Source organism: Natrix helvetica, assembly GCF_964273705.1.
Source record: "Natrix helvetica genome assembly, chromosome: 1".
NCBI classification, from domain to species: domain Eukaryota; kingdom Metazoa; phylum Chordata; class Lepidosauria; order Squamata; family Natricidae; genus Natrix; species Natrix helvetica.
This window is the reverse complement of record NC_138548.1, coordinates 3,860,871-3,984,738: the sequence shown is the minus strand read 5'-3', so window position 1 is coordinate 3,984,738 and position 123,868 is coordinate 3,860,871. Positions and strand designations below refer to the sequence as shown.

General features: G+C 43.1%; 3 protein-coding genes across 3 annotated transcripts; 1 reads left to right on the top strand and 2 right to left on the bottom strand.

Moving 5' to 3' along the window:
• Positions 1-67,347: 67,347 nt before the first annotated feature.
• LOC309385071 (vomeronasal type-2 receptor 26-like) lies at positions 67,348-82,878 on the bottom strand (the record flags this gene model as incomplete). Its single annotated transcript, XM_081939145.1, has 6 exons — positions 67,348-68,252; positions 70,196-70,325; positions 71,112-71,330; positions 74,445-74,678; positions 75,647-75,938; positions 82,853-82,878. 6 exons carry the CDS (start codon positions 82,876-82,878, stop codon positions 67,348-67,350), a joined length of 1,806 nt encoding a protein of 601 aa, XP_081795271.1.
• A 1,106-nt stretch (positions 82,879-83,984) lies between these two features.
• LOC309385070 (uncharacterized protein) lies at positions 83,985-95,670 on the top strand (the record flags this gene model as incomplete). The annotated part of the gene is made up of 5 exons (XM_081939144.1): positions 83,985-84,361; positions 85,835-86,126; positions 89,078-89,296; positions 90,084-90,213; positions 95,543-95,670. The coding sequence occupies exons 1-5, from the start codon at positions 84,132-84,134 to the stop codon at positions 95,668-95,670; spliced, it is 999 nt and encodes a 332-aa protein (XP_081795270.1). The 5' UTR covers positions 83,985-84,131.
• Positions 95,671-102,576: 6,906 nt separating this feature from the next.
• Positions 102,577-119,419, bottom strand: LOC309385069 (vomeronasal type-2 receptor 26-like; the record flags this gene model as incomplete). Its single annotated transcript, XM_081939143.1, has 6 exons — positions 102,577-102,857; positions 109,602-110,471; positions 111,061-111,190; positions 111,693-111,911; positions 114,075-114,319; positions 119,410-119,419. The coding sequence occupies 6 exons, from the start codon at positions 119,417-119,419 to the stop codon at positions 102,577-102,579; spliced, it is 1,755 nt and encodes a 584-aa protein (XP_081795269.1).
• Between the last annotated feature and the right edge of the window lie 4,449 nt (positions 119,420-123,868).

The window sequence follows — 123,868 nt, the reverse complement described above, 5'->3', positions numbered from 1 at the left end:
TGGGTGGACCCTATTAATTTCAGGAACTCTTTCCAAAAGAGAGAGGTGAATTGGACCCCCCCCCCATCTGAAAAAATGTGTTCAGGAACTCCATGTAGCCTATACACATGTAAAATAAACAATTTAGCCAACAACTTTGCTGATGGGATCTTGGAACAAGGTACAAAGTGGACCTGTTTGGAGAACAGATCTGTAATCACCCAAATGACAGTATTTCCAAGACTTTCTGGTAGTGCAACAATAAAATCCATCGATAAGGATGTCATCAAGGTAAACCAACACCCCTTGTACAGATGTTCATGCAACACCTCATTTATTAATTGCATGAAGACGCTGGCACCCCCTGAAGTCCAAACAGGAGTACTCTAAACTGGAAACATCCCAAAGGGCAGTTGAAGGCAGTTGTCCACTCATCTCCCTCTTTTATTCTGACTCTGTAGTAGGCTTCTCTTAGGTCTAACTTCGTGAAACTTTTCCCTTTGCCCAAATGGGCTAACATGTCCTTCATGAGGGGCATTTGGTACACGTTTTCCACGCAAATGGTGTTCAGGTTCTTATAATTGACACATGGACGAAAGAAGCCATCTTTTCTCTCTCTGAATACAACGGGTGCAGCCACCCGTGGTTTGGCGGTTGTATGAACCCCCTTTTTGAATTTTTGTCAATGAAATTTTGTAATTCCTCCATTCACGTAAATCTGAGGCTTAGGGAGTTTTTCCCCTAGGAGAATCTCAATGCTGCAATCAGTGGTGCAGTGAGGAGGTAGTTTGTCGGAAGCCCTTTTGCTGAAAACCTCTCTGAGGTCCCAATATTCTTTGGGGACTTTTTCCTCTCCCACAATTTTCTCATGTGCGACAATTGCCAAGTCTGTTGCAGCTCTGGCTAGGTGGGAAGTCTTTCCCTCCCCCTCTGTTGGCTTAGCTAAACGAATAGTAGCCACCCTTTCTGCCAATTCACGTGAGGGTTCCATTTCTGTAGCCAAGGTAATCCCAGTATGAGGGGCCGTTCCATCCCTGGCACCACGATGAAACTCAGGATTTCTTGGTGGTCCCCCATCCACATCTCCACTGGTTCGGTTACAAAATGGGTCGCCCCACCCAGCAATTGTCCCATCCAGCTGGCAAAAGGCAATGGGTACTTTCATAGTTCTCAGTCTTAAATCCATTTTTTCCACCACCTCTGGGCTGATTGCACATCGGGTGCATCCAGAGTCTAAAAGGGCCAGCATCTTCCCCTGGACTCCAGTTGAGGGTACTTTTAATTCTACTGGAATGGTCATGGGGCCCAATTGGGGACTTATCAAGTGGTCGTCATCTGAGTCAGTTTCACTTTCTCCCACTGAAAAGGAGGTTTCCTTCTCCTCCTCATCTGTAGGAAGGACATCAGCACCTTCCACGCCTTCCAGGGCAGTTTCACAGCATCTCCCTAGTTGCCAGCCAGGTTCCTTCCCACCAGCCGGGGTCAGTTTTGGGCCATGTCTAGCATAGCAGTTGGGCTCCCGATGCCCCTCCATTCTTGCTCTTGGTGCCTCCTCGGACCACCCCTGCATATGCACAGGCAGCTCATGAAACTTCTGTGTGTACTCAGCCACAGGCCTCCCCCTCCTGGGTTAAGGGGCTTCTCCTGCTTCTTGCCTTTTGATTTAGGAGGGGATCATCAAAGCATTTCTTCAAGGCTGTCATAAACCCCCTGTAATCTCTCAGCAGGGGGGAATCATCATTATGCAGAGTTACCATCCAGGCAGCCACTTTGCCTTCCAAAGCCATAGTAACACTTCTCACTTTGGAAACTTCCAATGGGAAATCCTCACCACACTTTTGCATGTAATCCCAAACTTGCACTAAAAAAACCCAGTTCTTTGGGATTTCCTCTGAACTTCCCTCCAAGAGGAGGGACCTTTGTAATTTGTTGCCTTGGGTTTTTTTTGCTTTGCCTTACAATTATCAGAAGAACAGCAATTCTTAATGAATCCCTTGTGGGTCTAAACCCACACAAGTTTTCAAAGATGAAATCTGCATTTAAAAAACATGTTCTGATTTCTCCTGGTGGGCGCAGGCCATGTTACCTTACCTTGCTTTGCAAAGCACTATGTCAACTTCTAAAGCGTTGCCATGACTATTATCAGGCTGGCATGGAAGGGGAAATTCCATGCATGCCTTCGGCTGGAGTCGGATCTCATGTCTACAGCCTAGTTGGAGAATATGAGTTATGACGCAGGACAGAAGGGAGGGGGATACAGAGGTAAAGTCCACGCCAGAATGTTGATCCTAATAAATGATTGGATCTCTTTGTCTCGAGGCTCGAAAATTGATTAGGTCATCTTCTGAGAACTTCACACACTAATTCTTGGAATTGGTGAGACTCTCCTGTTCTTAGTTACCTCTTTGGTTTAGTCCAAATGCAGGTAAGAGAAAGTACAGTTAATATACAATTACTCTGCCTTCCAGCTAGTCTCTGTTGTGCTAAAACTCTAGTGAGATATCAAGTGCTTCCTGCAATTCACCTTGATTCCTGATCTTGGAAGGAAGGTGACAAGAATGACTGGTCTGCTTCTCCTCCTGCTGCTCTTTTGGCTCCTGCCTCCAATGTCTACTAAAAGGATTCAAACTGTGTGTGCATTGAGAAATCATTTTCATCCTCAGCAAGACTACTACAAGCCTGGTGATCTTATTATTGGTGGAAGTTTGCCCCTGCGAACCCCAATTTCCTCCAAAATTCCTGACTTTCAAAGATACCCATTCAAGCTTCCTGTCCCACTTTTGTAAGTTTCACCTTGGGGCATAGTAAGATGAATGTGATTGTTTGGTTTTCTTTAGAGGCAGGGAATCTTTTAGGAAATGCTTATTCTAGTGATGTTTGCTATGCCGTAGTGTAGTTAAAGTCTTTGTGCTTTTCTTAATAAAGAGCCAAACTCATAAATTGAGCTAGAAGTCTCAATCTTTCTGGAACTTTTTATCAGGAAGATAAACCAGTTAAAAATCAGGAGGGCAACATTTTAGAAACTGAGCTTACCTAAGTGAAAAAGTTAACTTATAGCATTAATTTGGATGTCAGAAAAAATAAAACATTGGGAGAAATTGTGGTCCCAAAATTATAAAATGACGATGTCAACAGTTTATAAGGAAAATTTGTATAAGATGTTTTACAGGTGGCATCTACCCCCAATGAGAATAGCAAGAATGTCCAAGAACAAATCGGAAAAGTACAATACAATACAGTACAATACAATAGCAGAGTTGGAAGGGACCTTGGAGGTCTTCTAGTCCAACCCTCTGCCTAGGCAGGAAACCCTATACCGTTTCAGACAAATGGCTGTCCAACATCTTCTTAAAGATTTCCAAAGTTGTGAATGCCCCAACACTGGAAGTAAGTGTTGGAAATGTCATCAGACACCGGGATCATACTACCACATGTGGTGGACTTGCACAGAAGCTAAAAGGTATTGGACTAAAATCCACATGTGGTTGGAGAAAATGACACAGAAACGCATAGACTTTAAACCAGAGACTCTTTTATTGGGTATTATACCAGATACATACAATAAAGACTTGAAATATTTGATCGTAAATATTTTAACGGCAGCCAGAATTGTATTTGCAAAAACTTGGAAAAAATGAGAAAATACCAACGCAGGAGGAAGTTATTCGAAAAACAAGGGAATGTGCTGAAATGAGTAAGATGAACAATTGTATAAGATTTGGGACTTGTTTTACTAATGGATACAATTACCATAATTTTGAATTGTAATAATAGAATGTGATAGGAGATAAAGACATATTACTTCTATATAGATTTTATAGATTTATAACAATGTAATGGAATATTCATATATATATATATATGAACTGAATGTTTAGAATATTGTGTTTAAAATGAAGAAATAATAATTGTAGTTTGAATATATGAGATACAATGATAAAGATGTTTTTCTATACATTTGATGGATATTTTATGATTTTACATTTAACTGAAAGTAATGATACACAAATATAAAATGTTGGTGAACCTTTTTTTATATACTGCAAGAAATACCACGATAAGATAGATGATACCATAAAGATATGTTATTATTAAATAGATTTACAATGATGTAACAGATAGTTAGCATACATATGAATTTAATCTTTAGAGTACATGTTTAAAAGGAAGAAATTATAAGAGTAAACTGAATATATGATTTGCAATGATAATCAATGTACTAATGTATATTGGGTTGAAAACTACTGATTTTATATGCAACTGAAAGCGGTGAGGTACAAAGGTTTGTGACCAAATGTCATGCTAAATAGATATGTTATTGATGATATTTTTTTATGTTATATGTATGTTTTTGTTTGTTTTAAAATAAAAAAAAATCTTTTTTTTTAAAAAAAGAATAAAACATGAAGCACAGTTACAAGAACTGGATATGTTTTAATAAAAAGGCCTAGTGGTCTATGGGGCTGCCACAAAGAAGAGGGGGTCAACCTATTTTCCAAAGCCCCTGAAGGCAGGACAAGAAGCAATGGGTGGAAACTAATCAAGGAGAGAAGCAACCTAGAACTGAGGAGAAACTTCCTGACAGTGAGAACAATTAGTCAGTGGAATGACTTGCCTTCAGAAGTTGTGAATGCTCCAACACTGGGAGTTTTTAAAGAAGAACTTGGAAAACCATTTGTCTGAAGAGGTGAAGGGTTTCCTGCCTAGGCAGGGGGTTGGACTAGAAGACCTCCAATTCCCTTCCAAATTTGTCATTCTGTTATTCATGGTATAAAAATGAAATAAAAGTTCAATCCTTTTCCAGTGTGGAATACTGTAACAAAGACTCAGTTTTGGAATCAGCTCTGCTCATGAATAGGGCCTTTCAGGAAATCTATGCTGTGACCCTCCCTGGAGCCTTGTGGGCAGCAAGATCTGAACAAGGTGCTTCAAGAGGGACTTGATTTGGGTGCTAAAGGAGCAATTGGGAAGGATTGCAGCCACTGGAGCAAAAGGAAGAAGGGAAGTATGATAGAGAGATAGAAAATGGTATGAGATATGGAGAGGGATCAGCAGTTAAAGATGCTGAGCTTGTCTGCTGGAAAGCTGACAGCCCGGGTTCAAGACCCAAACACTGCATGAGGGGGTGAACTCATGTTACTTGCTCCAGCTCCTCCCAACCTTGAAGTTTGAAAGCATGCAAATGTGAGTAGATACCACTTCAATGGGAAAATAACAATGTTGGAATGGAATGGAATGGAATGGAATAGAATAGAATGGAATAGAATGGAATAGAACAACAGAGTTGGAAAGGACCTTGAAGGTCTTCTAGTCTAACCCCCTGCTTAGGCAAGAAATCCTTCACCTTTTCAGACAAATGGATATCCAACATCTTCTTAAAAACATCCAGCATTGGAGTGTTCACAACTTCTGGAGGCAAGTTATTCCACTGATTAATTGTTCTCATGGTCAAGAAATTTCTCCTTAGTTCTACTGTAAGTTCCTTCTCTCCTTGATTAGCTTCCATCCATTGCCTCTTGTTCTACCCTCAGGTGCTTTGGAGAAGAGTTTGACTCCCTCTTCTTTGGGAAACCCCTGAGATATTGGAAGACTGCTATCATGTCTCCCCTAGTCCTTCTTTTCATTAAACTAGACATACCCAGTTCCTGCAACCATTCTTCATATGTTTCAGCCTCCAATTGCCCTAATTATCTTTGTTGCTCTTCTTCGCTCTCTTTCTAGAGTCTCCACATCTTTTTTACACCGTGGTGACCAAAACTGAATGCAGTATTCCAAGTGTGGCCATACCAAGACCTTATAAAGTGATATTAACCCTTCACGTGATCTTGATTCTATCCCTCTGTTGATGCAGCCTAGAACTGTGTTGGCTTTTTTGGCAGCTGCTTCACACTTCTGGCCCCTATTTAAATGGTTGTCCACTAGGACTCCAAGATCCCTCTCACAGTTGAGCAAGGTACCACATATACTGCAACTGTGCATTTGTTCTGTGTGCCTGGGCTTGTAGTCATGATGGCCACATGGCAAAGGAAATGTATTTAGACAATGCTGGCTCTTTTGGCTAAGAAACAAAGATGAGCACCGCCCTAGATGTGACTCCCCCAGCACAGACAAGCTTTCCTGTAACATTCCCCAATATTTTTCTCACTATAGACTCATACCAAAGAACTACCAGCTGTTCCTGGCCATGGTGTTTGCAGTCACAGAGATCAACAAGGATCTGGTTCTCCTCCCCAACATCACACTTGGGTTCAGTATCTATGACAATTGCCAGATTGAGAGGAAGATTTCATTAATCAGCCTCTTCCTGCTCTGCACACGAGGCCAAATGGTTCCAGGTTATAAATGTGACAGGCAGGACACTCTCCTCTCTGTCGTTGGAGGTCACAACCCAAAATCCTCAAGGCAGATGGCCCCCATCTTCAACATCTTTAAGGTCCTACAGGTAATGCCATGTAGTGTAGACAAATCACAGAGTGTAGACAAACGTGTAGACAAATCACAGAGTAAACATAGAAACAAAAGGAGCTTTTGTGAGTGTGTGATTTAGAGAGTCCATGCTATAGTTTAATTCATTCTTATATTTTAGGTGTTAAGATGTCCTTTTATAAGTGATAGATAACCGAGGTGGTGCAGTGGTTAGAGTCCAGCACTGAAGGCTACTTCAGTGGACTGCTAGCTGTAGTTTAGCAATTCAAATCTCACCGGCTCAAGGTTGACTCAGCCTTTCATCCTTCCGAGGTGGGTAAAATGAGGAGCCAGATTGTTGGGGGCAATATGTTGACTCTGTAAACCACCTAGAGAGGGATGTAAAAGCACTATGAAGCAGTATATAAGTCTAAGTGCTATTGCTATTGATAATGAGCTAAATCTGAAAAGCTGTGCTTGGCAAGAGGAATCCATTCCTAGCTTCTTCTTCAAAGTTTAGTTCTCTGTAAATGCAGCTTATTCTCTCTATCAAATTGATAGCTGGTTTCAGGGACTTCTGATATGTCACAATCAGAAATGTGACTGGTAGCTCTTCTTAAGAAGAGAAGGAGCTTAAAGTTGATACTCAAAGTGAGGCAAGAACCACAGAATAGGGACCTCTAAAGTCACCAAAAAACTTTACATTGTTTTTGAAATAAGGATATCATTTCTCCAGCTTGGTGTTGGCTTTGAGTTCTCTCAGGGAGAGAGAAGAGTTTATCCTTCCTTCTTCCGGATTAATCCCAGGGAATTCCCTCAGTATGTGGGCTTAGTCCAGCTGCTCCTGCATTTCCAGTGGAACTGGGTTGGGCTTCTGGCCCCTGAAGATGACAGGGGAGAACGTTTCATTTCAACTCTGACACCAATGCTCCAGGAAAAGGAGATCTGCCTGGCCTTCACTGAAATGCTCAATTTTGATAAGCGTGCAATTACAGTTGTGAAATTGCAACGGATTTTGAAAAAATGGTTTAAAGCTAAAGTGATTATTCTGTTTGGAGACTCCACTACTACTGCAAATATAATGGCGGGTCTGATGGTTTATGAACAATGGACAAAGACATCATTTCAGAATGTTTGGATCCTAACTTCCCATTGGGAACTCAGTGTGATGGGATCTCAAGGAATCATGAAGCGCTTCCATGGGACTTTGCATTTTAGGGACCATGCTGGGGATGTCTCAGAATTCAGCCATTTTCTCCTTTCTTTAGATCCTTTGAACCCCAAAGGAGACATCTTTCTCCTGCTATTTTGGGAAATTACATTCAACTGTGAATTCCAGAAATTGGGCAAAATCCCTCAAAAGGGAAGAAAAGAATGTACAGGAAAGGAGAATTTGCAGAATCTCCCAACACATACATTTGAAAAAAGCATGACAGGTGAAACTTATAATATCTACAATGCCATTTATGCTGTGGCACATGCTTTACATACAATGCATGGATCAGGAGCACAAACAAACTTGATGAGGCTTGGGAAGAAGATCTCAACTGTCCAGTCATGGCAGGTAATTCCTTTTTATTCAGTTCACAGATACTGAGAGAGAAAGCTTCTTGTGGACAGTACATAGACCCTAGAATTACAGATTCCACATCTATGTGGTATCACCCCATTCGTGCATCCCCGAACAGATTAAAAAGGGAATTCATAATAACAATAATATGAATTAAGTATGTTGCGTTAAAAAGGGGTAGAGAAGAGAAAAGAGAAGAGAAGTAAACTAAATGTCCACAAAGGAACATTTAGAAATGTATATATCCAATTATTATGAGCAAAATCATGTGGCATTAAACTTTTCAAATGTAGGTATTTTTCAGTAAAAAGTGTTGATAAAGCCATCATTCAAGGGCCCAATGATAAAAGACATTATTTCAAACTCCTTGGGGAAGGAGTCAAATATTGGTTGCTGTTACTCCTGATTGCTCTCATGAACTTCTATATACAGATGATAGCTATGGTAGATGATAGATAGATAGATAGATAGATAGATAGATAGATAGATAGATAGATAGATAGGTGGGTGGGTGGGTGGGTGGGTGGGTGGGTGGGTGGGTGGGTGGGTGGTGTGTGTGTGTGTGTGTGTGTGTATGGATGGATGGACGGACAGACAGACAGACAGACAGACAGACAGACAGACAATGGAAGTTTATCTGAGCAATAGGTATGTTTGTATCCTAAGATGATAGCCATCACAGAATGATAGAAGCTAGGATTTCTCATTTATGATTTTCATTCCAATCATTCCAATTTCTGAAGGTGTCTCTCCTTTCAGATTCTTGACCATTTGAAGAATGTCCAGTTCAACAATGGTGCTGGAGATGAGGTCTCCTTCTCAGAAAATGGACTGGGATCTGCTCGTTATGATCTTCTCAACTGGGTTTTCTTTCCAAATCAATCATTTGCCCCCATAAAAGTTGGCCAAATAGATCCTGGGGCTTCCCCAGGTCCCGAATTCACCATCAATACTGATGCAATCATCTGGGCCACAAAGGTGAGGTACAAAGCCATGTTGTAAATTCAGGAAAAAATAGCATTCTCTTCTGGGGATGCAGAACATTCTACCAACTGGAAACAGGTCTATTGAATCAGGAAACACGGTAGCCATTTGCTGAAAAACCTGCTTTGAATTTGAGGTCTGACTTGTACCAATCCACAAAATGTTGGGATTGGGAAGAACCTCTGCTTGAAAGCCGGAATGCCATTGGAGCAGGCAACCATGTTTGGTCCATTCCCATTAAATGGTTCCTTATGATATTTTGTGTTATAAAAGCTGTAGCTCCATATGACAAGCCTTCCTTTCCAGGCTGAGCTCTCAGTTCCAAGATCCAGATAAAAGCACTGGTCTGAATTCCCTAAGCACTGTTTCTGGTTTTTGGTAGGCTCTGGTGAACTATTGTCAAGGTACTGAGGATTTAATAGCTGCCAGCGGATGAAAGTTTGTAAGCTGGTAATCAGTAAGATGATGCAATGTGGCTGATGCCATGAGGCTGATTCATTGCAGCTATGGTGTAACCTTTTTAAGACTCTAATGGGAGGTCCACACAAGTCTATATATATAGGTGTTCATTAGAAAGTGTTTCTCTCTCACATCATGTATTCAGTTCTCTCCTTGTGTCTGTAGTGAATGGTAAGGGAATTTATCTCCTGCATGTGTATGTTTGTATATATTTTGTATATAAGCAACTGTTAATTGTATAAAGACTCTGTGTGCTCTGTTTTGCTCCTGGGTATATTTCATAATACTAGTCACCCTGCCAAACTCTGAAAGGTTATGGGCCCAGTCCGGAGAGAGGGTCAGAGTGACTAGAGATCTTAGAGAGAAGAGTAACCTAGTGTAAGCTTGCACCAGAGTAAAGTGGTTTAAACCATGGTTGGCAGGCAGCATTGCCTCCCTCGGCGTAATGGGAGGAGGTTTCCTGGTGTCTCAGCTGAATGAGACAAACTACCTCTCCTGGAAAGTGAAGATGGAGATGTACCTGTGAAGGGAGGAGTTGGGGACGAGTGTTAATAATCCACCAGCAGTCCTGGATGATGGTGACTAGAAGAGAAACAAAAAAAAAAAACATTAGCCAGCATACTTTAGGAGACAGTCAGCTGCTATATGTGAGAGGTTTCCAGTCTGCGAAAGATTGCTGGGAGGGATTGCACAGTGTGTATTTGAGAGAGACTGCTGGCAGTAAAGTGTTGCTGACTAGAAAACTGTATAAGGCACAACTGAAGCCAGGAGAGTGAATGTCCACACATTTGCAGAATATGAGAAGGACATTTCTTGAGTTGAAAGAAAGAGGAATGACTTCTACTGAAGCACACAAGGTATATTTGGTGCTTAGTTCCTTGGACAGTTCATGGGACATTCTTGTGACAACTATTTCTTTTTAAAAGACATTTTCAAACATTCTGAACATGGAAAGGGAATGTGGAAATGAAGTGTGTTCTACCAGAACTGCCACCTCACTGCCAGTCTGCCATAGCAACAGCACTTCTATACCACTTCACGGTGCTTTACCGCCCTCTCTAAGCAGTTTACAGAGTCAGCATCTTGCCCCCAACAATCTGGGTCCTTGTTTCACCCACCTCAGAAGGATGGAAGGCTGAGTTAACTTTGAACATGGTGAGATTCGATCTGCCAAACTGCTGGCAGCCGGTGATCAGCAGAAGTAGCCTGCAGTACTGCACTCTGACCACTGCGCCACTCTTGAACCCTGGGGGGGGGGAGGCTGAAAGAGAGGATGAGTGCTTGAGGGAAGTGATGAAGGCTTCAAAGTCGTTTCCCTGTTTGTTTGTTTGTTTGTTTGTTTGTTGGATGTATATGCCACCCTTCCCCCAAAAGACTCAGGGTGGCGTACAACTTTAAAAAACACATATTACAAAAGTTAAAAGGAAATTAAATAAGTATCCAAAAAACAAACCCAATTAATATAACAATAACATTTAAAAAATTAGATAAAATTAATAGGCCAGGCCGGCTTGCTGGAAAAGCCAACTTTTTAGGGTGCGTCGGAAGGACAGGAGGTCGGGGATTATGCGAAGCTCCGGGGGCAGCTCATTCCAGAGGGAATGTGCTCCCACAGAGAAGGCTCTCCCCCTGGGGGTCGCCAGCCAACAGTGTCTGGCCGACAGCACCCTGAGGAGGCTGACCCAGTGTGATCATACTGAACGGTATTTATTTATTTATTATTCGTATTTATAGACCGCCCCCTCTCCTGAAAGGGACTCGGTGGGAGACTACTGGTGGCAATAGATGGTCTTGCAGGTAATCTGGGCCTAAGCCATGGAGCGCTTTAAAGGTCATAATTAGTACCTTGAATCGCACCCGGAAAACAACCGGCAACCAGTGCAGGCTGCCTAAAAGGGTGTAACATGGGAGCACCTAGGTACCCCCATGGTAACCCACGCACCTGCATTCTGGACCAGCTGAAGCCTCTGGGTGCTCTTCAAGGGCAGCCCCATGTAGAAAGCGTTGCAGTAGTCCAGGTGAGAAAGGACGAGGGCATGAGTGACTGTGCACAGAGCATCCCGATCCAGGAAGGGGCGCAAATGATGTACCCGGCGAACCTGGTAAAAGCCCCCCCTGGTCACGGCCGTCAGGTGTTCTTCTAAACTAAGCCGCGTATCGAGGAGGACTCCCAGATTGCGAGCTTTCCCTGAGGGGGGTAAAATTTCTCCCCCTATCATCAAAGGTGGAACAAGATACACAAATCGGGATGATGGAAACCACAGCCACTCAGTCTTGGAGGGATTGACCCTGAGCCTGTTCCTCCCCATCTAAATCCGCACAGCCTCCAGGCATCGGGACATCACGTCGAGGGCATCATTTTGGTGGTTTGGGGTAGAGATGAAAAGTTGGATATCATCAGCATATTGATGATACCGTATCCCAAAACCATGGATGATCTCGCCTAGCGGTTTCATATATATGTTGAACAGGAGGGGTGAGAGAACCGACCCCTGGGGCACCCCACAAGTGATGTGCCTCGGGGTCGATCTCTGCCCTCCAGTCAACATGAACTGCGACCGATCTGACAGGTAGGAGGAGAACCACTGTAAAATGGTGCCCCCCACTCCCAAACCCCCGAGTCATTGCAGTAGGATACCATGTTCGATGGTATCGAAAGCCGCCGAGAGGTCTAATAGGACCAGGACAGAGGAACAGCCCCTGTCCCGGGCCCACCAGAGATCATCGACCAATGTGACCAATGCCATCTCTGTGCTGTACCCGGGCCTGAAACTCGACTGAAACGGATCCAGGTAGACAGCTTCATCCAGGTACTGGGGAAGCTGATGTGCTATCACATTCTCGACAACCTTTGTTAAAAAGCGAAGGTTGGAGACCGGACGATAGTTGGCTAAACAAGCTGGGTCCAGGGAAGGCTTCTTAAGGAGCGGCCTCACCACCGCCTCTCAATGAAACATTGGTAATCGCCTGGAGCCAGCGTCGTGTCACCTCCTGGGAAGCCGAAACTAACCAAGAGGGACACGGGTCCAGCACACAAGTGGCAGTATTGAGTCTCCCCATAATCCTGTCCATGCCCTCGGGGGTCACAGGGTCAAACTCATCCCAGATTGTCTCCACAAGATTCATCCCTGTCGACTCACCTAGTCAAGAGTCCAAGCCTGTCCGGATCTGAGCGATTTTATCCTGCAGATAATGAACAAATTCCTCAGCTCTACCCTGTAAGGGGTCTTTCCAAGTTCCTTGGTTAAGTAAGGAACAGGTCACCCTAAACAGGGCAGCTGGGCAGTTATCTGCGGACGCGATAAGAGCGGAAAAATGTTGCCGTTTTGCTGCTTTTATTGCCACTAAGTAGGATTTAATATGAATTCTTACTAGTATTCGATCAGATTCGGACCGGCTGGCCCTCCAACCACTCTCGAGGTGTCTTGTCCGGCGTTTCATCTCCTGGAGCTCCTCGGTAAACCAGGGTCTCCGGGTCAGAAGCTGCAAAGGCACAACACGATCCAAGGCCCCAGTTGCCACCCTATCCCAGGCTTCCACTAAGGCTTCAGTCAAGTTGTGAGCAAGGGATTCAGGCAAAGTCACAAGCTCCATCTTGGGAGAAGAATGTCGACAGACAGAATGACTGTTTCCAAAAACATCTCTTTTAAAATTGATTGTACAATGGAAGATCTGCAATGGGGAAGAACTGCAGGGTGGAGGCCAACTGGGAATAACTGGCACAGAAATTAAAATTCTGGCTTTGATCTACTGCAACTTTGATCACTTGACTTCTAATAAAACTATTCCGTTGGCAACAAAGGAAGCCAAGGGCCATTTCTGTTTAGGAGTCCAAGCTGTGGCAGGTCTTATACATTCATTCCTAGGTCACCTCAAGCCTTTCTCTTGTTCTCTTTCAGAAGGTGCCCTTTTCCAGGTGCGGCATGAAGAGGTGCCAGGCAGGAGAGAGGAGAAGAGTTCCAGAGGGTGAACCGGTTTGCTGCTACCAATGTGACCCTTGTCCAGAAGGGACCATTTCTAATCAGACAGGTAGAGAACAATTCAAATGTAGATCTTCCAGGATCAAGGAAGCCATACAGTAGATCAAGACATTTTTTGTTATTGTTGACATTTTGATAAGATAGTTGTGTTTCACTGTGTAGGAAGTTAGCACCTATCCCTCTCCTAGAAAAATGAATTACTTCAGAAAAAATTAAAAGGGCAGAATATTTCCCCTAAAAGGGAGGCAGAAATTCATCCCCCTCACCTTTGTCAATGGGCTATTAAAGCCTGAGCCAATCTATTCTACATAACAAAGATCTACCCCCTTCTGAAAGAGCCATTTCATTGTCCTTCATTGCACCACCCATCAAGTTTCAACCAAACTTAGTGCATAGACAACCTACAATGCTAGCTATGACCTCTGACAGCAACCAATCAGGGTACTCTTCCTGTGCCCCAGGAGGTTCAAAGCCCAGAGAGGGAATAAAACCCAGGGACTCTTAGCATCTCTTCCCTTTTCACCCAGGAGCTCCAAGGCATACGATCCTGTCCACCATTAAACCATCTTTCCAAACAGTTTCCATGTTTCCAGTGTCTTTTTCCCCACTTGGAACTGAACCCAGATGGACGTTTCTTCCAACAAAAGTATCCATAAGTTTTCAGCAGAAGCTTTCAATTTATTGATCTAAGATGTCCTTTGGCCACAGGCGACCATTCCCAATCCTCAGAAATTCAATGCTGTGTAGTATCAGGGCAAAAATTCCAGGTTCCCAACTAGCCTTTCCATTCCATTCCCGGGGAACTTCAGAGTCGGGTTAATGTCAGGGTTCCAAGTAACAGCTGAGGTGAAATCAAACATCCAAGACCAGAGTCTTCCTCAGTGTGTAGATTTATTAGATATGTCATATTGGCACAGCTGGTTGAAAACCTGAATCTGAAGTCTCCCAGGTTTTCCCTACCCAGTTCAAAAATCTAAAGTTCTTCCCCCCGTTAGACACAATCGTCACGTGCCCCAATCAGGTCATCTTCACCAAGTTGCTCCCATCCATGCCCCTCCAGGTGCGGGTGAGAATGTCCTTGGTTCCCAGAAGAAAGAATGTTATTTTGGCTATATATTCCACCAGCCATCCCTCCCCCCCTCCCTGCCATTCCCACAGCTCCATCCAGCCTCACTATTGCAACCCTGATGTAAGATTCGGGTTAATGTCAGGGTTCCAAATAGCATCCAAAAGTAAATCAGAGTCCAAGGCAAAGTATTGCTCAAAGTTCCAATTTATTAAGAGAACCATGTTGGCACTTCTGGGAAAACCCGAATCTGAAAGCTTCCCTGTTTTCCCCACTTAGTTTAAAGTTCAAGAACTTGCCCCCACATCCACAAGTCCATCACATGGTCCAATATCCCACTGCCATGCTGGCAGCTTCCACCCATCCAGTTCCAGTCAGTGCAGAGGTGCAAAGACAAAGGATGACCTTGGCTTTCTAGGAAGAATTTTGTTATGGCTACATAGCGTCTCCTTACAACCCCGCCTCCCATTTTCCCACAACAGAAAATGCATAGTAGAATACTAGAAAGTGTGGCAGGCCAAAGATCAACAAGAAAAAATGGCTGCAGGCCTGACCCCCTGACGGCATTCAAAGATGGCTTTGGGTTTGACACCTATTGTAAAATCGATTGGGAAAACCAGTTTCCAGCCTTTTCCAGAAGAATTTTGGTTTCTGCTTCAGGATATTTAAATGTGCCTTTTCTTTTAGACCCATTCATTTCCCAGGAAATTGACAGACCTGCCAGAGAAAGAGAAGATCCATCTATGTATATATGTCTGCTAACCCTTCCCATCAAGACAAGTCTGAATGAGCAGATGTGAACTACAAAACATAGAAATGGAACATTTAATTATGTCCACACAAACAAAGTAGCAGGCTTGCTATCTGATAGATCTGACAGCTTTCTGGGGGTTCCAGTATAAACTGGGGGGGGGCACCAGGTAGTATTTCTCTAAGGCTGAAAGCCACAGTAATGGTGGAAGTACCTAGTGACTGTCAATCAGCAGTCCCTAACTCCTGTTCCAGGCCACCGCCCATTGGGAACTGGGCCATGCAAATGACAGGTGAGCTTGCAAGCTGCATTTGTGCAAGCAGCGCATGTGCACATAAAGCCATTCCCTCTTCCCCTCTGACACTGCCCCAGTTGCCGTTGGCCTGCAGAGATGGAAATGATGGTGGCACAGTGGTTAGAGTGCATTACTGCAAGCTATGTCCGCTGATCACCGGCTGCCAACAGTTTGGTAGATAGAATCTCACCAGGCACAAGGTTGACTCAGCCTTCCATCCTTCTGATGTCAATAAAGTGAGAACCCAGGTTGTTGGGAGCCATCTGCTGACACTGTAAACCACTTAGAGAGGGTTGTAAAGCATTGTGAAGTAGTATATAAGTCTAAGGGCTAGTGCTACTTTTCCCCATAGCCAGCTAACCAGGCCAGTTCAGACTGAAGACATTGTGGTCCTTGGCAAACCTATGGGGGTGACCCGAGACACAACAAAGAGATCACGCAGGCAACCGGCAGTTCAAACCATCCTTTTATTGCTCCAAATTTACCCAAACACTCCCATGTTTCTAGCAAGTCCCAGAGCAAAGTGATGACAAACCCACACACACACCTCAAGCAGCCTCTGTCTGCAAATAGTCCAGTCCAGTGCTGTCTACAACAAGGCTGCAAAACAATCAATCCAGCAGGGCAAATCAATGAGTTCCGGAAGCAAAGGATCCAGTCAATTAGTCCAGAAATCCAGAAAGAAGTCAAGGACTCTTGTAAAGTTCAAACTTCAGCATTTAATACTTCAGGAACTCAGCATTCGTTCCCAACAAATGCCCCTCCCCACAGCATCTCAATAAGTCTCATTCCCCAGGTCTGCCTTGTGAAGATGGGCAGGGCACTCTTCTCCCAAATAGCATGCTCAGTCTGTGCTCTTCATGCCTTCTCTCCACTCTCTGTGCTCTCAGATCAGGAGGAGGTGGTCCTTGCTCCTTGCCTGAGCTCTATCTCTCATGTTCATCCCACCTCTGTCTACAAGCTGTCTAATCCTGTAAGGCCCTGGCCTTCCCCATTTTTCTCCAAAGCCAACAAAGCCGTCCCACTCAATCTCTGTCAACTTGTCTTCCCCAACAGATTCAGGCTTAGATGGGGGCATGACACCTACCCAGAGTCATTATGAATGAAGAATGATTTGCCCTGTGGGATACACCATAAACTGCAGATTAGGTTATTCTATCATTATCATTCTGGGTTGGCTACAGCACAAAGGAAACAGTCATGTCATCCTATGGGAGAGATAATGCTCATGGCAGATGTCCCTGAAATCCATAAACAAAAATTCTTGATTTCAGATGCAGCCCACTGTGACCCCTGCCCAGAAGACCAATATCCCAACAAGGAGAAGGACCAGTGCATTTCCAAGAAACTCCATTTTCTTGCCTATCAAGAGACCCTGGGATACACTTTAGTTTCTCTAGCTCTTTCTCTCTCTGTGATCGCCTCAGTAGTCCTGGCAATTTTCCTTAAACATCGTGTCACACCAATCGTCAAAGCCAACAACCAAAATCTCACCTACCTCCTCCTGGTCTCCCTCCTGCTCTGCTTCCTCTGCTCCTTCCTCTTCATTGGTCGACCTGGGAAATTCACTTGTGTACTCCGACAAACTGCTTTTGCCATTCTCTTTTCCCTTGCAGTTTCCTCTGTGTTGGCAAAAACTGTCATGGTGGTTCTGGCCTTCATGGCCACCAAACCAGGGAACAAGGCAAGGAAATTCTTAGGAAAACCACTGACCAACTCCATTGTCATAGCCTGTCCTCTGGTCCAAGCCCTTCTTTGTGCCTCCTGGCTGGGAACCTCTCCCCCATTTCCCAACTTGGACTTCCACTCCTTGTTTGGAGAGATCATCTTGGAATGTAATGAAGGCTCAGCTTCAATGTTTTACACTGTCCTTGCCTATCTTGGATTTTTGGCCCTTGTCAGTTTTACTGTTGCTTTTTTAGCAAGGAAATTGCCTGATAGTTTTAATGAAGCCAAGTTCATTACTTTTAGCATGCTGGTCTTTTGCAGTGTTTGGGTAACCTTCCTCCCCACCTACCTGAGCACCAAAGGGAAATCTATGGTGGCTGTGGAGATCTTCTCCATCTTGGCCTCCGGAGCTGGTCTTTTGGCTTGTATCTTTTTCCCCAAATGTTACATTATCCTGCTGAGACCCAGTCTTAATTGTAAAGAAAACATGTTAAGAAACAAGAATCTTTAATTAATGCATAGACAAGCTACATTTATATTTATTTTGGGGGCATGTATAGAATTTGATCTTTCTAAAAATATAATATTTCTAAAATGTGATAATAGAAAGTGATATTTCTAAAAATGATGACATGAAGGAGGAACTTGTGAATATATAATTATCAAATACTATGACTGCTTATTATTATTCACTATAAACATTTATAGACAATAATAATAGATTAATTTTAGACATAATTGCTGACAACAATTACTGAGCCATTTTTTTCTCATGTCTTTTAGTTGAACCCTAGTGGAAATAAAGTATTGTATTGAATATTCGTTTATTATTTCAAGGAGGATTTTTTTTCATTTTATTCATTTTAATTAAAATGTTTAATTTTTTTTTTAAGGATTTGGTTCAGTTTCAGTGTTTTGGGGCATATATGTTTGTTTCCAGAGTCTCCTGAGGCTTTGTAGACTTTCCTCTTTCTATTCAATGCTGTTGTTGTTGTTTTTTGAAATTGTAAAGTTGAGCCAGTTCTACTGTGCTGCACCATTGATGTTGTGGATTGTATGAGTGAAGAAGTAGTGTATGCAGTGTTCAAAAAATCTCTTGTGTCCTTTCATCTTTTGGATCTCCTTGGTGAATATGGTGCTCTGTGATATCTGCATGCACAGAGAATCTGCACAGGATAATTCAATCCATGCCCATCACATTTCATTTATGAATATATATATATATCCCCCTCTAAATCTCCCAAGGCGTGATGGTCATTCCAGAGCCAACAGTGTGTGGCAGCAGCCAAAAAGCCAATGTAATCCTAAATTGCATTACCAGAGGGATACAATCAAGATCAAGACAGGTACTAATACCACTCTATAATGCCTTTGCAAGGCCACACCTAGAGTACTGGTTCAGATGAACACCCCAAAATGCCAATTCCTACCAGCAATTGAAAATTGTACACTAATAAAAGATCTTGTCTCTGTACAAACTCCCCTGTATTTATCAAAGGGATAGTATTGGTTGTGTGGAAATGGTGTCTTTTAATGTTTTCCAGCATATTCTTCAAGAGGCGATTGTGCATTTTGACCTTTAACTTCATTTCATGCAATACCGATTGTCCATAACTAAAAAAAGTTTAAAAAAAGTTCAAGAGAGTGTGGAAAGGCTGATAACTCACGGATGGTTCTTGAGCTGAAAGTATTTCTAATGATCACATAGAGATAGTAGACTACAGATATGTGTCAGCTCCGGCCACCCCAGAGGCCCGAAGCTGCCATTCAGGGGAGAAAACTGGGCCAGCTGCCAAGATTCGTGCTTACCAGATGGAGATTTCCCTCCTCCACAAGCAGTCCAGCTGAGAAATCTACAAAACTCTTGATAACTGACTGAGAACAATCCATGATTAATTGCCGGGTGGTTTCCGCTCTGGGTCACGAAGTGATGGGTGTGCGCAAGAGCAGGGATGGGATTAAACCTAATTACCAAGGAACTATAAAAGGTGGGGGGGAGCACCAGGTGGCAGCTCTGACAATTTATTCATTGCCTTAGTGCTTTGTTGATCAGTTCATGGTGTAGGAAGATAAACTGCATTTTTCAACTGTTTCTGTGTTTGGCTGTTTTCATTAACCCTTTGGAACCTGACAATATGTTTCCGAGCTTGCTGTTTCTACCATTTGCACATCAGCACAAAACTTTCCATGGTCTCCATATCTTCAAGGTCATGTTGTCTGAATGCAGTATTCCAAGTGTAACCTCATAAGTGTACCATAAAATGTTACTATCACGCAATTCACATGATCTTCAAACTATTTCTCTGTTGATGCTATCTAGGATTGCATTAACCTTTTAAGCAGCTGCAGGACAATTACATTATATGGTGGTCTATGAGGACACCGAGATACCTCTCACAGTCCCTACTTTTACTTATTCTGCAGGATTGGCCTTGGTTTTTCTTGCCTAAAACCGTACACTTCTCACCCATAAATTGTAGTTTATTGAATAGGGCCTATTAGTCAACTCTGTCAAGAGCCTTCTGAATCTTAAGTCTATCTAAGTCTTAGCTATTTCCCCCAGCTTGGTATTTTCTGCAAATTTGGTGAGGTCACCCTCTCTTCTCTCATACACATCATTAATGAAGATTGAGAAGGATACTGGGCCTAAAACAGAACCTTGAGGAACCTCACTTCATGCTTCCCTCCATGTAGATGGAGTCCCATTGAGGACTACATGCTGAGGGCAGTTGGTCAGCCAGTTACAAATCTTTCTACTAGGTGTGGTCTGTCTATCCCACATTGTTCTATCTTACCAAGAAGTAGGATGTGGTCCACTTTGTCAAATTTCTTATGGAAGTCTCAGTGAGGTAGATCCACAGCATTCCCTTTATCTACTAATTTAACCAGCTTGCCATATGAATTGCTAGGTTACAACTGATTATCACATGCCACTATGCTCCATTAGCACTCACACTACCCAAACAAACCATGTTTCAAGTCAAATTCCATCACAGATGCTGGTGCTCAGTTTCATGTAGGTCAAATTCTCAACTTCACTTTGGTTCTCACATCCATCTGTTCTGTGGATTAGCAACAAGAGAAAAAAAATGTGTTTTTGCATTTCTTGGGTGGAACACGGGGTGGCTGGGACAATTGCTTTTCCTTGCAATTATCAGAAGAAGAGTAGTTATTAATATATCATCTGTGGATTTCAAGCCATAAAACCTTACAAGATAAAACCTGATTTAAAAAATATCCCCGAATTCCCCAGGTAGGGGCAGAACATGTCTCCTCCCTTTGTCTTGAAAACAGCTCTAACTCCTGGGTGGGTGAGGCATAGCTGGCCTTTATTTTCTCTGTGGTGACAGCCCAAGCACAGGTAAGAGGAAGCATATTTGATTATAGTTGCCCTGAGGATGTCCAGGAGACACGGCTGGGCTCTATTACGCTAAAGATCTGGTGAGCTTTCAACTGTTGCCTGCAATTCAGTTTCTGCTCATACCTCGATCTTTCATCTAGGATACAAGGTGACAAGAATGGCTGAGCTGCCTCTGCTGCTGCTGCTCTTCTGGCTCCTGCCTCAATCTTCTGCTAAGAGATTGCCAATCTTATGTGTGTTAGCAAACACTTTCAAGATTCCCAAAGACTACTCTAAGCCTGGAGATTTCAATATTGGTGGGAATTTGCTCCTGATGACAATTATGTCCTACTATTTCCCAGATTTTAAAACTGAGCCATCCCCAGTGGAAAAGGAGTTGATGTCGCGACGGTATGATGTGCGATCTCGGATCTCCAAGATCACAGTCAACACTTTTGCCACTGGACGGTCCATTCAGACCTAAACCATGCCGAATTGACGGTGACAGGGAAGAGTATGTCTCGCTGATCTCAGGGACAAGCCAAAGTCCCTGATTGATCCAAGAAAATCTCTTTTTGCCGGTGACAATAAGCACAGCCTAAAGCTGCTGAAGTGAAGACAGCTCTGCAACGGGAGGAAAGCGGAAAGAGAAATTATGTCCATCTAGTGAGGAAATCTTATTTTTATAAAAGACTGCCAAAAAGATTGAAGTTATATTAAACTGGTAAAGAAAAGGAAATAAGCGGTGGACAGTGTGTTATCTTTTTTTTTTCCTATGGATGGAAGTTTTGTAAACATTTTTTTACTTTTTAAAGTGGAAGTATCGGTTTTTCTTCTTCTATTTCTTTTTTTACCTATGGATTAAATATTTTCCTTTATTTCTACAATATTGGTTGGGATGGATTTTTTCTTTTTATTTTATTTCATTTAAGAATTTTGTTTCTTCTAAGCCTGAAACATAAAGAAGATATAAAAGGAATATAAAGAGGGTAGTAATCTTAAAGGGAAAAGAAGTTACACTGCCACTTGGAGGTTGGAGGTTGAGATCTGGAAACATTGCTTTTTCTTTTTTCCCTTTGATCATTTTGACCTTGTACTTCAAAGGCTTGTTTATAGAAGAAATAAGGAGAAGACCATGGTTTATTTACACAGGTGCACTTTGGGTGCTTGTTGGTAGCTGGAAAGAAGTGAAAACAAAGATTTGTTTTTAAACCAAAGTGGCAGTGTTTAGTAATTGGAAGGATGGCATGACATCAAAAAGAAACCATAACATTACAACAGATTATGTTTGGAATTCAAAAATTATTAGAAACAATGGAGAGAATTGAGAAGAGAAGGGAAAATATTGAAAATATAAATTGTAATGTGGTAAAACCTGATGGAAAAATGGAAGATATCGAGCAAATGGAAAAAGTGGAGGCTAGAGTCCTAAAAATCCAAGGGAAAAATGAACAAAGTGGCAAGATAACTGTGGATATTGACAGTGAACTGAGGGTGGTTGGAGATGGAAAGAGTGGAACAAGGAAATGGAAGATAGATGGAAAGGTGCTTTAGTCCAGATGTCAAGGTATAGAAGAAGGAAAAAGAGAAGAATTGATGGACTAAGGAGAGAAACTTTGACAAAAACACTACTGATAACCAAAGATAAGCTGATTAAAGAAGCTGATGGAGGGTTTTGAGATTTTACAAGATATGTAACAAGCAACAAGTTGCGAAGAGAAGTCCAAACAAATTTGATTAAGGAAATAACCAGAAGACTAATTCCACAAATGGCAAAAGAAATAGGACTACACTATTACTGGAAAGACACAGGTTGAGATATGAAAATTAATAATAAAACACTAGTTAAATTTGGTTAAAATTAGAGCATTATGTTAAAAATGTAGTGAAAATGGATAAAGTCAGATAAATAATTGATAATGATAACAATGTATACATATGTATTGGTTTGATAAGAGGAAATTTGGTATAAATTTTAAATGGTGAAAAAGGGGGAAAATAAGTTAAACTTAGTTAGACTATTGTTAAATAAATGACTGATAATGATAATAATGTAATAATTTGTATTGACACGATAAAAGGGAAATTGGATATAAATTGTAAACAATGATTAAGAAAGGAGGTCTAAAATTTTGTTATTAAACATAATTAATTTTTATTTTGAATGTGTTATAAAGACATAATGTGGCTGGATGATATTGAAAATAGATAAGGGAATACCATTATGTGGTTTTGTTTTAAATTTTGGAATGTTTGTTATAAAGGGACGTTAAAACAATTATAGTCATATAAAGGATGAGGCATGATGATAGCAATATATATACATATATTTGATGTAAAATATATAACTTGATATGAATCATAGGTGATGACTGTGGAAGGGATGCACGAAAGTTTTTTGTAACCAATTGACACACTTTCTGCAATTTGTAATAGAAGATGATTTTAAGGTGTTTGTTATATTCATTTATATAACTGAGCCATTCTATATTCCAAACCAATGTTTGTAAGTTTCACGTAGATGTATATGATTATGTAATTTGTTTACTCCAAAATGAATGTTCTAGTGATGTTTGTGATATTTGTGATGTTCTACTGCAGTTAAAATCAGTCTTCTTTTCTCAATAAAGATCCAAGCTTCCAAAATTCTTCCAGAACTCTTCATCTAGGAGATGACCAATGAGCTAGAGAATGAGGAGGGGAAAGACATAAGAAATTGTAGTGAGAATATTGTATTTTGAATTGTAGCAAAAGAATATTGGCAAAGGATTTGAAGGTAGTTGGAAGAAATGACTGGACAGAAATTGGAACTCAAACCAGAAATATTCCTATTAGGAATTATCAAAGAGGGTTAGGGTTACTTATGCTGATATATTGCAGCATTTGGATCTCCTTCCTCCCCACCTACCTGAGCACCAAAGGGAAGTCCAAGGTGGCTGTGGAGATCTTCTCCATTTTGGCCTCTGGGGCTGGTCTCTTGGCTTGCATCTTTTCCCCCAAATGCTTCATTATATTAGGCGAAAGTTGAATTGTCAAGAAAATATAATGAGGCACAAAAATCTCTGATTGGGAACTCCTTTAAAATTTACTCTTTTTATTTTTGAATTTGATCCAATTTCTTCAAAATCACAAAATGAGGGTGAGGCTTGTGTATTAAATAATGGGAAAAAAAATTATACCCCAACCACAAAGTGTGTGTTAATTAGCAGCAATTATCCAGCCTTTTATTCTTATTAATTGCAGGCTTCAACTTTGAAATAAATGTTGATATTAAAGATGTGGGTGTTAGTTTAGAACTGTACAGTTTCTCACTTTATTCATTTTAACAAAAAGAATCTTTAAAAATGTGTTTGGTTGGGTTGACTATCAGTCTTTTAAAGAAATGTTTGTTTTCATTTTATTTACTTATTAATATCTGCCATTATAATTTTTACAAACAACTTAAGGTGGTTAACATATGCAACACACCTTACTCCTCCTGCAAGCAGTGGCCTGCCACTCACACTTCCCTATGACCAACAGACCATGGTCCGATAGTGGGCTATGGTCCACAGGTTGGGGACCCCTAACCAAGGTTTATTTCATTCTTTGATAAAGTCACTATATACGTAGGCCAGTGAAATGTGAATTTCAGTAAGGCATTTGACAAAGTAGACCACAATCTACTTCTTGGTAAGCTAGAAAAATGTGGAACAAACAACATCACCACCAGATGGATTTGTAACTGGCTGGCAAACAGTACTGAATGAGTAGTCCTTCATAGTACTACATCCACATAGAGAGAAGTAAGTGGTGGAGTACCACATGGATGCTTTTTAGGCCCAGTACTCTTCAATATCTTTATAAATGACTCAGATGAGGGATTGGAAGGGGAACTCACCAAATTTGCAGATGATCCTAAACTGGTAGGAATAGCCAACACCCCAGGCAAACTCAGGGTCCAAATAGATCTTGACAAACTTGAACAAGGGACCCTATCCAACAAAAAGAGTTTTAATGTGGAGAAAAACATAGGTTTACATTTAGGCAGGAAAAACAAAAATATAAATACAGATTAGGCGAGAGCTGACTGAAAAACAGTAACTGTGAGCTTGGAGCCCATGATCATCTGAATATGAGCCAGCAATGTGCAGTAGCATCCAAATAAAAAGCTAATGCAATCTTAGGCATAGGATGAAGATCAGATGAAGTATTAGTGCCACTTTGAAAAAAACCCCGCTGGTGGACTGGCCAGGAGGGGTGGGGTTTTGAAGGGGAAAGTTTAGCTGGATGCCTTGTGCAGGAATGTTACATTCTGCTTGGCTTCACTGCAACCACTGCTTCTCAGTAAAAGTTCTTTTGATTAACCTTATGTAGTCAAGAGTCGTGTTTTCTTGAGAAGTAGATTTGGGGCAGGTCCTTACAATCTGATGGTATCCTGTTGATTGAGATTTTTGCTGGACATTGCTAACTCATTTGGATCACATGTCCACCAAAACACAATCTGCGTTCTATCACTATCTCAGAGAAAATATTTCTCCACTGGATTACTGACTGCCAGGCATTGATGACTGCCTGTGAAGGCTCCTGAGTTAGGGCTGAAAGGTGAAAGCAGAAGCAGTATGCTCCGTCCCATATTTGGGTAGACCAGGTTGCCCTGATAGACCGGTCTCACTGGAGAAACACTTCCCCTGGTACAGTCGACAAAGTGAGGAGAACCTGTGGCCTAGAGGTTAATACCTCTGCCTAATATGCAAGCAGCCCGGGTTCCAATCCTAGAAGTGTATGGCTAACTGATGAAAGTTAAACAGTTTGAAATAGCTATAAGAGTCTCACTTTATTTCCTTGTCGGTAAATTTAAATTTAACACAAAAATCGTTTGTCGCAGAAGCACCTGCCTGTGAAGGTTCCTGGATTGGGGCTGAAAGGCAAAAGCAGAAGCAATATGCTCTGTTTCATATTTGGGTAGACCAGGTTTCCCTGATAGACTGGTCTCACTGGAAAAACACTTAATCTCCCCCCTGGTACAGCCGACAAAGTGAGAAGATCCCATGGCCTAGAAGTTAATACATATCCCTAATATGCAAGTGGCCCGGATTTGTATCCGAGACTCAGCTAGCTGATGAGAGTTAAACAGCTTGAAATATCTATACTAGTCTCCCCTTATTTCTTTGTCAATAAATTTAAATTTCACACTATCTCACAGAGTTTTCAGGAATTATTTCTTTGTAGAATTTCCTCATTTGAGACATGGTCCTGATATGTGATACAAACAAATTATGGAACAGGGCAAACTCCACCTTCTTTGCACAGGTTCAGTTTCATGTAGGTCAAAACACTCAACTTCATTCTAACTCTCAAGTCAATCTGCTCTATGGATTAACAAGAGACGTCAACATGTTTTTTCCTATTCTGGTTTGTAAAAAAAACCCACTATTGCTGGTTGCTTCTCCTTGCAATTATCAGAATAACATCAATTAATGTATCCTCCATGGATTTCTACCCACAAGGATCTTCCAAGGTAAAACCTGCTTTCAATAATATGCATGATATTTGCAAGACCACGTCACCTTACCAGGTCTTGCCAAGAGAGAACTCCTGAACTTGGTGAGACTCAGTTGACCATAATTTTCTCTTTCCTGAAACTGAAACACAGGTAAGAGGAAGAGTTGATATAGATTTGTCCTTCAGGCTATCCAGATGGCATGTCCTGTCTCTAGTTTCTAAAACTCTGGCAACATTTCAAGTGCTACATGCAATTCAGATTTGACATAAACCTCGGTTTCTAGGACAAGAATGACGGGGCTGCCTCGTCTGCTGCTGCTCTTCTGTCTCCTGCCTCCAACTTCTGCTGAGAGGATGCAAGCCGGATGTGTGTTGACAAACCCTTACCAGATGCAGGAAGACTATTACAGGCCTGGTGATTTCATTATCGGTGGGAATTTGTTCATGAATACCATTATTTCCTCCAACATCTCAGACTTTACAAAGGACCCCTACTGGATTCCAGTTCATATTTTGTATGTGTCATCTGGACAGGAAAGATTCCCACAACACTGTCAAACTATTTACTAAGACTGCATTACAATTCTTCTTCTCATCCTTCCTATTACCTATCTCCTTTTCTACTTATGACTATAATTTTGTTGCTTGTATCTTTAGGATTTAAATTGTTTTACTTAGTTTCCTAGTATGATTTTTGTTGATTGCTTATTTAGTATCCTATGGCTATTACTAAGTGCTCTATCTTATGATTCATGATGAATGTATTTATGATGTCTATGATCATGATTTATCACATATCTTTGATGTACACTGAGAGCTTATGCACCAAAGACAAATTATTTGTGTGTCCAATCACACTTTGTCGATAAACAATTCTATTCTATTCTATTCTATTCTATTCTATTCTATTCTATTCTATGTAAATGATTGCTTTGTTTTGGATTCAAGGATTCTTTTTCAGAAATGCTTGTTCTAGTTATCTTTGCAATGTCCTAATGTAATTCAAATCTTTGTGCTGTTCTCAGTAAAGAGAAAACCTCATAAAATAGAGTAGCATTTGTAATTTTTTTCCAGAACCCATCCAGAAGATGATAAACATTAAAAATCAGGGAGGGAAAATATATTAGAAAATGTGCTTAGTGAAGAAGTTGACTTATAATATTAATCTGGGCAGAAAGTCATGGTGGAAAACTCCAAGAAAATTGATAGGATATTTCTCTGTAAATGTAATATTATTATAGTATGCAGTACTGTAAAAGAAGCCCTTAGTTTGGGAATCAGGAGTGCTCCTGATTAATGGCCTTTAGTAAAATTATGCTAAGATTCTTTCCCCTGCCCCCCTCCCCCAGAAATATTTTGCTCAGTAATGGTTTCCAGATGTGAAGAAGCTTCTCCAAGAGAGAAACACAGAACATTGGACAATAGGGTTGAGAAGGACCTTGGAGGTAATGGTTGCCCTAAAGATACAGCTTTTAATGGGCCGCCCATTGCACCTGTTTTTTCTTTCTTTCGGATGTGTTCTGTTTTCTCCAACCATCAACAAAGAGCTTTTTGGGGGGCTCTTAATTATCTAAAGTCACATCAGTTTGCCTTCATGGCATGCTTAAGTTTCCTTTGTGTCAAGCTTGCTTCCTAGTAACTTATTTATTTGATTTTTTTTATCCTGCCTTCATCACTTTATAAATAACTCAGTACAGGGAACATATCTAGTCTGGTCTTCTAGTGATTAGAATCTAGTCCAACTCCCTGTTTGAGCAGGAAACCCTATACCATTTCAGACAAATGTTTGTCCAGTCTCTTTTTGAAAGCCTTAATTGATGGAGCACCCACAAGGCAAGCTGTTCCATTGGGTGATTACTCTCATCATTAAGTAAATTTCTCTGTAACCACATCAGTTAGAGTGGAAAAGGAGCAATTGAGAAAGATTCCAGCCACCGGAGTAAAATAAAGACAGAAGGGACAATAATGGAGTATAAAACAGTCTTCATATGGAGAGAGCACCTTTTCTCCTTTCTCTCAAAGACATCCAAGTTTAATGAAGGGACATCCTTTTTTTGTAAAAAAACAAAACAAAACCAAAGCCATTGGGCTAATGTGTAAAAAATCCCAATATATAACACTACATATATTAACTGCAAGAAGAATAGTATTCACTCAAAATTGGAAACAGAACAATTTCCCTCCAGATGCAATGATCATAAGAAAGGTATTTGAATATGCAGAGAGGAATAGGTTGACCATGGAACTGAAGGATAAAGAAGAATCAGAATATTGGAGTTCCGGTTCCGGCGGCAGCGGCGACGGGCAGCTCTTTGCCCGCTCCGGCTCTCCGGTGGGCTTCCCCACTCCTTGGGGGGCACAGGACACCCCACAGAGGGGTCCTGCCGGAGGGGCGGCATCGCGGGGAGCTCCTGCAGCGGCGGCGGCTGGCGGGAGGTCTCTCGCGCGCCCAAGGCACCGGGGAGCTAGCTCGGAGGGCGCCTCGCGTTTCTGCGCCTCGCGCCTCGCTAAAGCCGTCTGGAGAATGAAGCAATTGAAGGAAGCAGCTGCGGTGCGGTGAGGTTGCTTCTCTCTTCATGCCCTATTTTGCACGAAGAATTAGTTATAAAATAACTTTAAAATAACTTTCGGAGTATTCTGGAGGCGCGGCTGGAGGGAGGGGGGTTTCCCCCCCCCCTTGGACAAGCGGCTAGGAATAATTTTGCTCTCAGCCCCCGGGGAAGGAGGAGGGGGGAGAGCCAACGAATGAAGCCTCACCCAGGCTGAGATGATTTTCTTTTCAACTTAATTTTACTTTCTACTGTGATTTGTGGACTTTTGGAACTTTTTTAAAACTTTGTTATGCCTCTGTGCCCAAAACTGGCAGGGCAAGATGGCACACTTCCGTTGTCTTTATGAATTGTGAAACCTGACTCCACCTTTAAAATTCAGGCTTCCGGTCTTTGTCTCCGTGTCTCCCAGAGGAATCTCTTGTGGATTGGTATTTTTTGAACTTTCTAGGGGAAACCTTTCATCTATTGCCAGACTTATTAGAGAGATTCTCTTCTGCCTGGTTCTTCTGCTCCCGGACCTCACCTGGCTACCCTTCTTTTCTAACTGTTTATCTTATATATGGACTGAACTTCTAATGTTATAAAGGATGGCATCCAAAAGACCACCTCCTGGGAAACCTGGCTTTGCCACGTCTGCTCCAACATCTGTAACATCCAGTCCAGCCACACAGTCAAAGATAACAGAACTGATGCAACCTAAGACTATAGAGATGGACTTTCAACAAATGCTTCAACAAATTTTACAGGGCCAGGAGGAAATCAAGAAACAGCTAAGGGAAATGAAAGATGAAATTAAAGAAAATCAAGCCCAAATTTATAAGAACTCACAGAGACTGGATCTTGTGGAAGGGGGGGTGGAGGAGGTGAGGGGGGGGGTGGAAGCTGTGCAGAAAGGGAACAAAGATCTTGACATCCAACAGATGAAATTAGAATTTGAGAGAATGTCCTATTATCTTAGATTTCAAAATGTTATAGAAGAAGATGGGGAAAATATAAGGGACATCATGACAAATATTCTGGCTGACTACACACACAAAGAAAAACAACAGATGGGGTAGGATATAGACCTGGTTTATAGAGTGAACTCAGCTTATGCTAGAACACACAATGTACCCAGGGAGGTTCACATTAAATTCCTTAGAAAAAGCACAAGAGATGAAATTCTGGGTGTACAAAGGGGGCAAGCATTGACATATCATGATATGGAGATAACCATTCTGAAGCAGATCCCTAAGAAGATTAGAGAAAAAAGAAAAAATTATTCGCAATTAGCGAATAAATTATACCAGAAAAGGGTGTGGTTTAGATGGTTGATGCCTGAAGGTATGCTGATATTCTGGGAGGAGACAAGAATCAGAATCAATTCACCCATAGAGGCGCAGGCCTTTATGGAAAAAAATAAAACACTCCTAGAGAAAACACCAGACATTACAACGGACACGCAGGACACGGGAGGGGCCAGAGCTCTGCCAGTGGAGGGAGATGGGGCAATAGCAAGAAGACTCAGATCACAAAAATAAACAAGAAAATCATATTATTATAAATTGACCGAAAGTGAAAATGGAATTATATTTGGATTTTATACTGTAATGTTTAATTTGATTGAATTTAATAATAGAACTAATATGCTGATTGTAATCAATTATATACTAATGCATTATATATAAATGTATACTATGGGTATGGAGGGAGGGGGGCCTCACACATTTTGCAACTGCCAAAATTTGTATACCTGTCCATTTACCCTTTTCCCTATAAATCTTGAAAAACCAATAAAAATTTATTATTAAAAAAAAAAAAAAGAAGAATCAGAATATTATAAAGTGTGGAATAGATGGTATAAATGGTTGGACAATAGATGCAAGATACTGTATAAGAACTAAGCATTATTTACAACAAATATGATAATACTGTATACGGACTTTCTCTAATGAGTGAAAACTTGTGTTTTGTTTTTTAATGTTTAAATTATATATATATATATATATATATATATATATATATGTGTGTGTGTGTGTGTGTGTGTGTGTGTGTGTGTGTGTGTGTGTGTGTGTGTGTGTTGTATTTGTGCTGATAAATAAATAAAGGGAGACTAGTATAGATCTATTTCAACCTATTTAGGTCTCATCAGCTAGCCATACCCTTACTGGGAATTGAACCAAGGGTTGTAACACAAATACATACACACACACACACACACACACACACACACACACTAGTCTCCCTTTATTTATTTATCAGTACAAATACAACACTAATATAAAAAGGCAACAGTAAAAATAAAAATATGGTTTTCTGCCTGCATGGTCTTCTGTGATAAGCCGAAGGACAGAAAGAGGGAGTAGTGACCTTCCTCCCATATTTAGTCATACCAGGGGTTGTAACACAAATACATACCTATTTCCCTGGCTCAACTGATAAGGAAGAGAACCCGTGGCTTAGTGGCTAAGACTCCTGCCTAAGATATATACAGCCCGGGTTCAAATCCCAGTAAGGGTATGGCTAGCTGATGAGAGCTAATTAGCTCGAAATAGATCTATACTAGTCTCCCTTTATTTATTTATCAGTATAAATACAACACACACACACACACACACACACACACACACACACACACACACACACACACACACACACACACACACACACACATATATATATATATATATATATATATATATATATATATATATATATATATATATATATATATATATATATACACAAAGCCAACAAAAGTTTCCTGTAATGTTCTTTACTCTGTTCCTCCCTATAGATTCCTGTCCAAGAACTACCAGCAGTTCTTGGCCTTCATGTTTGCAGTCACAGAGATCAATGAGGATTTGGTTCTCCTTCCCAACATCACACTTGGCTTCCATATTTATAACAATGGCCAGGCAGACTTGTCTGTATCCTTAAAGAGCCTCTCTCTGCTCTCCACAAGAGGCCAGACTGTCCCAGGTTATAAATGTGACAGGCAGGACTCTCTGCTCTCTGTGATTGGAGGACTCAACTCCAAATCCTCAAGGCAGATGGCCTCCCTCTTCAGCCTCTTCAAGGTTCCTCAGGTAAGGAGGCTCCACTGGGGACATTATGGAGGAGAAAATCTAGAGAGCCAAAAATGAAACCAAGTTATTTTGGGAGGATTATCTGAGACATGTATGACTTAGAGGATTGACATTATAGTTCAACACATTTTTATGTTTCATGATATGATTTTTATTATCCCAAAGAAATAGATAATGTGATAATTGTGAGATGCTGTATTTGCCAAGAAGAATTAATCCATGACTTCCATAGCCATCATTCAGTGCAGTTTATTCTCTGTATCGGGATATTGTTTTGTTCCCTTGAGTTCTGAGTAGTCACAACTAGGCAAAAAAAAAAGTGCAGAGAAGAGCAACCAGGATGATTAGGGGATGGAGGCTAAAACATATGAAGAACTGTTACAGAAACTGGGCATCACTAGTCTAGAGAAGAGAAGGACCAGGGGAAACATGAGAGCAGTCTTCCAATATTTGAAAGGCTGCCACAGAGAGGAGGTGGTCAAGCTATTTTCCAAAACACCTGAAGACCAGACGAAGAATAATGGACGGAAACTGACCAAGGAGAGATTCAATCTAGAAATAAGTAGGAACTTTCTGACAGTGAGAACAATCAACCAATGGAACAGAAGTTGCCTTTGGAAGTTGTGGGAACTTCATCACTTGAAACTTTCAAGAGGGGATTTGACTGCTATTTGTCAGAAATGGTGTAGGGGGAGGGGGCTTGGAGTAGATGACCTACAAGGTTCCTTCCAACTCTGTTAATCTGTTAGGCAAAATATATAGCTGGTAGCTTTTCCTAAGAAGCCAACAAGAAACTTAATCTTGCCATTCATAGTGGCTCAGCCTGACTAATATAGTAGGGCAAGCAGCCACACAGTTGGGACTTCTAAAATCACCATAAAACTTTGCTTTGTCTTTGAAATAAGAATCTCATTTCTTCAGCTCGGTGTTGGCTTTGAGTTCTCTCAGGAAGAGAGAAGAGTTTATCCTTCCTTCTTCCGGATTAATCCCAAGGAATTTTCTCAGTATGTGGGTTTAGTCCAGCTGCTCCTGCATTTCCAGTGGAACTGGGTTGGGCTTGTGGCCCCTTATGATGACATTGGAGAACATTTCATCTCAACATTGGTGCCAATGCTCAAGGAGAAGGAAATCTGCCTGGCCTTCACTGAAAGGTTGAGTACTGATGATCCTAATATTGCAATGAGAAAATTACTTCATATTTTCAACATTTTGTTTAAAGTTGAAGTGATTATTCTGTATGGAAACTCCAATAGTATTTTATATATACAGGAGGCTGTGTACACTCTTGGAAAAACAAAAAAGACGCCATTTTGGAAAGTTTGGATCTTAACTTCCCACTGGAAACTTAACATTATGGTATCTCGATACATACTACATTTTATAAAGCCCTTCCATGGGGCTTTGCAGTTTCGGGACCACACTGGTGATGTCTCAAAGTTCAGCCAGTTTCTCCTGTCTTTAGACCCTCTGAACCCGCAAGGAGACATCGTTCTACCACTATGGTGGGAAAACGTGTTTGATTGCAAGATCCACAAACCGAATGAGATCCCTCAAAAGGGGAAAAAACAATGTACAGGAAAGGAGAATTTACAGGATCTGCAATCTTATGTCTTTGAAACAAGAATGACAGGTGAAACTTACAATATCTACAATGCTGTTTATGCTGTGGCACATGCATTACATGCAATGTATGGATCCAGAGCCCGACCAACCATGATGAGGCTTGGAAAGAGGACCTCAGATATCCAGTCATGGCAGGTAATCTTTATAAATTTTTATCAAGGAAATAGATCTTTAGAGGAAGTCCTCTATGTGCATTTTTTAAAAAGAAATATATTGATTAATTATCTTTATTCTCTCACATCAATGCATCTCAGAACAGGTTAAAACAGCAATAACCAACTAGAATAATGTAAATGAAATATAATGTTTTGTTGAAAAGAGGTAGAGGAGACAAAGGGAACTAGACCAGGCAAGGAATAATGGATGGAAATTGAAGAAGGAGAGGTTCAATCTGGAAATAAGGAGTAATTTTGTGACAGTGAAAACAATCAACCAATGGAACAGAAGTTCCCTTCAAAAGTTGTGGAAGCTTCATCACTGGAAGTTTTCAAGAAGAGACTAGACTGCCATTTGTCAGAAATAATGTAGGGTCTCCTTCTTGGGCAGGGGGTTGGACTAGATGACCTACAAGATCACTCCCAACTCTGTTAATATGTTATCTTTTATCTGTTATCTTACCCTCAGCTCTCCTCATAGTTATTATGGGGAAAATAGGAGGAAGAAGGAGCTTTAGATATGTTCACTTTAGATATTGTTTTTTAAAAATAATAATAATAATAAAGGCGGGAAATAAACAAATCATATACATAAATAAATAAATCACAAAGCAAAACAATACAATGAAATTTGGAATATGGAATATGGAATAATCAAAAAAAGTTGAATAAGCAATAATGGAAGATGTTAATGTAATGTAAATGTTGGTATTAATATCAGTTACTTAAGTTTGTTAAATGTAACAAATATGATTGATAGTATTTTATTCACATCAAAAGGTATGATAATTAAGTTAGGGTGATTGGTACAAAAATAGCATATTGAAATATTGAATAACTAAACAAAGACAGATTAAAATTTAATATAAAGGTGTGTAGTACTACTACTGTTATATAAGATTATTAAATGAAACAAATATGAATAATAATATTTTTATATGAAATGTATGATTCTCAGATACCACATTGCTCACACACTGATAGGAGCTTCTTAAGCATACACTAGTCTGCTAAGATGAGGACCATTCCAGAATGGCAGAAGGCCATAATGTCTCATTTGTGTCTCATTAGCCAATTATTCCAATTTCTGAAGGTCTCATTTCTTTCAGTTTCTTGTCTATTTGAGGAAAGTCCAGTTTAACAACAGTGCAAGACAGGAAGTCTCCTTCTCAGAAGAAGGACTGGGATCTTCTTGTTATGATCTACTCAACTGGGTTGTCCTCCCCAATCTATCCTTTGATCCTGTGAACATTGGCCAAATAAATCCTGGAGCTCCAACAGATCAGGATTTCTCCATTAACTCTGATGCAATCATATGGGCCACAGAGGTAAGCTGGAAGGAAATTCTGTAAATTCAGGAAAGGACTCATTCTCCCCTGGGAATTCTGAATGTCCTTCTAATCTGAAAAAAGAACCAACTTTGTTGTATACATGATGTACAATGACAATAAAGGTTTTGAAAATATTTTCAGAATTTGGTGAAATATCTGCTTTTAGTTAGCAAATTTGAAGTTTTGCAAAAGGTCCGATAATGGGTAGGAATCAGAAGAACTTTTGTTTGAAACTCGAGATGCCATTCAGTGGTGGAATTCCAAATCTTTCCTACTGGTTCTATGAGAGAGTGTTTTGTGCATGCGTGCAGCCCTCAAATATTGCCCTCAGTGTCAATGCTGGTGAGGCTGTTGTTTAGCTCAGCTAAGGCATGGCAATCAGCTCTGCCACAAGAATCAGCTGAGCTAAAAAAAACAAGGGAATATAGGACGGGGAACGATGGGGGTGGGAGGGCAGGGCTAACCAGAGGTGGTATTTGCCAGTTTTATGAACTACTCAAAATTTTTGCAATCAGTTCGCCCGAACCAGTCTGAACTGGCTGAATACCACCTCTGATGCCATTAGATCAAGGCAGTGATTTCCATGGGCCCTTCCATTTCAATTGGATCCTTATGCTTCCTTGTGTGATAAAACCTGTAGTTCAGTATCACAAGCCTCCCTCTGCATGTTGAGGTCCCATTTCCAAGCTCCAGCATCCATTAGTGGGTTGGGAGTGCCAATGGACTAAAGCACCTCTGGAGCTGATCCAGGTTTCTGCTAAATCCTGATGAATCAGCCCTTTTGAAGACATTTTGCAAATGGGGATGGCAATGTGAAAAATGAATAAATGAAGCTTTTCGTTCTTTGAGCATCTAAAGAATTACTTTTTTCAATTTTAGATGGTGCCCTTTGCCAGGTGTGGCATAAAGAGGTGCCAGGCAGGAGAGAGGAGAAGAGTTCCAGAGGGCGAGCAGGTTTGCTGCTACCAATGTGCCCCTTGCCCAGAAGGGGCTGTTTCTAATCAGACAGGTAGAGCATACTAAAATGTAGATTCTTGGACCATGGAAACCATTCCATAAATCAAAATATTAATTTTATTGTCATTTTTGAATGACTCATGCTTTGAAGTATTCATAGTTTTAAACAAAACATCTTTGCCACATCTCCCACTGCTCACCAGTCAGGAGTGGTATATACTTACCTTCCCTACCAGTTCGCAAATGAGAGCGTGTGTGCGCAGATCCTTCCGTGCGTGTACTTTTGGCAAAAAAAAATGGCCTAAATGGGATGGCGTAGAGCTGGGCACAGGCCCGCGGAGCCACCTGTGATTTCCACTACCAGTTCAGGCTATCTGGTCCGAACTGGTAGAATACCACCCCTGTTACCAGTTTAATGCAGGGCAAAATTAAGGCGTTTCCTACTAGCCTTTCTGCTCCTACTGTCATACCCTGCTTGGAAAGCCAACCAGCAATCTTTTCCTAAATGAGTGTAGCCCAAATTGTATTTGTTATGCTTCTTCTCTCCTCACTACCAATCTCCCAGGACACTGGTAGAACTGTCATTAAAAAATAAATCCATCTATCCATAGCACTTACTGCTTCATAGTGCTTTTCAGAAACAGAATCCAACGTTTATGATCTGGCTCCTCATTTTAATGATCTCGGATGGATGGAAGGCTGAGTCAACCTTGATCTGGTCAGGATCAAACTCCTGGCAGTGGGAAGAGTTAGCCTGCAATATTGCATTCTAACCACTGCATCACCACAGCTTTGTATCTATCTAGGTCTGGTAAACCTCCACTGCAAAAAATGTCTAAAAGAGCATAATAGTAATAAAAAGCAAAGAAACAGAGTCAGAGAGATCTCAATGCTTTTGGGGCTCTGGATCTTTCTTTCCTATATTCCTCCTGTAATCAATTTCCCTGTAAATCATTTTTGATCAGAAAAAGAGATTTTCCTTCTCACATTTGGTGCACAATTGAGTGTCCTGCTCTGTCTCAATCTGATTTTCTTAACACCGCCAAATGACAATGTAGGCACACATAACATAGCAGGTTTATTTATTTATTTAGCATATGGCAAATACATGGACTTATAGTGGTTCAAATGTTAATGTCCAATCCTCCCAGCCATTCAACAACAGGTGGTCTATGTTGAAAAAATTGGACATTGGGCGGGTGTAAGCTCTTGATGGACATTCGGGCACAAAGTGATGGATATTTTGTCAAGGAGCACCACAGTCACATGAGGGGTAGAGACAAGACCCCACTTAAACAATGAGTCCTGGCAGGCACCATCTTGGGTACGGATCCTGCTCAGAGTTGACCAATGCTGGTGACGAAGGTCAAAACCTGGCATCTTTTGTGTAGTGTCATCTGTGTAACTGCGTGTATCTGGGCGTTCAGCATCCCGTTTGGCTTTCCACTGGGTGTCAAGGGTGTTAGACAGCTGTTGAATGAGTGCCAGGGAGGGCTTCATGGATTTAAGCCAGCCCATTGATAGATGAGAAAGATCATTGTCTACAGGAAGAAGTGGGTTTCTCAAAATTTTGTTTTCTTCCTTCACTAAGGCTTCCTACATTCGTAGAGCTGGTGGTGCAATGAGGCTCAAGACAGGGAGACAGCAAATAGGAGTAGATTTTATGCAATTGCTTATGATCCTCATTGTATCGTATAGTCTGGCATCGATCTTGTTATGTGGCAGCTATTAAGCCAAACAGGGGTGCAGTATTCAGCTGTGGAGTAGAGCAACCCTAGTGAGGATATTCTGAGAGTAGAGGCTGAGGGTCCCCATCTTGATCCTCTTAGCAGGATTCCTGGCTGACAGATCCTTGTCTCTGGGTAATCTATTCCCAAGGCCATCATTGATGAAGGTGGATTTGTCCTTTTTATTGCCCCATAAAGTACACAGTGAATCATCCCATCACTATTTCTGTGGGTTGTTTGCAGTAGAAAGAATACAATTAGGTCATCTCTGAGGAAGAAATAATGCTTATGGCAGATGCTCTTGAAATTCTTAGGAAAAGACTCTTGATTTCAGATGCAGCTGAATGTGACTCTTGCCTAGAAGACCAATATCCCAACAAAGACAAGTACCAGTGCATTGCCAAGAAGCTCCACTTCCTTGCCTATCAAGAGATGCTGGGATACACTTTAATCTCTCTCACACTGTTTCTCTCTGTGATCACTTCTGCAGTTCTGGTGATTTTCCTTAAGCATCGCAATACACCAATCGTCAAGGCCAACAACCGAAATCTCACCTACATCCTCCTGGTCTCCCTCCTGCTCTGCTTCCTCTGCTCCTTCCTCTTCATTGGGCGACCCAGGAAGCTCACTTGCCTCTTCCAACAAACTGCCTTTGCTATTCTCTTTTCCCTTGCAGTTTCCTCTGTGTTAGCAAAAACCACCATGGTGGTTCTGGCCTTTATATCTACCAAGCCAGGGAACAGCACCAGGAAACTCTTAGGAAAGCCACTAACCAACTCCATTGTCTTAGGATGTCCCCTGGTCCAAGCAGTTCTTTGTGCCCTCTGGCTTATAACCTCTCCCCCATTTCCCAACTTTGACTTCCACTCCTTGGTTGGAGAAACCATCTTGGAATGTAAAGAAGGCTCAGCTTCAATGTTTTACACTGTCCTCGCCTATCTGGCTGTTCTGGCCCTCATCAGTTTCATAGTGGCCTTTTTGGCTAGGAAGTTGCCTGACACCTTTAATGAAGCCAAGTTCATTACTTTCAGCATGCTGGTCTTTTGCAGTGTTTGGATCACCTTCCTCCCCACCTACCTGAGCACCAAAGGAAAGTCCATGGTAGCCGTGGAGATCTTCTCCATTTTGGCCTCTGGGGCTGGTCTCTTGGCTTGTATCTTTTTCCCCAAATGCTATATTATCCTATTCAGGCCCCATCTTAACTGTAGAGAAAACATGATAAGAAACAAGAATTCCTAACCAATGCAGTGATAGGTCACATTTATATGTATTACTGAGGCATGTTTAGAATGTAATCACGTTTCTGAAAAAAATGATGACACAAAGAAGGAACATCTTTATTAAGTAAAGCCTTATTGTAAAATCCATACAAGTGGTTACAATATACCTGTTGTCAGCAACAATCGCCCAGCCTTTGGTTTTCAATATCTTCAAGTTATCCTCAGTGGGGCCCAGTGTCATGCCTGGAAATAAAGTTGCCTTGAAATAATAAAGATGCATTCATTATTTCAAGAAGGACATTTTCTCATGTTATCCTTTTAATTGAAATATTTAATATATTAGTAAGGTGACCAACTTTTTTACAATGAAAAGGAGGACAAATACATTGGAAAAAAATATCGTAAATAAAAGAAATATTTTATTCATTGCAACAATAATACACTAAAATATGATATATGCATAATAAAAACATTTGTAACATTTTATATTGTAATTATGCTTACATGCCTGTTAATTATTATTTAAATGAGTACTTTTCCATTGAATTAATATTTTTTGTCAATGTATCATCTTCTAACAATATATTGGAAATATCTGAACAAGAAATATCCTTCATATTGAATTTTACGGCAAGTGCTGCAGCTAGAGTATCAACATTCAATCTCAATTTCTCACTTGTCGAAAAATCATTGGCAATTTGAAAAAAACACTCTTTCAACCTCTGCATTAGTTCCAGGGCAGCACAACGTAAATTGAACAAGTATAAATAAATTTTCACATGGAATATGTTCATTTTTGAAATGGCTGAAAATAGCCACCCATCTTTTATCAATTTCAACATGTTGATTTTCCCATTGTATTAATTTTTCAGAATTTAAATATACATTCAGTCTTCTAATTTCTTCAAAGAGACAATTGTCATCTATTTTACCTTTACCTTTACCTTTATTTCGATTTTTATACCGCCCCCTCTCCCCAAAGGGACTCGGGGCGGTGTACTATCCTATTTTAATGTCTAGCATTTCTTTAGATAAAAAATCAACACAAGATTCAATATCTGTCCAATATACTTGCGATGAAGTAAAAAAACACCATTAAAAACTATTTAATAAAACGTGAATTGTACTTACCTCTGTATAATTCTCAGACTCTAGAAAGAGTGCAGAGAAGAGCAACAAAGATGATTAGGGGACTGGAGACTAAAACATATGAAGAACGGTTGCAGGAACTGGGTATGTTTAGCTTAAGAGAAAGAAGGACTAGGGGAGACATGATAGCATTATTCCAATATCTCAGAGGTTGCCACAAAGAAGAGGGAGTCAAACTATTCTCCAAAGCACCTGAGGGTAGAACAAGAAGCAATGGGTGGAAACTAATCAAGGAGAGAAGCAACTTAGAACTGAGGAGAAATTTCCTGACAGTGAGAACAATTAATCAGTGGAACAGATTGCCTCCAGAAGTTGTGAATGCCCCAACACTGGAAGTCTTTAAGAAGATGTTGGATAGCTATTTGTCTGAAACGGTATAGGGTTTCCTGCCTAGGCAGGGGGTTGGACTAGAAGACCTCCAAGGTCCCTTCCAACTCTACTATTGTATTGTATTGTAATTGCATATTCACTGAGAAAGAAATAATTACCGTGAGTCATTCAATTGCCGATGTGCCGTGAGTCTACTGCGTGCGTATGTGCCGTGTTGTGTTTCGGTAAGAAGTAAACAAAGCCACTTGCACGCGGCGCTCTCTCTCAAGGTCTCCTGTGCGGAATGCATGCATCTCATAATCGCATCTTATACTGCACTATAACGAGCCTTGATGAATTGTCATGTCAAATACAAATACGTCACATAACACGCAACAGATTAGTCTCCAAATATCGAAAAGGAGGACATGTAGGAGGACACTTTTCGAGGGAGGACAGAACTTACAAAAGAAGGACTGTCCTCCCTAAAGGAGGATGGTTGGTCACCTTAATATTAGTGTTTTAAAGGGTCAGGTTAAGGGCCAATGTTTTAAGCATATGTGTTAGTTTCCATAGTCTTCTGAGGTTTGTAGAATTTTCTGCTACTGTTCAATTTTATTTCCTTTTTTTGAAATAGTGACGTTTAAATTCTCACTCACCTACCTTCTTCTGCTGCCTCACCAAAGTGGGGAAGTTTCCTGGGTGGGTGAAAAAATTATGTTAGTAGTGTATGCATTGTTTTGACTATCTATGTCATCCAGTGGTGGGATTCAAATTTTTTTAATACTGGTTCTGTGGGTGTGGTTTAGTGGGCATGGCAGGGGAAGGATGCTGTATGTTCCCTCTTACCTGTCTTTGTCCTGTGAATAAAGAGAAAACTAAGGCCAGCTGAGTTGCACCAAACCTAGGAATTAACTCTTTGCAAGACATGCTAAAGTGACATGGCCAAACCCTACCTTGAGAACTGAGAGCATATTGTTTAAAGGAAGTTTCATCTTGGAAGATTTTTGTGGGTAGAAATCCACTGGGGGTTCATTGAGAATTACTGCTCTTTTAATAATTGCAAGGGAAAGCAATATCCTATTCACTTAGCAATAGATTTTGTTTGTGACCCAGAAAGGGAAAAACATATTTATGTCTCTTGTAATCCACAGAGCAAATAGACTCAATGTGAAATTTTGTATTTGACTTGCATGAAACTGACTGAAACTCACACTTCAGTATTAAACATTGGGCAGGACAGCAAAGTTTCATTGCTGAATTCAAATCATAATATGGAAAGACAGAGGAATGGCAGTGACCTCATTAAAAATGAATAAAAAACATTGATTGTTTTTCTACAATGAATTATTAAAAGACGTGAGGCATGTGAGAGGGCAGGCTACCTGAAAATAGCTAGCATCTGTGCTACCATTGTTTGGCCTTTTTTGAGTCTTTGTGCTGCTCCATGCTCTCTCTCTCTCTCTCTCTCTCTCTCTCTCTCTCTCTCTCTCTCTCTCTCTCTCTCTCTCTCTCTCTCTCTCTCTCTCTCTCTCTCTCTCACACACACACACACACACACACGTATAAAGCAGAGTGTCAGGGTTCCAATGGATGCCCTACTTAACTCATGAGCTTCAAGCCAAATTTCAAAAGAAACCCAGTTATTTATTAGGAGCATAATGTCAGCACTGTTCCTGGTTGAGGTCAACTCTGCAGCACATGATTTACAGTTCATCTGTGACCACGTTTCCCCCCTCTTCCCAGAGTGTGTTATTAAGCACATTGTTCAATGAGGCACTTCCGTGGGCCCTCACCTTTCAGGCCGGCACCGGTAATCTGAGATCCAATTTTGAGGAAGGTATGCATGCAATTTGCTTCTGAACTTGGCTGTTGAAGTGCTCCATGATTTCTCCCCCCTTCCTGCCCCTTCTAAGGGTGGGATTCAGTTGGTTTGGACTGGTTCAGGAGAACCAGTAGTTCCAGTGAGCAGTTGGCCCCACCCACCCACCCCTGCCCTTTCGTGAGCGAAGCATGCGCTCACCAAACTGGTTGTTAAACCAGTTCAATCCCACCACTGGGAAGGATTAAATGGGGAAAACTGGTGCAGCCCTTCAAGATCGGTGAGGTTGCCTCCTTGCAAATAGTTGACTGGTGTTGTGCCTGCCTTCTCTCCATCCTGCCCATCCTTGAATCGGGAGGAGGAGTGGACTCCATCTCTTCATCTCTGCTGAATGCCAGCAGCTGCACCTGTTCCTCCCCCAGAGCCTCCAGGCTCACTTGCTGCAGCTGCAACTATTGAAACAACTTGAACTGGAGCCATAAAAGTTTCCTGTTTCATTGCTCAGTTGCATTGCTTAAGGGGGGGGGGGAGATTTGTGGAATGGAGAATGTTTCAGAGTGCCCGACATAACACTGATGAGGCTCCTGAGAGCTGAAGCTGACCCAGCGTATCCAAGCAATGGCAGGAGGGGAGTTTTATTATGCTCATCACCCGCTTGGTTGGCTAATGTGAACTGGGACTCAAGGCCAGTATCTCGATTTTAAATATGCCAAAACACAGGAACTATTCAGAGTCACCTTGAATTTTGAATGTGCCGATATGATGTACCCAATAAACAAGACCTTTCAAAAAGCAACAGCCTCAGAGCCTTGAACTAATGTTGGAGTATTACTTGGAACCAGGACCCCAGTTCTCTGGGCTTGGGCTCAGTCTGCCACTTGTCTGGTTGTCCTGGCTGTGGCTGCTCCACTGCGTTGGATTACATGCAAAGCAAGATAGTTCAAGCTGTGATTTGTCATAATTGTGATGATTATGGCTTACAGCTCATGAAAACCCCAAATCCACAATCATAGAAAATTAGAATATTTCATGCAATCAATACAACAAGGATTGTACATAGAACAATATCAGACCTCTGAAAAGTATAAGCATGGATATGTACTCAGTACTTGGTTTGGGCCCCTTTTGCAGCAATTACTGCCTCAATGTGGCGTGGCATGGAAGCTATCAGCCTTTGGCACTGCTGAGATGCTATGGAAGACCAGGATGCTGCTTCAATAGCGGACTTCAGCTCTTCTGCTGAAGAACTTCCAAGTTCCCTTCCAGCTCTATTCTGATTGATTGATTGAGTTGTGATGTTTCTATAGTTCCCCACATTGGAAAAAGGTTGGGCTTCTCTTTGACTTTCCACATTGTAGATAGATAGAATTCTTTATTGGCCAAGTGTGATTGGACACACAAGGAATTTGTCTTTGGTGCAGATGCTCTCAGTGTACATCAAAAGACATGAAAAGATACATTCATCAGGAATCATAAGGTACAGCACTTCATGATAGTCATAGGGTACAAATAAGCAAACAGAACACAATCAATATGAATATAAACAATAAGGATATAAGCAATAAAGTTACAGTCTTGCATTTATAAGTGGGAGGAGATGGGTGATAGGAACAATGAGAAGGCTAATAGTAATAGTAATACAGCCTTAGTGAATAGTTTGAGAGTGGTGAGGGAATTATTTGTTTAGCAGAGTGATGGTGTTCGGGGAAAAATTCTCCTTGTGTCTAAACATGACAGCTAAAGATGCAGAATTTTTTCAAATACGTACTCACAAGTATATATATAAAATCTATAGAACATTTGTTGCAAATCATTTGAGATTTTAGACAACATACCACTGTCTATATATGAGTATGCAGAATTTGAAATGTGAATTTCAGTAAGGCGTTTCATAAAGTAGACCACAATCTACTTCTTGGTAAGCTAGAAAAATGTGGAACCATGAAGGAACATCCACAGCACCTGTTCATTCACCTGGGACACAGATGTACAACAGGGTATCATCAGTATGCAGATATAACTCATTATATGGTAACATGTAGATGTTAAATAGGAACAGAGAGAGCACCTTGTCCTCTGGCATCCAACAAAGCAGGGGCAGCATGCCAAAGAGGGGCATGGATCTAGTTCACAGGGGGTCACATCTACATCACAAGGATGACTTCTTTGGGTTCAACCGGATCAAACTGTTCCTAGATAACTGGGTAAATCCTTTCCACAATCATCTCCTTAGGATTTATACCATGCTTGACCTACAACAGAAAACAGATCCACACAATTTTATCAACCAGATGCACTGAGAATTCTTTGGTGAGGTTGGAAGGTTAACCTTCATGTGGAGAGGGACAGCATTAAAAGAATTTCAAAGTCATCAGGCCATGATCTGGCCAGGACAAAGGGGACCAGGATAGCTCCTCCTGAGATCACGTTCTAGTAGTCTGTCAAGAAAACCGTGCTGGGTGTGTCATCATTGTTTTGAATTGAGTCATGAATGGTGTGGCCATGGTGAGATGCCTCCTCTAAGGCCTTCCCCATGTATAGCAAATAGATATATCTCAGGACCATAAGTCTGGAGAACTCCAAAGCCAGCTGTGAGAATCCCCCCCAGTGTCAGAAGTCCAAGTAACGAAAGACGACCCTGAGACTTAAGTTTCCTCAAAGTTCCATTCTATTAGAGATGTCACATTGGCACATTTGGGAAAACCCAAATCTGAAAGTATCCAGCTTTTCCCCACCCAAGTGAAATTTCAAGCTACTGCCCAAAACCTACATATCCATCACATGATCCAATCAGGCACCATCCAAAACTGGAGATGCTTCCCAGTCACCCCATTGAAGCTGCAGGGCCAAATGACCTTCACTTTCTGAGAAATAATGTTATTTGGCTATATATCATCCACACTCTGCATAATCTCCCCTCCCATTTTCCCACAGGAGAAAATGTGGCAGGCCTGAAATCCCAAAGGTAAAAGATGACTTCCAGGCTTGACATCCAGAAGCCCAGACATGGAGGCTGCTATGCAGTAGGAATGCAGGTACAGAGGCAACTGTGAAATGCCCTCCAGAGGCTCAGGGTTGTCGTGCAGCAGGAAGACTGGTATAGTAGGAACGATTCCAACTGGTCCTGTGAATGAACATTCAAGAAACAAATTTCAGACCTGGCAATTTGGGGAGCAGCACCACAAAAGACCAAAAGAGAGACTGGGAATACAATTGCTATCCTTAGGCTACAGCAATAGAAATTTGCAAGACTTGCCAAAAAAAATTGCAGTTAATATTCTGAGATTCTTCCCCAAATTACATTTCTGCCTTGTGCCACTATTCCCAAGGGGTGCTCCAATTATTTGACCAAATGAGGGCACAAGCCAAAATGCATGTTGTGTGCAGGGTTCACTTTCGTGTAGGTCAACTAGACAGCTTCCCCAGGACTCCATCTGCTCTGTGAATTACACAACGAGAAACAAATATGTTTTCCATCCTGCTGTATGAAGAGAAGCTGTTGCCAAGGGGATGGGACAATGGCTTTCCCCTGCAATTATCAGAAGAACAGGCATTCTTCATGTATCCCCTGGGGATTTCTAGACACAACGATCTTCCAAGATTAAAATTGCTTTAAAAAATAACTCTAAGTTCACCAGCTGGGGAGAAGAACGTGTCACTTTAGTCTGTCTTGCAAGGAGCTCACTCCAGGGTTTGAAGAGACTCTCATGCCTTTGTTTCCTCTATGGTCATGGCCCAAACGTTTATAGCATTGTTGATATAAATTTGTCCTGGTGCCATCCAGGTGGCACAGATGTTGTCTGATCTGCTAAAGGTCCAGTGAGATTTCAGGAACCTTCAAATCAGTTTCTGCATAAACCTTGATTTCTGTTCTAGGAGGGAAGGAGATAAGAATGACCAGGCAGGAGTTATGCTGCTTCTGATGCTGATGCTCTTTTGGCTCCTGGCTCCAACTACAGCAAAGAGGCTGCAAACCAAATGTGTGTTCAAGGATTATATTGACTTAGATGAAAGCTACTATAGGTCTGGTGATCTCATTATCGGTGGGAATTTGCACTTTGGAAGCATTGTAAAGTCTCCTGTCTTTGACTTTAATACATTGAATCTTTTTTTACATCGAAAGTAAGTTTCAACTGGAGGGGAAACATGGAGATAATTGTTCTCTTTGCTTTAATTTCAGGGACTTTTTTCAGAAATACTTCTTCCTGATCTAGTGCATGTTTTGTACTTTTCTCAAAAAAATTAGCAAGCTATTAAAATAGGCTGGAATTCTCAACATCTTCATCAGGAAAAATGATAGACAACAAAAATGGAGAGGGAAGCTGTGCTGGCCTAGTGAAGAAGTCAAATTATAATATTAATCTGACCAGTAACTTCTGGCAGAAAACTCCAATAGAAGCTCAACACTCTTTTTTTTTTTTTTGAAAAAAAGTTTTATTGGTTTTTTTTAAAACATTTATAGGGAAAAGGGTAAATGGAATGGTTACAGATTTTGGCAGTAGCAAGTGTGACAGAGGCCCCCTCCCTCCAATCTCATAGGTTACATCCATATATCAAGCATTAATCCATAGTCATAAAAGATCAGCACATTGATTCTAGAAAGAAAAATTTTTTTCAGTCAGCTTATATTGTTATAATATATAATCTAGATATAATTTCGTTATTACTTTCGGTTTGTTTATAACATTGTGGCTTTCTTATTCATTTTTGTGATCTGAGCTTTCTTGGTATTGCCCCTTCTCCCCCTGCTGGCAGAGCTCCGGCCCCTCCCGTGTCCTGTGTGACCATTGTGGTATCTTCTGTTTTTTCTAGGTTCGCTTTGTTTTTTTCCATAAAGGCCTGTGCCTCTATGGGTGTGTTAATTCTAATTCTTTTCTCCTCCCAGAATATCAGCATACCTTCAGGCATCAACCATCTAAACCACACCCCCTTCTGGTATAATTTATTCGCCAGTTGCGAATAATTTTTCCTTTTCTCCCTAATTTTTTTGGGAATCTGTTTTAGAATGGTTATCTCCCTATCATGGTATGTGAGTGTTTGCCCCCTTTGCACACCCAGAATTTCATCTCTTGTGCTTTTCCTAAGGAATCTAATATGAACCTCCCTGGGCACATTGTGTGTTCTGGCATATACTGAGTTCACTCTATAAGCCAGATCTATCTCCCATTCCATCTGTTGTTTATCTTTATGTATGTATTCAGCTAACATATTGGTCATTATGTCCCTTATATTTTCCCCATCTGTTTCTATTACATTTTGGAATCTAAGATAGAAGGACATTCTCTCAAAATCTGTTTTCATTTGTTGGGTATCAAGTTCTTTGTTTCCCCTCTGCAAGGCCTCAACCCCCCCCTCTCGCCTCCGCCACCCCACCCTCCACAACGTCCAGTCTCTGTGAGTTCTTATAGATTTGCACTTGATTTTCTTTGATTTCATCTTTCATTTCCCTTAGCTGTTTCTTAATTTCCTCTTGGCCCTGTAAAATTTGTTGGAGCATTTGTTGAAAGTCTATCTCTGTAGTCTTGGGTTGCATCAATTCTGTTATCTTTGACTGTGTGGCTGGGCTAGATGTTGCAGATGTTGGAGCAGAAGTAGCAAAACCAGGTTTTCCAGGAGGTGGTCTTTTTGGAGACATGGTTTGGATAGCAAAGGAATCAATCACTGTAGAGACTGGGCAGCTGGAGAAGAAGAGCAGGCAGACGAGTCCAGGAGACAGAGAATCCAGACAGATGGGAATTTCTTTAGTAACTCTAGCAATAGGTGAAAGTTTTTTTTCTCCAAAGGGTTCAAAGAATCACAATCCACAAGAGATTCCTCTGGGTGGCTCGGAGACAAAGACCGGAAGCCTGAATTTTGAAGGTGGAGTCAAATTTCACAGTTCACAAAGACAACGGAAGTGTGCCATCTTGCCCTGCCAGTTTTGGGCTCAGAGGCATAGCAAACTTTTGAAAGTTCAGAAAATTCTCAGTTCACCCATAAGTTCTGGATCTAAGTCCAAGGAAAGTCACTTTTATAGGGGTGAGGCATCATTAGTTGGCTCTCCCCCTCCCTCCTTCCCCTGGGGGCGAGAGCAAAATCTTTTCAAGCCGCTTGTCCAAGGGGGGGGGGGAAATCCCCCTCCCTCTAGCTGCACCTCCAGCAAAAGTCCGAAAGAAACTTTGTTTAAAAAAAGGCTGAAAAGTCCATTAATTCAAAAGAGAGGGAATGGAGAAGGGAAGCCTCCCACCACACCGCCGCTGCTTCATTCAGAAGTGTATTCTCCGATCGGCATGGGGCGAGACGCGCGCACACGGGCGCCCTCCGATACTGCTCCCCGGTGCCTAGAACGAAGCGGAGAAGCCCCCGCCAGCCGACGCCGACGCCAGGACCCTCCGCAAGCCGTTCCCTCGGCAGGACGCCTCTCCGGGGCGTCCTGTGCCCCCCCAGAAGCGGGGGAAGCCCACCGGGAGAGCGGGAGCAGGCAAGGGCTTGCCTGTCGCCGTAGCCGCCGGAACCGGAAGTCAGAAGCTCAACACTCTTCAAGTGTTCAGGAGTTACAAAAATCCCTCTCAATGTTGGAATCAGCATTGCTCATGAATAATGGCCTTCAGTGCATCTATGAGGTGTAATCTTCTGCTCACCAATCTTTACCCAACCTGAAGAAGCTACTCCAAGAGAGACCTTAAATAATTACGGTGAAAGGAGAGCAGCTGGAGAGGATTGCAGACACTGCAGAAAAGTGAACATGGCAGGGATGATAAGAGAGTATAAAACAGCTCATTATATCTATGGAAACAATTATCTCTTTTCTCAAAAAGTCATCCAAGTTTAGGCAAGGGAAATCCTTTGAAAAAAACCAAAAACCAATGAAATTTGGGAGTTTCTGCAGCCCAAAAGTCCCCCCCCCCAAGAGTGAAGCAAATTCTGCAGATATGCACAAGCTTTCCTTGTGGTGTTCTCTAATGTTTTTCTCACTACAGAATCAACATCAGTAACTACCAGCAGTTCCTTGCCTTGATGTTTGCAGTCTCCCAGGTCAATAAAGATTTTCTTCTGCTCCTCAACATCACCCTTGGCTTCCACATCTATGGCCATTTCCAGAGAGAGATGTCTATTTCCTTAAATAGCCTCTCCATGCTCTCCTCACAAGGCCAAGTGGTTCCAGGTTACAAATGTGACCTGCAGGACACTCTGCTGTCCATCATTGGTGGTCTCAGTGCAAAAACCTCAAGGCTGATGGCTTCCATCTTCAGCATCTTTAAGGTCCCACAGGTAAGAGAGCTCTCTTGGATACAGTATGGAATAGATAAAGATCAAAGCCACACAGAGAAGCCAAAGATGAAACTTAAAGTAGGTTTTTTTGGTGGGGGGAGAGAAATATAATGAATTTGTGAATCTTAATTTATTCTTTATTAAAGGGTGGTGATAATTTTAATGCCATTTATTGTCTGTATCAGGCAGTTGGTTTCTTCTCTTGTCTTCACAACCAATAAAAATGGCTAAGAAGGGAAGAAGATTAAGTTTGCCAGTCAAAGTGAGTCAGTCTCACTGCGAGGGCCATCAACCACACAATTGTAACTACTAAAGTCAGCACAAAACGTTTACTTTGTCTTCAAAAAAAGATTCTCTTGTTCTCCAGCTTGGTGTTGGCTTTGAGTTCTCTCGGGAAGAGAGAAGAGTTTATCCTTCCTTCTTCCGGATTAATCCCAAGGAATCTCCTCAGTATGTGGGTTTAGTCCAGCTGCTCCTGTATTTCCAGTGGAACTGGGTTGGGCTTTTGGCCCCTGAAGATGAAAGGGGAGAATGTTTCATCTCAACTCTGACGCCAATGCTCCAGGAGAAGGAGATCTGCCTGGCCTTCACTCTAATGCTGAAACTGGATGATGTTCCAAATCACTATGAACAAGTTTGTTCTCAATTTCCATACCTGGTCTAAAGCAGAAGTGTTTATTATGTTTGGAGACTTCATTATTACTAGTAGTGTAATAATAATGGTACATTATTTTGGAAAACTCAGAAAAGTATCCTTAATTAAAGTTTATATCTTCACTTCACATTGGAAAATTGGTGTGGAAGAATCTGAAGAAACATTGCAATTTATAAAGCTTTTTCATGGGGTCTTGCATTTTAGGGACCACTCCAGGGATGTCTCAGAATTCAGGCACTTCCTCCTTTCTTTAGACCCCTTGAACCCCAAAGGAGATGTCTTTCTCCCTCCATGGTGGGAAGATGTCTTTGACTGCAAGATGCAAAAATCAGGAAAGATCCCTCCAAAGGGAGAAAAACAATGTACAGGAAAGGAGAATGTGTGGAATCTGCCCAATTACACTTTTGAAAGGAGCATGACAGGAGAAAGTTACAACATCTACAATGCTGTTCATGCTCTGGCACATGCTTTACATGCAATGTATGGATCCAGAGTTGGACCAACCATGATGAGACTTGGAAAGAGGATCTCAGATGTCCAGTCATGGCAGGTAATTTATGTAGGTTTTGACTCAGTCCACAGATACTTAGATCGGAAGCTCCCAATATGAACTACTTCTGTTCCTGATTAAATATCTGCATATTCCCATACCAATTCATCTCTGCCCTTTTCTTTAGTTTACAATTTCTTGTGCTACTCAGCTTGCTGTGTGAAAACAGCTTCTGATTAATAACGGATGGAAACTGACCAAGGAGAGAAGCAACCTACAACTAAGGGGAAATTTCTTAAGTTGTGGGTGCCGCATTGCTGGAGACATTGAAGAAGAGACAGGATAGCCACTTGTCTAAAACTCTAGAGGGTCTGTTGCTTGACCAGGGGCTTGGACTAGAAGACCTCCAATGTCCCTTCCAATACTGTGATTCTGTTTCTATGACAACCACAGCACAGAGCAAGATTCAAAGTGGTCCTAATGGGTTCCTGGCCTGAAACTATAAAGCCATCTTCTCAAGATGGCCATTATGTGATGATAGAAACTGTGAAGTCTCATGTGTATTTTTAACCCAAATACTCCAATATCTGATGCTCTCCTTTCTTTCAGATTCTTCCCTATTTGAGCAATGTGCAGTTCAACAACAGTGCTGGAGATGAGGTCTCCTTCTCACAAGATGGATTGGGACCTGCTCATTATGATCTTCTCAATTGGGTTGTCTACCCCAATCTATCTCTTGTCCCCATAAAAGTTGGGCAAGTAAATCCTGAGGCTTCTCAAAGCCAAAATCTTACCATTAACTCTGATGGAATCGTCTGGGCCACAAAGGTGAGCTGAATGAAAATGCTGTCAGTTCAGGGAAAGATTCATTCTCTTCCTGAGGTGCACAAAACCTTTCTAACTTGAAAAATAATTGAGTCAGAAATCATTGCAGTCATTTGGTGAAAAAACTGCTTTCCATGTAACACATTTGAGGCAGGGGTGGTATTCAGCAGGTTCTGACCAGTTTAGAGAACCAGTAGCAGAAATTTCAAGTAGTTTGGACAACTGGTAAATACCACCTCTGACTAGCCCTGCATCCATCTATTCTCTGCCTCCTGAGTCCCAGGTGATTAGGAGGGAGCGGGGATTTTGCAGTATCCTTCCCCTGCCACACCTACCAAGCCATGCTTACCAAGACAAACAAGCCCATATCCACAGAATCAGAAGTAAAAATGTTTGAATCCCACCACTGGTTTGAGGTTTCATTTATGTCATTTCACAAAGGTTTAGGTGTGGGAACAACATCTGCTTGAAACACTGGATGCAATTATAGCAAGTAACAGTGATTTACATGGACCTTTGATGCTCATTTGTATCCTCATGGTTCTTTCTTTTAGAAATGCTCTAGTCCCATCACAAGCCTTCTTTTGAAAGCTGAGATTCCAGATCCAAACTCCCACATCCATGGGTGTGTCAGGAGTGATCCTGGCCTGATTACCTCAGGATTGTTCTTGATTTCTGAAAGACAGTGGCAATATATCTCTTGTGAACAGATTCTGAATATAGAAGTTGGAATAAGGAAAGGGAATAGGAATGGGGAAAATAATGAATGCAGCAGGTTCACTGTTTAGGTCATACTAAGTATTTCTCTTTTCTCTTTCAGAAGGTGCCTTTTGCGAGGTGTGGCATGAAGAGATGCCATGCAGGAGAGAGGAAAAGAGTTCTAGAGGGCAAGCAGATTTGCTGCTACCAATGTGATGCTTGTCCAGAAGGGACATTTTCTAGTCAGACAGGTAGAGCAAAGTTCAAATGTTAATCTTCCAGGATCAAAGAAGACATTGATTAAGGTTTTTTTTGTTATTGTTATCATTTTTTATAAGATTGATATGAAATCATCTATCTATGCCTCTTTGATAGAGCAGGAGGGGGCAAAAAAAACATCTGAATGATCAGTTTTGAAGTACAAAGCAGCGTGTCAGGCCTGGAAGCCATCTTTTACATTTGGCCTTCAAGCCTTCCACATATTCCACTGTGGGAAACTGGGAGGGAAAATTGTATGGTGCATGGGAGATATATAGTCAAAATAACATTCTTTTTCATACAATCAAGGTCATCTTGCACCTGCACCTGGTTAATAAGATTGGGAGGAAACTTCTCTTGGGACAGTGTCTGATTGGACCATGTGATGGACATGTGGGTGCTGGGCAGGGACTTGAACATTCACTTGGTTGGGGAAAACCTGGAAACTTTCACATTTGGGTTTTTTCAGATGTGCCAATATGACATTTCTAATAAATTAGAACTTTGAGGAAACTCGGGCCACTAAATTTTATTTCGTTGGGGGTATTACATGGAACCCTGATACAGAGAGGTTAAGGCAAAGATAATATACACACCAGTGACGTGCGGTGAGGTTTATGACTGGTGAGGCACTGACACAGTGCTGGGTTTCAAATATTTTTTAGACTTGTGGACTTCAACTCCCAGAATTCCACAGCCAGGCATGCTCAGTTCTGATTTAAAGCGATAGCATTTGTTTTTCTCCTTTGCTCCTTCTTTCTTTTTCTTTTTCTTCTCCCTTCCCCTCCTTCCTGCCTCTCTCCCTTCCTCCCCCTCTCTCAAACACACGCACACACACACACCCAGAAGTTGGATTGGACTATCTCTCCTACCCCCTTCCCTCTCTCACTCACTCTCAAACAACCCCCCCCCCACACAAAAGTTGGATTGGATATCTTTTACAGTGGCATGAAAGCAGTTCCTCTGCCATCCCCCCCATTCCCCTGGTGCCTTCCCCAAACACCTCCACCATTGCAAATGCAGCCTGCTGTCTGGGAAATGCCTGGAACACAATAAAGCCCACCCACCACCTCCTGCTGGCAGGCTGGGGTGAGAGGAGAGGCAGAGAAGCCGGAGGGGAGCCGATCCGAGCCTTCCAAAAGAAAGAGGCTGGGGGGAAGTGTGTGTACTACAGCATGGCTCTTTGCCTGGCTTCCTGCCTCCTCCTGTGGTCTCCTCAGTGCTCGCTTATGCTCTCCCTCCCCAAGTGTAGTTTGATTGCAGGCGGAGCCACGTTGCCTTTTCAAACTTGTAATCAGTGAAGCTGGGCTAGATTTTTATATAGTTTTATCCAGCTGTGTGTGTGTGAGAGAGAAATGAATGGGGGCCTGGGGAGGAAGTCACTACACTTGGGGAGGGAGAGCACCAGTGAGGAGACCACAGGAGGAGGCAGGAAGCCAGGCAAAGAGCCATGCTTTAGCACACACATCTGCCCCGCAACATGGCTCTGCCTGCAATCAAACTACACTTGGGGAGGGAGAGCACAAGTGAGCACTGAGGAGACCACAGGAGGAGGCAGGAAGCCAGGCAAAGAGCTATGCTGTAGTACGCATGCAGTTCTCCTGCCTCATAGTAGAGGGTGCTTTTTAAGAGGCTTTTTTTAACAATTAAGCAGAGTCATCCACGGTGAGGCAGTAACTAGCTCAGCCTGACCTCAGCTCTCACCTTTTTCCTTTTATATTTTTTTTCTTTTCATGATGAGAGTGGTGAGGCTGTGCCTCACTTGCCTCACCTGACTGCACGTCACTGATACACACAAACAGAACAGAAGCATTCCTGGATACCAGATCTGTCGTTCTTCTTAGTGTTCCATTATAAAAAAAACAGGCAGGAACCTCAGACTGAAAGCCATATTACTCATGGAGGTCCACAGTGAACGGAGAGCTGGAACTGAACAAAACCTTGTCTCTGGCTAATCTATCTCCTTGATCATCATTAATGAAGGATGATTTGCTCTTTTCAATGCTCATAAATTGCACATGGGTTCTTTCACCATTCCCTTTGTGGATAGGCCAACAGCAGAAAGTCAACACCTGTATCACCTTGGTGGGAGGGATGATGTGCATGGTAGTTGCTCAAGAAATCCTTAGACAAAGACTATGTTTCCAGATGCAGCTCACTGTGACCCCTGCCCAGAAGACCAATTTCCCAACAAGGACAAGGACCAATGCATTGCCAAGAAGATCCACTTCCTTGCCTATCAAGACACCCTGGGATACATTTTAGTTATTCTTGCTGTCTTTTTCTCTGTGATCACTTCTGCAGTCCTGGTCATTTTCTATAAACATCATGACACACCGATTGTGAAGGCCAACAACCGAGATCTCACCTACATCCTCCTGGTCTCCCTCCTGCTCTGCTATCTCTGCTCCTTCCTCTTCATTGGTCAACCTGGGAAGGTCACCTGTCTCATACGACAAACTGCCTTTGCCATTCTCTTTTCTCTTTCAGTTTCCTCTGTGTTGGCAAAAACTGTCATGGTAGTTCTGGCCTTCATGGCTACCAAGCCAGGGAACAAGACAAGGAAACTCTTAGGAAAACCACTGACCAACTCCATTGTCTTAGCTTGTCCCCTGATCCAAGCAGTCCTTTGTGTCACCTGGTTGTCAACCTCTCCCCCGTTTCCCAACTTGGACTTCCACTCCTTATTTGTAGAGACCATCTTGGAATGCAAGGAAGGCTCAGCTTTAATGTTCTACATTGTCCTTGCATACCTAGGTTTTTTGGCTTTCGTCAGTTTCACATTGGCATTTTTAGCTAGGAAATTGCCTGATAGTTTTAATGAAGCCAAGTTCATTACTTTCAGCATGCTGGTCTTCTGCAGTGTTTGGATAACTTTCCTCCCCACCTACCTGAGCACCAAAGGGAAGTCCATGGTGGCCGTGGAGAGCTTCTCAATTTTGGCCTCTGGAGCTGCTCTCTTGGCTTGTATCTTTTCCCCAAAATGCTACATTATTCTACTGAGGCCAGATCTGAATTGTAGAGAAAATATAGTAAGGAACAAGAATTTCTAACTATTGCACATATTGCCTCATTTATGGTCTCAAAATTATAAAATGACAATGTCAACAGCATATAAGGAAAACTTGTATAAGATGTTTTACAGGTGGCATTTACCCCCGACGAGAATAGCAAGAATGTTCAAGAACAAATCTGAAAAGTGTTGGGAATGTCACTGGGCTCATATTACCATGCGTGGTGGACTTGCTCTCGGCGGCTTTTGATACCATCGACCATGGTATCCTATTACGCCGGCTGGGGGGGATGGGAGTTGGAGGCACCGTTCTGCGGTGGTTCGGCTCCTACCTCTCTGACCGGACGCAATGTGTGTTGGCAGGGGGGCAGAGGTCGACCCTAAGGCCACTCACTTGTGGGGTGCCTCAGGGGTCGGTCCTCTCGCCCCTTCTGTTCAATGCATATGTAAAGCCGCTGGGGGAGATCATCCGTGGTTTTGGGGTGGAGTATCATCTGTACGCTGATGATACTCAGCTGTACATTTCCACCCCAGACCACCCCAACGAGGCTGTCGAGGTGATGACCCGGTGTTTGGAAGCCGTCGGGGTCTGGATGGGGGACAACAGACTCAAGCTCAACCCCTCCAAGACTGAGTGGCTGTGGCTACCGGCACCCCGGTTCAGTCAGTTGATTACATCACTGACCATAGGGGGCGAGCGATTGCCCCCTGTGGAACGGGCGCGCAATTTGGGCGTCCTCCTAGATGCCCGGCTGTCAATGGATGACCATGTGGCAGCCGTGGCAAGGGGGGCGTTCCACCAGGTTCGCCTGGTGCACCAATTGCGCCCCCTACTGGACCGGGATGCCCTACGCACGGTCACTCATGCACTGGTGACGTCTCGGCTGGACTACTGCAATGCCCTCTACATGGGGCTTCCCTTGGGACGCGCTCGAAGACTGCAGTTAGTCCAGAACGCAGCCGCGCGGGCTATTATGGGGAGTACTAGGTACTCCCACGTAACACCGCTCCTGCGTGAGCTGCACTGGCTGCCTGTGGTCTTTCGGGTGTGTTTCAAGGTGTTAATTACCATCTTTAAAGCGCTCCATGGCTCAGGACCTAGGTACTTGCGGGATCGCATCCTACCACACACTTCCCTGTGATTCGCTCTCACAGGGAAGGACTCCTCCAGGTGCCGTCCACTAAGCAATGCCAACGGGCGGCGCCTAGGAGTAGAGCCTTCTCTGTGATGGGCCCAACCCTCTGGAATGACCTCCCCCCCGATATCAGAACCACCACCGACTTCTGCTCCTTCCGACAAAAACTGAAGACTCACCTGTTCCGTTTAGCCGCCCTGGCCCATTCATAGTCTTATTCTACCTCCTGGCAGATATTTTAATTGGGTATTTTTAGGGTTATTTAATTGTTGTTTTTAACTGCTTTGCTTTATGTACAGTTTCCTATTGCCTCCTCTTTTATGTTTGTATTTTCTATCTATTGATGTGTTTTATCTGACTGTACACCGCCCCGAGTCCCTTTGGGGAGAGGGGGTGGTATAAAAGTCCAAATAAAAGTAAAGTAAAGTAAAGTAAACCACAGAAGCTAAAATATATTGGACTAAAGTTCACACGTGGTTGGAGAAAACGGTACAAAAACACATAGACTTTAAACCAGAGATTTTTTTAATTGGGAATTATACTGGAAATATACAACAAAGACTTGAAATATTTGATTGTAAATGTCTTAACAGCAGCTAGAATTGTAGTTGCAAAAAATTGGAAAAAAGAAAAAAGAGAAAATACCAACGCAGGAGGAAGTTATTCAAAAAATAATGGAATGTGCTGAAATGAGTAAATTGACATTTGAAATCAGAGAACAAGAAGATGAACAATTTTATAAGATTTGGGACTTGTTTTATCAATGGTTAGATAAAAATTATGGTAATGAAAAATGTTGGAGATCTTCTTATATATTTAAGAACAATAGAATGATATATGTGATACTATAAAGCTTTAGTATTGTTAAATAGTATAATATGAGGCAATGGAATGAGGTTGTATGTATGGTTTTAATATCTAGAAATTTTGTTTTAAATGATGGAATAACAATTGGAGTGGAACAATTGATGTATAATGATGCTAAATATGCAAATCCAATACCTAGAATATTTTGTGTAAAATGAAAGAATAACAATCATAGTGGAACAATGACTATACAATGATAATAATGTATTTATGCTTTTTCAATGGGTAATTTGTGATTTTATATAGAATTGTAAGTGGTGAGAATGGAGATGCACAAAAACCTGTAACCAAATGACACACTATATGAAACAGTTGAAGGTTGTATGTTTTATATGTTTTGTTTGTTTGTTTTTTGTCTTTTATAAAAAAAATAATAAAAAAAGAAATCCTTAGCCAAAGACTTTTGATTTCAGATGCTGCTCACTGTGACCCCTGCCCAGAAGACCAATATCCCAACAAGGACAAGGACCAATGCATTGCCAAGAAGATCCACTTCCTTGCCTATCAAGACACCCTGGAATGCATTTTAGTTTTTCTTGCTGTCTTTTCCTCTGTGATCACTTCTGCAGTCCTGGTATATTTGATGGATAATTTGTGATTTTATAAAAAAAACTGAAAGTGGTGCTTATGGAAAGAATGCACAAAAGACTGTAACCAAACAACACACTATATGAAATTGATGTAATTGATGAAGATTTATGTTTTGTTTTGTTTGTCTTTGTTTAAAAATAAAAAAAAACTTTTACCAAAAAAAAAAAAGAATTTCTAACTAAGGCAAGAATTGGCCTCATTTATGTGTCAGGCCTGCAGCCGGTTCCTTTTAGGATCTTTGGCCTGCCACACTCTCTCTTATTTTACTAGTCTGTTTCATTAGTGGGGAATTGGGAGGGGGAATAGTAAGGAGTAGAATGTGTGGTTGTCAAAATAAAACATTCCTTCTAGAAACCAAGATCATCCTTTGTCTCTACACCTCTGAGCCTGACCGGAACTGGGTGGGTGGAACTGCCAGTGTGACAGTGGAAGATTGGACCATGGGATGGACTTGTGGGTGTGGGGGCAAGATCATGAACTTTCAACTGGGTGGGAAAACCCAGGAAGCTTTCAGATTCAGGTTTTCCACAGATGTACCAACATGTCTCTCTTAGTAAATCAGAACTTTGAGGAAAGCTCTGCCTTGGACTCTGATTTGATTTTGGATGATATTTGGAACACTGACATTATGTTTTTGTGACATATTTAGAATGTGATAAAATTTTTGAAAAATATGATGACATGAAGGATGAATTTTTTCCATTAAAAAGTTTCTATAGAGTTTTGTAACTAGTTGCAATATACCTGTGGTCAACAACAATCACTCAGCCTTTTTTTATTGCATACTTTCTAGATGATGTAAGCACAAATATCCATAAACAGCAATCCTCAGGTTACTTTCCCACCCTCTACTCTTAGTATCCTCAAGAGTTATTGCCTTAATAAAAATAGATGTAATCTGTTGTTTTGCAGTAGCAATTTTTGATATGTACTGAGAAGCAAAGAGTTGAGGGTTCCAAAAATGCAAACCTTCCTTCTATGCTTCTGTCTTGCTAACAGGCTCTCACTCCTCCAACGACTTGTTATTTCTCAGCTCTCCTCCCTTTTGACCTCTTGGAGGACAGAATATATGTCTTATAGGACAGGATTTAGCCTCTCTCTCTTCCAGAAACAATGCTTGAAGAGACCTAATGCCAAGCAGAAGAGCTAGGCAATCGAGAAGCAAATTTTGCAACCAGCCCGTCCCAGGTACCCACAAGGAAAGCCAATTTCATGGATGACTGAGGCTTTTTCTGTAGCTCCTTATACCTGATCCCTTAAAGCAGGGGTCTCCAAACTGTGGGCCACAGCCCACTACCATGCCATGGCCTAATTGCCATTGGATGGCATGAGTGGCCAGCTGGAGCACACGCCAGAGATGGGTTCTGGTAGGGACTACTGCCAGTTCACTCCTGCATGCTGCATGCACATGCACAGTGCAATAAAAAATGTTCTGTGCATGTGCAGAAGCAAAATAAAATAAGATGGTGGGGCCCATGGCGCCCCCTGGAGAACTGGTTCAAGGGCGTGTCAGGCCTGGGCCACTGCCGGTTCCACCGACCTAGGCTGCCAAACCACTACCAGTTCTGCCAAACTGGCAGGAACCCATCCCGGATGTGGCCCCACTCACACTAGTGGCCCTACTTGCGCTAGTGTTATTGAGGCGCTCACAGCCTCATTCATGCGAGCACCACAGCAAAAATCATGGGGTCTCACATGCTTGTGAACCTGTGTCTGCCCCTCCCACAAAATGATTCCTTCTTTCCCCTGAAAGTTGTGGAACTCTGCCTTACATCATGCACACTGCTTTACTTAATAATAATAATAATAATAATAAATATTTATTTCTTAGCCGCACCCTCTCCCGAAGGACTCGGGGCAGCGTACAACAAAACATAGGAAATAAATATATCGACATACATATAACAAAACATATACCAAGACATATATACGACATATACAAGGAGGAGGTGAACTGATAGATAAAAACAAGTAAAAACACAATGTTTAAAAACCCCTAAATAAATTGAATGCAATTAAAATACCCCAAATAAAAAACCCGTCAGGAGCGATATAGTTGGATCAAAGTTGAGCCAGGCCAACAACTTGAAAAAGGTGGGTCTTGAGCTTTACACGAAAGGAGCAGAGGTCAGAGGTATTCCTAATATCCGGGGGGAGGTCATTCCACAGGGCTGGGCCCGCCACAGAGAAGGCTCTACTCCTAGGCGCCGCCCCACGACATTGTCTAGTGGATGGCACCTGGAGGAGGCCCTCTCTGTGCGAGCGGATTGGTCGCAGGGATTTATGGGGCAGAATACGATCCCGCAAGTAACTAGGTCCTAAGCCATGGAGCGCTTTAAAGATTGTTATCAAAACCTTGAAACGCACCCGATAGACCACAGGAAGCCAGTGCAGCTCGCGCAGGAATGGTGTCACATGGGAGTACCTAGTACTCCCCATAATTACCCGCGCGGCTGCGTTCTGGACCAACTGTAGCCTCCGGGTGCATTTCAAGGGAAGCCCCATGTAGAGAGCGTTACAGTAGTCCAAGCGAGACGTCACCAGCGCATGAGTGACTGTGCGTAAGGCGTCCCGGTCCAGTAGGGGGCGCAATTGGCGCACCAGGCGAACCTGGTGGAACGCCCCCCTTGCCACGGCTGTCACATGGTCTTCCATGGACAGCCGGGCATCCAGGAGGACGCCCAAATTGCGCGCCCGCTCCACGGGGGCAAGTTGAATGCCCCCGATGGCCGATGATGGAATTAATTGGCTGAACCGGGGAGCCGGTACCCATAGCCACTCCGTCTTGGAGGGTTTGAGTTTGAGTCGGTTGTCATCCATCCAGATCCGTACGGCTTCCACACACCGGGACATCACTTCGATGGCCTCGTTGGGGTGGTTCGGGGTGGAAAAGTACAGCTGAGTATCATCAGCGTACAGATGGTATCCCACCCCGAAACCACGGATGATCTCACCCAGCGGCTTCATATATGTGTTGAACAGGAGTGGCGAGAGGACCGACCCCTGTGGCACCCCACAAGTAAGGGGGCGTAGGGTCGACCTCTCCTCCCCTGCCAACACACGCTGCATCCGGCCAGAAAGGTAGGAGCCGAACCACCGCAAAACGGTGCCCCGGACCCCCAACCCCTCCAGCCGGCGCAGCAGGATACCATGGTCGATGGTATCAAAAGCCGCCGAGAGGTCTAATAGGACCAGGATAGAGGAACAACCTCTATCTCTGGCCCTCCAGAGATCATCCACCAACGCGACCAAGGCCGTCTCCGTGCTGTGACCGGGGCGGAAGCCGGACTGGCGCGGGTCTAGATAATCATTTTCCTCCAGATGCCGTGGAAACTGGTAGGCCACCACACTCTCTACAACCTTCGCCAAAAAGGGAAGGTTGGAGACAGGACGATAATTGGCCAGCTCCAAAGGATCCAGGGAAGGCTTCTTGAGCAAGGGTCTCACCACCGCCTCTTTCAAGGTGGCCGGGAGAGACCCCTCGCTCAGCGAGGCGTTCACCAGGTCCAGGAGCCAGTCTCGTGTAACCTCCCAGGATGCCAGTATAAGCCAGGAGGGGCACGGGTCCAATAAACATGTGGTGGGTCGCAGTCGTCCACGCGTTCTGTCCAAATCCTCGATGGCAACCAAGTCAAACTCCTCCCAGGTCGATTCCTCAAGACTCGCCACGGACGTCTCCATTGGACCACTAACAGGGACCCAATCCTTCCGAATTTGAGCGATTTTATCCTGCAGATATTTCCCAAATTCCTCTGCTCTGCCCTGTAGAGGGGCCTCCCGTGGCCTCTGAAACAAGAGGGAGCGGGACACCCGAAACAGGGCGGCAGGGCGGTTCTCCGCGGATGCAATGAGAGTGGCACAATATTGCCGTTTGGCCACTCTCAATGCCACAAGGTACGTCCTTAAATGGGCTCGTGCCTGTGTTCGATCAAGTTCGGAACGAGAGGATCTCCAACAACTCTCTAGACGTCTCTTGCGGCATTTCATCACCCTCAGCTCCTCGGTAAACCAAGGGGCCAGGGTGGATCGTTGCCGCCGGAGAGGCCGCAAAGGCGCCACCCGGTTCAAGGCCCCGGAAGTCGCATTATTCCACGCGACCACCAGGTCCTCTACCCGGGGGCGGGTCAAGGTTACAGGAGGTGGCCCAAGCTCCGTCTGGAACCTATCTGGTTCCATCAGGCGCCTGGGGCAGAACCATCTAGTGCTTTCCGGTTCCGCCTCCCCGCAGCGGGAGGTAGCACCAGGGAAGTCAAGACGAAGGAGTGAGTGATGTGACCATGACAGGGGAGTGATGGTTAAGTCCCCTCCTCCCAGATCACTCAACCACTGGCGAGAGACAAAAACAAGGTCCAGAGTGTGTCCTCCCTCGTGTGTCGGGCCCTGAATCATTTGAGTCAGGTCCATGGCTGTCATGGAAGCCATGAACTCCCGAACCCCCTCTGATGCTTCTCCCATCGATGGCAGGTTAAAATCCCCCATCACTAAAAGTTTGGGGGTCTCAACCGCCACCGATGCGATCAGCTCGAGGAGTTCAGGCAGGGCCGCTGATGTATAGCGAGGAGCCAGGTATACTATCAGCAGGCCCAACTGTCTCCCAGGGCCCCATTTCACAACAAGGGATTCACATCCGGACGTCTGTGGCGCAGTAGACTCCCTCGGCTCTAAGTCCTCCCGAATAATTACTGCCACCCCACCGCCCCTTCCCTGGGCCCGGGGCTGATGAAATGCTCGGTAGCCTGGTGGGCACATTTCCACGAGGGGAAGACCTCCCTCATGGCCCAACCAGGTCTCCGTTATTCCCGCGAGGTCCGGCTCCCCCTCTAAAATTAGATCGTGAATGAGGGGGGCCTTGTTAACAACGGACCTCGCATTGCATAACAACAGCCTCAGGCCCTGGGTCTGTAACTCTTGACCACCTAGACCGCGGGGATTGGTACAAGCGACCGGGTGTAACCAGCAACCACGGTCTCCCAACCGACTATAAGTTCTTAATCTGTCCTCGTATCTGCCCCTCCCTGCGACCGTTGGAATTAAAGAGCCCTGTATAGGAATGATATCCTCCCCCTCCTCCTCCCTTACGCTCCTTCTGCTCACGACCACACCTGGAGGCCCAGCTCTCACATCGCTCCTGATCTGACCCACCCGCCCCCGCCCCCCCACCCTGGAGCCCCCTAAAAAGGATAGAAAACCTTTCATTAAAAACCCCCTAAGTTTGCGCTTCCTCCACCTCTCTGGGTTCACAAACCCGTCATCAAGGTGGGCCCCGGAGGGGGCAAAGGGCCATGCCTGCGAGAGGGGGGATTCCCGCAGCTGGAGCAAGTCCGACCTCGAATACGTAATGGTAAAAAGCTATGACAAAGTCAGGGTGCTGTTGATGTTAAAATCAATAAGCCAGGATCTAATGGGAGGAAAGAAATGTCCACGATCACAACTAGGTGGGAAGATCTTATGTTGGCCAGGTGATCGGTTGGAAGATGGATGGTAAATAAATAGATGGAGGCCTGGGTGCGGTCCATTATGGGCGGAAGAGGGCAGATAGTTTGTAGTAGCTAGTTGTTATAAAATAGCAGATGGCGAGGGTGGGAGGGGGAGAGGTAGTAGGAGTAGCCCGGCAGGTGAAATGCCATAAGTCATAAATAGCAGGAAGTCAGCAGGATACCAGATGTACTTACTGACAATTCCTGCTTGCCAGGAATTGTCAGTAAGTGTTCTGTCCCAGGCTTCCTTAGAAAGCAAGAAGCAAAGTCTTAATCCTGACAAAACTTATTTTATTTATACGACTGTGAATTCCTTTCCTTCGGAGTCAGCAAGGTTTAGCAAACAGTCTTTTAGAGGAATGTTTATCCACACGCACCTTATCTCACTTGGAGAGCTGCCAGATAACTAGTTTCCAAATGCAGGGCAAGGCAAAACTTGTCATAGAGTCTCTTCTAGTCACAAATAGTACTTTCCACTCTTGACATGACCGAATGAATGAATTGTTTCCTTCAAAAGCCCATTCCCCATTCACTCCTCTTTTGTTTCCTATGGGAGGGGCCAATCACCTCCAAGGTGTGGCTTTACTCCCAAGTTGACCCTGCTTTCTTAGTTGTTCTTGTCTTCTGGCAGCTCTGTGCATGCGCACACTGGGAAAAGGCTCCAGCTGTTCCTCTGCCTCGCTGCTGTCTAGCTCCCTCTCTGCCTCCAATGCAAAGCCCTCGTCTGAGCTTTCCTCAGCCCCCAGGACTGGCCCAGTTTCCTCCCCAACCCTCCTCACTGTCTGACTCTGCTGCCAGCTTTGCCACATGACCACAGAGACGTCTTCGGACAGCACTGGCTCTTCGGCTTTGAAATGGAGATGAGCACTGCCCCCTAGAGTCAGAAACGATTAGCACGCATGTGTGAGGGGAACCTTTACCTTGTTTGTTTGTTTGTTTAATTTATATTTCCACCTATTCGCCCATGGACACTTGAGGCAGCTTACAGAATATAAAACCACCTTTAAAACAATAAAACTAATTTAAAAAGTCAATTAACATAATATTATAAGCATAATAATAAAAGTTCTATTATCTTTATGCCATTTTCAATTGCTGGATGGGTTGAGAGAGAGTGACTGGCCCAAAGTCACCCAGTGAGTGGGATGAACTCACCATCTAGCCTGGTGCCTTAACCACTAGACCAGCGATGGCGAACCTTTTTTGGCTCACGTGCCATAAGTGGGGGAAGCGCAGGAGGGTCGTGTGCGGGTGTGCTGCACCCATAATGCAATGCGTGACCCCCCAGTGTGCATGCGCACACCACAGGCGCTCCCCCCCATTTTTACATGTTTTTTTCGCCCTGCCCAGGCTCCAGAGGCTTTATAGGAGCCTGGGGAGGGCGAAAACAGCCTCCCCCGCCCCCCGGACACCCTCCGGAGGCTTCAGGGACCATCAGAGGCTTCCTTGAAGTCTCCGGAGCAGTCAAAATGACCCTCAGAACAAACCGGAAGTCATGAAGCCTCCAGAGGTCCTCAGGGGAGGGGAGGGGGCTCTTTCCACCCTCCCCAGGCTCCTATAAAGACTCTGGAACCTGGGGAGGGCGAAAAATGGCTTTTAAAAAGGGTGAACTCAGCTGCGCTTGTGGGCCAGCTGACAGGGCAGCACTTCACGTGCCCTGACAAATGGCTCCGCGTGCCATCTGTGGCACACCTGCCATAGGTTCGCCATCACTGCAGTAGACCAAACTGGCTCGCTCTAACGTTGTTTTTTTGTTGAATTAATTAATTAATTCTATTTATTTATTTACTATTATTATGGTTCATCACACAGTCAGCCAGATGTGCAGACTGGATTTGACACATTTATCCACCCACTGAGTCCTTCCCAAGGATAGGCAGATGTGGATGTTTGATGGTGTTAGAGCAGGGGTCCCCAACCTGTGGGCTGTGAGAGGTTTGCAACCAGGCTGTGCAAACGGCTGGCCAGCGTGCATGCGTGAGCATGCACCCTCACTTTTGCAAGCAGTGGGCGAGCACAGGCTCCCTTTCCTAAGCAGCAGGCGCATGTGCATGCCACGAAGGCAAATGGACCTGCATGTGCACTTGCATGCTTGCTGGTCACTCGTCTCCTTTTCTCCCACCCACCCCAGACTGCAAAGCCAGAAATGTTGTAAGTTGTTCGGAGTAAAGCTGACTTTTGAAATTGACTGAGTGGTGGTCCAGGTGTTTGAGTGGTGGTCCAGGTGTTTGAGTGGTGGTCCAGGTGTGGGAGGAGGAATGGATTTCCAGAGGAAAAAATTGCAGACTGCAAGAGTCATTAGCACTACTTGGAGGGACGCTGAGGACACAGATAAACCTCCAAGTAACCTCAATGACCCTCTAAAAGGATGCAAATGACCAGCTGCCTGCAAGGAGTATAAATCCTCCCCTTCGCCACCATCCAGTCAGAACTGAAGAAGCTTCTTGGATGAGAAGAAAAATGTCTTCAAAAGAAAAAAACAAGAAAGTCCAGTTGCCTCTTAGAAAAAGCCCCTTTAGGGCAACCTTGACCTGGAGGATGGAGAATCTCTACAGATGTTCAATCGTTCTATATTGGTTCCATGGAACAAGAGTGGGCAGTTCTGTAATAAGCTGATTTTTCCCTTTCTATAAGGAAGATTCCAGTCAGTGTTGAATTGGGAGCGAGAAGTCCTTGGCCCCCATTGTGTGGGGTGGAAGAGGATTCAGCATGTTCTCTTCTCCTGTTTAATGTCTACTTGAAATAAAATGTCAGGCCCCATAGATATTTTATGTTCATTATACAAACTACATTATATAATTTACACAGGGAATGGCTTTTGGTATACCCTGTTTATGAAAAAATAAGATTCAAAGAGTGCAGAGAAGAGCAACAAAGATGATGAGGGGACTGGAGATTAAAACATATGAAGAACGGTTGCAGGAACTGGGTATTTCTAGTTTAATGAAAAGAAGGACTAGGGGAGACATGATAGCAGTGTTCCAATATCTCAGGGGTTGCCACAGAGAAGAGGACACCTGAGTGTAGAACAAGAACAATGGGTAGAAACTAATCAAGGAGAGATGCAACTTAAAACTGAGGAGAAATTTCCTGACATAACAATTAATCAGTGGAACAGCTGCCTCCAGAAGTTGTGAATGCCCCAACACTGGAAGTCTTTAAGAAGATGTTGGATAGCCATTTGTCTGAAATGATATAGGGTTTCCTGCCTAGGCAGGGGGCTGAAGACCTCCAAGGTCCCTTCCAACTCTGCTATGTATTGTATAAAATAAAATATTATTGAATTCTTGATTTTCTCCTGCTGAAATCGGGAACATCTAAATATTTTTATGGCTAATGTTGAGTTCAGTTTTCCAAGTGGTTCTACCCTTTCCTTCCCTCCAACTTAATCTTCTTATCCCACCTTCACTCTTTCTTTCATTCCTTCACTTCAGCTTCTATGAAATGTGCAATTCTTCTTTTCTGCTGAAGCAGTTTTATGTGAATATATTAAGATGGATGTGTCTTAAGATTTTATTCCCTTTAGGAAGGAATTTCTGTCCAAAACTCAGTTCCAAGTAAAGCACCCATTGAAAGCAGAACTCCAATGCAGGTAGATTCCTCAAAGAATAGGTTTATTGGGTACATCATATTGGCACAAGTGGTAAAAACCGACTCTAAAAGTTTCCGTGCACTTTGCCTTTTGCAAAGTTGGGGGAGGGAATGCTCCAAGAATGTCTTTTCCCACCGTTCTCACATCCACATGGTACTTATCTGGGGTCACCCTTTAAAACTCCTCAACAAATTTGCATCTGACCCACCTGCAGCCCACAACCAGGGTTAGAAGCTTTAGGAAAAAGCATTCAGCAACAAAATTGATGATATGAGACCATGTCATCTTCACAACTTTCAATGGGATTATCAGAACTGACAATTGATAGAGCTCTCAAATCTGCTGATATTAGAAATACAAAATCTGAAGGCCTTTCAAAGTCATAATTTTAATCTTAAAACCCTTCACTAATATCCACATCTTTGCTATCAAGGTGTACTTTCGAGTTGATCGCTGGGGTCTCACTGGGGACAAGAAGGTTAAATGAAAAATAAAACAATGGGTAAATTAAATAGGCAAATTAAATTATATAATATTCATCGTTTATAAGAAATTAGACTAAATAAAAAATGCCCCAAAGTCAAGATAAAAATGTCCAATCAGAGATTCTTGTGTCTCATTATATTCTCTCTACAATTCAGATTGGGTCTAAGTAGGATAATGTAGCATTTGGGGAAAAAGATGCAAACCAAGAGACCAGCCCCAGAGGCCAAGATAGAGAAGATCTCCACAGCTACCATGGACTTCCCTTTGGTGCTCAGGTAGGTGGGGAGGAAGCTGATCCAAACACTGCAAAAAACCAGCATGCTAAAAGTAATGAACTTGGCTTCATTAAAGCTGTCAGGCAATTTCCTAGCCAGAAATGCTATCATGAAACTCACAAGGGCCAGGAAACCCAGGTAGGCGAGAACAGTGTAAAACATGGAAGCTGACCCTTCATTACATTCCAAGATGGCCTCTCCAAGCAAGGAGTGAAAGTCAAAGTTGGGAAATGGGGGAGAGGTTCCCAGCCAGGTGGCACAAAGGATTGCTTGGACCACAGGACAGGCTATGACAATGGAGTTGGTCAGTGGTTTTCCTAAGAGTTTCCTTGTTTTGTTTCCTGGTTTGGTAGCCATGAAGGCCAGAACCACCATGACAGTTTTTGCCAACACAGAGGAAACTGCCAGGGAAAAGAGAACGGCAAAGGCAGTTTGTCGGAAGAGACAGGTGAGTTTCCCTGGTCGACCAATGAAGAGGAAGGAGCAGAGGAAGCAGAGCAGGAGGGAGACAAGGAGAATGTAGGTGAGATCTCGGTTGTTGGCCTTGACGATGGGTGTGTCACGATGCTTATGGAAAATTGCCAGGACTGCAGATGTGATCAGAGAAAGTAAAAGTACTAGAGAAGCTAAAGTGTATCCCAGGGTCTCTTGATAGGAAAGGAAGTGAATCTTCTTGGGAATGCAGTGGTCTTTGTCCTTGTTGGGGTATTGGTCTTCTGGGCAGGGATCATAGCGAGCTGCATCTGAAATCAAGAATATTTGTGTAATGATTACAGTGACATTTGCCATGAGCATTATCCCTCTCTCAGAGGTGTTCTGACTTTTTGCTTTGATTAACCCAAAAAGATAGTGATGGATAATCAGGTCTGCTCTTTATGGGGCATATGACTTCCTTAGAATAAAGAGAGTTGGAAGGGACATTAGAGGGCTTCTAGTCCAACCCTCTGATTAAGCAGGAAATCCTATACCATTCCAAACAAATGGTTGTCCAATCTCTTTTTAAAATCTTTCAGTGTTGCAGCATTCATAACTTCTGAGGCAAATTGTTCCACTGATTAATTTTTCCAACTGTCAGGAAATTTCTCCTCAGTTCTACGTTGCTTCTCTCCTTGATTAGTTTCCACCCATTGCTTCTTGTTCTGCCCTCAGGTTCTTTGGAGAATAGCTTGACTCCCTCTTCTTTGTGGCAACCCCTGTGATATTGCAAGACTGCTATCATGTCTCCCCTGGTCCATCTTTTTATCAAGCAGTTCCAGCAACTGTTCTTTACATAAATGACCTTTGCAATCATATTATAAGCAACTGTGTTCTCTTCGCTGATGATGTAAAACTATTCAACACCATTGAAAAAAATATTCTTCAGAAAGACCTTTGACTATGTGTCAGAATGGTCAAACAATTGGCAACTTCAATTCTCCACCAACAAATGCTCTGTCTTACACATTGGCAAAAAAAATCAGAACATAAAATATAAGCTGGCCAGATTCAACCTCGTAGGCGACCCTCACTCTGTCAAGGATCTTGGAGTACTCATCTGTAATTATCTGAGTTCCAGAGCTCACTGTAACAACATTGCCAAAAAGGCACTAAGAGTGGTGAACCTAATCCTGCATAGCTTCTTCTCTGGTAGCACTGTACTACTAACCAGATCATACAAAACATTTGCTAGATCAATTCTCGAATACAGCTCATCTGTCTGGAACCAGCACTGCATATCGGACATTAACACAATGGAACGAGTCCAGAGATGTTTCACGAGAAGAGTCCTCGGCTCCTCTACTCGTAACAGAATCCCTTATGCCACCAGACTTGAAATTTTGGGCTTAGACAATTTAGAACTATGCCACCTTTGGCCTGACCTAAGTGTAGTACATAAAATTATCTACTACAATATTCTACCTGTCAATTTCAGCTTGAACTACAACAATACACACGCACACATAGAAACCTAAGGTAAACCACTCCAAACTCAACTGCAGAAAATATGACTTCAGCAACAGAGTGGTCAATGCCTGGAATGCACTACCTAACTCTCTGGTTTCTTCCCCAAACTCCTAACTTTAACCTTAACCTGTCTACTATCGACCTCACCCCATTCCTAAGTGGTCTGTAAGGGACACGCTAAGCACACCAACGTGCCCACCATCCCTGTCCTAATGTTTATTCATCTGCATTTCAGTTACTCAAAATCATGTTTAGACATATATATGTTATCTAATACATATTTGATGAAATAAATAAAATTTGAAAAAATAAAGAGTTAGAAGATGTAGGTGGACAATTAGCCTCTTTCTTATAGAGGTCGATCAATTTCCTGGGAGTTTAATAGGGCTGACAGAAGTAGCACACTTAAATATCTTGAAGCACAACTCCCAGTTCTTCAGGGAAAGACTGGAAGCTGGTTTTCCCAATTGGATTTGGCAATGGGTGCAGAAAAGCTAAGAGGGAGCCTGAAAATTGTGCCCTAAAACTACCCTGCAGGGATTTGTAAGGGACGGGGAAGGTGGGATGGGAACTGTGGCCTTTGGAAGAAAAGACAGCTTATATCCATAAACTGAAAAGTTCTTCTGAAAACTATGAACACTTTGAAGCATATCAATCTTACCAAATATAACAGCAACAAAGATTTAGATCTACTGAATAGTTTCCTTCATTCTGGATTATCAACATTTCAAGTTTACTCTACCTGTCTGATTAGAAATGGTGCCTTCTGGACAAGGGGCACATTGGTAGCAGCAAACCGGCTCTCCCTCTGGAACTCTTCTCCTCTCTCCTGCCTGGCACCTCTTCATGCCACACCTGGCAAAGGGCACTTTCTAAAAGAGAAAAGAGAAAGGCTTCACCTGGGAGAAGATGGCAATGAGGTGACAGCAGGAAATAGCAGAACTGCTTGATTCTTTTTTGCATCTACCCTTATACAAAAAGGGGGAAAAAACAGTCCAGGAGGTTAAAACCAGAACCGTAGAATACAGAATAGGAATTCAAGAGAAAATTTACAAGAAAGTGGTAAAAGAAAACCTACCCAGACTAGACAAGTTCAATCAATCAATCAATTAATCAGAATAGAGCTGGAAGGGAACTTGGAGGTCTTCTAGTCCAACCCTCTGCTTAAGCAGGAGACCCTTTCAAATAGGAGGCTGTCTGGTCTTTTCTTAAAAACCTCCAGTGATAAAGTGCCTACAACTTCTGAAGGCAAATCACCAGGACCATTCAAATCACCAAGGGGCACCCCTGGCCCACAAAGGGAAGCTGGAGGTCGGAACTGGGACCTCAGCATGCAAGGAAATTCTAATGTCATTGATTACAGCTTTTCTATAACAAAAACCCATCAGGATACAACTGAATGGGAATGGTTCCTTGAAATCATTGTTGCCTGCTCCAGTGGTATCCTGGATTTCAAGCAGGAGTTCTTCACAACCCTAAACATTGGTGGACCTGCCACAAGTCAGCCCTCCAAAGTGTTACATAAAAAGCAGTTTTTTCACCAAATGGCTGCCCTGTTTTCTGATTCAGTAGAGCCATTTTCCAGTTAGAAGGATGCTCGGTGTCCTCAGGAGAGAACAAACCCTTCCTTGAATCTTCAAGATTTTCTCCCAGCTCACCTTTGAGGCCCAGACGATTGCATCAGAGTTAACGGTGAAATCCTGGCCTGGGGGAGCTCTAGGATCTATTTCTCCAACTTTCACGGGGACTAAAGAGTGATTGGGGAAGAGAAGCCAGTTGAGGAGATCATAATGAGGAGATCCCAGTCCATTTCCTGAGAAGGAAATTTCACCTCCAGCACTGTTGTTGAACTGGGCCTTCTCCAAATAAGGAAGAATCTGAAAGAAAAGAGACCTCCAGGAATGGGAGAAGTTCACTGAGACCCACAAATGTGACATCATGGCTTCTGAGATGGCCATCAAACGTGGCCCCCTCAGTGGAGATCTGAGCAATCAGAAGTAACACCTGTCAACCCTGAAGCTGACCTGACCAAAGCCATCTTGGAGCTTCAGTGATGCCACACTGGAGATGAGGGATAGGGAGGGGGATTCAAGTTAGCTGGGGTTTTACAGCCAAAATAAAATAATTTCTCTTGGGAACCAAGGACATTCTCACACCTGGCCAGAGGAAGGAGGAGTGATGTCACCAGGCAACCCGGCAGCACTTTGATTGGACCATGTTACTGATTGTTTTGGGTGGAGGGAAAGCTTTTACTTTTAATTCGGTGAAGAACTGCAAGAACCTTCAGAGTTGGTTTTCACCAGATGTGTGCCAATATGATATATCCAGTAAAGTTATTCTTTGAGGAATTCATATGTCTCGGAGCTTTGCTTGGTGCAGGTCTATTACTTGGAATCCTGACAAGACCAATTATTTGACTCCTTCTTGAACACTACAAAAGATTTTCTTTATCACTGAAGATTTGTACTTTGGCATTTCAACTCCAATTTTAACGGAATTACAGATTTACCTATATGCAAATTACTTTAAAGCCACATTCCGAAGTTTATTGCTCCTGTGATACTTGGATGTATATATTTTAAAACGTTTACTTTGACCCAAATTGTACATGACAATTTGAATGTTTTGAGTAATCAAATAACTTACATCAGAATAATGAACAATTCTGCTGATTTTCCCTAGCTGATTGTCAGAGAGAAAAAATAATGCAAGCGTGGTCAAGCAGAGGGAAGTGCCTGCCCAGGGTTGTCTCTTCAGTGTCCAGAGAGGTCCAATGTTCAGCCTTTGAGGCAGAAGGTTTTGAGGAACTCATTAGGACCACTTTAATTCCTACTTTGTGTGCTGAAGGTGACAGAGGCTGCTGTCACACACAAGCATGTAAGGTGACAAACTGAACAAGGTGGGGTCATTTAGCCATAGAACCATAAACCAAGGTTAAAAAGTATCTTTCTAGACATTGGGTTCAAGCTACATTCTGAGGAAAACTGAGCTGCTTCTGCAAATAGGCACCCTGACCTGTTGAAGGGCCATTCATAAAGACACCCAGATTGTAATCTTACTCCTGGCTGACATGTCCTCCCTAGAATGATCACCCTTTGAAACTCAGTCAACCAAGGAAGACCTTTCAGGACCTTATTGGAAGGTCTTTCCTCTGTAGAATGCGTGGACAACAGGTTTTGTTTACTTCTCTTTTCCCTCCTCTACTCCCTTTCAACAAAACATTATACTTCATTCATATGACTGTTTTTTAAATAATTGATGATTTAGAAGAGAATAGAGCTGGAAGTGACTTTGGAGGTCTTGTAGTCTAGCCCCCTACTCTGGCAGAAGTCCCTATACCATTTCAGATAAGTGGCTGTCCTGTCTCTTCTTAAAAACCTCCAGTGATGAAGCTCCCACAACTTCTGAAGGCAACTTCTGTTCCATGAGTTGATTGTTCTCACTGTCAGAAAGTTCCTCCTTATTCCCATGTTGAATCTCTCCTTGATCAGTTTCCACCCATTAGTCCTTGTCTGGCCTTCGGGTGCTTTGGAAAATAGCTTGACCCCTTCCCCTCTGAGACAGACATTCAAGTATTGGAACAATGCTCTCCTGTCTCCCCTGGTCCTTCTCTTCACTAGACTAGCCATGCCCAGTTTCTGCAACCGTTCTTCATATGTTTTAGCCTCCAGTCCCTAATCATCTTGGTTGCTCTTCTCTGCACCTTTTCTAGAGTCTCAACATCTTTTTTGTAAGGTGTGATTTTATTTAGCCTTTATAGAGTGGTATTAGTACCTCCCTTGAGCTTGATTGTATCCCTCTGTTAGTTCAATTTAGGATTGCATTGGCTTTTTTGGCTACCACCACACACTGTCAGCTTATATTTAGCTGGTTGTCCACTAAGACGCCAATATCTCAAACACAGTTACTGCTATTAAACCTGGCTTCACCCAGTCTGTTTGTGTACTTTTGGTTTTTCTTGCCTAAATGTAAGACTTTACTTTTTCTACATTGAGTTTCAGTGTAGAATTTCCTCATTGTTAGGAAGCTTCTCCTTAATTCCAGGTAGCTTCTCTCTTTGACTAGTTTCCAAATATTTACCCTGTTTCCCTGAAAATAAGACCTCCCCGAATAATAAGCCCAATCAGGCTTTTGAGTGCATGTGCTAAATTTATACACCCTCCCCTGAAAATAAGCCCTCCCCGAAAATATTGCAACTCAGCAGCAGCCATGAGATGACCATGTTCACCGCGTCCTACACCTCAAAAATAAAATCTCCCTGAAAATAAGGCCAAGCGCTTATTTCGGGGTTCAAAAAGAAATAAGGCCCTGTCTAATTTTAGGGAAAACACAGCAACTTGTTCTGTGATGGGAAGCTTCCTCTCTAAAGATCTGAGGACCAGTCCAGAGATTACCTGCCATGCCTGGATATTTGATATCGTCTTTCCAATCCTCCGCATGGCTGGTGGGGTTCCTGATACATGCATGGCATGTAGTCCATGTGCCACAGCATAAATGGCATTGTAGATGTTGTAACTTTCACCTGTCATGCTTGTTTCAAAAACGAAAGCTGGAAGATTCTCTAAATTCTCCTTGCCTGTACATTGTCTTTTCCCTTTGGGGGGGATTTTTCCTTGTTTATGGATATTGCAGCCAAAGACCCATTGCCACCACACTGGGAGAAATTCATTCCCTTGTGGGCTCAAAGGGTCTAAAGACTGGAGGAAATGTCTGAATTCTGAGACATCCCCGGTGTGGTCCCTAAAATGCAGTGCCCTATCCAAGACCTTCATAGCATTGAGAACATTTCCCATTGGGACGAATTTCCAATGAGAAGTTAGAATCCAAACACTGTGAAATGACATCTTTAAAATATCTTGATACATAGACAGACCCAGCAACAAATTTGCAATAGTAGCAGAGTTTCCAAACAGAATAATCACTTCAACTTGGAACCAGTTTCCGGCAAAAGAAACAATTTTCTCCATTACAGATGAAGCCTCATTAGATACCAGCATTTCAGAAAAGGCCAGGCAGATCTCCTTCTCCTTCAGCATTGGCATCAGAGTTGAGATAAAATGTTCTCCACTCTCACTTTCAGAGGCCAGAAGCCCAACCCAGTTCCAGTGGAAATGCAGGAATAGCTGGACTAAACCCAAACACTGAGCAAATTCCTTGGGATTAATTCGGAAGAAGGAAGGATAAGCTCTTCGGTCTTCCTGAGGGAGCTCAAATCCAACACCAAGCTGGAGAAAGGGAGAATCTTCATTCAAAGACAAAGTAAAATTTATGGTGGCTTTGGAGGCCACCTTTGTGTGGTTATTGCTCCACCAGTCAGGCTGACTCACATTGAGTGACAGGCTTCATCTCCCCCCTTTCTATCTATCTATATCTGTGTGTGTGTGTGTGTGTTTGTGTCTTTGTGTGTGTTGCATTTTTGCTGATAAATAAATGAAGGGAGACTGGTATAGATTTATTTCAACCTATTTAGCTCTAATCAGCTAGCCATACCTTTGCTGAGATTCAAACTTAGGCTGTTTTTACATATTAAGCAGTTATATTAACCTCTAAGCCACGAGCTCTCCTCCCTTATCAGCTGAGGCTGGGGAATGATTATGTGTTTTGTCAAAGCACCTAGTATGCCCAAATACGGGAGGGAGCATGCTGCTTCCCCTGGAACACCTTGAGCAATTTCAACCAAACATGGTACACAGACAACTTACTCTGTGGAAAAAATATTGTAGGGGTAAGACACCCCTAACACCCCCAGGTGTATGTTTTCTGTTAAGATACAGCCTGTTGTGCCTTAAAATGGCTTCTACTTTACAGCCGGTGAAGTTGCGAAGTAACAGCTTCACAGTACTGCACAAGGGGACTCCCTCTGGTAAGTGGGAAAACCCAACATTAGAAATTACATTTGGTCCAAACATTTCCCCCCTATAAATCAATACCTGGGCAATGCCAGGTTATCAGCTAGTGAAAAATAAATTATGAAGGGATTGCTTTACAGCATTTCGGCATTATCTTATTGTCTCTTTGTGCTTGTATAAAATGCATCTTTGCACATAAAAAATAAAAATGAATTCAACTATAGGAGAGACTGTCTAAGTCACATACTCCCAATGCATTGCCCACCCCCGATGCCTTTAGTTTCTGTGTGTGCTTTTGTTGCTTGTCTACTCCATACTGCATCCAGAGGAGCCTCCTCCCTTACCTGTGGGACCTTGAAGATGCTGAAGATGGAGGCCATCTGCCTTGAAGATTTGGGATTGTCACCTCCAATGACAGAGAGCAAGGTATCCTTCCAGTCACATTTATAACCTGGAACCATTTGTCCTCGAGTGGACAGCAGGGAGAGGCTGAAGAAGAAAAACTTTCTCTGAATCTGGCTATTTTCAAAAATGTGGTAGCCAAATGTGATGTTGGGGAGGAGAGCCAGATCCTTGTTGACTTCTGTAACTGCAAACATCAAAGCCAGGAAGTACTGGTAATTCTTGAGTATGGGTCTATAGTGAGAGAACATAGAATAACAGAGCTGGAAGGGACCTTGGAGATCTAATTCAGCCCCCTGCTCAAGCAGGAGACCCTATCCCATTTCAAAGAAGTGGCAGTCAAATCTCTTCTTAAAAGCCTCCAGGGATGGGGCCTGAAAATTACAAGGAAACTAGTGTCTGCTGGTGGAGTTTCCCTTGCTGTATTTTTGGTTTTGTTTGCAACAGCAAATCCCAAGTTTCATTGAGGAATTTAAATCAACCTTCCTTGATTAAACATCTATTGCTTCAGCGAAAGGAGAAAAAACTCTCTGTATCTCTGACCATTTTATGCCTTTCTATTATTTCTATCTCTTTTTCACTTTGCCTTAGTGACTTTTGTCTTTCAACATTAGTCCTCTTCCACCCAATCCATTGTGGTTGTCAACCCTGAAGCTGACCTGACCGAAGCTATTTTGGAAGCTTCAGTGTTGCCACACTGGAGCTGAGGGAGGGGAGTGGGGGTTAGATAGCTGGCCAAAACAAAAGATAGCCAAAACAAAACGCTTCCTCTTGGGAACCAAGGACGTTCTCACATCTGGTCAAAGGAAGGTGGAGAGATGCCATCAGATAACCAGACAGCGCCCAGATTGGACCATGGGACTGATTGTTTTGAGAAGAGACAGACTTTTACTTTTAATTTGGTGAAAACTGCGGGAACCTTCAGAGTCGGTTTTCACCAGATCTGTGCCAATAAGATATATCCAATAAAGCTATTCTTTGAGGAACCTACCTGCCTTGGAGTTTTGCTTGGTACAGATCTATAACCTGGAACCCTGATAGCGGTTCTCTCTTGAAGCAGCTTCTTTAGGTCAGGTAACCATTACCGAGCAGAAGACACTGGGGAGTGGGGTGGGCGGGAGGGATAGGACATCAATTTATGAACAATACTGAGATTTTATTTGAGTTTTCCACCATGACTTTCTGTCCAAATTAATATTAACTCCTTCACTAGGCCAGCAGAGTCTCTAAAATGTTGTCCTTCCCCACTTTTTTATGGTTGACAATCATCTTGATGTAAAGACAACCTATTTCTTGAGTTTTCCTCTTTATTGAGGAAAGGACAAAGATCTAAACCTGACTTGAACAAGCATTGTTCAAAGGAGACCCAGAACCCAAAACAATGAATATAACAATGAATGCAACAATCTACATCTTTCCCCCTCTAGGTAAGACTTACAAAACTCGAGTAGAGAGCCTGAATGGGTCCCTTCGAAAGTTTGGAACTCTGGAAGCGATAAGAGCTTCCAGGTGAAAATTTCCACCAACAATAAGATCGCCAGGCCAGTAATGTTCCCTTTCATCCCGAATCTGGAAAGAGTCTTTTAACACACACATAGATTGGATTTTCTTAGCAGTGATTGGCAGCAGGAGGCTGAAGAGCAGCAGCTGGGAAGGTAGCCCAGACATTGTCAGCTTCTTTCCTGGATGAGAAATCAAGGTCTGTGCAGAAGCTTGTAGTTAGCAAGTGGATTCTTTAGCAGAGCAGAAATTGGTCACTCCACATGGAAGGTCTCGGGGCAAATTGATCTGGTTCATTTATCTGATTAGTGTCTCTTTGTATTAACTCACTTGCAATTTATCCCTTTATTCACTCCCATCTATCTCATTCTGAAATGAGATCAACAATCAATAAAATACCCTTATATCAAACATGCTTTCTCTTACCTGTGTTTGGGCTTTGACACAAAGGACAGCTGAATCTCCCCAAAGCTCAGAGTGAGCTCTTTGGTAGACCAAGCAAGGTCCCCCCCCCTCAACCACCACTGGGAGAACTCTGAACATATTTTTTGAAGCAAGTTTTACCTTGGAAGATTTCTGTGCATTGAAATCCATAGGGAATACAATGAGAATTACTGTTCTAATTGCAAGGAAGAGCAATTGTCCTACCCATTGAGCAATAGGTGTTGTTTGCACAGCAGATGGTTCAAACATGTTTGTGCCTCTTCTTGCTAATCCTCAGAGCAGATGGACTTGAGAATTGGGGCTTTGATCTACATGAAAGTGAGCAGAGTTTGGCCTGTGATGCAGCATGTGTCAGGCCTGCAGCCATGTTCCTTTTGGATCTTTGGCCTGCCACACTTTCTATTATTCTGCTATGCCTCTTCTATTATGGGAAAATGGGAGGGGGGATTGTATGGAGTTAGACGCTATGTAGCCATAACAAAATTCCTTCTAGAAAACCAAGGTCATCATTTGTCTCTGCACCTGACCGCAACTGGATGGGTGCAACTGCCAGTGTGGCAGTGGAAGATTGGACCATGTGGTGGGTTTGTGAGTGTGGGGGCAAGATCTTGAACTTTCAACTGGGTGGGAGAAACCGAGAAGCTTCAGATTTGGGTTTTCCCAGATGTGCCAACATGGCTCTCTTCATAAATTGGAACTTTGAGCAATAGTTTGCCTTGGACTCTGATTTAATGTTGGATGCTATTTGAAACCCTGAAAGCATGTTCAGATAGAATGGGTGCTAATGGGATACTGTGGCAGACAGCTGCATCCTAAGAGGTGTGAGCAATCATATCAATGTTTCAATGGTTTACATGAGCCAGCAGAGTGCAGTGGCAGTCAAAAAAGCCAACACAATCCTATGTTGCATTAACAGAGGGACACAATCAAGATCAAGTGTGGTACTAATACACTCTATAAAGCCTTAGTAGGACCACACCTGGAATACTGTATTCAGTTCACTACACTATAAAAAAAAGAGGTTGAGACTCTAGAAAAAGTGCAGAGAAGAGCAACCAAGTTGATTAGGGGACTGGAGGCTAAAACAGGATGAAAGGATGCAGGAACTGGGCATGGCTAGAATAGAATAGAATAGAATAGAATAGAATAGAATAGAATAGAATAGAATAGAATAGAAGAAGTGAGCAGCAGGTGCACAAACTGCCCTCTTAGCAAACTGGTAGTAAACTGGTTAGGAACCCACCACTGACTGTATGTCATAGTGATCATGAGGAAACTGGAAATTGAAAAATCAAAAATCAGAGTAAATACTGAAGGAAGGACTTTGCCCCAAACAAATAATAATTTCACCCGAAGCCACAAAACTATGGCATAGCAAGGATTCTATCCCATTGTTTGCATTCTGATTAACAGATTAAAAGAGTTGGAAGGGACCTTGCAGGTCATCTAGACCAACCCCCCCTGCCCAAGCAGGAGACCCTACATCATTTCTGACAGAGGGCAGTCCAGTGTTTTCTGAAAGCTTCCAGTACTGAAGCTCCCACAAGCTCGGAAGGTGACGTGTTCCATGGGTGGATTGTTCTCATAGTCAGAAAAAATTCCAGATTGAATCACTCCTTGATCAGTTTCCATCCATTATTCCTTGTCTGGCCTTTGAGTGCTTTGGAAAATAGCTTGACCCCCCTCCTCTCTATGGTATTGGAAGACTGCTATCATGTCTCCCCTGGTCCTTCTCTTCCCTAGCCTAGCCATGCCCAGTTCCTGCAACCGTTCTTCATAAATTTGAGCCTCCAGTCCCCTCATCATCCTGGTTGCTCTTCTCTGCACTCTTTCTAGAGTCTCAACATCTTTTTTATAGTGTGGCAACCATTCTGCCATGGTTGGGCAAACTCTAGTTCTGATTTTCATATGAAATAAAATAAAAATGGCCCTGGATTTCTCAATGGTTGGTCTCTGGGTTTGGCTTTCCTGCAAAAACATTGGCACTTCCTGCTGAGGCCCATCCTCCACGGCAGAGAAAATGATCACCTGAATACAATACCCCTTGGCAACCTCCTGGGGAAACCAGAATTCTGGGGACACAGGGCAGTAATGCTTACAAAGTCACCACACAGTCACAAAGTGTGTGCTGATCAGAACGTCCAATCACTTATTTACTGGGACTTCTCCCCTCCCCAAACCACCACCATCACCTACATTCTCTCCAATTCCCCCCATTTTTAAATCTTTTATTTTCACAGTAGTTTATGTTCTAGTAAACCTCAATAAAACTTTAAAAAACAAGAAAAAAACAAGCAGGGGGTTTGGCTCAGTTTCTCCCCTTCAACCCAGACTGACCGGGAACAGCTTCAGAGAAAGGAGAGAAGGACATAAAACCATGAATTCTTTCCTTTGAGCCCAGCTGGTTCAAAGGTCTCCTGCGTAGATAGAGAAACTGACCAGTGGTGGGATTCAAATAAATTTACTACTGGTTTTTTGGGTGTGGCTTTGCGGGTGTGGTGTAGTTTTGTGAACATGGCTTTGTGGACATGGCAGGGGAAAGATACTACAAAATCCCCGTCCTCTCCCCACTCCTGGGGGAAGGATACAGCAAAATCCCCATTTCTTCCCCACTTCTGGGGAAAGGATAGTGCAAAATCCCATTTCCTCCCCACTTCTGGTGAAAGGATACTGCAAAATCCCCATTCCCACCCAACTCCTGGGGGAAGGATGGTGCAAAATCCCTATTCCCTCCTCACTCCTGGGGAATGGATGCTACAAAATCCCCATTCGTTCCCCACTCCTGGGGAAAGGATACTGCAAAATCCCCATTTCCTCCCCACTCCTGGGGGAAGGATACTGCAAAATCTTCGTTTCCTCCCCACTTCTGGGGGAAGGATGGTGCAAAATCCCCATTCCCTCCCCACTCCTGGGGGAAGGATGCTGCAAAATCCCCATTCGCTCCCCACTCCGGGGGAAAGGATGGTGAAAAATCCCTATTCCCTCCCCACTCCTGGGGGAAGGATGCTGCAAAATCCCCATTTCTTCCCCATGTTGGGGGAAGGATGGTGCAAAAAAGCCAACAAATTCCTATTTTGCATTAACAGGTCAAGTGAGGCACTAATACCACTCTATAAAGTCTTAGTAAGTCCACACCTAGAGTACTGCATCCAGTTTTGGTCACTACAAAGTCTGGGACACTGGGGTCCATAAGAGTTCTCAGGGATAAATTCCCACCAATAATGAGATCATCAGGCCTGTAATAGTGCCATTCTTCTTTAGGCTTGAAGAAATTCCTCAACACACATTGCCTCCTCTTAGCAGTAGTTGGAGGCAAGATGCAGAAGAGCAGCAGCAAAAGAGGCAGCCCAGTCATTCTTGTCCCTCTTAAACCATAAACCAAGATTCATGCAGAAGCTGAATTGCAGGCATGAACAAAGAGAAAAGTGAGGACATCCGAGTCCCAACAAACCCTAGAATGATTCTTTTCAAGACAAGGCAAGGTAATTTGACAGATCCTGCCCCTAGTGGAAGATTTTGGAACATGACCTGCTTGGCATCTGGTCAAACATGGCTGCTATAGAATAGAATAGAATAGAATAGAATAGAATAGAATAGAATAGAATAGAATAGAATAGAATAGAATAGTTCTTTATTTTACACATTCAGCACTTACCAAAAAGCAGTAAAGAGTAGTCCTTGAGTTACAACACAGTGGTATTCTCCAAAGCACCTGAAGTCAGGGCAAGAAGCGATGAATGGAAACTAATCAAGGAGAGAAGCAACTTGGAATTAAGGAGAAACTTCCTGACAATGAGGACAATCAATGAGTGGAACAGAAGTTCCGGGTGCTCCGTCACTGAAGGTCTTTAAGAAAAGATTGGACAGCCACCTATCTGAAATTGTTCAGGAATGAATCAATAGGGGCTTTTGGGAGGGTGTGTGTGTGTAGTAATTTTGAATGGCCACTAAGTGGACTGTGATAACCTGAGGAATATGTGCATTCTATTAAACATTTATTAAAGAAGCCATGATAAAAACACTAGATAACAAAATATCTTAGGGTTTTGGGGGTCAGTCTCTCATGTCCTATGAATAGATTCTTCTGATTTGATGCTGCTCCTGATCACTCAGATATCCATCAACCATGCCTAGCTTTAAATATTTGTAATCTTCTATATACATATATATAAAAATGGCTGTGGGTGTGTATATTACAGCATAACTCTGGAACAAGCAATTTCAACCAAACTTGGTACACAGATGAATTACTCTCTGGAAACAAATACTGTGGGGGTAGGACACCCCTAAAACCCCCAAGTGTGTATGTTCTGTTAAGATGCAGCATGTTGTGCCTTAAAATGGATTTTATTTATTTATTTATTTATTTATTTATTTATTTATTTATTTATTTATTTATTTATTTATTTATTTATTTATCTAATTTATATGCCGCACCCTCTCCACCAAGGGACTCGGGGCGGCGTACAATTTATTACACAACAAATAAATAACAAGGAGGAGATATACAAAAAGCATTGTACAACACATAATAAATAAATAATCAATTAATTAAGAACAGCAAAATGCAAGTAAAAACAATTAAAATACCCAAAGTCAAACTTAATTTAAAATTTTATCCAGAGGGATTAGAAAATAGCTATAATTCAGGCCAGGCCGGCTAGTTGGAATAGGTGGGTCTTGAGTTTTGTGCGGAAGGAGTGGAGATTGGTTGCTGTCCTAATGTCGGGGGGAAGGTCATTCCAGAGGGCTGGGCCCATCACAGAAAAGGCCCTACCCCTCAGTGCCACCCTCTGGCATTGCTTGGTGGACGGCACCCGGAGAAGTCCCTCCCTGTGAGAGCGAATTGGTCGCAGGGATGTATGGGGCAGGATACGATCCCGCAAATAGCTAGGTCCTATGCCATGGAGCGCTTTAAAGATAGTGATCAACACCTTGAAACGCACCCGAAAGACTACAGGGAGCCAGTGCAGCTCGCGCAGGAGAGGTGTCACATGGGAGTACCTCGTACTCCCCATCACTGCCCGCGCGGCCACGTTCTGGACCAACTGCAGTCCTCGGGTGCATCTCAAGGGAAGCCCCATGTAAAGAGCATTACAGTAATCCAGACGAGACGTCACCAGCGCCAGGTTCCATGAGCGCGTGCTTTGCACATGTGACCAATCTCAGTGTCAGTGTTTGTGAGCTGAGCTGTTTAAGCTCACCTGAGGATGACAATCCACTCTGCCATGCGAATCAGCTGAGCTAAAAAAAAAACAAGGGAATATAGGGCAGGGAACAATGGAGGTGGGACGGTGGGGCCAGCCAGAAGTGGTATTGGCCAGCTCTCCAAACTACTCAAAATCCCTGCTACCAGTTCACCCAAACTGGTCTGAACCGGCTGAATGCCACCTCTGCAACCATCCATAGGTGCTTGATTTTACTAGGATTAAAATTGAGACTGTTCCTCCCCATCCAATGGTCTTCAGCCATGAAAACAAAAACATTGACAGCATTGAGTGGTCAAACACTGGTTGTACAATTGAACGTCCTCAGGATATGGATGATACATGGCCTCGAAATGAAAAGCATGAAGGATTTGGGGTCCAACCAACATTGAATGGAAAGACCTTCAGAGAATGGAGAGAATCACATAAAATGAAATACTCATTCCTATTATCTCAGCCAGTTCAACGGTTTACCATGAGTATCTCACAAGAAAAAACACAGAAGACTCCATTTTCTGGCTACAACTAGTTGTTAGACAACACTATATAATTCACATTAGCCTGACATCTTGGGAGATCTTCCTACCTATTGTTATGATCTATGTGAGAAGTTAGTTTTTAATTCCTTTCCCTGCCATGTGGTTGTAAATAAGTCAGTTTTCCCATTGAAAATTGATACTATTATTCACACATAGTGCCACCATCCCCATTAACACCCAGGCCAAACTCCATCTTGCATGTAGTTGCTCAGTTTTCTGTAGGCCCCAAACCCAATTTCACCTTGTCTCTAAAGTAAAGTTGTTCTGTGAATTGACAACAAGAGACACATACATAATTTTACCCTTCTGGTGTGTTAAAAAACAACAACCTAGTGCTAAATAGGGAGGACAATTGCTTTTCCTTGCAATTATCATAAGAGCAATAATTCTTAATGTATCCCCTGTGGTTTTTTACCCACACAAACCTTCAAAGATAAAACCTGCTTTAAACAATATGCTCTTAGTTCTTAAAGTGGGAGCAGGACAGGTAATATTAGCATGTCTTGCAAACAGCTAATTCCTGGGTTTGGTCAGACTCAGCTAGCCTCAGTTTTCTCGTTGGTCGCAGCCCAAACAGAGATAAGAGGAAAAATGGTTGATATAAATTTGTCCTGAGGCCACCCAGGTGGCATAGCCAGCATCCATTGTGCTAAAGCTTTTGTAAGATTTTCAGTGCTATCTGCAATTCAGTTTCTGCACAAACCTGGATTTCTGATCTAGGAGGGAAAGTGACAATAATGACTGGGCTTCTTCTCTTGCTGATGCTCTTCTGGATCCTGGTCCCACCTGCTGCTAAGAGGATACCGGCTGAATGTGTGCTGACAACCCCTTTCCAGATACAGGAAAAATTGAACTATTACAGGTCTGGTGAACTCATTATTGGTGGGAATTTTCTTCTGACAACCATGATTTCATCCAACATCCCAGACTTTCAAAAAAGGCCAACTTTGCTTCATCTTCAACTTGTGTAAGTTTTTTTTTTATCTGGAGAGGAAATATATAAATAACTCTTTACTTTGTTTTGGACTCAGGGCCTACTTTCAGAAATCCTTGTTCTGGGGATGTTTCTAATGTCCTCCATGAATATCCTTAAGACCCTCCATCGCTGGAGGGGTTTAAGGAGAGACTGGACAGCCACTTGTCTGGAATGGTGTAGGATCTCTTGTTTGTGCAGTGGGTTGGGCTAGAAGACCTCCAAGGCTCCCTCCCAACTCAGTTAGCAGAATAACAGAATAACAGAGTTGGAAGGGATCTTGGAGGTCTTCTAGTCCAACCCCCTACCCAGGCAGAAAGCCCTATACCATTTCAGACTAATGGTTGTCCAATCTCTTCTTAAAACCTCCCTGTATTGGAGTCCCTACAACTTCTGGAGGAAAGTCATTTCAATGCTTAATTGTTCTAACTGTCAGGAAATTCCTCCTGGATTAGTTTCTGTCCATTGCTTTTTCTCCTGCATTTATTCTATCCTAGCATACTTCAAATCTTTGTGATTTTCTCCATAGCCTGCCAAGTTCATAAAATAGGGGATAATTCTCAATCTTTCCAGAACTCTACAATAGAACAGTGATAAATCAGCTAAAAAGTGAGGCAGGACAACACCTTAGAAATTATGTTGGTTTCCTTAAAAAATTGACTTACAATATTACTTTAAAAATAATAATTATAATAATAGATTAAAAATCCACTGGAAAAGTGAAATGAAAGCTCAATTCTTTTCCAATGTGAAAAAAGGACAACACTCAGTTTTTGGAATCAGCTCATGAATAATGGCTTTCAGGGAATGTATGCTGCAACTCCAGTTTGTGCTCAGCATTGGTTTGGATGTTCAACAATTGGGAAGGATTACTCAGAATAGAACCGGAAAGGACCTTGAAGGTCTTCTAGTCCAGCCCCCTGCACAAGCAGGACCCTACCCCATTTCAGACATGTGGCTGTCCAGTCTCCTCTTAAAAACCTCCAGTGATGGAGCACCCACAACGTCTGAAGGCAACTTCCGTTCCACTGGTTAATAGTCCTCACTGTTAGAAAGTATCTCCTTAATTCCAGGTTGCTTCTCTCCTTGATTAGTTCCCATCCATTGTTTCTTGTCTTACCTTTTGGAGCTTTGGAAAATAAATTGAGCCTCTCCTCTTTGTGACAGCCCCTCAAATCCTGGAATACTACTATCATGGCACCCCTAGTCCTTCTTGCCGACACAGAGGCAAAATAAAGAAGTGAGGAATGACACAGGGGTATAAAATGGTCTGGGATATAGACTGGTTTCTTTTTTGAGTTTTCACAAAACCATCCAAGTTCAATCAAGGACCTTTGTGTAAAAATCAGGCAAGTTCAGTCAATTGAAGGCTTCCTGCTCCATAGTACATTCAAAAGGCAACCTCTGCTAGTAAACACACTTCCCTGTAATGCTTTCTCTCGTGGGTATTTTTCTTCCCTACTGTAGATTTATAGCCAAGAACTATCAGCACTTCATGGCCTTAGTCTTTGCAGTCTCCGAGATCAACAAGGATTTGGTTCTGCTGCCCAACATCACCCTTGGCTTCAATATCTACAGCAATTTCCAGATTGAGATGTCAATTTCCTCAACCAGCCTCTCCCTGCTCTCCACTCGAAGGAAAATGATTCCAGGTTTCAAATGTGACAGGCAGGACCCTCTGCTCTCTGTCGTTGGAGGTCTCAACTCCAAATCCTCAAGGCTGATGGCCTCCATCTTCAGCATCTTCAAAGTCCCAAAGGTAAGGAGGCTCCATTGGATGCAATTTAGTGTAGACAAACAACAGAAACAGACACAGAAGCCAACAATAAAAACAAAAGCATTGGGGTGGATATTTGAAGAGTACGTGACTCAGACAAATCTACACCATAGTTGAATTCATTTTTGTACTTTATTTGTCAAGACATATTTTTATTTAACCCCAAAAGGTACTGATATGTTTTTGAAATGCTGCACTTGACAACAGGAATTCTTTCCTAAATTATTCTTCATAAAAGTGAAACTTTTTAAATGAATTTGATTCAGCCAGATTGATTTGAGTCAATTTGAATGCATTTGTTCCCTAGACTTCTGTCATGTCACAACTAGACAAAATATGTAACTTGTGGTTCTTCCTTAGAAAGGAACAACCTAAAACTCACAAAGTCATTGAACCTGACTCATGGGGCAAGACAGGACACAGTGATTTCCCCTTAAATCTCCCTAAACACTTTCAGCTTGGTGTTGACTTTAAGTTCTCACATGAAGACAGCACAGTTCATCCTTCCTTCTTCCGGATTAACCCCAGTGAATTTCCTCAGTATGTGGGCTTAGTCCAGCTGCTCCTGCATTTCCAGTGGAACTGGGTTGGGCTTCTGGCCCCTGAAGATGACCAGGGAGAACATTTCATCTCGTCTCTGGTGCCAATGCTCAAGGAGAAGGAGATCTGCCTGGCCTTCACTGAAAAGTTGAAATCCAACATCTTTGCTACTACACAGTCAAAATTGCTTCATGTCTTCAAGACTTGGTCTAAAGCTGAAGTGATTATTCTGTTTGGAGATTCCAGTAGCAGTGCAAACGTGCAGGTGGCTGTGTATGGCCATGAAGTAATGAGAAACACACCATTTCAGAAAGTTTGGATCCTGACTTCCCATTGGAAACTGAATGTGGTGGGATCTAAAAACATATTGCAACTTCTAAAGCCCTTCCATGGGGCTTTGCATTTTAGGCATCACACTGGAGATGTCTCCGAATTCAGCCACTTCCTCCTGTCTTTAGACCCTTTGAACCCACGAGGGGATCTTTTCCTGTCTCCATGGTGGGAAAGGCTCTTTGGCTGCATGATTCACAAACCAGGAGAGAGCCCTAAAAGGGGGAAAAAAACATGCTCGGGAAAGGAGAATTTAGAGAATGTGCCGGCTTACATCTTTGAGACCAGCATGACAGGTGAAAGTTATAATATCTATAATGCCATTTATGCTGTGGCGCATGCGTTGCATGCAAGATATGGATCAGTAACCCAACAAATTGTGAATAAGTTTGGAAAGAAGATCTCAAATCTCCAGTCTTGGCAGGTAATTTCTATGGCTTTTATCCAGTCCCCAGGCCCTTCCTATATGGATTTCTTGAATTACTGATTAAATATCTGTACTATGAGAAGTTATTATGAGAAGGCAGATTGCCTATAACAGCTTTTAAAGGTCTCTCCCTAACCAGCAGAGCAACTGGTGGCCATCAGCCCAGAAGCTATTTTGCAGCATCTTTAGGGCTGCCACAATGAGGCCGGTTGCTGCTGTTGTGTTGTGAGGGGGGAGATAGAAAGCTGTGGGATGTGTAGCCAAAACAGCATTCTTTCCCGTGGGAGCCAAGGATCTTCTCACCAGGTGCTGGAAATGCCTGGATTAAAGCCAGCTGGAGTTTGGACTGTAATCTGAACTACGTGATGGACGTGTGACCTGGGGGCAAGAACTTTGGGGTTTGATTTGAGTGGGGAAAACTTCAGGCCCTTCAGAGTCAAGTTTTCACCAGCTGTGCCAATATCACATTCCTAATAAAGTCTTACTTTGAGGAAACTCCAATCCTCAGAGTTTTGATTACATTGGGTCTGTTACTTGGAACTTGGAACCCTGACAGTGGCTATAAAACTGAGTGGAGAGGCAGCTAAGGGTTAGGTGTTGTGGTTGGTGCATGACTGTCTGGGGAAATAAAGCAGCTTGAATCAGGTAGAGAAACTGTTCTTCAGCAGTAAGACTCACAAAAAGCAATAGTTGTAGGAATAGTGAAAGAGTTATAGCTGAAGTGGGAAAGAATGGAGTAGTGGGCAGTGAGTATTCTCCCTTGAGTGCTTGTATGGATGCCAAGGGACTTGCGTGGTTGCGTTGGCTCTTTTGGATTTTGGAGCCCACTCACTTAGGTATATTTAACAGAACCCCTGACAAAATGGTGGCAGAAGTGGTATATCCAGAAAATGTCAGCATATCCAAATAGGGCATCCAAAAAAGTTTGGATATACAAAAAGAAAGAAATTGCATAAAACCACATTTGTTCAGTTTGCCATTTGTAGTGCTTCTCTTTTGATTGTGTGAAAACAACTTCAATACACACGGGGAGAATTGAACAGGTCCACTGGGGTTCCTGGTCTGAAATTCATCAGACGTTTGTCAGACAAAGGCTAAACATTGGACATTGAACCTCTATGGGCAGAGAAGTGACAAATCAAGGCAGGCACTTCCTTTCACGTGCCCTCCCCCCCTCCCCCGTCACACACTCCGGTCAGACCTGATTGTCAGATAGGGAAAGTCAGTCAAATTGGAACAGTTCCAATTCTATCACTGTTCTGATAGAAATTATTTAATCATTTCCCAAGTCCTTGGTCCAAAGTAAACATTTAAAAATGTACATAGCCAATTATCCCAGGAATAAAACCATACAATGAATTTTGTAGCATGCATTTCAATTTTCATGTTTAGGTTTCAGTAAAAGTGGACTTGAAGAAACCATCATACAAATGACCAGTGTACAGGGACAATTTTGTACTGTTAAGGAAAGAGTCAAATATTTGTTGTTAGTCCTGATTACTCAGATCTCCACCAAGGCAACTCTTGCTTCTTAGACATACACATATCTCCTAATATGTTGGCCAGCACAGAATGACAGAAGCCAGGATGTCCTTCAGGAAAGTATTCCAATTTCTGAAGGTCTCTTTTCTTTCAGATTCTTTACTACTTGAGGAAGGTCCAATTCAACAACAGTGCTGGAGATGAAGTCTCGTTCTCAGAAAATGGATTGGGATCAGCTCAATATGATCTTCTCAACTGGATTCTCTGCCCCAATCAATCTTTTTTCCCCATAAAAGTTGGGGAAATCAATCCCAGGGCTCCCTCAGGCCAGGATTTCACCATTAACAAAGATGCAATCATCTGGGCCACAAAGGTGAGCTGGAAGCAGTGGTGAAATTCATTTTTTTATACCTTTGGTTCTGTGAGCATGGCTTGGTGGGCGTGGCAGGGGAAGGATATTGCAAAATCTCCATTCCCACCCCATTCCAGGGGAAGGATACTGTAAAATCCCCATTCCCTCCCCACTCTGGGGCCAGCCAGAGGTGGAATTTGCCGGTTCTCCAAACTACTCAAAATTTCCGCTATCGGTTCTCCAAAACCTGTCAGAACCTGCTGAATTTCACCCCTGACTGTAAGGAGATATAATTTCATGGAAAGATTCATTCTCTCCTGGGGATGCAGAACATCCTATCAACTGGACAACAGGTCTATTGACTCAGGAAATAATGATGGCTATTGGGTGAATAAAAACTGCTTTGCATGTAACATATTTGAATTCTGACTTATATCAATGCACAAACGTTTCAGATTTGGAAGAATTTATGCTTGAAGCTCAAAATGTAATCAGAGACAGAAACAGTGATTTCTAGGGACTGTTCCTGTTGAAACAGATCCTCAAAATTCTTTGTCTTAGCTGTAGCTGAAGCGTTACAAGCTTTCCTTTGTATGTGGAGGTCCCAGTTCCAATTGCCATCATCCATTTGTGGATTAGGAGTGGCACTGGCCATAGTCCTGCATGAGCTGTTCTTGGCTTCTGGTAGACCCTGGTGAACTGTCTTCTTTTGAAGACATTCTGAATATGGAAATAGGATTGTGGAGAGCAATAAATAAACCCTTTCAAATCGCTTAGTCATCTTAAGAATTTCTGCTTTCTCTTTCAGAAGGTGCCCTTTGCCAGGTGTGGCAGGAAGAGGTGTCAGGCAGGAGAGATGAGAAAAGTTCCAGAAGGAGAGCAGGTTTGCTGCTACCAATGTAACCCTTGTCCAGAAGGGACAATTTCTAATCAGACAGGTAAAGCAGACCTTAAATGTGCATCTTTCAGAACTAAGCAATCCATTCAATAGATCAAAATATTTATTGCTTTTCTTGTCATTTTGGTAAGATTGACATGGTTCAAAGTATTCATATTTTTGAGCAGAACCTATCAGTTTATTTATCTAAACTCTCCTCTCCCTTTCCCCAGGTCACTTTCTCATCTCTCATCAATTTAGAATAGAATAGGATAACATAATTGGAAGGGACATTGGAGGTCTTCTAGTCCAACCCCCTGCTTAAGCAGTATACCATAATCCACTTCAGACAAATGCTTATCCAACATCTTCTTAAAGACTTCCAGTGTTGGGGCATTCACAACTTCTGGAGGCAAGCTGTTCCACTGATTAATTGTTCTAACTGTCAGGAAATTTCTCCTTAGTTCTAAGTTGCTTCTCTCCTTGATTAGTTTCCACCCGTTGCTTCTTGTTCTACCCTCAGGTGCCTTGGAGAATAGCTTGACTCCCTCTTCTTTGTGGCAGCCCCTGAGATATTGGAAGACTGCTACCATGTCTCCCCTAGTCCTTGTTTCAATCAAAGTAGACATACCCAATTCCAGCAACCATTCTTCCTATGCTTTAGCCTCCTTTCCCCTAATCATCTTTTTTGCTCTTCTCTGCACTCTTTCCAGAGTCTCAACTAGAATTCAATGCAGGGTAATTTGAGGGCAGAATTCATTGGTTCCCTACTAGTCTGTTTGTTGTCAAATCAAATTGGGGAAACAAATTAACAGTCTTTTCCCAAAGAAGTGAAGTTTGTGCTTCAAGCTTTTCAGATGTGTTTCTTTTGTCTTCCGAGAAAATTATTATTTTCCAGGAAATTATTAGACTTATCTGAGAAAGAAGATCTGTCTGTCTAAATCTCCTAGGGTCATCAACAACTGGCCACGGCCAACTCACCATGGCCAACTCATCACAGGACAACTCACAGTGAGATGAGAAATATCAAAGAAATAGTGAAATAGAATAATTAAAGAAAGGATGCCAAAGGAGGGACAAAATGAAATGTGAATGGCAAAAATTAAAATATTTTTTTAATTATTTAAAATAATTAAATTGAATTGTTGAATGGTGAGCTGTCCATGGCAAGTTGTCCCACAGAAAGTTGGCTGTGGGTGAGTTGTCCCATTCCAATCTCTTAACTCTTCCCTACAAAAAATAAATAAATAAATAAATAAAATAAAAAAGACTGGAAGTGAAGTACAAAGCAGAGAAATTGACCCAGAGATAATCAAAATATAATGTACAAACAAACGAAGTACTCATCATTAATTGGTTCCAGGAGGCGTGATGAGTACTAAAAATGATGAGTACCAAACCAATGTTTTTTTCCATTAGGAATGATAATAATAATAATAATAATAAATATTTATTTCTTAGCCGCACCCTCTCCCGAAGGACTCGGGGCGGCGTACAATGAAACATATGAAATAAATATGTGGACAAAACAAACATATAGCAGAGACATATACCGAGACATACACAAGGAGGAGGTCGGCTGATAAATAAAACAATTAAAATACAGTATTTAAAAACCCCTAGATAAGTAAATATAATTAAAATACCCAGTAAAAACCCGTCAGGAGCGATATGGTTAGATCAAAGTTGAGCCAGGCCAGCTGCTTGGAATAGGTGGGTCTTAAGCTTAATACGAAAGGAGCGGAGGTCAGAGGTATTCCTAATATCCGGAGGGAGGTCATTCCACAGGGCTGGGCCCGCCACAGAGAAGGCTCTACTCCTAGGCGCCGCCCCCCGACACTGTCTAGTGGACGGCACCTGGAGGAGGCCCTCTCTGTGCGAGCGGAGTGGTCGCAGGGATGTATGGGGCAGAATACGATCCCGCAAGTAACTAGGTCCTGAGCCATGGAGCGCTTTAAAGATTATTATCAAAACCTTGAAACGCACCCGATAGACCACAGGAAGCCAGTGCAGCTCGCGCAGGAACGGTGTCACATGGGAGTACCTAGTACTCCCCATAATTACCCGCGCGGCTGCGTTCTGGACCAACTGTAGCCTCCGGGTGCATTTCAAGGGAAGCCCCATGTAGAGAGCGCTACAGTAGTCCAAGCGGGACGTCACCAGCGCATGAGTGACTGTGCGTAAAGCGTCCCGGTCCAGTAGGGGGCGCAATTGGCGCACCAGGCGAACCTGGTGGAACGCCCCCCTTGCCACGGCTGTCACATGGTCATCCATGGACAGCCGGGCATCCAGGAGGACGCCCAAATTGCGCGCCCGCTCCACGGGGGCAAGTTGAATGCCCCCAATGGCCAATGATGGAATTAATTGGCTGAACCGGGGAGCTGGTACCCACAGCCACTCCGTCTTGGAGGGGTTGAGCTTGAGTCGGTTGTCATCCATCCAGATCCGTATGGCTTCCACACACCGGGACATCACTTCGATGGCCTCGTTGGGGTGGTTCGGGGTGGAAAAGTACAGCTGAGTATCATCAGCGTACAGATGGTATCCCACCCCGAAACCACGGATGATCTCACCCAGCGGCTTCATATATGTGTTGAACAGGAGTGGCGAGAGGACCGACCCCTGTGGCACCCCACAAGTAAGGGGGCGTAGGGTCGACCTCTCTTCTCCTGCCAACACACGCTGCGTCCGGTCAGAAAGGTAGGAGCCGAACCACCGCAAAACGGTGCCCCGGACCCCCAACCCCTCCAGCCGGCGCAGCAGGATACCATGGTCGATGGTATCAAAAGCCGCCGAGAGGTCTAATAGGACCAGGATAGAGGAACAACCTCTATCTCTGGCCCTCCAGAGATCATCCACCAACGCGACCAAGGCCGTCTCCGTGCTGTGACCGGGTGGAAGCCGGTCTGGCGCGGGTCTAGATAATCATTTTCCTCCAGATGTCGTGGAAACTGGTAGGCCACCACACTCTCTACAACCTTCGCCAAAAAGGGAAGGTTGGAGACAGGACGATAATTGGCCAGCTCCAAAGGGTCCAGGGAAGGCTTCTTGAGCAAGGGTCTCACCACCGCCTCTTTCAAGGCGGCCGGGAGAGACCCCTCGCTCAGCGAAGCATTCACTAGGCCCAGGAGCCAGTCTCGTGTAACCTCCCAGGATGCCAGTACAAGCCAGGAGGGGCACGGGTCCAATAAACATGTGGTGGGTCGCAGTCGTCCACGCAATCTGTCCAAATCCTCGATGGCAACCAAGTCAAACTCCTCCCAGATCGATACCTCAAGACTCGCCATGGACGTCTCCATTGGATCACTGACAGGAACCCAATCTTTCCGGATTTGAGCGATTTTATCCTGCAGATATTTACCAAATTCCTCTGCCCTGCCCTGTAGGGGGGCCTCCCGCGGCCTCTGAAACAAGAGGGAGGGGGACACCTGAAACAGGGTGGCAGGGCGGTTTTCCGCGGATGCAATGAGAGTGGCACAATATTGGCGTTTGGCCACTCTCAATGCCACAAGGTACGTCCTTAAATGGGCTCGTGCCTGTGTTCGATCAAATTCGGAGCGAGAGGATCTCCAACGACTCTCTAGACGTCTCTTGCGGCACTTCATCACCCTTAGCTCCTCGGTAAACCAAGGGGCTAGGGTGGATCGTTGCCGCCGGAGAGGCCGCAAAGGCGCCACCCGGTTCAAGGCCCCGGCAGTTGCATTATTCCACGCAACTACCAGGTCCTCTACCCGGGGGCGGGTCAAGGTTACAGGAGGTGGCCCAAGCTCCGTCTGGAACCTATCAGGTTCCATCAGGCGCCTGGGGCGGAACCATCTGGAACTTTCCGGTTCCGCCTCCCTGCAGCGAGAGGTAGCACCAGGGAAGTCAAGATGAAGGAGTGAGTGATCTGACCATGACAGGCCCAACTGTCTCCCAGGCCCCCATTTCACAACAAGGGATTCACATCCGGACGTCTGTGGCACAGTAGACTCCCTCGGCTCTAAGTCCTCCCGAATAATTGCTGCCACCCCACCTCCCCTTCCCTGGGCCCGGGGCTGGTGAAATGCTCGGTAGCCTGGTGGGCACATTTCGACGAGGGGAAGACCTCCCTCGTGGCCCAACCAGGTCTCCGTTATTCCCGCGAGGTCCGGCTCCCCCTCTAAAATTAGATCGTGAATGAGGGGGGCCTTGTTAACAACGGACCTCGCATTGCATAACAACAGCCTCAGGCCTTGGGTCTGTAACTCTTGACCACCTAGAACGCGGGGGTTGGTACAAGCGACCGGGTGTAACCAGCAACCACGGTCTCCCAACCGACTGTAAGTTCTTAAGCTGTCCTCGTATCTGCCCCTCCCTGCGACCGTTGGGATTAAAGAGCCCTGTATAGGAATGGTGTCCTCCCCCTCCTCCTCCCTTCCGCCCCTTCTGCTCGTGACCACACCTGGAGGCCCGGCTCTCACATCGCTCCTGGTCTGACCCACCCACCCCCCCTCCCTGGAACCCCCTAAAAACAATGTAAAACATTTGACTAAAAATCCCCTCAGCTTCCGTTTCTTCCACCTCTCGGGGTTCACAAACCCGTCATCAAGGCAGGCCCTTGTAAGAGCCAAGGGCCATACCTGCGAGAGAGGGGCCTCCCGCAGGCGGAGCAGGTCTAACCTTGAATAAATTGATAGAATATTAAAGCCCAATTGGGTAAGGGTGCGGGTAGTAAAAGTCAATAGCCGGAGGACTAAGGTCTTAATGGGATACTAAAGCTGGAGGCTTTAGTATCCAGATAGTACTTGGAAAGAGGGTGGGGGGGAAATGTTCAAATATTCCCAAAGTGGAGCAAGGCAGAGATGTCATAAAAAATGGGAAACAGTCTAAGGTGGTTGAGGATAGATATAATTTCAGATGTGGGATCCTTAGTGGGGGGGGGGGCATTCTGAGCCCAGCTGTTTTTAATCTAGGCAATCAGTCAGGCCCATCCATAGCCCTGAAACGGGCCTCCAGTGGCCTCTGAAGTTCTAGGCCATCCCCAGCCATTATTTTAGTTCCTCTCCTCACTTCTGGTTCCCCAACACATTCATCTTGGTCCCCATCCGGCGCCTCAGTAATCATTGCAATTTGGGTGAAGCTCTCAAAAATTATAGGAACATTCTCCAGGTTCTCCAGGTTCCTGAGAGCATGGGAGCAGCCAGGCTACAGCCAAATGTCCTAGAGGAGTCCCTGGCTGCAGCTCTTTCCACACCTCCAACGCTGCAGCCATCTCCCTTTGCCGTTCCTGACTGTCTCCCTGATCTGCTCACCTCTCCGGAGCCTCCAGTGCCTCGTTGTCTTCTCTGGAGTCGTAGGGAGAACCTTGTTCTCTTTGGTGCCATTCTCTTGCTTTTTTCCCATTTTTTTGCATTTTTTTCGCAACACAGTTCAAATTTCGCGCCTTCGCGCCGCTGCGCGCACCGCCGCCATTGCCTCCCGGCTTCCTCCTCAGCTGCTCACAGCCGCTCCGCTCCTTCCACTCTCCGTTCTTCTCCGACCAACCCTGGTGGGCTAAAACGAGCCCAAAACAAGCCAGGGTGGTCGGGCTACCCAATTCTCGGCCCTCCGATGACATGAGGGCCGGCAGCAACCTCCTACCCAGTCGGGACGCTCCATGGTAACCTTAGGAGCTTAGGAAGGCGACCGCCATGTAGTGAGCGATAAGGCAACTGAAACTGATAGGTTCACGTGTCAGCGTTCCATATATCATGCAGAATTAAATCAGAGTTGAAGACATAACTTTAATCAAAGTTCCAATTTAATAAGACAGACTTTAATAAGACAGACATGTTGGTAAATCTGTGGAAATCCCAAATCTAAAAGCTTCCAGGGAATCCACCCAGTTGAAAGTTAATGATCTTGTCCCCACACCCATAAATCCATCACATGGTCCAATCTTCTTCTTCCACACTGGCATCTCCACCTCGCTGGTTCTGGTCAGGTGTCGAGGTGCGGAGACAAAAGATGACCTTGGGCTTCTAGAAAGGAATGACAACAACCCATTCTACAATTCTACTCCTTTCTATTTCCCCTCCCAATTAGTACACTAATGAAACAGCATAATGAAATAATAGAAAGTGTGGCAGGCCAAAGATTCTAAAAGGAATATAATTGCAGGCCTGACATCAAGCTTATGTGTTGAGTACCAAACAAACAATGAGTACTGAGACAAAAGTTTTGCATCAAAATGTGTTGAGTACCAAATTTGCTGAGTTTCAAACCAGTTAAGTACCAAGGTACCACTGTAGCAGGCTCTCTGGATGACATATCTATGATTCCTTTGGGGGTTCCAGTATACATACACATAACTACTCATGGTTATGGTTTACAGTAGACAATCTCAATACAGTAATTAAGAAACTTCCTAGTCATTGGAGAGGGTATTCTTTCCCCCAAAGCAAACTGACCAAGTCAGCTCAGATTGAACAGATAGTGATCTCTAGCAAGGTCATCATTACTTTTTGATGCACCATAAAGTGCACAATGGGTCATTCCATCATTATATTTGTGGGTTGGCCACAGTAGAAAGTGGACATTCATGAATGATACTCATGGCAGATGTGCTTGAAAACCTTTAGATAACGAGTCTTGATTTCAGATGCAGCCCACTGTGATCCTTGCCCAGAAGACGAATACCCCAACAAGCATAAGGACCACTGCATTGCCAAGAAGATCCACTTCCTTGCCTATCAAGAGCCTCTGGGATACACTTTAGTATCTTTAACTCTGTCTCTCTCTATGATAACATCTGCAGTACTGGCAACTTTCCTTAAACATCGTGATACTCCAATCGTCAAGGCCAACAACCGAGATCTCACCTACATCCTCCTGGTGTCCCTCCTGCTTTGCTTCCTCTGTTCCTTCCTCTTCATTGGTCAACCTGGGAAGCTCACCTGTCTCTTCCAACAAACTACCTTTGCCATTCTCTTTTCTCTTGCAGTTTCCTCTGTGTTGGCAAAAACAGTCATGGTGGTTCTGGCCTTCATGGCCACCAAGCCAGGGAACAAAGCAAGGATATTCTTAGGAAAGCTGCTGACCAACTCCATTATCATAGCCTGTCCCCTCATTCAAGCAGTTCTTTGTGCCACATGGCTGGGAACATCTCCCCCATTTCCTAACTTGGACTTCCGCTCCTTGGTAGGAGAGGCCATCTTGGAATGTAAGGAGGGCTCAGCTTCAATGTTTTATATTGCTCTTGCCTACTTGGGTTTCCTGGCCCTCATCAGTTTCATAGTCGCCTTTGTGGCTAGAAAATTGCCCAACAGCTTCAATGAAGCAAAGTTCATTACTTTTAGCATGCTGGTCTTTTGCAGTGTTTGGATCTCCTTCCTCCCCACCTACCTGAGCACCAAAGGGAAGTCCATGGTGGCTGTGGAGATCTTCTCCATCTTGGCCTCTGGGACTGGTCTCTTGACTTGTATCTTTTTCCCCAAATGCTACATTATCCTACTGAGGCCCCATCTGAATTGCAGAGAAAATATCATAAGAAATAAAAATTTCTAATTAACGCAGGGATAGACCACATTTATATTTACTATTGCGGAATATTTTGAATTTAATAAGATTTTAGTATGTGTTTTACATGTAGTTTTACATGGAATAAGATGTATTTTTTAAAAACCTCTTTGGGCTTTGTTGCTATTATCATTAAAAAAATATTGATGATCTGTCAAGTGAGGCAGGAAAAATCCAAATATTTGAATTTTGAAAAGAGGCATGATGTACATGGGTCAGTGAGTAATTTGTGGTTGCTGTTGCACATAAATAAGGAACTGCCTTCAATTGCTCAAATGCCTGTGGTTGGGCTTGGCAGAATCGAAATGTTTCAGCTTAATAAAGTGGCTGGAATTCTGTAGTCACCTACAGTAGTTCACTTTTTCAATCAAAGACCTTAGCTATCTTGAATCTGCACTGGATTAATAGCTCTATATCCATGAGTTATTACATGGCTTTAACTTGAAGGTAAGCAAGCTGTAATTTGTTCTGAATTCACTATATCTTCTTCTTCTGCAATCAACACATCCTTAGCATCTTGTAAAACAGCAGTCTATTCTGGCAAAGGATTCGAGAAAAAGAAACTTAACAGGCTAACTGTAAGAGTCTTTGAAAACCAAATTAGGCTTAAAGTCAAGTCTTATGAGGCAAGAAAACACATGTATTCAAGGCTCCAAAAGATAAAAGTTAGCAAAAAAAGGAAGGAAGGAAGGAAGGAAGGAAGGAAGGAAGGAAGGAAGGAAGGAAGAAAGAAAGAAAGAAAGAAAGAAAGAAAGAAAGAAAGAAAGAAAGAAAGAAAGAGAAAGAAAGACAGACAGACAGACAGACAGGAATGGAGTAAAGGAAGAAAGAAAGAAAGAAATGAAAGAAAGAAAGAAAGAAAGGAAAGAAAGAAAGGAAAGAAAGAAAAGAAAGAAAGACAGACAGACAGACAGACAGACAGACAGAAAGGAATGGAGTAAAGGAAGAAAGAAAGAAATGAAAGAAAGAAAGGAAAGAAAGAAAGAAAGAAAGAAGGAAGGAAGGAAGGAAGGAAAGAAAGAAAGAAAGAAAGAAAGAAAGAAAGAAAGAAAGAAAGGCATTTGCAAACTCCAACAGCACTACAAGTTGGACAAAGCATCTCCTGGGTACTGAATCCACCAATTGTTCCAGTGGAGACCAGAAAAAAACCCAGACTGTGAATCTGCTTCTTTTAGGGAATTGCAATTCAGTTGAGAATCAATCACATTAATACATCAATCAATGACACTGACGTCATTCTGGATCAATGCTGATATTGCCTTGCCAGGCATTGCTTCAGAGGGTGTGTGTTGATGTTGAAACATATATGCAAAGACAGTAATTAAGCAAATGTGTGATTTTATTTGAGCCCAATGAAATGTATTGTCAGAGTTCCAAGTAACATATCCAACAGAATCCAGGGAAATTGGCTTCAGGGCTGACATTTATACAGAGTGATTTGATCTAGTAGTAAGTGAAGGTAATATTCACAAAATCAGCATGTAAAATAGGAAACACTTTCTCCCCCCCTGTGGATGGACACCCATCCTTTGGAAGGTTTGAGACTGAGCCTTTTCCTCCCCATCTGGATGCCAACCACTTCTAGGCAATGGAGACCTTGTCAGGATCACTTGGTTGGCCTTGTGTTGACATGCACAAGAGAGCAGCTTGCTGATATGTGACTTCTAATGGAAATGACCTAGCCCAGTGATGACATGTAGAATTTAAACAGGAGTGGAGAGAATGTCAAGCTTTCAAAGATCCCCAGAATGGTGTTTCAGGGTCAACCCATATTGTAGGACCCAATCTGGGTCAGTCACCAGGACCAGAGGTTTTGTCTTTTGAGTTTTCAGACTCATGCTGGAGCCTTCTTCAGGGAACTTCTCTCTAGCAGAGTGTGTGCTGTGCTGTCAGTGGTATTTGTATGGTATCTGTTTTATGTCACTTTTTAGATGTTTATTGGGTTGTGTTGTTGTCTGGCTATTAAGTCACTGACTGTCTCTTGTTTGTACTGCCCATCCCTTGACTTCGAAATACTTGATAGGCTGGTGGTAAATCAGCACTCCTGTTGACTGACGAGGGGCCCCTTTCCCAGGCTTCAATCACTTCTCTGGCTGTTTTTGTGCCTGCTCACCCAACAATCTTAGTAGCTGCAAAATTGAATGTGTATCCTTGTTCATTGCTGTAGGAGGCTACCAATGAGTTTGAGCTTTCTTATCTAACCACTTGCTTGCGTTCTTGCAATCTGGTGGTCAGCTTCATCTCTGCCTATCTTACATAGCCACAGGGGTAATCCATGCAGGGGATTCAGTAAATTACATTGGAAGAATCTCTCACCCCCAAGTGATCTTTACCCATAGTGGCTGAAATTATCTGGAAAGGCAAGATGTCCCCCATCTTGCCCTACACACAGAGTCGGGAACACCATGGTTGATGGTATCCCTCCCCCATCAGCTGAAAGCAGAAACATTTCTCAGATATTAACCAGTTGTTAGGCAACACTCCTGTAGAGTTTAAATTAACCTCACATGACCTCTCTATTTATTGAATTTATTTGATGTCCATCTCGCGAAAAACAACTTTTTAAGGGCTGTAGCAAAAATGAGCTAATTTCAATTGTGACCATGCAAGAATAAATAAAACAGTGTTTTCAAACAAATACCTGCATTACTGATCACACTAACTGTACAAGGCTACAACAGATTACTGTGCTAGCACTTTGCTCCTTAGCCCTCACTGAACAAACTATGGTGCAGGCCAGACTTGAGTGCAGGTGCTCCCGAAACCTGGTGACACAGAGATTAGAATGCAGTATTGCAGGCAAACTCTGCCCACAGCCTGGATGTCACGGCAGCCTCCATCAGTAACCAAGAAAGAAAACACTTAACTCCATGTTTCAGAATTAAGAGAACTTTTACTGGTTATGAAAAGATAGCAGCTAAGCAAAGCAAGATCTGAGGCAAAAGCGCGCGTAATCATAGATATCAACGTACCCCCTCCTCCTGGTAACCCCATCCCTTGTCCAATGTGAAAATCCCTCAGGTGTCATGTGGGATGCATCTTCAAAAAACATCATCAGGTTGGTATGCAGGACAGTTGGCCTTGGCGGGCTCCTCCACTATCTCCAGCATGCGCAGTAGATGGTGAGAACAAAACTCCCTCCTGTACTTAAAACTTCCCTTCCCAAATGCCATGCTCCCCCCCCCCCCCGTTTCAATGGCAGCCGAAAACAATAGCAATACAGAGGCTGACATCCGGCCCTCCTTCAGGCAAGGAAATCATCCCTGCAAGGAAACAGAATAATAAAACAAGACAACATAAGAAATGCAAAATTCATTTGTGCTCAAGGCTTATCAGGGTATGCAGCGTAGAACTTCCGCAAGAGTCTAGGAGCCCTGACGTGGGATTTATCAACCCATTCAGCATGGGAGAGGGGGAAATGCTTCCAGGAGACGAGATACTGGATTCGATTTCTGTGTTTCCTGGAGTCCAAAATTTCCTTAACCTCAAAATGTTGTTCCCCCTCAATCAGAAGAGGGGCAGGGGGTGGAGGTAGGGGCGCACGGAAAGAAGAAGTGTGTTCTGGTTTCAAGAGGTTTACATGAAATACCAGATAAATCCAGTTAAGATGCTTCGGTAACTCCAATCGAACAGAAACAGGGTTAATAATTTTCACTATAGGGAACGGACCGACGTATTTCGGCCCGAGCTCCTTTGATTTCTGGTAGTTTGGAGAAACTTGGTGGACAAAAACACTCAATCTCCCACATTGTAGTCTCTCTGCATCGCCCTTTTCTTGTCAGCCTGTTTCGTGTGTGCCCAGTGAGCAGCCTCCAACGCTTTGTGGGTCAAGGGTCAAATTTGGCTGAGCCGGTCACTCCACTCAGAGAGGGACAATATTTTCGTTTTTTCCTGAGATAATTCAGGAATCGGTACAAAGTCCTGTCCATATACAACCCTAAAAGGGGTCAAGCTGGTACTGCTGTGCACAGAGTTGTTGTACGCCACTTCAGCATGTGGTAACAGTTCAGCCCAGTTATCTTGCTGATAATTAATGAAACACCGGAGGTACTGTTCCAGAACAGAATTAGTCCGTTCGCAAGTTCCGTCAGTTTGAGGATGGTGGGTGGAGCTTAATCCCTGGGCGGAGCCAATTAACTTGAGAAATTCCTTCCAGAAGAGGTGGGGAACTGGACCCCCCTATCCGAAATTATGTGTTCAGGGACTCCATGCAGCCGGTAGACATGTGAAATAAACATTTTGGCTAAAGCCTTAGCCCAAGGGATTTTGGAACAGGGTACAAAATGAACTTGTTAGGAAAACAGGTCTGCGATAACCCAAATCATGGTATTTCCCAGACTTTCCAGCAATTCAACAATGAAATCCATCGATATCTCCTTCCACGGAGCTTCCAGATGGGCCACACCTTGGAGAAGGCATTGGGGTTTTCCTGGTTTTCCTTCGCGGCAGCACAAACTGGACAACTGGCAATGTAGGTAGGGAGGAAGATGATCCAAACACTGCAAAAGACCAGCATGCTAAAAGTAATGAATTTGGCTTCATTAAAGCTGTCAGGCAATTTCCTAGCCAGAAAGTCCACAGTGAAACTGATGAGAACCAGGAAACCCAGGAAGGCGAGGACAGCATAAAACATTGAAGCTGATCCTTCATTACATTCCAAGATGGCCTCTCCTACCAAGGAGTGGAAGTCCAAGTTGGGAAGTGGGCGAGAGGTTAGCAGCCAGGTTGCACAAAGAACTGCTTGGACCAGGGGACAGACTGAGACAATATAGTTGGTCAGAGGTTTTCCTAAGAGTTTATTTTCCCTATTTCCTGGCTTTGTGGCCATGAAGGCCAGAACCACCGTGATAGTTTTGGCCAACACAGGGGAAACCGCAAGGGAAAAGAGAATGGCAAAGGAAGTCAATCAGAAGAGACAGGTGAGCTTCCCAGGTCGACCAATGAAGAGGAAGGAGCAGAGGAAGCAGAGCAGCAGAGACATGAGGAGGGTGTAGGTGAGATCTCGGTTGTTGGCCTTGACGATTGGGGTGTCACGATGTTTAAGGAAAACCATAAGGACTGCAGATGTGATCACAAGGACAAAAATAGTGAGAGAAACTAAAGCATATCCCAATTTATCTTGATAGCCAAGGAAGTGCACCTTCTTCACAACGCAGCAATTCTTCTCCTTGTTTGGATATTCGTCTTCTGGGCAAGGGTCACAGTGGGCTGCATCTGAAATCTTTGTCTGAGCAGTTCAGAAGCATCTAACATGATTTCCCCCTCTTTGCAATGGCCAACCCTCAAAGATAAAGATGGAATGAGCCATTGTGCTAATTGTATTGCATTATAAAGGGCAAATTACACTTCACTCAGGATGACCCTGGGGTTACGCTGGGCAGAGACAAGGATCTATTCAGCTCCAGCTGGTCAATTTGGTGGAGGAAAATAAAAGCTCCCTCCAGTCTTTAGACACTTCCGTGATTCCTGTGGCTTTTACTGGGAGACAGATTGCCAACTGTTGTTTTCCCCAGTTTCTACTGGAACCAACAAAAGACCAATAGTCCTGTCAGCCAGCAATCCTGCTATTTTGTTTATATGTGCATTATCTAGTTCACCTTCAGAGATTTTTGCGGGAAAGTTTAGCAGACATAGATAGTGGGGCCTTTGATTTTCTCCAAAAGTTCTAACAATTTCCTGGCAAATTCATAATATTGAAAGAACAAGCAACTCCCACCCACCAAAAATTACAGCTTAAACCCCATACCACACACCTTCAGGAAAAGATGGGTAGTTGAATTCTTTTTCAATGTGATGTGACAGCAGGACTGGAAATTCTAGTAGGAAAACTAAAGATTTTGGCATGAAACTACCCTGCATAAATAGCTGAGAGGTGGGGAAGATGGTCCTTGGAGTTAAGACGGGTCAGAACCATAAACTAAAAGTTCTGCTGAGACCTATGAACAGGTTGATTAAGGCTGATAAAGTTTGATTAGGTTGATTAAGTAGATTAACTAGGTTGATTAAGTTTGATCAAAGTTATTTGGGGTTCTTTCCAAAGCCTACTGTGAAAACCCTAGAAGCTATCAAAAGCTGTTTAAAACTTTCCCATCACTTCTCCTTTTGCAAGATGGTCATAATTGTTTCTTTTTTCTTAGCAAAGAAAGCTTGCAAGGCAGAAAACTCAGAAGAGCAACGCAATTCTTCTGATTTGTAGAGTCAACTTCCTTTCATCTTGGGGTCATATGTGATTGCTGGTTCATTCATTCACTCAGTCCTTCATTTAGGGCTAAGACTGGCCATTCCCCTAAAAGACATGGAAAATTTACCCCCATAATCTTGAAAAACTGCTGCTAATAATGAACAGAATGAAGAATAACATAGTTGGAAGGGACCTCGGAGGTCTTCTAGTCCAACCCCCATTCAAGCAGAAGACCCTTAAATAAGGCTGAGTTCAATGGGCCACTCTTTACATTGCATCATCTTGATTTGGCTGAACTGATTTGCTCCCTCCAGTTCTCCTTCAACCCTCTCCATCCAGCCTTGCCAGATCTCCTCATTCGGCTTTGAGGGACTTCTTGAACAACTTGCCTGTTTGATTAGAGATGGTCCCGTCTGGGCAAGAAACACATACGATTCTCCAAGGCACCTGAGTGTAGAACAAGAAGCAATGGCAGAAACTAATCAAGGAGAGAAGCAACTTAGAACAAATGAGAAATTTCCTGACAGTTAAAACAATTAATCAGTGGAACAACTTGCTTCCAGTTGTGAATGCTCAAACACTGGAAGTTTTTAAGAAGATGTTGGATATCCATTTGTCTGAAGTCGTGTAGGGTTTCCTGCCTAAGCAGGGGGTTGGTCTAGAAGACCTTCAAGGTCCCTTCCAACTCTGTTATTCTATTCTATTCTAAGACCAGCAATTCCACTGGTTTAATTCTAATTCTTTTTAATATTTATCATTTTGTCATTTTAAGCTGTCAGAATTGCCTTATGGGTGACATTGGTGACATATAATATACAAAATATGTCTATCTACCACAAATGAGACCTCAAACCCGTTTTTAAATGAAACATCAGCTACATTCTCTGATTCAGTAGACCTGCTTTCTAGTTAGAAGGATGTTGGATGTCCCCAGGAGAGGATGGATCTTTCTCTGAATTTACAAGATTTCTTTACAGCTCCCCTTTGTGGCCCAGATGATTGCATCAGAGTTAATGGTGAAATCCTCCCTTGGGGAAGCCCCAGGAGATATTTGCCCACCTTTCACAGGGACAAAAGATCCATTGGGCAGGAGAACCCAGTTGAGAAGATCATAACCACCAGATCCCAGTCCATTTTCTGAGAAAGAGATTTCATCCCCAGCACTATTGTTGAATTGGACTTTTCTCAAATAGGGAAGAATCTGAAAGAAATGAGACCTTCAGACATTGGAGAGATTGACTGGAAGCCACAAATGAGACATCATAAGCTTCTATCATTCTGTGATGGACATCATCTTAGCAGATGTTTTTATATCTGAGAAACTAGAGAATTTCCCTTGGTGGCGGTCCGAGCAATCAAGGATAACACCAAATGTTTCATTTATTTTCCAACACCACAGATTCTTTTTGTTTCTGGGTATTTTTATTGTAGCTTCTTCAACTCCAGTTTTACCAAATGATTCCTACATACAAATATTTCAATCCCACATTCAGAATTTCATTGTATTGTTTTGCTGCACAAAATGGCTTATATATTTTAATTATATACATTTTAAAAATTTGCTTTGGCTCACAGTGCTATAAGTGAGAAATGCTTTTCAGGAATGATGAAACGTTTTTCATCCCAACAGTTGACAATCACATTGACTTTTTCCAGCTGATGGTTAAAGAGAGAAGAAGGCAGGAACCTGACCAAGTGGTTCTTTGTGTAAGGAAAATCCTCCTCTGGTTTTTCAGCCACTGTCAAGAGAGGCCCAATGTTTCAAATCCTTTGAAAAGTCTGATGGATTTCAGGCCGGTCACCCCTTACGTCCACTTTGAGGTGCAAATTGGTGTGGAGCCTTGTTGGAATAGGTGAAAGTACTGTGTTGTAGATTGGAGATAGATGATGCCATATCCCTCTCCCTCTGTTGAGAGATGGTTGTTCAATTTTGATATAGATGGCCTCTTTGGGCCTCTTTGATCCTCTTTTAAATAATCCTCTCTGTCCAAAACAGAGAATTTGTTGTCCATATGAGAAGCAAAATGTCTTCAAAGAAAAGCCAGATAAAGTCCACTTGTCTCTTGGGGAAAAAAGCACCTTTGGGACAACCATGACCTCCTCTCCGTAGAGATCCATGAAGCTGTTAGGCAGTCCAACTGGAATATTGTCTAACAACTAGCTGAAGTTATACAAGTTTGTGTGTTGTGCATCAGGGTTCCAAATGGCATCCTCAAACAAATTACACTCCAAGGCTAGAAGTTCCTCCAAGTTGCAATTTGTTAAAAGAGCCATGTTGGCACATCTGGGAAAACACAATCTGAAAGCTTCCAGTTTTCCCCACCTAGTTCAAGTTCCTGCCCCACAAGTTCATCACATGGTCCAATCTCCCACTGCCACAAAAACAGATTCCACCCATCCAGTTCCAGCCAGGTGCAGAGACAAAGATGACCTTGACTTTCTAAAAAGAATGTTATTATGGCTACACATCACCTAACTCCATATAATCCCCCCTCCCATTTTCCCACAGTAAAAAGTGTGGCAGGTCTGAAGTCCAAAAAGAAAAGATGGCTTGCAGGCATGACGTTGTGTTTGTCTTGTGAAGTGTGCTTCTGTTCGTGTTACGAAGTACAGTATATCTCTGGCCTGACTAGGATAAGAAGAATGAGTCCACAGAATTATGTGGTTTTCTCCTTTTTCTGAAGCTGGTTCCGGCCGGTGTTGGTTGGAGGGAACAAACTGAGCCCAAATCCCTGATCTTCACGGTGCCTCAGGAGGCCTTCTCTGTTCAAGGTCAGGACATAGTAATAAAAATCCATCTGGTCCAGTTCCTAGCTGGGAGAAAAGTGCTGGAGATAAAATGGAGGCTGGAGGCTGATTGGAAAGAAAGGTGCATTTATTGAGGGAAGAAGTTCGCGCCCACCCCTCTCCTAGAAAAATGAAATATCTTGGGATATATTGAAAAAGGCAAAATATTAAATTTCCCTGGATAAAAAATTGGGAAACATATTTTTAGGTAGGAAACAGACTCACTCTTAATAACCCCCACCTTTGTCAATGGGCCATTAAAGGCCTGGGTCAGTCTATTCTACATAACAAAGTTCTCCCCCTTCAGCTCCAGAGTGATGGTATTAAGGCATGATAGTATTTACCCATCTCACCACAGGGCGCCTGGGAAGAAGCAATGCTCAACCAAACTTGGACTCAGTCTATGTTTCGATTAGCTGGCCTGGCACATTCTTAGTTTTTACCTCCCGATGGATATATTTTAATGGGTAATTTGGGGTAATATTTTAACTCTTGGGTTGTTAGAGTTTTTAATGTATTATATTTATTATTCTATATACAGTCTTGCAACCTCCTCCACCTACGTATTTAATTATTTAACTGTTTTATGTATGTATTTTATAACGCATTTTAGTGACTGTACACCGCCCAGAGTCCCTTTCGGGAGAGGGGGCGGTCTATAAATACGAATAATAAATAAATAAATAAATAAATATTCTACATTACAAGGATCTCCCCCCTTCAGCTCCAGAGTGATGGGATTAAGGCATGATAGTATTTACCCATCTCACCACAGGGCACCTGGGAAGAAGCAATGCTCAATCAAACTTGGACTCTCAGCCTACAGAGTTGCCCCTGCATGGCTCCATGGGAGTCTGATAACCAACCCAAATGCAAGATCAAGATCAGAGCCCAGAGAGAGCATAAAATCAGGAACTTTCAGCATCTCGCTCTCTTTTCTTCTTCATCCAACATCTGGAAGCATGTGATTCCCCCCTTTCTGTTCAGGAGCTCAAGCCACGTGACCCTGTCCACCACTACACCATCTTTCCAAGCAGCCTCCATGTTTCCAGTGTCTTTCTCCCCACTTGGAACTGAACCCAGAAGGACATTTCTTCCAACACTGATGAAGCAGAACTGCCAGAGTTAGTGGTTCTGGGGCAGCTGACAAAATGGTTGAATGAGTGGGTGGATTTCATGAGTCTAGAGATGCTGCTAGGGGGTGGGTTGAACAATGTCTGAAATGCCCGTTAAATGTAGTGAGCTCTGTCTCTTCTTCTAAATGGAAGTGGGTTAATCCTATTATGTCCTGAAGGAGCATGTCCTGTTCTTCATCCTGGAGCTGAAGGTCTTTTGTTTTGTAGATAGGCTTCTTGTCCCCAATTTGGGTCTGAGCCTGGTGCCGAAGCCAATGATGGACGCCAGACACGAGGGGCAGGTTTTTGATTGCTTTTTATTGGAGTACTCCAAGGAAAAGGGTTCCTGGTCAAAATGCCAAGAAAAGCCACGAACAAGGGATTAAGTAAGCTTTATTCATTTTCACTAAAGGAGAAGGTGGGACGAGGTGAGATAACGAGAAATATCATCCAATAAACATTTTAGTAATAATTCTACCATTTGTTCTATTGGTCTCTAGCTGTCCCTATTCCTAAGCCTTGGCTAATTAGTACCCCAGGAGTTATCTAATACACATTTCATTTGCTGCAGGCCACCCCCAACTTTTAATTGAGGTCTGCAGGTTGTCTAACTATCCATAATTGCTACAAGCTTTACACATGCATATTTCCTGTTGATAAGCATTCTTTGTTCTTGCCAGACAGATCCCACAATTGCAGTCTTCCTGATTTACTTTCAAGTGTGTGCCATAGCCTTGCTTTAGCAGCCAGCCCATTAGGCTGGCCCAATCTTTCTTAATGGGCACCAATTATCTGCTGGGCAAGGTGGGGAGCTATTAAGAAAGACTTGGGGGCTGCTTCCTGCATCTAAAAACAGGTTTCTTCATTTCTCCTTTTGGGGAAATATAATATTTTCAAAATATTTCATTCTTCCTACAATCTGATGATATTAGTGAGGTTTTGGCACAACTCACTAGTCCCTTTGTTCAACCACAATAATAACCACGGTTCCTTCACAAACATCCATGGAATTTGCTTCAAGTCAGCATCTTAGGAGGATTCAGCATGAAGTGAAGGAGCTCAAGATGAAATAAAAATAAAATGAGAAAGGTTTGTGAGGCCTTGTGAGGAAGAGGATGAATAAACAGAGCCAAAGCTCAGGCACCAGAGAAAGAAGCAAACTAAAAGAAAGACTTCCTGATTAGAAGAAGCAACTGAAAAGGAGGCAGCAACCAAGTAAACCAAGGAGACAGAAACCAAGGAGACAGCAAATAACCACCAGGTCCTCTGTTCAGGTCAACAATGGAGTCAATTGAATAGTCAATTGAAAGAAACCGTTAGTAGGGAATTCAGCAACACCTCAGAAATCAAGAAAGAAAGATGGAAAGAAATATGCTTAAAACACTGATAGTGAAACAATGCCAACATATTCTTAAAAATCGTTTTGATTGAATAAAGTGGGAAACTGTCCTTTGGAAACAAATATCTAAATATATAATATCAACATTTATTATCAAGTTGATCTTTGGATCTATGGGAGAGCTAGCATTAATAAAAAAAAGTGAGTGATTATTGCAGATTAATAAATGTTCTGTGATTATTCATGCCACTTGGTTTCCAATTGGACAAGGCCATCTCTCATTTCTTAGTATTAAGATCAAATTGAAAAATGTTCCAAATCAAAATAAAACCTCTCAATATCTGCAAAAATGGGGGTGGAGTATGGCATTTTAATGGTTTTAATGTTGTGGTTTTTAATGTTGTAAACCAGTTGGAATTACCTGTCTATAAAGTAGATGGTAATATAAGTATGTCTCATAAATACATAATATAATCAAAGATCCTTGGGCCTCATTATATTCCTTCTACTATTCAGATTTGGCTTAAATAGGATAATGTAGCATTTGGGGAAAAAGATGCAAGCCAAGAGACCAGCCCCAGAGGCCAAGATGGAGAAGATCTCCACAGCCACCATGGACTTCCCTTTTGTGCTCAGATAGGTGGGGAGGAAGGAGATCCAAACACTGCAAAAGACCAGCATGCTAAAAGTAATGAACTTGGCTTCATTAAAGCTGTCAGGCAATTTCCTAGCCATAAAGGCCACAGTGAAACTGATGAAGGCCAGGAAACCCAGGTAAGCTAGGACAGTGTAAAACATTGAAACCGATCCTTCATTACATTCCAAGATGGCCTCTCCTACCAAGGAGTGGAAGTCCAAGTTAGGAAATGGGGGAGAAGATATTAGCCAGGAGGTACAAAGAACTGCTTGTATCATGGGACAGGCTATGACAATGGAGTTGGTCAGTGGTTTTCCTAAGAGTTTCCTTGTCTTGTTCCCTGGTTTAGTGGCCATGAAGGCTAGAACCACCATGACAGTTTTTGCCAACACAGAGGAAACTGCAAGGGCAAAGAGAATGGCAAAGGTAATTTGTCGGAACAGACAGGTGAGCTTCCTGGGTTGACCAATGAAGAGGAAGGAGCAGAGGAAGCAGAGAAGGAGAGAGACCAGAAGGATGTAGCTGAGATCTCTGTTGTTGGCCTTGACGATTGGTGTATCATGATGTTTATGAAAAATCACCAGGATTGAAGATGTGGTCACGCAGAGAAAAAGCGCTAGAGAAGCCAAAGTATATCCCAGGGTCTCATCATAGGAAAGGAAGTGGATCTTCTTGGCAATGCATTGGTCCTTGTCTTTGTTGGGATATTGGTCTTCTGGGCAGGGTTCACAATGAGCAGCATCTGAAATCAAGACTCATTGTGAATTTCATGGTGAAGTAACAAAGGCAAATCATCCCATCCATATTGACAATGCTGGGAATATGTTAGCGAGAAAAACGGATCTGTTCTCTGGCTCATTATCTCTACTTTCTGCTTCATGTCCAATCATTCATTATTATTATTTTGCAGGGAAGGATTAGCAGACATGGATAGATGGATCTACTGTTTCTCCAACAAGCCTTTGAATATCCTGGGAGATTGATAGCTCTGAAAGAAGAACTATCCTTCATCCTCATTAGAAATTAAAGCTGGAATCATACATCCCATTCTTTCACAAAAAGATTGACAGCTGGTTTTCCTGATGGGATGTACAAGTAGGAGTAGAGAGTCTAGTTGGGATCCCCCTTGAATTGTGCCCTCAAACTAACATGTATTAAATTTCTAAGAACAAGAAATGTGGCCTGTAGAGATAATAGTTTAGATTCATGAATAAGAGGATTTGCTGAAAAATATGAATATATTGACGTAGATAAATTCTAACACAAATGATAATAAAATTAATCACTTTTTCCCACTGAATGGCTGGAATGTCAACATTCGAATGCCCTACCTGTCTGATTAGAAATGGTTCCTTCTGGACAAGAGTCACATTGGTAGCAGCAAACCTGCTCTCCCTCTGGAACTCTTCTCCTCTCTCCTGCCTGGCACCTCTTCATGCCACACCTGGCAAAGGGCACCTTCTAAAAAAAGAGAAGAGAAATACAGTAGGTGACCCAAGCATAGAATGTGCTTCATTTATCTATTTTTACACTTCTGTTTTCATCTTTAGAATGTCTTCAAAAGAAATGGTTTACCAGGGCCTACCAGAGTGATAGGCTCCAGGGGAGATTCAGGCCAGTGGCCATCCTGACCCATGAATGGATGTGGAGATCATGAGACCTCAAAATGCAAAGTGATATGGAGCTTTTTTGAAAGAAAGAATTGTGAGGATCCAACTGAATGGAAACTGTCCATGGGAATCATTCTTGCCTGCTTTAATGGCATCCTGGGTTTCAAGCAGGAGGCCTTCCCAATCTTACCCCATCTTGGACATTTCAGAAGTCAAATCTGAAATGTGTTAAACTCAAAAGAGGTTTTTCATCAAATCCCTGAATTAAACTGTTTCCCAGTGAAAAGGTTGCTATGCATCCCCTGAAGTGAATGAATCCTTTGCTGAATTTACAATTTTTCCTTCCAGCTCACCTTTGTGGCCCAGATGATCACATCGGAGTTAATGGTGAAATCTTGTCCCGGAGAAGCCGTGGAATCCATTTGCCCAACTTTCATGGGGACAAAAGATTGATTGGGAAGGAAAAGCCAGTTGAGAAGGTCATAACCAGAAGAAACTAATCCACTTTCTGAGAAGGAGACTTCCTCTCCAGCACTGTTGTTGAACTGGATGTTCCTCAGATAGGGAAGAATCTGAAAGAAAAAACACTGGATTACCATATTTTTGGAGTATAAGACGCACCAAGGTTTTGAAGAGGCAAATTTTTTAAAAAGTAGGTAGGTAGATAGAGGGATAGACAGGGAGAGAAAGAGAGAGAAATACAGTAGGTAGGGAGGGAGAGAGAGAAAGAGTAGTTAGGTAGGTAGGTAGATAAAGGGAGAGAGAGAGAGAGAGAGAGAGAGAGAGAGAAATACAGTAGGTAGGTAGGGAGGGAGAGTGTGTGTGTGTGTAGGTAGGTAGGTACAGGGATAGAGAGATGGAAATAGAAAGAGAGAGAGAGAGAAGGGAGGGAGAGAGAGAAAGAGAGTAGGTGGGATGGTAGGTAAAGGGAGAGAGAGAGAGAGAGAGAGAGAGAGAGAGAGAGAGAGAGAGAGAGAGAGAGAGAGAGTGAAATACAGTAGATAGGGAGGGGGGAGAGAGTAGTTAGGTAAGTAGGTAAGTAGGTAGGTGAGAAATACAGTAGGCAGGTAGGTATGTGGAGAGAGAGAGATAGAGAGAGAGACTCAGATTAGGACTGTGTTGGGCTCTTTTGCATATGCTGAGGTTGACAGAAGCTTTACCCAACAAACAAAGCAGTACAAGAAATGGCATCTTCTCAGGCAACCATTGATGTCCTTCCAGGAACTTCTAGGGAGATCTTTGCTCTTAGGAGCAATCAGTTTGGTTTAATTCTCTTTTTCCTCCATCTGTCCCTTTTCAACAAAAACCTCTCACTTAATTCAAATGACAGTTTTCAATAATTGCTATCTTAGATACGCTTTACATATAGATATTTAATCAGTCAAACAAGAAATGCATTGTTTTTACCTAGACAACTACCTGCCATTAATCTGATCTGTGGATCAAATAAAAAGACCAAGATTACCTGCCATGACTGAATATTTGAGATCCTCTTTCCAAGCCTCATCCTGGCTGGTTGTGCTCCAGATCCATATATTGTGTGCAATGCATGTGCCACAGCATAAATGGCATTGTATATATTGTAACTCTCACCTTCCATCCTTGTTTCAAAAATGTAAGAAGGTAGATCCTGTAAATTCTCCTTTCCTGTACATTTTTTCTCCCCCTTTCGAATGATCCTGCCTGGATTGTCCATCGTGCAGCCAAACAACCTTTCCCAACATAGCAGGAGAAAGACGTCCCCTTGTGGCTTCATGGGGTCTAAAGACAGGAGGAAATGACTGAATTCTGAGACATCCCCTATGTGGTGCCTAAAATGCAAAGCCCCATGGAAGGGCTTTACTACTTTCAAGATGTCATGACTCCTCAGCACACTAAGTTTCCAATGAGAAGTTAAGACCCAGACTTTCCAGAATGATGTCTTTCTCAAATGTTCATGGACAGCCATTGCTATCTGTACATTTGTAACACTATTGGGGTCTCCAAATAGAACAATCACTTCAATTTTAGACCAAATGTCCAAAATATGCAGTATTTTCAACATTGGAGTAGTAAGAAAATTTGATTTCAACTTATCAGTGAAGGTCAGGCAGATCTCCTTCTCCTTGAGCATTGGTGTCAGAGATGAGATGAAATGTTCTCCAATGTTACTGTCAGGGGCCAGCAGCCCAACCCAGTTCCACTGGAAATACAGGAGCAGCTGGATTAAACCCTCATACTGAGCAAATTCACTGGGATTAATCCAGAAGAAGGAAGGATAAACCATTCTGTCTCCCTGAGTGAAGTCAGAGCCAATGCCTAGCTGGAGAAAGTGAGATTCTTGATAGAGTAAATTTTAAGGGTCACTATCATGTATATTATTGCCCCACCTATTTGGCTGGCTCACCTTGAGTGCCAAGCTTAATTTTCTGACCTTCTTAGGAAGAACGATTACATATTAGGAAGAAGAGGTTATGTATTTTGCCTAGTATTAATGTGTCAAAAGCCAAAGGAATGTCAAATTAATACAGAAAATATACTAACTACACTACTTTTATGAAAAATAGATTAGGAATGAATTCCTCTTGGCAAGTACCAGATTTCAAAATTATCTCATTATATATCACTTTTGGCTTCTATAAAAACACATCTTGACACAAACAATCTAAATCTATGCCCACCCTCCAAAAAACTCCTCCCCCCCTTTGGCTTCTCTGTGTGCTTTGTTGTTACTCTATCCAAAGAGCCCCTCTTACCTGTGGGACCTTGTAGATGCTGAAGATGGAGGCCATCCGCCTTGAGGAACTAGGGTTGAGATCTCCAACGACAGAGAGCAGAGGGTGCTTTCTTTCACATTTGTAACCTGGAACCATTCGGCCTCGAGTGGAAAGCAGGGAGAGGCTATTTGAAGAAATCTCCATCTCAGACTGAGCATTGCTATAGATGTGGAAGCCAAAGGTGATGTTGGGGAGGAGAACCAGATCCGTGTTGACCTCTGTGACTGCAAACACCAAGGCCATGAACTGCTGGTAATTCTTGGGTACGACTCTACAGTAAGAAAATTGTTCAGAAATTGTAAGGAAAGCTTGTGTGTGCTGGTGGAGTTTGTTATGTCTTTTTTAGAATGTCCTTTGTACCAGGAAGTCCCAAATCCAATTGAGATTGTTTCATTGTTAAGTCTTTTCCTTGATTAATGACCTTGACAGAAAGGAGAAAATCCTGTTTCTCCATATCACAAATCATTTTATCTCCCTCCATCATCCCTCCCTTCTACATCTTGCTTCAGTAATCCTCCCCAATTGCTTCTCTTCTGCCCTAATTAATTTGTTTCCCTCTTGAAGAAGCCTCTTCAGGTCTGGAAGCCATTGTTGAGCACAAGACTACAATAAGGGGTGACAGCATACTTTTCCTGAAGCCCTTCATTGATGAGCAATTCTGATTCCAAAGCAGGTGGATATTTTACAACTCCTCCACACTGTAAATGGGTTGACCTCATCTTTGAGTTTTGCATCAGGAGTTTCTGTCCAAATTAATATTGTAAGTCAACTTATTTATTTATTTATTAGCGCTTATAGACCGCCCCCTCTCCCAAAAGGGACTCGGGGCGGTGTACAGTCCGAAGCAAAAATACAACAAGTTACAATTATTAAATAAATAGATACATATATACATGCATACATACATACATACATACATACATACATACATACATACATACATACATACATACATACATACATACATATATATATATATATATATATATATATATATATATATATATATGGAGGATAAAAAATATGCCAAACTGTACAGCTAAATAAATAAATCAGAATATACAAAACTTAAAATCCCAATATCCTGTAAAATTAAATTTAAAAGAGACAATCCCTCTAAAAACCAATAAAAGTGTGTATGCCAGGAGGAAAACGTTATAATTATGCCAGACCAGCCAGTCGGAACAGGTGACTGGCTGGTCTGGCTTCTTCACTAGGCCAGCATAGTTTCTAAGGTGTTGTCCTTCCTCACTTTTTTGCTGGTGTATTAGCTTCCTGATCAAGAGTTCTGGAAACATTGAGAATTCAACCATATTTTATGAGTTTGGTTCTTTACTGAGAAAAGCACAAAGAAATGAACTATGCTAGGGCATTGCAAGCATCACTAGAACAAATGTTTCTGAAAAGAGTCCTTGAACAAATCAAATAATTATTTACATGTTTCCCCTTTAGGTTGAAACTTACAAAACATCCTCCAGAAATAAAGATGGGTCATTTTTAAAGGATTTGAAGTGTAATCTATGTATAGTTCCCAGGGGAAAATTCGCACCAATAATGAAATCACCAGGCCTGTAAAAGTCTCTCGCAGTGTGTCCAGTCTTTGTCAACACACACCCAGTTTGCATCCTCTTAGCAGATGTTGGAGGCAAGAGCCAGAAAAGCAGCAGCAGCAGGAGAGGCAGCCCAGTCATTCTTCTTACCTTTCCTCCTGGATCTAAAATCAAAAGGCTCTTCTGTGTGTGCAGAAGATGAATGGCAGGGAGCCCTTGAAATCTCAGCAGAGCTTTAGAAAAAGAGAGATAGTATGTGCCCACCTGGATGGCCCCAAGGCAAATTCCTCTCACCTGGGTTTGGTTGATGATCAAAGAGGATACTAATGGCAGACAAGTCTCACCCAACCCTGAAGTTGGCTCTGCACAACACAAGGCAAGGGGACATGTCCTACCTCCACTGGGAGAACTCTGAGTATATAGCAAGTTTTATCTCAGGATATGTTTATGGGTAGAAATCCATAGGGATATTTTTAAAATTACTGTTCTTCTGATAATCGCAAGGAAAAGCAATTTTCCTATTTACTGAGCAATACACCAGATAGAGAAAAATGAGTTTGTGTCTCTTATGATTATTCCACGGATGAGATGCACTTGATAATCAAGGTGAAGTTGGGTATTTCAGTTATGTGAAACTGAACATGTACACACAAGATGAAGTTTGGTCTCTTCCATAGTTTCTTTGGATAGTATAAGTTTTCATGGGGCATGGTGGCACTTGACAATCGGTTGTGCCATAGTAAATCTGGGCAATCATTCCAACGCTTGGATGTAATAAGTGGTTTATAGATACCAACATGGTAGGTGATGAAATTAGACACTAACTCTTCCCATAGAACTTAAAAGTCGGCACAAGAATCTCTCACTGTATTAGGAAAATATAAACTCTATAGGAGAGCTTCCAAAATGAGTTGGAATCATAAAGCTTTGTCTCCTGTGTTTGTCTTGGGAAGCAGGTCTTCAGAATTGTGAACTGATGTGGGAAAGACACCATCACCAAATGACAAACATCTCGATTGGCTGAGGTAATAGGAATGTGTGCATGATGTTATGTGGTTCTCTCCATTCTCTGTAGCTCTTTCCATTCAGTGTTAGTTGGAGGAGAGGCACTGGGCCCAAACCTCTGATTCTCAAGGTATCTCAGTGAGGACGTCTCATTTCAAGGTCAAGTGTCATCCTTACCCTCACATTATTCAACTATACAATAATTGGTTGACCAAGCAATGCTGTCAATCAATGCTGTCCTAGCATCTGAAGCCTATTGAATGGGGAGGAACAGCCACCATTTTAATCATTGGACCTTGGTGGGAACGCATACTTATAAATGAAACTTGAATGTGATGTGGGGGCCTGGACTGAATTATGCATGCAGGTCTGATAGAGGATCGCCAATAGATGACATAGCACAAAAGTTGATCAGAATACTGCACACGCTATTGCTGTTACTTGTTCATCCCACAATCCACATTGATGAGGGACAATAGCTGAATATCATGGGTAGAGGATTTAAACTCTTTCATTTCAAGAATAGTAGTGAATAGTAGAGATTTCTACACAACCACAGGACTCTATGCTTATTTCAGGGCTCCCTCTGTCCATTTCCTAGGAAGGAAAAATCCTTAACTCCATGGATTTAGAGTAAAGTATTTTTACTAGGAATAACACTGAAAGCAAGCTCTGAGGCAAAGCATGAGAAAACAGCAACGTGAAACAAACTGTACAGCCAAATCCCCCTTGTAGCACTGGTGAAATTCAGGAGGTTCTGACAGGTTCTGGAAAACTGGTAGCACAAATTTTGAGTAGTTCAGAGAACTGGCAAATGCCACCTCTGGCTGTCCCTGGAGTGTGATGGGAATGGAGATTTTGCAGTATCCTTCCCCTGCTGTGCCCACTAAGCCACGCCCACAGAACCAGTAGTATAAAAATTTGAATTTCACCACTGCCTTGTAGCTAGGCAACCCAAGACTATCATATACCAGAGCCAGCAAGAATGGCCTTGAAGAATAAAATCCAGGCCGTAGTTACAAACCTGCAATGAAAAATTCCTCCCTGATCTCTTCCCTCTTTTCTACGGCAGCTAGCAGCAGGCTAGCTGACATTCCTCCCCACCCCACTAATAAAGGCTTTAGCCATACAGAAGAAATTTATACAAAAACACACAGTACATCACATGAAGAACAGTGAGGGTTCTTCAGGGTTTGTAGGGGTATTTTCTATGAAAAATCTGGTGGTGTTTAGGTGCCCGGACATATTTAGCATCCACCCATAAAGACTGTGCAGGGGAGAATGTTTCCAGGCAATGAGGTATTGGACTTTCCCTCTATGTTTCCTGGAATCTAAAATACCCTTAACTTCAAAATGCTGCTCCCCTTCAATCAAAGTGGGTACAGGAAGCAGGTCATGTGCAGGGTGAAGGGGTGACACAGTTTCCGATTTCAATAGACTGGGGTGAAACACGGGGTTACGGAAGGAAAATAAGAGGGTGTGGGCAGGAGGCTGCCCACGTTAGTAGTGAAGTTAGCTTCTTCGCATGAACGAGGTCATAATCAGGGGCTCTGCAGCATAGTAAGAAGCAAAATGTGGTCTTTAAGGACATTTCACAGATGATAGTCTCTGGAAGAGCAAGCCCCTGTGTAATTTGAATCTTTTTTAGATTTAGGGACTTTTTCTCTATGGATTTCATGATCTGACTCATAAACATGATAGACTCTTGTTGTGGTAATGGCGTCTGGCAAGGATGCATTCAACCACATCTCACAGACAAATATAATATCGAATGCAACCGTGTTTAGTAAGAGGAGGAATTCAGGCATTTTGTTTGAGAGGCTTCTTGCGTTAAGTAGTTTGCGTTTAAGGTCTGGAGTAGTGGGTCTAAATATCTCTCACTCTCCACTCCATGTGTTTAGCTACACCAGGACTTGTGCTTAACGGGTCTACTCCAATAAACCATCCTTCCAAGAAGCCTCCATGTTTCCAGTGTCTTTCTCTCCATTTGGAACTGAACCCAGATGGACATTTCTTCCAACACTGATGTCTTCCTGAACTCCCAGCTCCTGCTCAAAGAGACTAGCTATGATCTAGAAGGTCTTTGTAAAGGTTTAGTATGTTAAGTGAGATATTGAGCTGTGGGGAGCCTGAACACCCATGAGGAACACAGAGAGGAGAGTGGTAGGAGTTTTATCAAGAATAGAGGCAGGAAACCTACCATTAATTGGGATCAGATCCAGGAGTGGAGATGTAGCCAGCAGGATTTGTCCTTGAGGGAAGTGTTGTTCTTCCACCCCTTAAGGATGAATTGGTTGCACCATTGGATGAAGTTTGGCAGGAGCAGGATGGGGGTGATGCATCCATCCTATCTCTGTATTGTCTCTTAGTATCCTTCAATACCATCAACAATCATATCCCTCTGCATAAACTCCATGGAGTGGGAGGCACTGTATTCTGTGGTTTCTTTTTCCTTTTATAGGGCAGTTACCTGTCCCTGTGGATTGGAAGTGAGAGTTCCACTTTTGGCCCCTGTTATGGGGTGGCAAAGGTTTTGATATTCTCTCCACTCCTTTTTAACATCTACTTGAAGTTGTTGGGTGAGAAATCCATTGCTGCTGGGTGAGGTAACATTAGTCCAGTTCTTCTGATGTGAGTCACACTGGCAAAGCAGATGTAAATTAAAGTCACCTTTTCATGCAACTCGCACAGCACCCAGAGACCTACCAAGGGGGCCGGTAAAGCTCCACCCCACTTTCCCTGCCCACAGTCCCACTCACCTTCAGCCATGTTCGATTCAGAGTTGACAGATTCATTCTCTCCAGCAGATGCACAACATCTTCCTAACTTGAAAAATGGTCAGTTGAGTCTGAAAATATGATAGTCATTTGTTGAAGAAACTGCTTTGCGTGTTGCGCATTTGAGGTCTAATTTGTGTCAATCCATAAAGAGTTTGGATTGTGAAGAACTTCTGCTTGAAACCCAGGATGCAGTCAAGAGATGCAGCAATGAATTCTTGTTCAGTTGGATCGTCATTACATTTTGGTTTAGAAACCCTGTAGCTCAGAGTCACAACTCAGAGCCTTTTACTGCAGGTCAATGTCCCGGTTTCAATCTCCAGCATCCAAAGGTGGGTGGGGATGCCACTGGTCTGAATCCCTCAGGAGCTGTTCCTGGTGTGAAGTTCCCAGAAGATGACCTAATTAATTTACGAGCCTCGAGACAAAGTTCAAAAGAAATCCAATCATTTATTAGGATCAACATTCTAGCTTGATCTCCGGTGGAGCCAAAACTGCTTTTGCTTAATTGCGTTTGAACTTTACCCCTGTATCACCTCCCTTCTGTCATGCATCACAACTCATATTCTCCAACTAGGTTGCAGAAGTCCTCTCTGGCCAAAGGCATGCATGGAATTTTCCCTACCTTGCCAGCAACACTTTAGAAGTTGACATTTGGCTCCCCTCACTTCCCCAAAACAATCTGTGTGACGCAAAGACAATTTGAGTACAGGTGTATAATTTAGGCATGTGTCCCTCCCCCAGGCTTGCTTGGATTTTCTGCATGGAATTTTGCTATAAGGCGATCAGCCTGGATATTTCTATTTTTCACCCAAGATTCCTCCGATAAGGGGTAGCCCTTCCACTTGATTAAGTATTGGAGTTGTCTCCTGTGCCACCGTGAATCGAGGATTCGTTGAACTTCATAATGGGTTTGGACCCCTATGACCATAAGGCCTGGGGACTCCTGGGGTAGTGGTCTCAGAGTGGATCCAATCACAGGTTTTAAGAGGCTACTATGAAATGCTGTGTGTATCTCCCCCAACAGTCAAGGCAGTTTCAATTGCACTGTGACTGGGTTGATGATCTTTACTATAGGGAATGGTCCCATAAACTTTGGCCCCAGTTTCTTGCTAGGCAGTTTTAATCTCAAATATTTTGTGGAGAGGTAAACCTTCTCTCCTACCCGGAATGGCCGTTGCGGAGCCCAGTGTTTATCTACCTGTTTCTTATAGGTTTGTGCCGCTTTAGCCAGTGCTTTTTTGACATTTTCCCAGGTTGCTTTCAGCATCGACACCCAATCAGTCAAGCTGACTGAGGAGTGGGGATCCCTTGGATACTCAGGCATTGGGACGAAGTCTATAGCGCTCACTATTTTGAACGGCATGAGTCCTGTGCTAGTGTGGACAGCATTATTGTACGTGACCGCAGCAAAAGATAAAAAGGCTGCCCAATTGGAGTGCTGATAGTTCATGTAACACCTCAGGTACTGCTCTATCATAGCGTTCAGTCTCTCTGCTGTCCCATTAGTGCTAGGATGAAAAGCTGAATTAAGACCCTGAGATGATCCAATGGACTGCAGGAACTCCCTCCAGAGCCATGAACTGGACCCCTCTGTCTGAGATAATTCTTCGAGGTACTCCATGCAGTCAGTAGATATGCTTCACGAACAGTTTAGCCAGCTTGTGAGCCGAGGGTAGTCCGCTACAGGGTATGAAGTGTGCCTGTTTGGAGAACAGGTCTATTACAGTCCAATTCACTGTGTTTCCCCCACTTTTTGGCAACTCTACTATAAAGTCCATTGCGATCTCCTCCCACGGCCTCGTTAGTTCTGCTACTGTTTGCAGTAGAATAGGGTTTTTTCTGGTTGTCTCTTCATTGTGGTGCAAATGGTACAACTTTTCACATAACTATCTACATCTTTCTTCATGCCAGGCCACCAGAATTGCCTCCGGGCTAAGTGTAAAGTCTTTAGGAACCCAAAGTGGCCTGCTGGTTTGGTATCATGACTCCTCTGGAGAACTAGGGTACGTAGGGATTCTGGGACATAGAGTTTTGTCCCCTTCCATGCAAGGTCATCTCTCTTTGTCAAGATGTGTTGGTTGTTTTGGAACCAGGGGTCTGCTAGCAGTTCAGTTTTGAGCCTCATGGATAGGTTGCTTGCAAGTTGGTCTTGTCGGTCATGGCATTGCCATCTGGTGGTCACTTGGGCAGCGGTTTGGGTAGAGGGAATTATGGTGTCCACTACGTGCTCCCGTTCACATTTGTAATGAGGCATGCGGGAGAGGGCATCAACTAGAAAGTTCCTCCCGCCTGGAATGTGCTTTAAAACAAAATCAAATGGTTGAAGTATTGAGCCCATCGGACTTGTTTGGGTGATAGTTTCCGTGGGGTATTAAGCGCCTCTTGATTTTTGTGGTCGGTCCAGACTTTGAATGGTTTCTGGCCCCCTTCCAACAGGTGTCTCCAGGTTAGCAGTGCCCATCTCACTGTGAAAGCCTCCTTTTCCCACGCAGCCCATCATCTCTCTGTGTCTGTGAGCTTGCGGGAGGTGTAGGCACAGGGTTGTAAGTTTACTTGGTTGTTTCTTTGGAGTAGCACCGCTCCCACTGCCATGTTGCTAGCGTCTGCCTGGATCATGAAAGGTTGCTCGGGGTCAGGATGCTTCAGCACTGGCTCCTTTGCAAACATTTCTTTTAGTGTCTCGAACGCCTCTTGGCAGGTTAGGTCCCATGGTAGGGGTTGTCCTGGATGAGGTTTCATTCCTGGGCTCCCTGTCTTTAGGAGGTCTGTCAGGGGTTTGGCAATCTTTGCAAAGGAGGGGATGAATTGCCTATAGAGGTTCGTGAACCCTAGGAAGCTTTGTAGCTGTCTTTGGGTGCGAGAGGGATGCCAGCTTAGGACGGCTTGCACTTTCTCTGGGTCCATCTCTATTCCCTCATTTGACACTCAGTAACCCAAGTAGTTTAACCATGCATGGTGGAATTCGCATTTTGATACCTTGACATACAGGTTGGCTGCCAGAAGTTTCTCCAGTACTTGGTGGACCAGGGGTACGTGGTCGTCCATGGTCTCCATGTAGATAAGGATGTCATCTAGGTAGACGAGGACCTCCTTCTAGAGGTGCTCCTGCAACACCTCATTTATTAACTGCATAAATACCGCTGGGCCCCCCTGCAGCCCAAAAGGCATCACTTTGAATTGAAAGGTCCCTAGGGGGCAGTTGAACACTGTTTTCCACACATCTCCCTCTCTGATACATACTCGGTAGTATGCTTCTCTGAGGTCTAGTTTGGTGAAGACTTTTCCCTTGGCCAGATGAGACAGCATGTCCTTCATGAGGGGGAGGTGGTATAGGTAATGTACGCACACCCAGTTTAACCCTCGAAAGTCCACACACAATCTCATGGTTCCATCTTTTTTTCTTTAAAGAGGACTGCTGCCGTGACCCTTGGCTTGGCTGGCTCAATGAACCCCCTTGCTAGGTTTTTGTCTATGCGCATCTCTTGCATTTCCTGGGGTGTCATGGCATACAGTTTGGGCTTGGGTAGTTTTGCCCCGGGGATGATTTCGATGGCACAGTCTTTCTCCGGGTGGGGAGGCAGAACATTGCACTTGGCCTCGCTGAATACTTCTGCGAGGTCCTGATATTCTATCAGAATCAGTTCAGCCTCTGGGATTTTGTCAGATGTGGTTGCCAGTTGTTCTCGTGGGCTCTATTGAGGGGTTTCCAGTGTGGGTGGTGCTTCTGCTTGCTGGTTTGGGAGTGGTTGGGGGCCCCTTGATATCCTAAGTCTGCAGGTACCCCCTTGCCACCAGATGGTCGGTCCCAGTATGAGTGCGTCTGTCATTTTGGGGGCTATTATGAATCGAATTACTTCCCAGTGATCTTCTAGCTGTAGCCTCACTGGTTCAGTCAGGTGGGTGGCATATGCTCCTCCCATTAGGGACCCATTGATCTGCTCAAACCAGATTGGGTGGACCAGTCTTTTTGCTCTGATCCCCAGTTTCAGGACTGTGGTTATGTTGATCAAGCACCTTGTGCAGCCTGAGTTTATTAGGGCTTGAAAATCCCCCTGATTTCCTGTTTTTGGGGCTGTGAGGTGTATTGGAAAAAGGAAAGGGTGAATTGATTCACTCACCATTGGGTCATTTTCTCCCTCATCCTCGCTGTCATATGATTCGGGCAACTGGTTGTCATTGCTTGGGGTTCCATCACTTTCACCTGAGGGGAATGGGGCATTTGCAGCCTGGAGGGCTTTCCTGGACGTGTTGGTGGTCCATTTGGGCCCTCATTCTGGTCGTGCCTTGGGCGATGGGTCTGGTCTTGGTTTTTGGGCTGGGGTTATGCATGCAACTGCCATGTGCCCCCCCCACATCTGTAACATTTCAGCGGACTTTGAGGGAGGGCTGGTCTCAGGGTCTGCTGTGGTGCTGTGGTTTCCTGCCGGCTGGGTGGTTT